General features: G+C 37.4%; 6 protein-coding genes and 1 non-coding gene across 8 annotated transcripts; 5 read left to right on the top strand and 2 right to left on the bottom strand.

Moving 5' to 3' along the window:
* Positions 1–693: 693 nt before the first annotated feature.
* Positions 694–83,405, bottom strand: LOC108606955. The gene is made up of 6 exons (XM_017997512.1): positions 83,294–83,405; positions 80,628–80,999; positions 15,104–15,298; positions 9,777–9,894; positions 1,670–1,746; positions 694–1,614 (listed from the first exon to the last, which is right to left on the bottom strand). Exons 2-6 carry the CDS (start codon positions 80,935–80,937, stop codon positions 1,055–1,057), a joined length of 1,260 nt encoding a protein of 419 aa, XP_017853001.1. The 5' UTR covers positions 80,938–80,999; positions 83,294–83,405; the 3' UTR covers positions 694–1,054.
* Trnan-guu lies at positions 21,196–21,269 on the top strand. The gene has a single exon. It is a non-coding gene; the product is annotated as a tRNA-Asn (tRNA).
* Positions 83,406–86,695: 3,290 nt separating the features above from the next.
* Positions 86,696–92,096, top strand: LOC108606954 (SET domain-containing protein SmydA-8). Its single transcript, XM_017997510.1, has 6 exons — positions 86,696–87,016; positions 88,787–88,861; positions 89,915–90,867; positions 90,930–91,052; positions 91,411–91,604; positions 91,667–92,096. Exons 1-6 carry the CDS (start codon positions 86,999–87,001, stop codon positions 91,882–91,884), a joined length of 1,581 nt encoding a protein of 526 aa, XP_017852999.1. The 5' UTR covers positions 86,696–86,998; the 3' UTR covers positions 91,885–92,096.
* A 1,840-nt stretch (positions 92,097–93,936) lies between these two features.
* Positions 93,937–95,721, bottom strand: LOC108605877. Its single transcript, XM_017995690.1, has 3 exons — positions 95,539–95,721; positions 95,352–95,466; positions 93,937–94,240 (listed from the first exon to the last, which is right to left on the bottom strand). Exons 1-3 carry the CDS (start codon positions 95,678–95,680, stop codon positions 94,090–94,092), a joined length of 408 nt encoding a protein of 135 aa, XP_017851179.1. The 5' UTR covers positions 95,681–95,721; the 3' UTR covers positions 93,937–94,089.
* A 2,874-nt stretch (positions 95,722–98,595) lies between these two features.
* LOC108605923 lies at positions 98,596–99,972 on the top strand. Its single transcript, XM_017995740.1, has 3 exons — positions 98,596–99,460; positions 99,524–99,656; positions 99,722–99,972. Exons 1-3 carry the CDS (start codon positions 99,289–99,291, stop codon positions 99,828–99,830), a joined length of 414 nt encoding a protein of 137 aa, XP_017851229.1. The 5' UTR covers positions 98,596–99,288; the 3' UTR covers positions 99,831–99,972.
* A 3,429-nt stretch (positions 99,973–103,401) lies between these two features.
* LOC108606069 lies at positions 103,402–104,654 on the top strand. Its single transcript, XM_017995915.2, has 3 exons — positions 103,402–103,695; positions 104,038–104,158; positions 104,520–104,654. The coding sequence occupies exons 1-3, from the start codon at positions 103,521–103,523 to the stop codon at positions 104,641–104,643; spliced, it is 420 nt and encodes a 139-aa protein (XP_017851404.1). The 5' UTR covers positions 103,402–103,520; the 3' UTR covers positions 104,644–104,654.
* Positions 104,655–109,186: 4,532 nt separating this feature from the next.
* Positions 109,187–110,371, top strand: LOC108605925 (uncharacterized protein CG1552). Of its 2 annotated transcripts, none has more exons than XM_017995743.2 (3): positions 109,187–109,466; positions 109,561–109,714; positions 109,843–110,371. In XM_017995743.2, the coding sequence occupies exons 1-3, from the start codon at positions 109,307–109,309 to the stop codon at positions 110,060–110,062; spliced, it is 534 nt and encodes a 177-aa protein (XP_017851232.1). In that variant the 5' UTR covers positions 109,187–109,306; the 3' UTR covers positions 110,063–110,371. The 2 variants fall into 2 exon arrangements, with proteins under 2 accessions (XP_017851232.1, XP_017851233.1); XM_017995744.2 differs by having other exon boundaries at positions 109,189–109,466; positions 109,561–109,675; positions 109,843–110,368.
* Positions 110,372–114,096: the final 3,725 nt, after the last annotated feature.

Genomic DNA, 114,096 nt, shown 5'->3' with positions numbered 1-114,096 from the left:
AACTTTTTAGTTCTTAAAGGACAATATCCAAATTAATTGCGGTCGGCAGATTTAAAAACTATATGGGTGTATATCTAGATTGGCAGCTTGTTTAAATTTTTTCAAACAAAACATTAATTTCCATATTTCCATATTTTATTTCTTATATCTTTATTTTATGTCTCTTTCACACTTTTGTGTAAATTGTTGGAGCCTTACAGATATATCGAATTGATTTAAATTAAAATCAAAATTAGGCAAAAATTAATAGTTTTATGATATTATCACCCAATAAAGAGATGGGGTACCATGCAATGTATGCAGACCACCTTAGATGCAATTCCCATATAGTAAACTATATTACATATGCATCTTTTCTCTTGTTTGGTTAATAATATCATCAATTTGCAACAATCATATTTTTCATATTTAAATAGCTTAAGCATTGGCTACTATTTTCAAAAAAAATTTTGATTTTCAAAATAGTAAATTCGATATTATAAAACTCTGTAAGTACCCAACATACAATATACAGGAAAATATTAAAGAGACGTAGATACAATATAAAATAAAAAATATTCAATTATATAGAAATTAATATTAGCTTTAAAAGAATGAAACAAGCTGCTTATCAAAATAGTCTAGAAATACATATTATGAATTTTGTATGGATTAAAATAATAATACAGATTAGATGTTAGTGAGCTTACAACCATAAATAAATGACATATTGAAATTTTCTTTAAAGATAGAAAAGGTGACTTTTAGTTCTTCTGATTCATAATCAGACAGATTTTGCTCATAGATTTGAAAAACGAATTCCAATGGGAGATTTGCAATCAAGTTGTTGAGAAAACGAATCAGAAACAGATCTGTCCACACTCTCTGACTTGCGTGTGTGTGTATGTGTGTGTGTGTGTCGCTAACGGACTGGCTTACTGACTAATCCAAATACGCTTGGGTATACACATAATTATGCATGAGCATTCTACTATGATGTTAAGAAAAAAAAAAAGAATTTCAGTGGCATGGCATATTATGATGGAGGGGGAGGGGGCGGGCATCCATTAGCTACTTAGACGAATGTAAATTGTGCATGGTTGCATTTCTTGGGTGGACCGACGGTGAGGCGGAGCCACTTGCCGCGACACGAGGGCGCCGGCAAGGCGCTCCAACGAGTCGTGCGTCCGGCTAGACCCTCGCCACGGCAATGATAGTTGAATTGCTGCAGTAACGCTGGAGGATTAAAGTTGGGGTTGGAGCTGGAGCTGGAGCTGCCGCTGTGTTTGCCAAATGTAACAGAGCGAGCATGATGGGAACGATGCGAATCCGTATCCGCTGGCTGTTCCAGCATATTGTCAGCATCCTCCTCTTCATTATCCTGCTCATCGTCATCGTTGTTGTCATCAGCGTCTGGCTCGCTGCTCTCCGACTCGCCGCTCTCCAGCTCCAGCTCCGGCTCCTGCTCCAGCTCCGGTTTGTCCTTAAGCGTTTGCTTGGCCACACCCTGCTCCGTCAAATAGCTCTGGCCCATTAGCATTTTGTCCGTCGGCTTGGCAGCATTCTCCTTCTCCTTGTCCTTGTCCTTGTCCTGAACGAGCGCCTCGAGGTCACAGCGCACAGTTATGCGGTCGCCTGCGAATTGTATTTTGAGTTAACTAAAGATGGAATATCATTGGCGCGGACTTACCTTCGAGCATTAGATTGTAGGGTGGGAGCTTGTGGCAGGCCTTGGATGACTTGATAACCTCAAACTCAACGCAGTATCTGCAACAACAAAGAAAGTGAAAAGAATTTACAAAAAATTTGAAACAACTAGGCCACGACTCAAAGCGGAAATTCAAACTGTCTATTAAGTCGAACAATTTCCGTTTCCGCTACGCAGCGCAGAAAAAACAAACTCACATGGCTCTGTCTCTGTGTGTGTGTGTGTGTGTGTGTGTGTGTGATGTGTGTGCTTGACATCTGTCAAAAGGTGTTAGCTGCGGATATTGTGCAGGAAATTCAAATGCGCCCTCAGAAAAAATAAAAGCAAAAGCAACAAGAGCTAATTTGCTTTCGTCTTTTCGCAGCCAATCGGATATTCGGCCACTTTGGCTGGCTTGGCTGGAAAATTACCGTTAAATGGGGCAGACGTCTGCAGCAAAGCAGGAAATCCAAATCGGCGCCCCAAACAAAACACAAATGCCATTACTACAATTCTCTATCTCGTATTGCTTAATTAACTTATAGCCAAGTTAGCTAACCACAGCCTGTTCACCGCTCATAAAGGTAAATTGAAAAAAATACAAAACACACACACAAAATGTAATGTAAATAAAAATTTTCGTTCTCGTTCGCGCTGCTGCTGCTGCCGCTGCTCAAAAGTAATAAAAATAAACAAGACACAACTTGAATAGCCAAACATAATTAAACTGCTCACTGGGGGTGCGCATACTTTCTGCCGCAACTGTATGAAGACATTGTGTCTAGAGACCAGCGGCTCAGCGGCTCAGCCTCTTGTCTTACAACAATTTGCGTTGCGAGCCAAAGCGACAGCGCCCAAAATAAATTTATGTTTGAATTAGAATCGATAAGCCTAAGCAACTTGGCTATAAGCTTAACATGTCTACTATATATAAGGATTGGCTCCATTTGTATGGCTCCAAAATATTGGGAATTGCTATAGCATATAGTATGCTATATTTGAAACATTTATCTATAACATTAACTCACACTCATTTTGCTAAAATTTAATTTTTTGCCGTTTAATTTTAAAAGCCTCAATTTATTTGAGCAGAACTTAATTGCAAGCCAATGTGTTGTCCTAAAAAAGTTTTATTTAAGGCTCTAAAATTTATACTTATGTATATTAATTAATTTTTTGTACATATTGAGCATTAAATGCGGACTATCATAAAGCTATTTTTTATAAAAATCTATCGATATATATGAACCAGCTATACATATGTATACTCTATATAAATTAAATATTTCGCTCAAAGCTCAATTTATTTGTATTCAAAACTAATTTAAAACAAAAGCAAGCCAATTACATTACATATATGAATTGTAATTCCATGCAAGCTGCTAAAACTTAATGAAAATTGCATTTTCAATAATTTAAATCTCATCAGCGCGGGTTAAGTTTATGCTAAAGTCTTATACTTATACAAATAAGCCTACGCGCTTGCTAGCGATAGAGAGAGAGAGAGAGAGAGCAGCGCTGCTTACGTTCATGTGCAGTCGATCGCTAAGGCTTTTAGCAAAGTCTTATACTTATACATATACCTATACCAATTAGTCTACGTGCGCGCTAGCGAGAGAGCAGCGCTGGTTTCCTTCGTATGCGTTCTCGATCGTTCTGAGCAGCTGAGATCATCGCTCAATGTACATTGGTGGGTGGGTGTGTCTTAGCTTGACAGCAAGAGAGAGAGAGAGACACACACACACACACACACAGCAGCGCTGCTTTCCTTCGATCGCTCTTCGCTGCTGCTGCGACTGAACGAGAGCGTCGCTGCTTTGCAACGAACGGTGTTTTTGCTTATTTTGCTTTTACTGCAGTTGGACAGACATTGAGCGTGAGAGCTAAACTGCCGTTAACTAAGCGAAGCATTTAAATTGAATTTGAATTGTTAAATGAGGAACTTCTTAATACTTCAGTTGCTATTAAATAAATTTAGCTATGCATGCCTTTTTGCTTCTATTTGTTCTGCTTTTTTATAGAAATCAAAATTCATTTCAAATTATAAAAAAATAGTATGGTGTCTATTTGCATATAGTTTGAATAAAATATAATTAAAATTTGAATTATATATGCATAAGCTAATAAGGCTCAAGCTTAAGTGCTGCTGAGTCTCGAATTGTCTGCTATGCCCAACTGTAGTTACATAAACGAATATTTCTACATTTTGCTGTCTACTTTTGTTACAATTCTTTTATAAAATGCATGTACATACATATGTAAATATTTGAAATTTTTGTAAGTAAAATTTGTTAGCCAAACTTCAGCAGCAGCTTCTAGGCTGTGGCTGTGGCTTTGCCTTATGAAGCGTTTGCTGTTTAGTTAAGCTAAAATAATGTTTGACATGCTGGCAATTGGTATTTGACATTTGACATACTTTGCAAGCTAACCGCAGAGCCAAGAAGCAAAAGCGAAGCAGCACGAAAAGAAATAAAAACAGAAATCATTCGCTTGTCAAATATTTTGCCACTTCAAAGGACATGCTGTTGTTGCTGTTGTTGGGGCCAGGCCAACTGCCAATGACAGGCCACAGACGAGAGGAGAAACAACAAGCTGACGGCATACGAGAGGCATACAGGCACTTAAAAAAGTATTTGCACGCGTTTATTTGAAAGCCAAACACAAATAATAGAAATCAAATACGAGCAAAAAGCGAGATTTTAATTTCAGTTTAATCATTTATGTGCTGTAAAATTGAAAACAAAAACATAAAAATAACATTGACAGCAGCTGCGCTTCCGGCTGCACTAGCTACAAATAATTGCTTGACAAAGTTGGGGCATGCCCCAGCAGCAGCAGCAGCAGCAGCAAGTGGCACGTCTTAGTGCAGCCGCAAAAGCGGAAGCGAGAATGAAAATGAAAACGATGCGGGCAACACAACAATTTTAATTCTGTATCTCTATCTCTATCTCTTTCTCTCTCTGTGTTTGGTAGCAACAGGCTATGGGACATGCCACATGCCACACAGCTTGGACCCAACTAGACTTGGACTTGGGTCCAAGCTGCACTCGGCGAAAGGAAACACTTTGTGGCGCTTGAGTAAGCCGCTTGAAAGGGAAATGCTAATGCGGCTGAGTGCCGCTCTCTCTCTCTCTCTGTCTCGCTCACACTCTTCTGCTCGTCTTTGCCAACTATTTAATGATGATTGAGCACTGCTTCCTCTCCTTGCCTCTCTTTTGTCTTCCTTTGCGCACTTGGCAATGCAAAGGCGGATTTTGTTGGCCATGTCCTTGCAACGTCTTTGCATGTGCCCGTCTAGATTCCAAAAGCGATTCAACTCGTGCGCTTAGCATCGCTTTCTATGCGAGCGTGAGAACAAAGCGAATAATTGATAGTGACAGCGACTAGCAGCTAAGCAGCTAAGCAGCCGCCACTGCTCTCAAGGCTATGTTTGCTTTGCTCTCTATTTAGTCCTCCAACCATAATTAGCACAGCAATTAGAGCATGAGTAACTGGCTGACGGGGCGTATGAATTAAAAGCATAAAGCACCAGCCATAGGCTAACTAAAGCAGAGATATCGCTGCAGCTTCATTTAAGTCACAATCGACAGCGATAAATTATGCATAAAAATTAGAAATGAATTCAAATCAAAAATTCATATACAGGTTATAAAAAATTACCTAAATTTGAAATGAAATGCAAATCTTCGAAATAATTTTAGCTATTATTTTATGCTATTACTTTAAAGTCTTAAAAAATCAAGTTTAAAATTTGTGTAAATTTTAGAAACATTATTCAGCATAGGCTGTATACTTTTTATTATAAATAAGGAAATATAATTATATTTATATTGCATTTAAGTTTGTTTGATTTTATTTTAGAATTTATATTTTAAATAATTAAATTGTGAAAAAAATGAATTTACAAATTTTCCTATTGATTGTTGTTGTTAAAGAAAATTCTTTATACTTTGCTGCGGCTTTGTTTAATTTTTGTTTTGATTTTTTAGATGTTATTTAAATAGATAGCTATAGCACAAAATAAAACACAGATGCGTGCTTAATTTATAAATTTTAGGGTTAATTTTAAAACATTATTTGGAAAGAGCTAATACATATTTTTGCAATAAATATAAAATTGCTTAACTTGCAGCTGAGCGTAGATAAAAAGTTCTTAAGGCTTTTAAAGTGCCAGAGCTTGAAACTTGTAGCTGTCACTCAAATGCTTAAGCTTTAAGTTAAAAACATAACTTTTTAATTGTTTAGCAGTCATTTGTCAGCTGTTGTTCATAAGTTTCTGTAGCTTCGAAATGCAAAAGATTTGCATATGACTGTGATTTAAGTTTTAAGTTTTATTTATGCACAAGATGCCAAAACTACAAAACTCTCAACTTGAAATCCAGTTGAACTTTTGAATGTCAAGTGCTCACTTCTAACTATCCGTGTGTGTGTGTGTGTGTGTGTGTGTGTGAGTATTAAGTGCATAATTCAATTTGAATTGCCAGTCTCTGTTTGCAATAACAAGTTGACTTTAAGTGCTGTGGCAAGTATGCAAAACAGTCAAGTAAACAAATACAACTCAGACACACACACACAGGCACACACATACACATGCGCATAGATCAAATTGTTATAAAACAGAGGCGTAATGAAAATAAAGCTGAGCAGCTTATTGTGTTGTTTTTATAGCATTTTATGCGCAGGTAAATGACGCAGACTGTGCGGAAATAAAGGCACGAAATGTTTTTAGCCAATATGCAAATGAGTTTCTCTGTCTGTGTGTGTGTGTCTGTGTGTGTGCAACATAAAATCTGTCAATTCGCCAGCACATTGTCTTCAATTTGACGCATTGAAATAGAAAGTCAGACAGGCTAGCAAATCAGTTTGCCTCGCTCTCGCTCTCTCTCTCTCTCTCTCTCTCTCTCTCTCTCTTTCGCTGTAGCTTTCCCCTTTTTATGTCGCAGTCTTTTGTATTTATTTGTTACGCCGTCTTCGTCTCCGTCCGTCTGTTTGTCTGTAAATTTATGCGGTCCAAGCAAATCCTCTGGGGAATTTCTTTTTTCTTGTTTCTTGCTCAAAAACGCTTTATTATTGCTCCCCCCACCACCCACACAGCCAGATTTTTGGGCAGGTGGCCCACGTATATCCTTCTGGCAATTCTGTGAGTGTGAGTGTGAGTGTGAGTGCGAGTGCGAGTCTGAGTGAGCCTTAGAGCCTTTGCCTATTTTAAGGCCTGTCGAGTGCAGATTTCCCAGTTGCCTTGTAAATTTATCGCATTAAAAAGTGTGAATTCTAGCTTCAGTTTGTTTGCTTGTGTTTTTTTTTTTTTGGATTTTTGGTTTTTCTGTTGTCTTCAGTTCTCTGCCTGACCATCAACAAGCGCTTGACACTGTCATTATGCAAATGAAATTGTGGCGAATTATTGTTTTTCTCTTCTTAACTTTTGTTTTTCCAGCTATTTCTTGCTTTTGTGATTTGCGTAATTTATTTATTTATTTTTTTCGGCCAGCCCAACGCATTACAGTTTGCTATGTTTGCTCCCGACTCCAGGGGCATAATTCATAATTTTCTCTCTCAATGTTTCTCTTTGCTTTCTTTCACTTTCTCTCCACCCGAAAGCAATAAAAGTTTGCCGCTAGTTAACAAATCATTGGACAAGTGAATTGTCTGCCAAGAATAATAACTTTGACTATATTTATATGTTAAGTGTGTGCGTGTGTGTGTGTGTGTGTGAATTTGATTTTCTTATATTTTGGCAGAGCTTGGCAGAGGCGCGTGCTCTAAGCTAGTGGCAACTTATTAGCTTAAACATAGCAAATAAAAATAATAAAAAATAAATGCTAACATCATATTTTTTGTGAATATAATAAATGCATAAAAAATGGGCATAAAAATAAGTCTTCAATAAATTACGTAATACATAAAAAATAGCAATCAAAATAAATAACTCAAAAGTGCTGAAGCATATAAATCAAAAGGCTCTTAATGTTATTAGCTTATTATTAATACGTTATTTTACTTATTTTTATTGAAAGAATAAGTAAAATAAAATAGAATCGTAGCTTTGTAATTTAAAATCAATAAGAAACATATTGCTGTAATTATTAATAAATACAATACAATAAGTACTTATGGAAATATAATTAATATTGTAAATAATTAATAAAAAGCTGTTGTATAACATTATGAATGCAGTAATCTAAATTTATAAAATATTTGTAACTGCAACTAAATTTTGCTTAATATTAATTATAATTGAATGTAGACATAAAATTTAATATTAATTTAGAGCTTAATTCCAGCTTAATTTTCATTCAAAATTGATTTAGCTTAAGAAAATATTATGAACTGTCATTTTGTTAATTTAAAAGTTTGTTTTTTTTTTTTAATATTAAAATCAACTTGAAATTTAAGGCAAGTTTAGTTTTCATTTAAAATAATTTACACTTAACAAAATGGTTGTTTTAATGTCAAATAATTTATTTCGCAATTCAATGATAGATTGCTATAGTTGTCTCACTCACTCAGTCACTCATTCATTCATTCAGTTATGCACATTAAAAACGCCGCCTTGTAAACAAGAAACATTAAAATCTCTGTACTTTATTTTTGGCAATGGTTTTGCTTTTGCACTTAAGTGCTGCTTGTCTGGACTGAGCTGAGCGGTATCAAAAGTTAAGTGAATGCGCGGCGAGCGAGCGAGAGAAAGAGAGAGAGCGAGAGAATAAAAAACAAACTGAAAATCAAAGCATAAAATAATAAATTGCGGATTTAATTTAATTTTGCGTGCTGGGCAACATACAAAAAACTGTAGCGCATCATAATAAACGGCTTTTGATGAGCGAAACAAAAAAGAAGAAATGAAAAGGCAAGGAAAACAAAACAAGAAGTGGAGAAGGAGAGCGGAAAATTTGTAAGAAAATAAGCGGCGACCACAACAAAGTGAAATTGGACAGTGCAAAGTTCAGAGCAAAGCAAAGCAAAGCGAGAGCGCTGGTTTTATTTATTTATTTTACTTCGTTCACATATATATTATTTTTATATTTGTGTATTGCGGCGTGGCGGGCAGCGTGGCGTATGCGCAACGTGATTGATGCTTGCAGGACAACTGACAATTAAACTCTGTACGTATTTCAATCGCTGCTCATTTCTCTTTACTGTCGTCGTCGTCGTCGTCGTCCTGCAATTCCAACCTGTCCAGTCAAAATCTGAGGCTCTGCCGCCTTGTCAGGCGAAAAATTAACAGTGCGTCAAATCAACGGCTGCCGTTCGTTTTATGCAATTTTTATGCCTTTTTTATGCAGCATTTTTATTGTGGCAACGTTTATGCTGATGTTATGTCCGGGTCTGAAGCTCTTTACCTTTCCTCTCTCACTCTTAGGGCTGCAGCAATTGTTTCTTGCCTTTCGCATAAAAAACCAAAGCATAGCAAATTTCGTTGGGGATTATTCTTGGCTTGGCTTTCGATTAACTTTTTTCTGCTTCTTCTGCTTATCAACAGAAATAATATGATGATAATATGAATTTCGGCGAAAATCAAGCGGAAAATTGTCTACGAAAATGTGCATTTTCCCCAATAGAATTGAGCAATGAGTGCAGTGTGCAGAGATTTCGAGGGTCGCAAATAAAGTTGACATATGGCATTGCAATTAAAGTGATTCATTTCAATTTCCAGCAGACCGAAATATGTTTTACAATTTTATATGAATTTAATTTGCATGTGGCATAATTGCTTTAATATGTTTAAATCTAAGCTGTGTAAAGTCTAAGACTTCATTAATAATAAGCAATGAAAGCAATTGGCATATAAATAATAAAAATAGTAATAAATAGATTATTTTAAATTCTTTTGTTGCTCAAAAATTTGTTGATTGCGTATTGTTTAATTAATACAAAATTATGGCGTAAAAATGCAGCTGAGAAAAAAGAAGAGAAATTAAATTTTCTAAATAAAATATATTTTGAAAATTGTTATTGTCATAAAGCTTTTCAACTTTATCAATAAAAATGCAAATAAAATGAAATGAAGCTAATAAATAGAATTAAAGTTTAACAACTTAACTATAAAATTTAAATCGTTTGCAACGTGTCGTCTTAATATTTATTTGATATCGGGGCTATTTTTACTTACTCATGCTCCCGATTGAATTTATAGGAATCACGATAATGCGAGCGGCGTCTCTGGTCGCTGCTATCGTTGACATGGCGACTGTGCGAGGAGAGTGAAGCGGGCAGCAGCAGAGCCATTTCTAAAAATAGACATTAAAGAGAGAAAGAGAAGGCATGAGATAAAGCTGCAAAAGAAAAAGGGCTGGGTGGGGGCGACAGCTTAAGTGCCTTAAATATTTCTTTTAATAACACGGCAGCTGACACTTGCCACATGCCACTTGCCACTGAGCCACAGAGCCACTCAATACATAAGTATGCGTCTGTTGTACGCCTGATGTTATGCTACAAAATGCTGCAGCACTTTGTTTGCTGCGTATTTGTCAAATCAAAGCCAAAGCCAACGCAAGCGACATGTGCCACATGAAGTGGCAAAGTTTTGCTTGCATCAGTTGCATAAGCAAACATAATAAATGCAGTCAAAGATTTTAGCGTCTTTATATTGATTGCTTAAGCCATTTCAAACTGAGCGCACTTTATATTTCTTAATTAAAATATTGCGCGACTGTCAAGCAAATCGTTTGTAATTAGCTTAGCAGCAGTTGCGCATTAATAAATATAAAAACAAAATTATATATTTATCATATTTATTAATGTGGAACTGCTGCAAATATTTAACTTTATTTAGCTTTGAATTGCAAGCAATAGAAATGCAAATGGGCATAAAATTGAAATGAAATTAATAAATAAAAAATAAATAAAACTTCATGATTTTTTTTATTAATTTCAAACAACGCTCAAAATGTTGCAGCAACAAAAGAACTTGTAGAAAATAATTTTAAAAAATGCCAAAGCAGCTGATTTTAATTTTATTTAATGTCAACTATAAACAGTCGACGATAAAAGAAAAAGATTACAAAAAATATTTAGGGTTTAATTTAAAAATTATGTTATTGTTTTTAAATTTGATAAGAATATAGATTGCGAGTGTTTGGGATTGGGAAAAAGCCAAAAACCCAATCAGATCTGGCTTAGTGTTAGTTATTGATTTAATTTAATTACTGCTAGCGTTTAAACTTCTAACTCGTTATTTTTGCTGAAGCAATGCACATTAATATTTATGCAGCTAAGCATTTTTGCTATTTATAAACATATTTTTTTTTTTTGGAGAGCCTTGATAATATTTGTGGCAAGTTAAGGCAAACAAGTTGCACCTTGGACAAGTTGCTTGCATATCTTATGGAAAGAAGATTGCTGCAGCATAATTTTTGGTGTATGCAAACAGCCTTACACAATTTATGCAAATGTAGCAAGTCAAGTGACACACACACACACGCATACACAGAGAGAAATTTGCATAATCAAATGGCATATTGTTGTCGCCCAAGCTTCGCATACGCGCTGCTCTGGTCTAGCAGCTGCTTTCGCTTTTCTCAGCTTGCGTATGAATGTCAAGTCACACACACTCACACACACACGCGCACACACATACATGCATACATGTACATACATGTAAGTTAATTGGAATTTAGCACATGGTCGCCTACACTTGTGTGTGTGTGTGTGTGTGTGCTGCAATTATTTTTATAATGTTAATGAGCAGCGCGCATTATTGGGGCTGCTGACGACAGTTGCTGCCAAAAATATGCGCACACGCAAGCGCAAAGAAAAAAACGAAGAAATTGTAAGTTAATTGTGCTTGCGCTGCTTATAAAGTTAATTTGTTTACGTTAACTAACTGAAAGTTAACAAGAAATTCTTTTTGGTCTCTCGGCTATTTAATTAAGTTGAATTATTGCTTGTGTTTTATTTATTTTTGCGCCATTCACACACACACAGAGACCGCAAAATATTTCGCACCTAATTGTAATGGCGGCAGTGTCACGCCCATATGCTTAGAGGGCTGGGGCGTTTGCTCATGTGTGTGTGTGTGTGTGTGGCTTGTATAATATTTTATGAGTGTGCGCGTGTGTTTACTTTAATTATTGCACACACACACACACACACGCACCTGTCGGTAGTTGACTCGTTTGCTTGTTTGTTGGCAATTAAGTTGGCATTACGAAATTTTTAATAGCATACTTAAGGGCGCGCGCGTTGCTTATGCGTCGAAATTGCTGCAGCTGCTGTAGCTGCCACTTTGCGCTCTCTCTCTGCCTTTTGGCGACCTCTTTCTTGTCGTAAATTGAATTTGCAGCAGCCACCCCCACCCACACCCACACCCCCACCCATTCGCCTCAATTACCTAATACAAATTGCACGTATTTATGGCAGCAAATGCCGCAAGCAGCTTCTGCTTCTGCTTCTTCTTCTTCTTGTTCATCATCCTGTTGTTCTGCTTGCTCCACAATATGCAACAGCTTAAGCAACATTACTGTCCTCACTGCAACGCGCTTGCCTCGCTTCGATTAATTTTGTGTTCTTCAGCGAATCAAACTCAAAGCACATTATTTTAAAATTATGCAGCAGCTCAACGGATTTTGGCACTATGGGTCATTTGAGCACTTTAAGTGCACAGCTATAATTTGAAAGTTTGAAGATTTCTTTACTTCCATGCGAATTTAAAATGTTTTCAAATTGATTTTTGCGGGCAATTAGCAAAATTAAAATGTATTTAACTAAAATGAATGCTGCTCTTATTACTATCTGGTATGCATTGCTAAAAATTTCAATTAATTAATTTGAATTTGTCAATAATGCAATTGATTTCATAACAAACAAATTTATTGTAGATGAAAAAAGATTTTATCTTTATCTTTGTCATATAATATTACTTATTTTTTCATATATGCTCTAATTTTTTCATGCTTAATTTGAATTTGAATTTTGCTTAACAAAATTGATGCGACAGCAAAAGTGTCGAAATCACCCATAGTACACTGCTCTAATGGGCTGACAGACGAACACAAACTGCTGACCAGACAGACAAATAGGCACGCGGAATGGACTCAAGGTGGGCAGAGGTAGTGACCTCTGTCTGAGACGCAGGCAGAGGCAGAGACGCAGTCAGACGCTACGAACGTGTGTGTGTGTGGAGTGTGGACTTAAGAGCATAAGCAGCTTTAACGCATTATGAGCATTAAGTGCGTAGACAACAACAAAAGCTTTTTATGTGTGTATGTGTATGTGTGTGTGTGTGTGTGTGCTACAATTAACACTTTTGCCTTCAATGCGTGGGTGGGCACAAAAAGCGTTGCCTACTTAGCAGCGCCAAGCAATTGCATGCAAAAAATTGCTGAGCGCTGTTATTAGTAAATAAATGCATAAATTTTAAATAAATCAGACGACTTGCGCTTTAAAGCTTTACTATTTTTTTTTTTTTAACTTGACGTTTAATGAGCGCAACCAAAGTTTTAATTAAACGCAGCAGCAGCAGCAGCAGCAAAAGAAAAAGAAGCAGCAGGAAGAACAAAAAAAATAATAGCAATAACCCAACAAGGACAACGTGAGGCAGCTGCAGCTGCAACTGAAGCTGAAGCTGAAGCTGAAGCTAAAGCCACAGCGACAGGCCACGTCCGAGGCTAATGGAGCGCACTACTGAACCCAAAACATAAACAAAAACTTTGCGTTACGATTTTCTCAACAGCAACAAACAAACAAACACACACTCTCTCTCTCTCTCTCTCTCTCTCTCTCTCTCTCTCGCTCACTCACTCCCGTGGAGTACACAATTTTCCAGCTAATAATATTAATGCACATGAATAAATAATTGCTTTGGCTTTGGCTTACAATAACTTTGAAAATTGTGTGTGCGTCTCAAACTTTTTATAGAGTATCCAGCTTTACCTTAAACTATTTGTTGTGCTCGGGCTGCTGTTGTGGGCGTTTTAAGGGGGGGGGGGGGGCGTGTCTCGATGTGTGCCGGCGGCGACACTTAGCCAAATATAATATGGCTTTTATGTCAGGCACTTGCAGAAAATTGCTTTGGCTTTGGCACGGAGTGCGGCCAAGGGCTGCACAAAAGTGGGGCACTCACTTCTTATGCAGTTTGGCAGCTTTTTTTCACTTGCGTTTTGCTTCTTTTCTTTTTTTTTTTTGTCTGCATCGCGCGCTGCATGCAACGAACTTTCCGAGTGTTGAGCATAAACACAAAAAAATGCCTTCATCTTCAGCTACTAAGCGCAAACTGACAGCTGCAATGCATATACGCCCCCCACTCGCCCCCTCATACTTTTGTGACTCACGCTGTCTGTCTTCTTCACTCAGGCTACTTTGTCAAGTGACTTGTCCAAACGTTTTGCTGGTCGCTTAGCTGCAGTATCTTTTTTTTTCACTGTCTGTCTCTTTCTTTCTTTTTTTTTTTGGCGGCGTCTTGTCAACTCAAACTGTGTGCTGCTGCTTTGACTGCTAAATTTTTGCACACATATCGCTAAAAGGTTTCGCCATAGCTTGGATTATGTTGTTGTTAGCCAAAAGTGCAACTCAAGCTCTCGTATTCAAATATGCTAAGCACTAAGCTTTGTGTTCTTACTAAGCTAAGCCGCATGTATTTATTACTTTAGTGTCAATTAATTAAATTTAAATTTTGTAAACTTACTTTGGCTTAGCATTTGTAAAATTATTTTCAACTACTTGCTAAAATACTGCGAATTGTATAGACTTTGATTTTCATTCAAGTCAAATAACAAAGTTGAGAGAAAATGTGTTTTTGGCCTAGGTCAGGCTCAGCTGCTAATCAACATCATTGAGGCAGACAATAGCAACAATAGCAACAATAGCAACAATAGCATACGAACTAGCTTAGAGTCGAGCTACAAAAAAAATAAAGTTGCCTAAAAGCCCTTGGGCGACAAAATTCAATAGAAATTCAAGGCACAGTATTTCAAATTAGACTCAGCAATTTTCAAGTTTTAGACGCCTTAAGTAAGTTTGCAAGTTCTGCTGCCTGCTGCTATTTAATTTGGCATAATTGTGGCTAAAATGTTATGGAGCAAATGTTATTGATGTATGACAAGTTGGGCATACCAAATTGTTGGCTTGGAGGCGGCTTCAATGCCAGCAAAGCAGCCATGGCTAATTAGTATTTGTGGCTTTGAATGTCTAATTCAATCAAATAGGCAATTGTTGGCTTATTACAATTTTAAACGAGTGTAGAATATGCTGGCACTACTACTACTACTACAACTACTACAACAAATGCCATTGTGTGCATGTCTGTGTGAGGCTTTTCAATTGTAAGCCGACGAGCATTGTTGGATTTGTGGCAGCCCAGCCAGGCGAGCGGGTGGAATATTTTTTAATTAAAAATGCATTTCATTAAGCTCCAGCGCCGCACATAAAATATATAACTGTATGTGTGTGTCTGTTTGTGTGTGTGTGTGTGTGTGTGTGTGGGGTTGGGTTATGACTTACCGCGCAAAATCTTCTTATCACGATGTCCATGACAGCGATAGCCCTGACAGGCGCGCTTCTGGACAAGCGTGGGGCAGTGCTTGCCGCCGTTTTGTGCCGCTTGCAGAATTTGGCGCGTGCGCTGCATCATGCCAGCGCCGCAGCTCTTATCGCACTCGCTCCAGCCCTGCCACTCGCCCACCTGGCAGTCCAGCACTGTAAGCAGAGACAAAACAGACAATGAAAGAATTAATATATTAAACACAATCCAAGTCCAAGGCAGCTATCAATGGGAGGGGGGGGGGAAACTTAAAGCCTCATTAGCCGCAGCCGCCCGCAGGCATTATCATTATCTTTATTATTATCGTAAACTCAGTTGCTGTTGTTGCACTTGCTGACAGTTGACTGTCGCTAAATGGCAGCCAAATGGGCTAAAACTGACTGAAAATGGCCAATGGCAAGTCGAAAGGCAAGCTAAAGATGCAGCACACAAAAAAAAAAAAATAGAAATGAAACGGCAGTGACAACTGTAAAATGCACAGCAATTTTGCCCTCCAGTCAACCCACGCCCCCTCACGCATTAGCAGCTGACCATCTAATTTGCAGTAGTCGGAATGTTGATGAGGGCGGCGGCTGGGCTTTTGGGTTTAGTGTGTTGAGTGTTGAGTGTGGCAGCCACAACAATCAAGTGGCATGATTGCCAAGCAGCATTATGCCATTTAATACCGCAACAACAGCAGCAGCAACAGCAGCAGCAGCAAATACAACAGCAGCAGCCCTAAACGCAAAGCCGCAGGCACAAGCGTAGCCAACAGGGCACACAATGAGTACACTGCGACAAAAAGTATTGCTGCTTAACTGAAAGTTGAAATAAAATATGAAAACAAGTGGACAAATTAAAATTGGGCGCTACCAACTTTCATATACACTTTGACTAGAGCATCACAGCAAAATGTGGCATCGGTCGAAAACATAACCAGACGTTTTTGTAATTTATTTCAGAATTTTAAATATTTTTTAAAATCGGTTTTTTCGATTTGCGTGGGAGGGGGCTGGAAATAAAACAATAAAATAAAATAAATATGTCCTGGGTATAGGAGCAGCTACATACAAAGTTTGCTGAGAGACACGCATTCATACAGACGGACGGACGGACATGGCTATATGGACTCAGTTTGTCTTGCTGATCAAGAATATATATACTTTATGAGGTCTGTCACGCCTCCGTCTCCCTGTTACATACATTTACACAACTTCATAATTCCCTTTTCCATTTTTTACAAAAATGTCAAAGTGTGTAAAAAAAATAAGTTCATGTTTAATAAAACACAAGCTAAAGTCAAACTTAAAAAAATTGAAAAGCAAATATTAGTAAAATCAAATATTGGTATATTATATAATTTAGCATTAATAATAATAATTAGTTGTAGTTGTAAATATATATTTAAAAATATTATATATTGCTGTATATCTTATATTGTAATTATCTTAAAAGTTCAATGTAAAAGTAAAAAGTAAAGTGTAATAGAAAATATTAATACTTATGCAGATTTTTGAAAATTTTAATTTAATTTTATTTATTAATAATTTGTTATATTTTTAAATACAATATATATTTATTTTTGCTTTATATGTTGTTACTAAAATAAACGTATTTATTTGTTTAATTTACAATATATTAAATACTATATTATATTTTTGTTCTATATTTTCAATATACAATTTTTAATAAATCTAGAATAATATAATAAATTATAATAAGACTTTTTATATTTCTTATATAGAAGTTTTGTATGCATATTTTCTGTTCATATTAAAAATCCCTGCTTGTTTATAATTAATGTAAAAGACTAATTACAATTGAAATTAATATTTTGTTACTTTGAGCTGCAATTTATTTGAATATTTAATTCGCATAAAAATCAATTCTTTTGCTTCTCGAGTTCATCACAAGCCCAAACAGAAATTTTTATTACCCAACGCCTGCTTTAAAGTCTGCAGGACATAAACATACAAATAAGTTTGTACTTTGAACATAAACTTGCAGTTGAAAGCGTTCAACTTTAATATACATAATATAATTTATGATTTTGCATATTCTTTTTGTTGCAGTGTAGCTGCTGTCATGCAGCAGCAGCAGCAGCAGCAGCAGCCGCAGAAGAAGAAGAAGAAGCAGCAGCAACAGCAGCCAGAACAAAACTCTTTGGCTAAACTTTGGCGCTCAATTCAGAGCTGCCGCCCCACGCCCCCCGCTTTCCCCTTGCATTCTATGAACAAATGCTGCTTGTTATCCTTTCCCAGCTAACGCTCGACGGCACTCGGCGCTGTTTCTCATTCGCATTCATGGGCTGCACACAATATGCTAAAACGCTTTGCCGGCAGCCCAGCCAGGGCACCAACACCACCACCACCACCACCAAGGACCCAAGCACAAGCTGCAGCCAATGCAATCATAATTTTAACTACTTTAGTTTTATGCATTCTCTGCTTTACGCACCAACACCAGCCACGCCCCCTCTCCTCCATTTGCCTTGGCTTGGCAGCTTTTGCACTTAGTTCTATTATCGCAGCGTTTTATTATTATTATTTTTCTTTATTTGCTTTTTTTTTGCTTTTTGCATTTTTTGTTAATTTCTGCTGCGCGGCCACAATAAAAGTCGTGGCTGCTGCTGCTGCTGCGTGTGGGCGGGGAGGGGTTGGAAAAATATATAAAATGAATATGAAAATATATAAATTGGCTTTGCGGATTTTGCGCCCCTGCGGCTAACAAAAACTTCAGCAACGAAACTATTGCAACACTTTGCCTGCCAATCGATAAACGTTCTTTCACTAAAAGCCAATTTCGCCAGCTGTAATCAAGAAACAAAAAAAAATGAGCGAAAGTGAAAGCTTTTTGCGGCTTCATTAGCGGTGCGCTGGCTCTAAGCTCCAGCTCCAGCTCCAGCTCCAGCTTCAGCTATGCAATCAAAGCATATAGATTTTAATTAATTTTGCAGCCTGCACATTTTTTAATTAAGAAACTTGGGCGCCAGGCCTGGCAAGGCTAAGCCATTCCAATCAGCTCCACAACCCACAGGCGGTTTCCCCATTGCGCTTTAAACAATTCTATATCATTTCCATGCTTTGGCCATTTGTGCAGCCTTTGACAGTCGTTTAAGTTCATTTAAGCCAAAGCAAATTCAATTCCAATGCATAAGCTTCGCTGCAAAGCGTTTGTTGGCTGATAATAATGTGAATGCAATGCGTATACGTAATATTTTGCAAATGTAGTTGAAGATTTTGCTATATTTATATTGTAAGATTATTTACAATTTAAGTTCAAGTTGCGCATTTATTAAAGTAAATAAATAAGTATGTGAGCTAAAATAATTTTTAAAATTATTATATATTATATTATATCGATTATTAAAATACTTCAACTGTTCATTATATAATTAAAACAATTATTTGTCAAAAAAAAATATATTTTGTTTACCGTAATTGAATTTTAACTTTAACAAATTGCAATAATGCGCGCTTTGTACCCACTGTGCAGACAATGTAGAAAAACTTCTGTGGCATTACTTATATTGCAAAGCAGCTAAAAGTATTGTGACCAGCAACATTTTCTGTTGTACTTTTTTATTCAATCAAATCCTTTAATGTTCCGAGCACGAAGTCGCGCTCGAGTCGAAGCTAAGCGGACTAAGGAAATGGCAGCAGCTGTGGGGACAAAACGCTTTGGAAAATTGTTTTTAACTAGAAAAATGATGCAAAGCTAACGCCAATATATCAATGAAAAAAAAAAATAAAAATAAAAATTATGTAATGCAAGTGAATGAAATTGTTAAAATAATAAATAGCTGCAGTTAAAGTGAATTCTTGAATTTGCTCTAAGATTTTAAGACTTAAGAATAGTTTGCAAACGCTCGCTGTCTCTCTCGCTCTCGCTCTCTCTCGCTCTCACTCTGTTTCGCTGATTGCCTATGCAACTATTCAACTGTTGAAATGCTGAATAGCATGACAGATTGATAGACTGACTGGGCTGGTTGGGCTGGGCTGGGCTGGGCTGACTGACTGACAGACTAAAGCGTTGTCAAGTGCCAATGTCTATGCACAACTAACTGTACATATCGTCTAACGGCATCTCAATGCAGCATATAAATATGCAAACGCAACACATAGACAGACAGACAGACAGACAGCGAGTCCTTCGACTGTCTGAATTGCTTAGATTGCATTTGCCGCTGCCGCTGCCGCTGCCACTTCAATGGGGCACAGCCCGAGACAAGTTTGTAGCACATTACTCAATGTCGCAAGCTGCAAAGTGCAAACAGCAAACTGACCACAGTCTGTTGCACACACACACACACACACACTCGCATATATATGGAGCGGACACACAATAACCGCAGAGCTGCTGCTGCTGCTGCTGCTGCTGCTGCTGCGACACATGTAAGGATATGCGGGCAAGGACATGCGCCCCGCAGCGCTCCGACGGGCATTGGCGGAAATAAACACAGCTTTGGTTATTTGTGGTCAGCGATGTGAAACAAATGGCCTCAAAATGCTCTCGCCTGTTGTCCTGTCTCTGTCTCTGTCTGTGTCCTGCTGTTGACTAAGCTATATCCTTCTGCCCACCGCTATTGTCACGTCCTCTTGTTGTTCTTATTATGACTCTAGTTGTTGTTTTTGTTGTTGCCTTGCTTAGTTGTAAAAGTCAAAAGCTCTTGCCATCAAAATTTCTGCAGAGTTCTTTTTTTTTTAGCGCTCACACGCACACAAATTGAAAGCAAAACAAGCATGCATTTAGTTTGGAGTGTTGACAACTTTTTGATACACTTTGTTTAAAAAATTCTTTAAAAATTCAAATTTTATAAATAAGCATCAGCTGGGCATAGCTTAGAGCTGTCTATATAACAAATTCGCTGTCTCTAGCTTACGCAGTCTGCGAGTTCTTGCTGCTCATACAGACACACATGCTGCAGTTAGCTGCCTTTGTTTGTCTTGCTGTTTAATAAGTAGATTTCTTTCTGTCTGTGGCACAACTTTATGCTACCCTTTTTTCACAAAATGATGCACAAAGTGTATAAAAAAACACAAGTGCGACAGCTAAATAGATTGAGAGAACTTAGTGCATAGTGCTTGTGGCCCAAGTGAAGTGCGGCAACAGCGCTGTTTAAATTTTTCAAATAAACAGCCCAACAACCACCCCACCCCCACCCCCACCCCTAAACCGACAGGTTCATGGCTTTAAGCTACTCTGTTTATCTTTTGTATGTGCCGCAACACACAAAAAGTGTCAAAAACAGTGCTAGGAACTTTCGCAGGCTTGCATATTTCAATAACTGATATTGTCGCAAAAGTCGAAGGCAGGCGGCAGGCGGCAGCATGTGGCAAGTGGCAAGTGGCAAGCGGCGCCGCAGCGTGTGTTGCCATAACAATAAGCAAAAACTAAAACTTCAAACTAAAACTTCGAGTCAAACGCTTTGGCTTTGCATTAACTTTATGGCCAATAAGTTGAAGTTTCAAAGCTGCTGTTGTTCTATAAATTTTTAATTGTTTAGCTAACTTATATAAGCTTCTAATACGCAACGATTGCATTCAGCGTCATACGTTGCGTATGCGTAATATGGCAATTCACACACACACAGAACATTACACAACTAACAACAGCCAACACGCAAAAATATTTATTGTAATTAATGCCACACAAACGCAAAGATAAAGTAAGAAAGTGAGAGAGAGAGAGAGAGAGAGAGAGAGAGAGTGAGAAAGACAGAGAGCCAGAGAAGCAATCAAGTGCTAATGCTTGTTGTTAGTTAATTGTTGTTGCTGTTGTTGCGTAACTGAAACATATTTGTTGCCATTTGGCACAGCAACTATATAACATATATTTATTTTTTTATTTATATACAAATAAATGTTGAAAATATGTTTTTTGGCAGCCTATTTGTATATATTGCATGAATAGCCAATTTGCAGTAGAATTTTAAGCTTTTATTTCACATATATATTTAAATTGCAAATTATTATTTATTTTGCAATTGCTTATCGCTGCAAATTGTCAAGTGGCTTTGGGTTTGTTCTTTTGCCAACGCTTATGCAGCGCTTTAGTCTCGTTTGCTGTTGCAGCCTCCGTGGCGCAATTGGTTAGCGCGTTCGGCTGTTAACCGAAAGGTTGGTGGTTCGAGTCCACCCGGGGGCGGGTTAACTTTTTTGTTTTATTTTATTTTTTTTATTTTTATTTTATCTTTTTAATTATATTTTTTGAATTACACACAGTCCCATTCAATTTGTTTACATTCTCAATTTATTTTCATAAAATAATAAAAATTGAAAAATAGTTATATTTTATACTTGTCTTATCTTATCATAGTGTCTATGATATCTGATATTTTCTTATGGATTTTTTTGAACGAATAATTCCTATTTGTCATAACTCATAAACTAAAATGAGTTTAAAATCTTTAACTTTTTGCTTTAATATTAAAAAGAGCTTGAAATGTTTTTGCTTACAACATAACATAAACTAAAAGCGCTAGAGCGTTTATAAGTATATTTTGTTTTTATACATATATGCAACGCTTGCCTCAAAAGCCATTTGGGGTCGGATCACTTGCAACAAAAGCATTAACAGCATTAACAACAACAACCAATAATATTTGCTTCAGCCCAAGCCCAATGGCCATTTTGGTTGGGCCGTTTAGAGGCGCGTTAAGTTTTATTTGTTGGCAAGCATGTGTGTGTGTGTGTGTGTGTGTGGACCTGGCCTTTGGGGCAGCGTGGGGGCTGACGAGTAATTGTTAGCAATTGTGTGTGAAGTTTGGCAACAGTGTGCGTGTGTGTCTTGAGTCTTAAGCTTGGTTTCAATTTTTATTTTTAATTAGTTTTTGCTGTAATTAATTTCCAAAAAAATATGTTTATTCAATTTAATTGCAACAAGCTGTGTCGTGTGCTATGCGAACTTTTGTAGCCCTGGTTTGGCTTTATAAACAAAAGGCAAGGCACTTTATGTTTAGTTTTGTCGCACATTTAATTAAATAAACTTTGTATACAACATGCGTATATATACATATATGTATATATTATTTTATTATATACAATTTTTATGCTATTTGTTTAAATTTTCTTTTGCTGTGGCTAGAGCGCAAATATGCTTTGGCCAGTGAACATTTGAAGCTGCCACACACACAGAGAGGGAGAGGGAGAGAGAGAAAGAGAAAGAGAGAGCTGCTCGCCTTTTGTTTGCACTGCCATCAAGTGTGTGTGTGTGTGTGTGTGTTACTTTGGGGTTTGGCAAACGGCAAACGGCACGACAAAGTTATAATAGCCCTTTGCGGCTGCCACACTCAAACACACACACACACACATACATACATACAGCGTGCGCCAGCATAAAAAGTGAGTGTCAAGCACTAACACATACACACACACACACAGAGACGCAGGCTTGCAAATGTTTTGGAAGGACAAATAAAAGCCAAAACGACAATTGCAATGTGGGCGGCCTTGGCGTGGGGCGTGGCATGGCCTGGCTTAGGACTTACGTATGTCAACGTGTCAACACTTAATGTAAATTACAATTTGCCAACCACACACACACACACACACACACGCACACGCACACAGCTCTGTAGCTTTGGCACTTCAATTACCTAGACGAGCGAGCCGACTGTAACTATTTTGCCATTGCTACTATTTTATGCTCATAAGTATTTAATGTGACTTTCCACATACACGCACACACGCACACACATATACATATAGAATTTGAGTCTGCCACCCGCACTAAATTACAAAACACCGCCCGCTATAGACACAAACAAACTATAAACAAATATTTAAAGCACAACATGTTGCATTTAGCCACATAAACTTTTTAATCAAATGCAGTTTTGAATTTGTAAATTAAAAGTTAAGTTAAAAAATAGAAATCATTGTGTTTAGTGTTTGCAAAAAAATTAATAACAAAATCGTTTTAAACTGTGTGAAGCAGCTTAAATATCATTAGAAACATTATTTTTGAGTGGAGTTTAAAATTTATTAAATTATAGTTAAAATTAAAGCTAACAAATTTGAAATATTGAGCTCGATTTTTTGTAATTATAACTTTTAACTCTCTTCAATAATAATGTTTATAATAATATATAAAAATAAAAAAAGTAAAGTAATTCTTTCTATTTTATTTATTATTTTTGTACTTTATTCTTGAAATTGTATTTATTAAATTACTCAAGCTAAATATTACTATTAAATAAAATCGTGTTCAGTAATTCATATAAACTCTTTATATTTTATTTATTATTTTTGAGAGCATTTATAATTGATTAAATTACTCAAGCCAATTATTGCGATTGAACTATAATTATTAAGAATCCAACTCAGCATAATATATATAAATTCTTTTATAATTACTATTTTAATGTGCAGTGTAAATTTGCTTAGATTTAAATAAACAAACTGCAAAACCACAACACTCAGTGAACTACTCGTGGCTGGAGCAGATTACAATTGCCTAATAGACTCCCCCACATAACTTTTGGGTTACTCTCAACTATGCCAAACATGGCTGAGGCGAGAGAGCAGACAAATGAGTGCAACGCATGCAACTAATTTGACCACAAAGCTTAAGTCGGCTTGGCTTAGTAACCACTTCTAATTACACACACACACACACACACACACACACACACACACACATTGGCATATAAGCTGGCCAACTAGTAGTGCAGGCAATACATTGTTGAGATTTTGGGTGGGCGGTCAACCACAATGAGCTTTTGATTGTCTATCCGTGTGTATACATATGTATGCGCGTGTGTGTGTGTGTGTGGCAAGTAAAAAGTAAAAACACTTTACATGCTCAATTGCAATTTGGCATCTCCATGCAAGCGCACAATATTTTTTTTTTTTTTTTTTGCCAAACAAAATGCAGTTAACCAAAGAATTCCAATTACATTGAGCTACGGGGCAGTTGACTACAGCTCACGTCATTGGAACGCGCCAAACAGTTAACCAGTGTGCTGCAACTACCAAAAAAAAATAAGGCAAAATAAAAATGTGGCAAGGCTGCTGCTGTTGCTGCTGCTGCTGCTGCTGCGAGTTGCAACGTGCCTCGACTAAAGCTAAGGCAGGGCAGCACGCGCTGCTGTCAGCGCCAGCATCAATGGCATAATGAATGCGCCCTGTACTGTGTGCACTCCATCAAATGTGCCCCAAAACTTGTTGTTGTTGTTGTTGTTGTTGTTGCCACACACACCTTTATGCTATGCAACTTTTTGTGTATGTGGAAATTAAAGCGCTTACCCCAAATTCAAATTATTTCTTTATGAAAATATTTATTTTAAAATATATAACAGCGCAAACTCACATGAGCAGCGCAGATTTATTAAAATTAAAGTTCGTAGCACAACCAAAAGTTAGCTGAAATTAAATTAATGTTAAGTATTGAATAATAAATAAAAGATGTAAGTCAAATTAAACTGTGTATACGTTGGTAGAGTAATTAAAAATGAATCACATGTTAAATTAACATAATATTGAATAATAAATAACAAATTCAAAATATTAAATAACAAATAAAAGATTAAAGTTAAATTAAATTGTATATACTTTATTACATGGTAAATTGAAATAATATTGAATAATAATCGAAAAATGTAAATTAATTTTAAATCAAAATATATTCAATAATAAATAAAAAATTTAAGTTAAATTAAATGTATACTGTGTGTACTTTAGTGGAGCTGCAATTAATTAAATGGTAAATTCAAATAATATTGATTTAAATTAAGTTAAATGTTTACTGTGTATAATTTTGTAGTAGAAACTAAATAGTATTAAAGCGTGTACTTTAATAGCGGAAATTGTAAACAAGCTAAGTTAAATATCTGCAGTTATTGTAGTAATTTAGAAAGTCGTATTTAATTAAATAAGGCCACACGTTTGATAAGTCTCTTGTTAAAATTAATATTTAATTTTGATAATCTAAAAAAAAAGTGTGAAAAACTTAACCGATTTATGTTCTTTCTTCATATATATTTTTTATTAGAATGTGACTCCTAGGTTATTAACCTGAACTTTCTGCCATGACCAAATGTTTTTGTGATTTATTTCAGAACTTTAAATATTTTTTAATTGCTTAAAATCGTTCTTTTTTTCAACTGCCGCTCAAACATACAGACGGACATGGCTATATCGACTCAGTTTGTCTTGCTGATCAAGAATATATATACTTCGTGGGGTCTGCCACGCCTCTTTTTCCCTGTTACATAAATTTGCACAACTTCATAATACCCTTTTCAATTTTTTGCAAAAATGTCAAAGTATATAAAAATTATTTATTAATTTCAAGTCATGCCCAAGCGTAGACTTTAACACAAAAGTGTTTGAAGAACAGTTTAATTATTAATAAAATCTATCATTAATTAGCTTACATTGTAATAGTTTAATACAAGAAAAATTTTGTGATTTAATAATAAAATACAAAAAGTACAAATTGAATGGATTTTGCGCTTAGTTTGGAAACTATTTTGTGTTAATTTTCTATTGTGCCGCAGCACAGTCTTCCTCGCTTTTCTTCTAAGCACACCTAATGTATGCTAAATAGGCGTGAGGCGTTGGTGAGGGCGGGGGCGTGGCAAGTGCCCGCTGGGGTTGCATGCATTGCTCTCGCATAAAAGCTGCTCAATTTGTAACAAACAATCGAGTTTAATGCTCCAGAGTGTGTCGCACGCCCACGTTATGGGGCCTTGAGCCCTTTTGGGTTGCGCTCTCATCAAATTGAGCGGTAAAAAAGAAGAAACGAACGAAAAATTGACAAAATGCCCGAGAAAAGGGGTTGCGTGCAAATTATTATGGCTACTATAATATTACGACTATTAGAAGAGGCTTTTACTCTAAATCATTTTCGTCTGAAGTTTATGCGCACATGAAGCTTATTACTTATTATAGCCATCACATTAGGTGTGGGTGTGTGTGTGTGTGTGTGAGCTGACTTTATGCTTAACTGACCTCAAGCCGCAGCTTGTGTGTGTGTGTGTGACTTTGTGGTGTGCGGTTGTCTATTGCAGGCATAAATTTATGATTAATAAAAAACAAAGTTTCGTCTGTTTATGCGTTGAGCAAAATGTTAAGCAGGCGCTACAACGAACGAACGAATGGAGAATCATAATAAATATGTAAAACAGACGAAAGTATGCAAATAAACACTGTGATTGCTATTGGACGAAACATTTTATGCAGCAACATGCCACATGCCACATGCCCCATGCCACGCCTGCTCCACACGAAGCCACAAAAACAACAAACGATAAATATATAGCATATATGTATGTATATAGCATAGTTTCGTTTTGGTATTTAGATGACTTTGGTCATGGCCGTCCGGCTTTCTTTATTTGCCATGTGCGCTTACCGCAAATTGATTTGTATGTGCTCGATTTTTGTATTCCCCGAGTCTCTATAGCTTAACTATTTGGTTAAAGCAATATACCGTAGCAATCAGTGCTGCCTTTAGATTCTTTAGTTCAGATTTGCGTGGCAAAGAAAGCTATTTGGGAATTAAGCTATTTCTTAGCTTTAAAAAAATCACATAAGTCGTAACTATATTATAATTTCAATTTCACAATATTGTCTGTTCTATTAATTTTAATAAAATTTAGTGAACGCCTTACTTATGTCAATAAAACAAAAACTAAAACAAATACAAAAGTTGCAAAAATATTGCAGTCAACACTTAAACTGACCACAAGAGTTAATAAAAATAATTTGCTTTTTCTATAAATAAAGTAAGTTAAGCTTGAGTAAATAAATTAACTTTTTTTTTGTTAGCTTTTTAACTCGAAGCATAAGCAATGCTGTACAACTTTTTTTTAAATCAAAATAAATTGTCAACACTGCTGCATTAGTTTATGTTGCCTACTTACGAGCGCAGCGAGCAACAGCAACTGTTGAATTTTTGTTTTTGTTAAGCATAAGTTTTGTACAATTTGGATTTGAAGCTTTTAGAGACTAAAATATGAACTCGATGTGTAGTTTCATATTTATTTGCATCAGCGACTCGGAGGCGCCAATAATTTTGTACTCTCTGCAAAAATTTAACTCTGGTGTTGGTTGGGTATGCAAAAGTTGTTGGTTACTTTTTTGCTGTTGTTGCTTTTGGGCACATTTATGAAACATTTCGCTGGACAACACAGCCAACTTCATTGTCCTAATAAAAAGCACAACAAATGGTCAACAGGAAGGGACAACTGGACAAGAGCAACCCATTACCAAAGTCTCGCTTCCGCTCTCTCTCACTCTCACGCTCGCTCGGCTCTTGTCGCTGGGTTGACGCACACAAAATTTGCCTTTTGTGTTGCCATGGCCACTAACAAGCTCTGTACATATGGTGGGCAGCGACGAAAGGATGCTGCTGCTTCACATATTTGTTACGAGCTGCAGTTACGTTACGTACGACTTATAATTCTGCTAATGAAGAGTCCAAAGCACCGCTGCTCACTGCTCACTGCTGCCTGCCACGCACATATCTCTCTTATATCAAGTACAAATGAATGTTGCACAATCGAGGCCAGACACAATACAATGGTCGCTGTCAAAAGAGGTCTGTGTATATAATAATGAAAGCAGTCGGCTACAGCTGCCCTGTAGTACGGCTGGCTAGTCTCTTGACTCTTTACCGCTCACCAGTCGTCCAGTCGCCCAGTCGCCCAGTCGCCCAGTCGCCCAGTTAGCGCTCATGCAAATCATTGGTGAAATTAATATGGCGGATGTCATAGGCAGCAATCGACCTAATCAATCAATCAAACACCAATCATCAAAAATAACCACAAGTGACTTCACCAACATTCGCCTGCTGTATTTCTTATTCTAATGTAGGATGGGATGACATTGTGCGTAAGAAACAGCTGTGATCAGAGAGGAAGGAGACAAGGGAAGTGTAGAAGAGTTCAGTCAGTACAGTCGTAGAAGAGAGTGCCAAGAGGGCAGACGTGAAACAGCAGTTGCAGTATCGTGTGTGATGAAGTGAAGAGTTCTGTGTAAAAGCTAACAAGCACTAAAGTTACTTTAATCTTATATAATATAATATCACTTAATATCACTTAACATAATCAATATCCGTTAAATAAATATATACATTTGTAGTACATTAAACCCTACACTAATATTGTTTAATAATTCTGAAATTCAAATAGAGTTGCATTTCTTAAGCTATAATCCTAGCGTTGGTGCACTCCACTGAAGGCTTTTCATTGCGAATTGCTCAAGAATTGCTAGCAGCTTTACTGAAGAGACCAAATGTTGGTGAGTCTACTGCATTATTTTCAGTACTGACCACTAATTGTTCACCAACAATATCACAGCTGTTGATGAGCTATAATCCAACAATACCTAACGTTGGTGAACTCTACTGTAGGCTTAAAATTATCAACAATTGCTAGCAGCTTTGCTGAAGAGACCAAATGTTGGTGAGTCTACTGCATTATTTTCAGTACTGAAAGCCAACAATATTAGCAGTACAGAATTAACTACACTAAATTATGATCACCAATTGCTAGCATTGGTGAGTTCATTGCATGCTTTCTTTACATGAAGTCACCAATTGGTAGCCTTAAATTGATTTCAATTAATCAATTCACCAACAACATCACCAACAATTGCTGAAGCCACTAAAACATTTCTGAATTCACTGCATGCATTCTATTGATGAAAATCATCAATTGCTAGCAGTCTTACTGAAGGGCAGCCGTACTTAAAGAACTGAGCGTTGTTGTTGTTATTGTTTTCCATTGTTGAAATCATAACAAAATCAATAATTGCTATCAGTCGTACAGCAGGGCTTCTGTTCTATGGGTCAACAACATATGCATAACTACTATTTGTTAAGTCTTTGCTTAACTTTTATTTGTTTGCTTTACGCTTTAGTCATATTTGAAGTTCTTGTTCCCATATGCACAAATCTAATTTGAACAATATTGAATTGAAACACATTAGTATTTAAAAAAAAAAGAAAAACATATGATATACATTTTCCAACATGCAGCTTAAGCCGCTTGCATCTGAAGCATTGAAACATCTTTGAAGTTCGACAGCAGCTTTTCTTGGAAATGTTTTTTACAAGTTGCTGCCCAAGCTTGTGTGACCTACAGTTTGTCCAATTTGGCAGCAGCCATCGTGACAGCTAAAAAATATATGAAATGCTTGCAAAGCTTTTGAAACAAGTTTTGCTAAGCTTTAGTGCAAAATGAACTGGCAACAATTTGATTTGACTTTCACTTTGGCTTGTTGTGCTTAGTTAGAGAGAGAGACTGTTAAAATTTCAATTAAATTGCCCACAAAAGCGCGCTTCAAATTTTATATAGCAAAAATATAATTACTCGTCTATTTAGTTAGCGCTGCAGTTTGAGTTCAGTGCCTAGGCGCAATTGATTTATCAGCAGCGAAGCTAGCAGCGGACCAAAGACCAGCCAAACATTGCACGTGTGTGTGTGTGTGTGTGTTAGAAAGAGATAGCGCAGCACGAACGCTGTAGAGAAGCGTTAACTTTATTGATTTTTATGGTTCAGTGGCTCAATGGGGCACTGCTGGTGCATACACCACACACTAAAGTCACTTGAAAATTGCAACTAAGGCATGGACATGTCCACGGATACGGATATGGCCACGGTTCCGTTTAAATATATGTATATATGTTTATTGTGTGCCAGGCCGGCCTGGAGGCAATCGAGGGGGTGGGGCGTCGTTTAACCCTTTTTGCTAACAAACATTTTCATTTTTACTTTGCCGTTAGCCGCCAGCCGACAGCCGACAGCCGTTATCTGCCGCCATTTTGCTTGGGAAAATGTCATGCTATTTCTGACCGACCCAACATGCCACATTTTTATTTATGCATGTTTCAGCAAAGTCCACCCCGCCCCCGCCTACACCTACGCCTCAAGCCAACCCCAGCACACACTCAGATTCAAATAAAAAGCGCTGCCAGCTTAGGCCTTCAAACTTGGCCAGAACTTGTCCGCATACCCTGGAATTTCACACAGATTTACTCTCCGGCGTGCCAGCCACAGCCACAGCCACAGCCACAGCCAGCAAAGCAATCCTGTCATAATCCTCGCTTGTCAATTTAATGTTTTATAAATAAATCTTGCTCGATTCAAACTAAAACGTCAGGCAGTTCATTTCGCTTTAGTTACACAAACCCCATTTAATTTTAGCATTATAATTTTTAAATATAAATTGTATGTTAAAAAACAATTGCAATTACTAAGCAATTGAATTATTTTTTGAAAAATATTTGTGCTATTTGCTAAAAATAAATAAAAGTATTCCAAACTTGTTAAACTTTTAACGAACAAATGATAAAAAAAATAATTGCAAATAGCAATTAAAAAATTAGTTAACTTTCATATTATTTTGAATGCTTTAATTAATTTAAATTTTTTAAAGCAAGCAGAACTATTTTTTAATTACTTGAAAATAATTTGAATTTAAGCGCATGTTAAGCTTTAAAATATAACAAAATTTAGTAATAACTAAACATTAGTTAGCTTTGAAGTATTTTTGAACATTTTATATTTAACGGTACTTTTTACAGAGCAGCTTTTGCCACAAATCAATTTCATTGGCTTCTTTTGTGTGGCGGGTGTTGATTTATTTGCCACCTTTTGTGCCACAACGTAACGGATTTGCAGCCCTGGTAGTGACAGCAGAGCACACAAAAAAAAAAAAAATAAAGGAAAAAAAACAGCAAGACAAACTATATGCAGTTAGAAATTGTTATGCATATGAATTGTAAGAGACGCGAGAGCTCAAAATTTGCAAAAAGTTAACTGAATGATAGCTATATACATATGTATGTCGATATATAAAATATATATATATATGCATATTGGTATTGGCAACAATTTAATAAAGCCTAGGGCTGCTGCTGCTAACGCTTCAGTGTGGGCTATAAATCTAAAGTGCCTTAATAAGATTCCACACTCAATGCGCCGCGTGCTGTGCCATGTGTGTGTGTGACTGTGTGTGTGTGTGTGTGTTGGTATGCGAAAAATCACATAGCAGCAGTCAGTAAGTGGGTCGAAATGCCATTTTTGGCAATTTGTTGTTATTACCAGCGACTGCTGTTGGCACGCCATAGCCAAAGACCAAACGAACCCTCCCAACCACCCAACCACCCACTCAGCGCTGTTGCTCTTGTGGTACGCTGTGCTACACAATCGTAAATTATTTTATTTGCTGCTAATTGCAGTTCACAAAAATTTTCACAAAATACCAAAACTCTCTGACCAGCGTCCAGTCGGCCCAACTTCCCGGCCCGTCAGAGCGTCAGAGCGTCGGAGCATCAGAGCCGCTGCTGCTGCTGCTGCTGCTGCCTTCATTTCCCGCACTTTTATTGCAGCTCATAAAGCAATTAATTCAATTCCCCGCTCGCCACTGCTTACTCGACAGAAACACAAACACAGCCAAACGGACAAACGGCCAAGCAGCCAAAGCTGGCAACTAACCATTTAGAACAACTCGCTAATAGTTGACGTTTGGCCATTTTCAAGGGATTAGCGGTTAGCAAAGGGACGAAGAGGCGGGAGGAGGGGGCGGGGGCGTGCTCACACATGTGTTTGGGTTTGCATTGAGAGCACTAATTGGCAACGCTTTAAATACAGTTGCACTGCAAGAAATAACTGTGTCTAGGCAATCAATTTACATGTATATATATATATATGCTATATATATTTATAGATTTCTTTTTTTCTCAAACAAATTTGCTTTGATCGTTACAGCAATTTGTGCAAAGCCATTTGCCATGCAATATTTGCTTTAATTGTTTTTTATGCTTTTCACTTTATTTTCTTCAGTAATGGCCCGCGAGGCACAAGCCAACCCCACCCCCACCCCCATTTGCTGTACAGCTGAAAAAAGCAAACATTCAATTCGAATTTTAATTGCATGTAAAATTTTCGTGCTTACTTTTTTGTCACGGCTACAATTTTGTATTGGTATTGGTATTGGTATTGCTGTTGTTTTCATTGTTACTGTTATTGTTGTTGTTAAATCGACTAAGCGCCGCTCTACGAATTTTATTTTTTGCGTATGGCGCTTATCCTTTCATTATGTGCAACGCTCAATTCATTTGCAGCCTTAGTTTACACATTTAAACAAAATAAAATGTTGCTATCTCTATTTTTTGAATATTTGCTCGTAAGCTATTTAAAAGCATTTAATGCAAAAATTGAGTTGAGCTGCAACGACGCACAGAACTCTGTTTAGTTTGTGCTGCGTCTGCTGCACAAAAACTTTAAGACCGTTTGCATGTTTACATTGTACAGAGTCTGCAGGCCCAACTGTTGTTATTTTTAATTTTCTTTTTTTTTATTTATTAGTCTGCGTGCCTAACATTTAAATGCTTGCTTGCAATTTGTTAAAAATAACTGCTCGAAAATTGCTTTTCAATTTATTTGCACAGCAATTAGTATTGTCAATTTAATTGCCATATGGAAATTGATTGTGAAACTATTTAAATTCAAGCATAATAAAGAGAGCGACTAAGCATTGAGTGAGCGCAAAGCTTATTTAATTATTCAAAGAGTAAACTAAATTTGTTAAGACTTTAGTTGAATTTAAATTTGAATTCATAATAGTTTAAAATAATATATTAATCATCTATATATAATATAATAAGAATCTAAACCAATTTGAAGCTTCAATGATTTTGTGTCTCTTTTGAATTTGGTTTGGTGTTTATTTCAATATGCAAAAGTTCAATATTTTAATTATTAGTTATCGAAAAGAAGAGAAACGCAATTAGTAAAAAAAACTGCACAATTTTGATGAAAAAATGTTATTTAATATTAATAATATGTTTTTCTAATTGCTATACTTTGTTTTTATGTGCATGCAAATTTTTATTAAATACGCAAAATCTATTTAAAAAAAAATAACAATGCATAAGTAATTTTTTTTATGTAAATATATTTATATACATTTTTTGTATGCTTTGGCCAATGTTTGATTATTACCAAATATATATATTTACTAGCCTTTGGGGGTTGCTTAATAAAACAAAATGAATGTTAATAACAAAAGCATATTTTTTAATTGCTATTGAATATTTGCCTATACCCAAAACATATTTTTTTTAGACTCTAGCGTTCGTTGCTACCCAAAATCTAAACAAATTGTGCTTGTTTGCTATTTGCTTGCTTTGCTATCTATATACATATGTATATCCTATGCGTATCGGCTAATAAGTCAGAGAGCTTTACTCACTTGTGTTATTTATGGTATTTGCGTTGGCATTATGAGAGTTGCGCGTTCTTGAGCGTGTGATTCGCATCGCATTTGAGCAGCTGTCGGCTTCTGTGCGCTGTGCTCGTGTCTGCATTTCCGCTGCGGGGCGGAAACGGAAATCACTGCCATGACTTTAATGTGGCGGTCACACACACGCACGTACACAATCACATGTCGCACTCTTGATATTGTTTACATGCTCACTGTTTTGACATTTGATATTGCTTATCAGACGAGGACGCGCGTCCGCAACCAAAACCATAAAAAAGTGTCGCATATGGTAGCAGAGAGAAGAAAATAAAAAAAACAAACAAACTCTGCAGACAAAATTATTCAATAGCATATGGCTTTATGCTATAAAAGTTATGCTTGATTGACAACAAATTCATTTTGCAATAATTTTCCTATTTTGTTGTTGTCGCTGTAGTGTATTTAAAATTCGATTCAAAACTCTAGTTAGGCAAACAAGTTGGCTGGGGGTGGGGGCATTATATGTTAGCATGCTTGAATGGCCTTTAGCATTAAACTTAGACATTTTTATGTGTTTATTTGCTTTTGCACGTTTCTCTCTCTCTCTCTTTGTGTGTGTGTTTTTCTTTCTGCTTGGAGCTGCTTGCTTCGTGTTTTGGTTTACGTGTTTTCTATTCGTAATTTTTATTTAATACGACAAAAGGGTTCTTACTTGGATTTAAATAAATGTAGCGTCATTCCAAGGCTATGCCTGCGTGCACTTGATTACACACAGTCACCCACGTATGTATGCTCACACACATATTTGCGTTTGTTAGTTAAAGTGTAAGCCTTGACCCGCCTAATGCCAGCGGATGCGAATTCAAATTGAGTTTTCTTAGGTGACACATCAGCAAAACACACAAATTCCAAGCCAAATAAACGGGCAATGTGACAAAGCCTTTGATATTTTTCTTCTCTGCATAAAATATAACCAAGTGTTATTTTTTTTTTTTCACAGCACGAGCGTCAACTAACGACTGAACAAGACAAGAGACTTAAGTAAGCACCTAAGCTCTAAGTAAGGCAAATTCACTTGCGCTATCAGCCAACAAGAGCGCATCACTTGATCACAAGCAGGCAAAACTGCAAGAGAGAAGCAAGCAGCGCCGCTCTCAGCAACAAGAGCGCAACGTACTCAGAAACAAGAGCGCAACACTTGAACGCAAGCAAACAAACGGCAAGAGAGAACGACAAGAGCGCATCACTCGAATACAAGCAGGCACAACGGCAAGAGAGAAGCAAGCAGCGCAAGAGAGAGCCACAAGCAAGTTAAGCAGGCAGCGCTGCTCTCAGCAACAAGAGCGCAACGCTCTTAACACAAGCACGACGAGAGCCGCAGGCAGCGCAGCGCAGCCCAAGGCAAAGTCGCAAGCGCTGAAAAGAGCGCAACAGAAATTTAACTCTCAGTAGCATGAGTAAAAAATTAAATCAAAGGAACAAGCCACACGCTATAATCGCAAATTACCAATTTCAATTATTTATATATTATTTTTAGCATACAACACATTAATTACTAGACTTGCTTACTTTGAAATTGCATATACATATTTTAAATGAGTATTAGAAATCTTAATTTTTTTAAAATTAATTTGACTTACAGCTTATTGCTGCTGCTGCTACAAATGTAGCAAGGTTTTTGTCCGACTAAACGCTTAAGCCTCAAGAAATTGTTATATTAAATTATTCTAAATGTAATATGTTTTTATATGTAGATGGTTGCCTTTAAATAAAACAAAACAGCGCATTCGCAGAAGCTGCACAAATTTAGCCACACAATTCAAAGAAAAACAACAGCTTGGGCTACTTACTGTGTATTGAGTAAAGTTAAAGATTGTTAAAAAATGCAAAAATCTCTCTTAACAACCTCATCAACAATGGCGAAATAAAGTTCTTATATGTAGTAGATGCTTTATTGCCTTATATTTAATCTGTATTCCAAATTTAAATTTGTTATATTGAAGTCACAATTTCTTACGCTCGATTTAGCTAATTTACTTTGTAGTATTTTAGTAACACTGATTAACTGCTCATACATACTGCCAAAATATTTCTTGATATATCTGCTTAGATCGACTGTGAACGATTGTCAAGAGCTAAATTACAAAGTTAATATTTGTACTTTATTCAAAATTTCAATCTATAAATTTTAGTTAATATTTTTTTTTAGCAATTATTTAACATGAATTTAGCTAGTTGAGCAATATGCTTAACATGTTTATTCTATATGCAAACTATGCTTAAGCGACTGTGTTCGCAGTTAATCTTTATTCTATAATCTAAAAAATAACTAACAGGTTTAGTATTTATATTCTTCTCTTCTAGCTATTTGTGAATTGCTGGGTATTGTTTATGCTTGGCCTGAACTCGAAAGTGCTACAAGCGTAAATTGTAAGCTAAGCAGTCAATAAAATAAAGCAGCAGCTTACATTTGTCATGCGATTTGGCTTGGGCTAATGTATTAAAGTGTAAATGGCTGTCATAAAGCGCGCTCGCTCTCTCTCACTCTCTCTCGCTCTGATATAGGAATAATCGCATTGTCACGCTAATACAGTTAACTGCTTGGCACAACTTCAAGTTGCACAAACTAAAAGCCTCTTTGTTGCAGCAATAAACTTTACGAGTGAGATTTTACAAACTGCAGCTGTTGCTGCCACAGGAACCGCCAACACCAAAAGTCGCAACACGCCCCGCCCCACCCCCAAAAACTTGAGGCTGTAACGCTTGTAACTCTGCATAACAAGTCGCATTCAAATGTAAATGTGGCCGAAGAAACTGCACAACAACAACAACAACAAAAACGAAAGCAACTTACTTTAATTGCACATTGAACTAGTAAGTGAGTGAGTGAGTGAGAGTGAGAATTTAATGGCATGCAAAGTGTCGAATTTTAGTTTGAAGTGAGAGCTGCTTTTAATTTCTTGTCGCAATCGCAGCAAACATAATTTCAAACAGCTTCAACTTGTTGGCCAAACTAAGACAATAAGACTTTGCCAAATGTTTATAACAGTCTCAGTCTCAGTCTCAGTCTCTGATATGGGAATGTTCTAGCTAAGCCAATGGTTAGAGAGAGAGAGAGAGAGAGAGAGAGAGAGCGAGAGCGAGTTTGGCACTTTGTGAAGTGGCAAAAAGGCTTGAGGTTGCAAGTGTTTGTTGCTTTTGGCCCCGCATTAACAAGAAAAGTTTACGCGCGCGGTTTTTTGGCTTCATTCGTTTTCATTTATTTCGCTCGCTGTCTCTACAAATGAAATGAATTTTATATTGAAATAGTTTGAGAGCAGAGCACAAACTGCCCGAGACTATTGGCATTCCCCAACTGCAATGCCAATGACGGTTGCATTCAAATTCTAAGCTCACAACCCCCCACCTCCACTACACACCCCCTTGCCAACTAAGTCCATTAGCATGCGGCTTTAATTACGTGTTGATTTTGCTTTTTGGCTGCTCGGCCAAACGGCACGTTCTGCCTTTTTGGCAGCGGCAGCGTTTTGAGCCAAGCTTAAACAGCTTAAAAGCATTTGGATTTGCATAAAAATTGCAAAAAACTTTTATCCTTTTATTTTATTTTTTTTTGTATTTTTTTGTCGGTATGCGGGCTTGACACAAAGTAAAATGAGATGAAAAACTTTCGCTGCCCGCACGCTGATAGCGTCACAATCACGCCTGCCACGCCTTCTTGCCACACACACACACACACACATTGCTCCTAAGGTGGCCCAACACACACCCACACACCCACACAGTTAGGCAGGCAATTGTACGCTGTTGTGGCTATCGGCAGCATCAGCTGCATTTAGATAGAAAAGCCCAAGTTAATCCCAAGCAGCGGTTGCCATTGCTGCTGCTGCTGCCTCTGCCTCTGCCGCTGACGTTTTATCTTTTGTTTTGCTTTTTTTGATGTTGTTGTTGGCATTCGCTTTGGCATTTCAGCGCGACAAGATAAGGCTTGTGGCATGCAACTGTGCAACGCCTGTGCCTGTGCCTGGTGTTGGCTTCTCAGTCGGTCGCTCGCTCGCTCGTCTCATAACAAATTCAATTGCGTAACAATGCGTGTGGATTGCCAACTATGCAAATTCGTTTGGGCCGCCAACACCGAATGAACGAACGAAAGCAGCGATTCTGCCAATCAGCACATAGAGAAGGCTTTTAAGCTTCTAAGCTCGCCTGTATAACAGTTGAGGCAATTTTATGCCACAAACGTTGTCTAATGTTTAATTAATTCAAATGATAAAATGTATAAAACAGCTATAAGCATATATGTATAACAGTATATAACTGGCTGTATAACAGTTGTATAACAGTTGAGACAATTTTATGCCACAAACGTTGTCTAATTTTTAATTAATTCAAATGATACAATGTATAAAACAGTTATATAAGCATATATGTATAACAGTAACTCGCTGTATAAAAGTTGTATAACAGTTGAGCCGATTTTATGCCGCAAACGTTGTCTAATGCTTAATTAATTCAAATGATACAATGTATAAAACAGTTATAAACATATATGTATAACAGTATATAACTCGCTGTTATAAAACTACATTTTGTAGTTTTTTTATGATATCAAATTGCAGAGTTTAAGACTTTTAGCTGTATAAAAATTAATGTTTTTGAAAGTTTAACAAATTAAATTGAAAAATGTTTGGTTTAACATTTAAGTATAACAGTTGTTACAGTTTAAGACTAACTGCTATACAAATGTTGGCAAGCAAAGTAACAATTTATATAAATCCAAGTCTTTTGCGGTCCTAACTGTCATAACTTATTTTTTGTTCCTTAATAATTTTATTTTTGAAAATATTTAGTATTAATTAATAGTTTATGAAGATATATCAAATTGCAATGAAAATAAAACAGCCGAGCCGTATAACACTTCGAACACTGTATCCGAACTAGTGTTGTATAACGCAACAAATCGAAATGAATTCTGCGCTAAATATTATTTGAGTTTTGAAAACTCTTAAGCCAATTGCTAATTGAAATTTGCTACGAGCAAACGAACTCTGATTGAATTTCAGGCATGCAAGAAATTTCGATTTGAGGTTTGGCATTTGGCGTAACGGAAATCTATTTTTGGTGCTTTAATTTTCAGCTAATTAGCGTGGTTTTTGTTTGCCCCAACGCCAGCATGTGGCAAGTATATGCTGCAACGCCGCCAAAGCGCATGCAAGTGGCGGCGAGACAACAAAAAAGCATTTCCATGGGTTTTATCAACTAAAGCAAACCCAGCAGAGTGGCATGCTCACTTTCCCAGGTGAGTCATGTTACTAATTAGTTACGGATATACTGTGCGACACACACACACACACACGCACACGCTCACATGTGCATTTATAGTCGGCTGGCTGAGCATTCAAGTTTTTGCAAGCTATGACAAAGTTTTTAGCGCTTTGGGAGCTAAACTCGCTGCCCAACCCTCAAGGCAAACTAAAACAACTGAGCTGGAGTGTAGTAAGTGTGTGTGTGTGTGTGTGTGGCATGGATGCTATATCAAATAATATTTGCTGTAACATCAACTATGCGACAAGTTCGCTTGGTGCGCCTGGCATTGCGCATACGCCGCATTGTCTGCAACTGCAATTGCCAAAAATTTGACATTGTTATGCCAGTTATGAGTTTATTATACGTTGTTAAATTTAATTGCTATACATTTATTTAATTATGCATATTTTTTGCAACATTTTTACATGTTAATAATTTTGTAATTTAAACTAAAACTAAACTCTTATCAAGCTGCTGACTAAGCTAGTTTATAGCAGTTAAGCAATTTTCAATTTGAGGCCAACTCCAAAGCCCAATAGATATTTTTGATCAGCAAGATGCTAAAGAAATTCGTTCTGCGTATACGCAATATTTAATAAGCAAATTGCTAGTTTGCAGTTTTTTGCTTTTAATGAAATTTATTTCATTTTTAATTGGTATGCGCCAAACGGAAGAGAGTCTTAGCATTTCTTATAAAATATATACATGTTATGCATTTTTTTATGTCATTAATTATTATTACTTTTTTACATTTAGTCAAAGTGTACTTTAAAGTTGGCTGCATCCCAAACAAACTGCCTGCATTTTTTTTTTTCTGTTTGCAAAGATTTAATTGAATAATTTTTTTTTGCAAAAGAAATTTCAAGTGCAAATTAATTTTCAGACAATTGTTCACAGCTTGAGTTGCCAATATATATGGAAAATATATATATTGTGTGTTGTGTTATTGGGACGATTTAATTTTCAGTGTTGCATGTTTGATTGCTGCCGCTGGCTTTACTTGATTTTAATTAAAATACACTCGCTCTTTATCAGAAACACACGCACACGAACGAGCAGAGACTGTCAGCTATAGAATTCAAGCTTGTCTTACAATTGCTGTGCGTGCGTGTGTGTGTGTGTGTGTGTTGCATGCAGCAGACAAGATGAAACACGTTTGTAATTATATCCTTGCTTTATGCATTGGCTGTTGAGCGCACGTCGAGTCGTTTGGCTTGGCTGCGGATTGGTATTGGGATTGGGATTGAGATTGGCAGCCAACGAACAATGCGAGAAGTGGACTGCGCATTTCCATTTCCGCTTACGGCCATTTTATGTTTATGACATTAAGTTATGATGCATGAAGCGGCGACGGCGACGGCGGCGACTGGGCACAAACAATTGTGCTATGTATGTGGCGCATGCCACATGCCACATGCCGCAATGCCGCACGCTATGTCAATTCAGCGGGGAAATCAATTCAAATGCGCGCGCTCTCTGTCTCGCTCTCGCTCTCGCTCTCGCTCTCACTCTCTCTCTCTGTCTCTCGCCTCGCCAGCTGTGCGAACTCTGGGCCATTAAAAAATTCTTTCACTTTATGTCTTAATTAAATTTCGCGTCAATTGAAGCGCAGCGTGTCTGACCAACAACAACAATAGCCTGAGCTCAGCAAGTTAGTAAATTAAATTAATGTTTTATAATCAGATAAAAGCAAGCGGCTATAAAAAATACAAATACACACGCAAACGCACACACATATATATATAATCCTGCTGCTAAAATGTTGCTGTCTACTCTACAATTAAATTGTTAATTAATCTATAATTAAATAGGGATTAAGTTAAAGTCTGTAGCACAATTGCTATATAGAAATCTCAGCTATGCTAGTTGAATTGAGCGTAGAATAGCAAAAGTTATTAGAATAATAACAATAGACGCAATAGACAATATAAGTGCAAAAAAGAATTGAGATAAACTAGCTAAGATAGCCAGGTAGCCAGGTTTATCTCTATTGCATTTTATTGGGCTGTAATGTAAACTTAAACAATCATTGGCTTCATATATTATTAATATGGTAATGGTAGTCGTTATGCTCTGGCCTAATGAGCTAAAGCCCTTCAGCTAACCGGCTACATCTGAAAAATCATTCATATCGCTTCGCTTGCTTGCAAAATGAAAAAAATTAAAATACATTTGCATTGCAAAAAACGCAATCTGTGTTAGCTTCGATCAGCTTGAAGCTAATAAACAAAAAATGTTGTTCGATATAGAGCCGCTGCTAGTTTCAAGCTAAATTGATTTTTATTTTGTGCCTTTTCAGTTTTTACAGTTCCAAGAACTAAAAATGCTTTCAAACAAATTGTAACAATTTCTGAAGAAATTCAAGCTGCTGAAAAAGTAAAAATGCGAAAGTTGAAATAAAGTGAAGTAAAGCTTAAAATTCGCTAGAAAAAATGAAACTAAATTCAAAATAAATTTATTGCAATTCAGAGTGAAGAAATCTCAAGCTTCATACAAATAACAACTTAATAAGTTCATAAAAAATTTTCAAAAATTGAACAAATGCAATTTAAAGCGCAGCAAGCACTTAAAGTAACTTGAGTCTGGGCGCGCACTCAAGTTAAAGTTAAGTGAAATAAATTTTTGTATACATAATTTTAGACAAATTGTGTGCAGAGGAATTAATGCTGCTAAATTGGGCAGCACGCAAATGAGTAGCTAATGGTTAACTAAGCCGCATAGTTTAGCCATCACACACACACACACATACACGTAAGTAAGAGAGTATATGCGGTATGCTAATGAAGAGCGATGAAGCCAACACGCAAAAACCATTTACACACACACACACAGACACAGACACACGCATACAGCTGCACATGGTTAGTTGCAGGATACATGTAGGTGGGTAATTAATTAAGCGGGCACTTGATTACAATGAAATTGACGCCATTTAACAGCAGCAGCGGCTCCAGCTCCAGCTCCAGCTCCAGCTCCAGCTCCAGTCGAAGTAGCTGAGGCAAGGGCCAGGTGCCCAACCAGACGCTGCTGCTGCTGCTGCTGCTGCGGCATATTAATGGGACTGGCTTTTGGACTACGCCTGAGCTTTCAACACAGCGGTGAAGTGCGCTATTTAAGCGCTTAAGTTCAGTCGGTCGGGGCGGTTTGCAGCAGCTTTTTGGGTTAAATTTTGTTTGTGAATCAAATGGCTTTGGATTTGCCTTTGCCATGGAGTGCAAATTAAATATTCAAATTCGTTGCATGCCGCTGCTCGCTCAAAGTGTTGACTTAATCAGTATAATGATCTAGCCTAACTCACCTGCTGTGCTGCGCATTTAATGAAAAGCTTCGCTTACCTGCAAAAGAAAGTAAAAGTTTAGTTTAGTTTACTTTAGTTTAGGTGCAATAAATTTACCAAAAATTTATTTGCTTAGTTGGAACTAATAGCAAAGCGGCCGACGCTGCGTTGATCTAATCAAAAATAGTAGCGCGCATGCTTTTTGCAATTTACCAAGTGAATCGCTGCCAAGCCCAAGCCCAAGCTCAAGCACAAGCACAAGCTGTGTGGTTACCACACACACACACACAGACAGGCACACACATATGTGTAGCGCATTTGGAACACGAAAAGTTGTGCTGTTAATGCAGTTGCAGTTCACCTTATCTATGGCGTTCTCTTGCTGTTGCTACAACACTTTATTATGTATACGACCCGTAGCACTAACGCAACACATTGCACGTGCTCTCACTCTCGCTCTCTCTCTCGCTCTCTCGCTCGCTCTCTGTGTGTGCAGCGGAACTTCTTTGGCAGCAAAAGTTGCGGCTTTCTTGGTTTGATGGGTTTTTGTGGTTTGTTTGTTACTTGAAGGCAACATTGGTAGAGCAGCGACAACGTCGACAACGAAGCTTCAAATTTCATGCTAGAATGTGGCTTCATTTGTCAGTGGCAACAACAACAAGAATACAAATCTAGAAATGTCTGTCAAAGTCTTTGCATCAAACTAAATGTAGTTCCAAGTATTTGTGTCTTTTAGCTTTGTCAAAAAATATTTATTTGACTGTGCAAAATATTTAAGGCATTCAACAAAGCATTTTTTTTTATGTTTTGTATTGCCCGCAAAACAATAAACTTTGTGTTCAATTGAAACTTGTAAATTGCATTTGTTTTGCAAAGAATTTAATTTGTTTTGAACTTGTTGCCCACACACACACACACACTCACAGACACATAATCAAATTTTAGCCAAGACTGAGACTTGACTGCCCCACTGAATTTCAATTGTTGTAAATTATATAGAGCAATAATAACAAACTGTTCAAAGCACAAGTTGTCTGCTCAACTAGGCGCATGAGAGAGAGAGCGCGCGCAATAGAGATAGAAAGAGATAGTTGCACAATAGTTTCGTTATATATTTTGCTTTAAAGTCTCACGTGCACCACAAGCAAATAATTTCGCACACGCTACACGCCAAGGCAACAGCAAAAGCAAAGCCAAAAGCAAAAGAAGGTTCTGGCTTAGTTGCTGGGGGTAACTGATATATTAGTGTGCTCTAGAGCTAAAAACTTATGCTTTTGGCAGCTTATTGTCTGCCGCGCACAAAACAATTGCGAACAATCAGCACACAACGAATAGCAAATGCTCTAAATAGCCAAAAAGTATGCTAAATTATAAGCAATGTATTTGAAAATCATTTTGTTGTATAATACATATAAATAAATTAATAAATAATATATTAAACTAAAGCAACGTTCTTTCTTATTCTATTTTATTTAATTTTTAATCACTCAATTTTTGTACAAGTACTAAGTTTATTTCTTATATGCATTAACAATATTCCGCAAGTAATTTGGCATTCAAAATATGCATATTTATTTTTAATAAATACTTAAAATTATTTAAATTTATTTTTATTATAAATGTGTCATTGATACAAAATTGTGCAAATTGAAATATATTAAAAATAGAATTAGGCAAATGCATATAGAAATGTAATTAAAAATTGTTATTCTGTATTTAAATAAGCAAATTATTATAATACACTTTGGTGCATCATTAAATATACAAATGTAAATATAAATAATTTATTCTTTAGTATAAAAATATGAACTATTGCTTATTTATTCTATTTCTATGCAGCTTAAGTGATGCCAAATTAAATTTATATATTTCAGCATCTATTAACAATAGTTCTATATTTTTTATTTAAGCGTATTTTAGACTGCGACTTGCTTCACTTGGCTTTATTGCTTATGTGCTTTTTGCAAGCTACAGCCAAGACATAAGACACACACACACACACAAGCAAACAAATAAACACACACACACACACACACTCGTAACGAACAGACCAAGTGAAGATAATAAGTTTTCATATTTTGCAATAGAGAGATGCTCCGCTGCGCTTTGTTGGCAGCGCCAACTTCAAGTGGCTGTCTAAACAAATGCCATGTTATGTTTATTAGTTCAGGCAGGCAAGTAATGAAGCTTACACACACACACACACAGGCACGCGCGCAGTCAATAGAAAAAGCACTTGGCTGACAACTCAGTCTATTATATTATTAACGATGCCATAAGAGTCTAATTGTGTGGCCCAGTTTGGTGTCGCCTTTGCGTGTTTTTTTTTTCTTTTTGCCAAGCACTAATTTTCTTTTGATTTAATACTTTGCGCTCTTGTGACGTCATAAGGCTAAGCACACTTTGCTATTTATTGATTTTGTTTCACCTTAGCTCATTATATATTTATTAATTTGATTTTGCGTCTGGGGCTATTTTATGTTTTGTCTTTGGCGCCACATCATTAAAAATCATTAAAATTCATTGAAGCGTCGTAAATCTGCCCAACGACCGCTTGTCCCAAAATTATATCTGTATATCCTCAACGCTTCGCAATTTTACGCCATTTGCCACTGATGCGATGCTGCTGCTGCTGCTGCTGCTCCCTTTTTATTGTCTCGTCAATTTTTTAACAACTTGCCCTTTTTTTTTCTTTTTTCTCTCTCTGTGTCTTTACTCATGCATTAAATTTTTTTCGCATTTTATACACGCACTTGAAGCGAAAAAAAAAAATTAACTAATTCCTGTAGCAATCGCCGCCGCAGGTTACAACACACTTATCTTTTAACGCTCAGCACCCCCCCGCCGTGTCCCTTGGCGCAGCACTCAGTGGAGCATTAGGCGTAGCTACAGCTGAGTGGATTATAAATATAACACGTAAGGTTTAAATTAACTAATGCATAAAGTGTATGGTTAGACTGTCTGCTTTGAGTTGTAATTGGATTTTGGGTTAGGCACAGACTTGGCAATAATTTCCCAAGTCCAAGAAAGTAGCTAATCAATTTAGAACGAATAAATCTTTAAATTCATATAAATATATTCAATTATATTTAAACTAGAACTAGAAGCTTGCTCTTCTCTTTTTAATTTTTAATATTTATAGCTTACTAAATAAACTTTGCAGCTTTGTATATAAACATAAACTAACATATTCTTTCTAGAATAACTTACTCTTCTCATTCAGTGTAATATATTTATATTTTTACTTTATAAGCTACAGCAACAATATAATACAAAGTGTTTGCCAATTAGCAATTATCGAACACTTTAATTTATGTTTTCTTAATTCCAAAATATAGCATAAGATAAACAGTCTTATAGCTTATGCTAACATCAGCACATTTTAGCTACATATGTATATTTTTTTTGTTATATCTATTGCTCTATTTTTTTTTCTAAAGTTCTGTATGAATAAACTTTTGTATATTAAGTTATTTTAAGCGCAGTCTCTCCATTTATCAAGTGAAAGGCGCTGTTGAAAAAATATTTAAAGCATACTTTTGTGCGTGGCAGACATTTTGATTGCCATTTAAAGCGGCCGCGCCATGTTTTGGTCTTGTGGCCATGTTAACAACAATCTTTAACAGTAGCTTGGGCACGGACTGGGGCGTTTGTTTTTTTTTTGTTTTTTTTTGGGAGGCTACTGCTCTTGGCTGACTTTCATTGTTTGCCAAAGCGCACAATTTTATGTTTGCCGCAATTGCGCCTCAGAGATTTGTGTGCACAACGGCAACAATAACAAGAACAACAACAACAACAATCGCAGCAAACAATGCCCCGAGTTGCTTTAAAATTTATTTGCGTTATTATTTAGAGACTGCAGCGTGCTTTTAACTCATTTGGCTTAACGAATTTCTATTGAAACACACACACACACAGCAAATAAACACAAGCGTGTTGCAAACGTTGCATGAATTCTTGATGTAAGTGTGTCCACTTACTATAATCACACAATTTACACGCATTTTGTGTCATAGCAGCGATAACAAAGGCCAACGAAAAAAAAAAAAATAGCAAATAGAAATAAAAGCAAAACAAAAACTAAATGAATATATGGCATTTAATGTAAGTGCGTGTATGTGTGAGATGTTTACAAATAAATGCGAAGCACATAACAAACACGCTCAGAAGCAGAGCAAAGCACAAAGCAACCCATGAGCATGATGCGACTACTAAACACACTTTGTTCGGTCTGAAGCACAACGCACAGCTTAATCATCTTTTTTTGAATATTAGTGAAAACTTCTCATTCAGTAAATTGCAAGCTTTAAATATTTTTGCGAATTTCATTTGAATATTAATTGTAGGCTTTTGATTTCAGCAAAATGCTCTAAGCTTAAGCCAAGCTTAACAGCAAATAAAAGTGGAGCTTATTGTTGAACTGAGTTTGTGTTTTTATGTCCATTAGCTAAGCTTAAGTGTTAAGCAAAATATTGATAAATATATATTTATTTAGCTAACTTTGTTACAAGCCATAGCTGTTAAATTTAAAGAAGATTTCAGATTTATTGATTATTGCTTTGTAAATACAAAATTGATTAGATAAATAAATTTAAAATAAAACACACACTTTAATATGCTTAGAAAATGTAATCCAAAATAAATTTTAAAACATTTCTTTCAAATTATTTACAAACGTAATCATCAATCAATGTTTGCTTAGTTACTAATGATAACAAATACTAATTAACATTTAGCAGCTATAGTTAGAATATTGTGCTATAATTAAATAGACAAATTGCTTGCTCTAAGCTGATTGGCTGCTTGGCTGCTTGGCTGCTTGGCTGCTTGTCAGTGAACACACATATACCCCATTAGAAATTAACTAGTGGGCATAAAAGAAAACACTTGCGGCAAACGCCCAAGGAATAAGAATAAGGCGCAGAGCTGTAATTGTGAGGAGCCGCATGCAGTAAATAAACTAATACGGCTACTTGTTAGGCAAAGTACCGTCATCTATTAAGCAATGTGTGTGTGTGTGTGTGTGTGTGTGTTGAGAAACTGAGGCCTGCTGCCCACTCGGCCAGCCAGGCTGAGGCATTCAGGCAAATGAAATGAAATGAACTGAACTCGACTAAACTCAACTTGGTCAAAATGACAATTGGGCATAAAAGTGAGCAAGCGCGCACTTTGGGGGCTACCGCAGGGGGTCGACCAGTAAAAATAGAGCTGTGTGTTGCGTTGTGTTGTATTGTGGCTGCAACTGCTGCGCGTTGACATTTACCACATGCTGTGGCATGCGACAAAGCGACAGCGACAGCGGCAGCGGCAGCTCTCATGTTGTAAGCAGCGCTGTTGACACAAAAATTTTCGCCATGTTTCCGGCGACTGCGTAGCATGTGTGACAAATGTCTAAAATTCTACTTTTGGTTTGGTTTTCTTTTCCTTTATTTTATTTATATATTTCCCTCTTTTTTTCTGGCTGTTGCGTCTCATTAGCAGCAGCAGCAGCAGCTCCCCTACGAAATCAACGCGCTGTTGTTTGTATTTGTATCTTTTTCCCATTTTTTTTTTTGTCGCCAGCTAAAATATGTTATGGCTGGCAAAACAAAAATCATGACTAAAATATAAGATGACTGCCAACAGAGCGAGAGAGCGAGCGACAGACCCCAAGTGTTAACTTTAATTTCGCTGACGGCAGTGGATTTTTTCCTGGGCTCTATAAATGTTTGCAAGCTGCGTGAGCTTAAGCTCTTAATGCTCTAAAGTTATTAGACTGAATTAGGGTTGAGAAAAAAAAACAACTATGTACAAATATGTAGCATAATTAAGTGGGCAGCCTGATAGCTAGCCCTTTATATAGAGTAAATTACGCGAGAGCTTTGAGCAATTTGTTAATTGAATATTGTAAAAGTAGAAATTAAAACTTTAAGTGTTGATTAATATATTAGGCATTTGAATATAAAATACAAGCATATGCAATTTAATTGAAAAATATAAATTATAAGCAAAATGAGAAATTTCTATAGTTTGAAATTCACTATTTAATTTTAATTAATTTAAATACATTTGCAACAAAATTTGTAAGCGAGAAATTTAACTATTTTAAATGGGGAGCAAAAAGAAGAATACTTTTTAGATTTTCCAATATTTCAATTATTTAAAAATATTTCAATGCAAAATAATATAAATTGAAATATAAATTAATTAAAATACATATATTTTAAGTGCATAGACTAGTTAAATGAAGCTTAAGCTTAAGCTGAGCTAACTATTTCATTTGAATGGCTGCCTTAAGAGTTCTTTGCAAATATTAATCACAGTCTTCATCTTTTGTTAGCTGCCTTGCCTCTCTCTCTCTCTCTCTCTCTCTTACTCTTTTGCTTGTTGTGGCTCAGCTACATACGAGAGCTGCTACTGCCTGTTTACTAAGTTGTTGCCAATTGTCTGCTGCTGTTGGCAGTTGCCATCACGCAAACAGTCAGAAAGAGAGGGAAAGAGAGAGAGAGAGGAAGAAAGCGATTGCCAGTTGTGTTTGGCTTTGACTAATGATGGACGCGTGGGCGTGGCCAAGGCACATGTGTTGACCATCATTAATAATTGACAGGTAAAGTAAATTAAACAAAATTTAGTTAACATACCAAGTGCCTCCGTCTTGGCTGAACAAATTAGCTAATTGCAATTGCACTTAAGAGATTATTTATGCAAATCGCATGGGCAAATATAATTTATGTTCGTTACTATGGATATTGTAAAGCTTTTTTGCCCGACTGTGCTCACGTGCGTAAAAGAAATTTGAAAAATAAAATGCGCAGAATTGGACGCAGTCGACATTAGTAGACCCGTTATGACAAGTGAAATAAAAATAACATTAAGTCTTAAAAATAACATTAAATGTTTAAAGCGACTTTATACTTTTTATTTAGCTGCCTGATTGGACAAAATTAAAAGATCTGTTGTACATTTTCATGTGCAGGGTCTAAAAACGTTCTGTGCATAGCCTGCACTGAGAGAAATATATTGACAATGCCAAGCAGCTTATTTAATTATTTTATTTTAAGCACAAAATGATATTTCTATTGAAATATTTTGCATTTATTTTTCACAAACAAAAACATTTATTTTTCACAGTGTTTTTTTTTGCTAAGCAGCAAATTCTATTTTTGGCATGTTTTATGGCCCCACAAAATCGAACAGCAGCAAAATAACTTACGAAAAAGGTTAATGCCAACTTCTCTCTCTCTCACTCTCTCTCTATTCTCTTATTAATAGTACTTATGTATAAGCTAAGCAACGTGTCGCACACAGTGGAACGCTAAAAACTTTATCAACTTCTCTGCTCTCTCTCTCTCTCATTTTTTATTTTTTTTGTCAGTCCGGCCAATTCGCAGCCCAAGCAAAACTTCTCTCTACACATTGATGTGGCGAAAGTTCGTTAAGTAAGTGAAAGAGCTGTGAATGATTTATTGCATTTTAAAAATCTGAAAGTAAGACCAACTTTGCGCTGCCCAGCAAAGCAAAGAAAAATACAAAAAAAAAATTGTGCACACACATTTTTAGTAAAAATTCGCAACTCAAACTGAGAAATTTTGTCAGCAAACAGATAACAGCAAAAAAAAAAAACGAAGATAAAGATTGATATAACACACACCTGAGAGAAACAAGGCAACGTACTAGCATTTTGCAAATTGCTCTATAGCAACAACAAAAAAAAAAAAGAATTTAATAAAAAATGCTGCAAGTGTTGGATATTTATTAATTGCAAATTCAATTAATTGCAAGCATTGTCAAGCGGCAGCCAAATTGGCAAACAAATTCAATTGAAATACAATTGGCTTTTAAATGAAAGCCTATTTCAAAAATGTGCACTATGTGGCAGCAACAAAAGCAGCAGCAACAACAACAACAACAACAACAACAGTAATAGCATCATGTTGCCATTGATGACATTCCTTCCAGACGATAATATGTGCGCGTTTGTGTCGCCCACCCTCCTCTATAGCTGTCTATTGAGGCATGCCAAAGCCAGCTGCGTAGTCATGCAGCATGCGAGAGCGAGAAGGAGCGCGTAGAGTGAGAGAGTGCGAGCGAATGTTCCACATGACAATGGCCATTGTACTCCGGACTGATTGTGTTGCTTCGCTTCGGCGAAATTAATAAATAGATTAGCATGTACGATTTGTTGCAAGTCTATAAACAAATCAATATAGATTTGCAATTTATGTTTTCTTTTCAAATAAATGCGCAGGGAGAAAATATATGCTAGCGTCAAACATAACGAAAGCTATAACGATTACAAATTTGTACTACAAAATTTAGCTATAGGAATTTATTTATGATTAGCAAAATTAATTTATAAATTGTATTATAAAATGTATATTTTAATTTGTATATAAAAATGAATTCATAAATAAAAATAATTGGAAATGCGGTTTTTAAATTTTATAATAAACTAAATTACATAATTAAATTTATTTAATTTTTTTTTATTTTTTATTTAATTGAATAAATAAAAAACATTTTTGAAATTTTATATTTATATATCAAAAGCGAAACAACAAGAGATAAAAAGCGAAAAATTGATGTTGATAAGTTTTATAATATTTTAATATATAATATAAAAATTATAAAATATAATAAAAAAAATTAAATTTTCCAAAATAAAAGCATTTATAAACTCTTTTATATTTATATTTTAAATCAAAAAGTCATAATATAATAATACTATAATAAAATTTACGGACTGTTATTTGCAATTTACTTACACATAAATACTAACATAAATACAAACATACATAATAATTTAATAAATATTAAAACTATACATATATGTTAATAAAGTTGTTATAAGCAAATTAATAATATTTAAGTAATACGGAATTTACTTAGCAATGCGGCAATGCAAAATTTATGGCTACAAGATTTTGAATACTAAAATTAAACAATAAGAATTTGTTATTTGCATTTTACTGCGAGTTAATAGACAGTTACACCAATAATTAATTAAAAGTAAAGCGCTTTAGTTACGAATATAATTCAATTAAATAAAGAACAAATAATTTTGCTGATATTGTTTTTGCATTTTATAATTTTATCGTGGCAACATTAAAGTGGCAGCAACCACGGAAAACCGCGTGCGGGGTATAACGAGACTGTGCGACAGTTTGGCTCAGCAGGCTGCCAAGCGTTTGGGGCTTTAAGCCGCAACATAGGTACATAGCATAATTACAAAGGCGCGTTGGCAGCAGCGTTGACGACCCAAAAACAAAAAAAAAAAAAAAACAAAAAAAAAATAACAAAAATGATGCCAGCAAAGCAACGCGGCGGCAAAGCCATAAAGCTAAGGGTTGTTGTTGTTGTTGTTGTTGTTAGCATAGCCTGAGAGCGTGCGAAAATTCCAGCAGTTTGCCTATTAGTAATTCATAATCCAAGTTGCCAGCGTGCGCGCTTAATTTTGCACTCTTCCACTAAAATGCGTCTTGCGGCCCATTGGGAGCAGCCTCCACCTACTTTTGGTGGCTCTGGTGGTGCCACAGTTTGCAGCTCTCTCTCTCTCTCTCTCTCGAATAGGGTCAGCTTTAATTTAGTGTCAGTCAGCTTGACTTTACCGAGAGCAGCAGCAGCAGCAGCAGCAGCAGCAGCAGCAGCAGCAGCAGCAGCATTTGTTGCCGTTGCTGTTGCTGTTTGCGACTTTGATTACATATTCATTGACGTGACTTTATAATGCGCGCAGTATGTAGAATATAGTTGGCAGGCAGTGTAGCAATTAAGTTTGGCACGGCTGCAGTCATAAATCAATTAATTTCATTGCTGCACACATGATGCAGTTACAGTTAGATTTAAGTTTTGGTCTTGTCGTGGTCCAAGGTGCGTATGAGTAATTGTTAGCACATGCGAATGCAATTAAGTGCGCATTATCAGCAGCAGCGGCGGCGGCGGCGGCATTAATTACATTCCACTGACAAATTTCTGCCTCTGCCTGGTCAATTTGGTAATTTTGGTAATTTTGCGTATTCGCATTTGCGTAATATTTGGGGCGTATGCGTAATATGTGAACTTAATACCTACACTTGCAATAACAATTGTGTTACCGCAACGCCACACCACGCCCACGCCCACGCCCAGTATCAATGTGGCATATGATTTTGCAGACCAAAACCCAATTACAAATATGACATTTGCACAGCCACAAGCGAACAACTCTGTCTGTCTGTCTGTCTGTCCGTCTGACCGCCTGTCGTTGTTTCTTACTGCAGATTCGTGTGTGTGTGAAATATTCATTATTGCGGCTGCTGCTTTTGCAAAGCCTAGAACCCTATTCAGCCTAAAACCCATTCATTCATTCAGTCAGTCACTCACTCACTCACTCACTCACTCAGTCACTCAGTTGGCACATTAATGAAAGCTGCAGTCAAGCCTCACAATGGAAGCTTTGCCTATCAAATAACTTGCAACTGATGGCTTAACACTGCACAGTGGTGCGAAATACGAAGCTGCAAGACTCGCAAACAAACACAAAATCAAGTAATTTTAATTCAAAAATTGAAAATAGTTTTATAAATTTAAAATATGAATTATAAGATTAAGTTTAAAATAAGAAACCATAGCTTAAATACTAAAATAACATAATTCATAACATATAAAGCTTTAAATTTTGTAATGTCTTATAAAAATAAATGAAAATATGCAATTAAAGTCACTGTCGAGTTTTAATAATTTGTTTGCTTTGATTGTAATATAATTTTATTATTTGTTTATTCAATGTTTGCCAGCCCACGCACCACTGTGCACGGTGCTTTGCCTGACTGATGGCAAATTAATGCGTCGCTTTCAAATGCTCAAATTTCTTGGCATAATGAGAAACAAAAGCGCGCGCATGTAATTCGGCAATATCTATCATGCAATCTAATAATCAATCTTGTTAGCGATAATCCGCAGCTTAGGTAAGAAAATATGCGAAGCTTAAAGCTCCCAGCCCAGCGCAGCCCAGAGTCAATTATTTAACAAGTTAAGCGGCTCATGTGTGCTGCATGCGCTAAATGCAACATTTTGTGGCACCAGCCATGGATGCAAGCGAAATACAATTAAAGGCAGGCAAGTTAACAGGCTGCGAAGTCGAACAAAGCCAAAGCGAAGCAGCAAAGAAACGCAAAGAGCAATCAAAAGAGGGGCGGGGCCGCGGCGAGGGCGTGGCGCGTGTGAACAGCACGAATATATCGCATGCAAATTCAAACGTCCGCACACTTAATATAATTTCACTTAAACAGAGAAATTTGAATTGCCGTGCAAAAAAACAAAAAACAACAACAACAACAAAAATTAAGGCACGGCTACAGGTATGCTTAATGTATATACGTATACGTAATATCTGTGTATGTGTGTGTGTTAATGTTTGCACTGTTTGTTGCTGTGGACCGAGTTCAGAGCTTTTTGCATTTTCGTGACTTTGGCGCGTTAACCTCAATTTATCGCTGCCATTTGCGTTCTCTTTTTGTTCGATTACAGTATAAATTGTGGTAGCTAACGTGTTGGTCACACACACACACACAAAGACACACATACACCTGATACATGCATTGTGTAATCGATAAAAAATAAAATGAAAAAACATTAAACATTGCACAGTAGCAATTGCAGAACAAACTTTTATAAATGCTTAAGCATATGCATTTTACTTTGCCTTTCCCTTTTGTTGTTGTTGTTGTTGTTACTGCGTAAATTGAGTTATGAAAAAAACGAGTTAATTGCAAACGCTACACTTATGAAAATGCAAATTTTAATGCCTCACACTGACTGCGAGTAAATCACACTTACTGCACTTCATTTTAAAATTGTTGCCAGCATATGCAAGACAACAACAGCAACGCTGATTGCCAATGTTATACACTTGGATGGCACAGCAAACGCCAATTGAGGCATGCGCAAGTTGTGCTAAGCAAATGTGATAGCAATAAAGTCACAGCTTGTATGCTTAAGTGACTTTCTTATACGTGATTAAACATTAATTGACAAAAATTATGAAAAAAAAGTGTATTTATGCTCAAAACTGACTTAAAGTGTATTGCTAGTTGAGTGGCATATTTTTTATGAATTTGCAATGACCAAACTGAATTAAAAGTGCACATGCTAGTAGAGTATAGCCATTAACAATGCGCCAAACACACTTAAAGTGTATATGCTAGTCGAGCGTAGTCGCCTTGCAATTAAAGTGTATAAAAAAAGTTGAGCATAGCCACTTACAATACTCAAAACAGTTATAAAGTGTATTTGCTAGTCGAGCAGAGTTATAAACAATGCGGCAAACAGACTTAAAGTGTATATGCTAGTCGAGCGCAGTCAATTGCATCTTTCGTTTTATTTCATATGCAGTTCAAGTGTATACAAAAGTTAAGCACAGCCACTTACAATACTCAAAGCAGCTTAAAAGTGTATCTGCTAGTCGAGTGCAGCCGCCTGTCATATTTCTTATGCATGCACAAAGAGAACTTGATTAAATTATATGCTCGCCACACTGCTTGATATGCAATTATTTTTATACACAGCCCTGGTTCAATTATTTGATACGTTCTCATCATTAAAATTGCGTTAAATAAATTTGATAAAAATTATACACTTTTTAACTCTGCGTATTTGATCGATGCCATTGGCGTTTAATTTGCATGGCAAATAAATGGGCGCGTTCATTTTTTAATGTCAAAAATGTTTAAACACATGCAAATGTAATGTGAGCTTAACTTATTTGCTTGTTTTGTTGTGTGTGTGTGTTGTTTACTTTGACAAAATAAACAAATCAACACTCATTTTATTTATTTGTTAATTGTTAATGCAAATTGCCAGCAGCCAATGGCAAATGCAAAATAAAGTGTTGACAATAAAATTTCAGCGACAAGTCTTAGCTATTAAAAAATCATGCAGTGACATGTCCAAAAAAAAAATAGCGGGACTTTGCCGCAGAGTAAGTAGCGCACTTGGCGAATACGAATGAGAATGAGAATGGGAAAGACTTGGGAGGGGGTGGTGGGCTGTCGCAATAATCATAAAGCCAACGTGAGAGATGCCGAGCGACTTGCACAATAAAAAAATATGCGCTGTCTCACTCTCTCATTCTCTTTTTTTTCGCTAGCTCTGAGGCACTAGTGTAAGAAATATTTCTTTGGTCTCAATGCCAGAGCGTGGGCCTGCTTACTGATTATGGTAAAGTTGCTCGTGCGTGGCACTGAGTAAAGCTACAAGCTACATGGCTTGTGTAGGAAAACACGTTGCCAACGCTTTTGCTTTATGACTTAGAGAGAGAGAGAGAGAGAGCGGGAGTGGGAGTGAGAGGCAATAGCACCGAAAAAAGTCAGACAACTAAAGCAGCAGCAGCAGCTCTGGCTGGCTGGCTGGCGGATGCGGAAGTGGAACGGAAAACTGCAAAAGCAGCAACAGTAACTGAGCCGTGGGGCTGGCAAAGGAGCTGGCTGCGGTCTTAGAAAGGAAGTCAAATTCCAACTACCTTTTGCACACTCACACACACACACACGCATTGCGAATTGTGCTCGCCTGCTTATATAACAAATATTTCAAATATGTACAAATATGAGTAACAAATACACTGCAAGTTGTATTTTTATATATTTTTTATTATTGCATTTAACTAAAACTAACTTTGCCCCAATTCATGTTTGGCGGTCTGCGTAATTGATTTGAATAATCCACATTTATGCTTTTCATTCGCTTTGCAAGCATTTAATTTCATTTTATTTTATAATTTGTGTAATTATTTTGTAACTTTTTGTTGTTATTGCTTTAGGCTTTAGTCAGCATGGAATTAAATGGAATTGCATTCAGCAGTGAGCAGTGTGCAGAGAACGAATTGATTGTTAACTAAATTAATTATTTAATATAAAGCTCTATAAATTGTCATTAAATTTAAGCACAAATAACAAGAATAATAAAAAGCGTCATCAGTCATCAAATAAATTATAGTGAAATAATCGTTATAACAAGAATTCTTACTAAAAATAAAAATAATAAGAATTGCTATCAAAACAAAATTATAATAAAATAAATAATTATTTGTAAATTTTCTTATGATCAAAATTATTGCTTTGCGTTATGATTATTCTTTGTACAGCTAAGAATTTGCAATAATATTTCATTTTAATAGTTTATTAAATAAACAAAATTATACATTGCAAACCAGAAATCAAGATATTCATTTCAGTTGCTGCATTTTGTTTGCAATTAAATTAAAATTGCTTTAGATTTTCAGTTACAGCAGCACTGAAAATGAATGAAAATTATAACGCATGTGCAAGTGCAATTGCAAATTGTGGCACGTATTAATTTTCAATAGCTTTGTTAACAATTTTCTCTGTGTGTAGCATGTAAATGGAGAATCGACTGAATAACTTTCAACAGCAGCTTGCAGCGGTAGCGCCAGCATTGTTGCCACTCTATGCAACAGCTCAGCCACAAATCTCACACGTACACACACACACACACACGCACACATAGCGTACACATGCATGCAATATAACTGACGGCACTTGCTAAAAAATATTGTAAAAATAAGTAAATCAAGTCATAAACTACTTGCACTCAGTATTTGTTTGTTAAAGTTTTTGCGCTTGGCAAACTGCAATTCTTTATTTTTTTTTTATACTTTTTAAAGCAGCTAGAAATTCAATTGAACGGCAAGTTGCAAGTTTCAAGCTAGACAGACAGACAGACAGACAGACAGTTGCAGCTAAGTTGCAGCCAAATGCAGTTTGCAGTTTTAGTTTCAACACCTTGTGCTTCAAACTGTCGACTGTCAATTGGGCAGAAAAAGGAATAAAAAGAAAGAGGCAGCAACTTGAGCAAGCGGCAAAGAGTTAAGTACGCATCATCCTTTAACTTTATCCAGGCTATATATATATATATATATATTTTTTTTTAATATCGATTGCTGCCTGTCTGTGCAACATTTGTTTACCTAGCAAAGTAAAAATTTCATTTCAAGTTTTTTGTGTCTGTGTCTGTTGCAAAGTTCTCTATCTCTTTCTCTCTCTGGCTTGCTCTCTCGCTCTGGCGCTCGCATGTGACATCATAAATTTTGATTAAGCTCTTTGCACACAGTTTATAGCGCTGTCCTGTCCAACAAGCCAAATTTCAACTGCGACTATTTTTGCGACTCTTGCAACACAATCATCATCATCATCGCCATCGCCATCATCATCATCATCATTCTCTGGCTTTATCAGCAGTTTAATCATCATCAAGTTGGACTTTCAGCACTTGACTTGTTTGCCCATTTTAGTTGAGAGTTTTCTCGTTTTTTAACTTTATTTGCAGCGGACTTTAGCTTCGAATTTCGACAGTAAACTTTATGCATTATGCACGCCACATTTGTTACGCATACGCAGCGTATGACAATGTTTGTTTGTCCAGCTAATTTTTAATCAAATAGCTGTCAGCAGCAGCTTCGAGTCTTTGCGTATGTGTAATAGACACTTTTATATTTTATTATTAAGCTTTAGCCGCTAGGCGCACTTTGCAATCGAATTGACTTTGCCCATTGCCATTTGCTTCAGGCTTACTGCTCTATATATTTTATTTATCAAATTTAATATGACAACTAAAGCATTAGCTGAGCTCTGAGCTGAGCTGCTTGTTGGCACGTTTTGTGTTTTTTGTATTTCAAAATTACTTTTGTTGCAAAACTCACATAATATTTATTTTTTATTATTTTACTGCATTTTCTTTTGGCTTTATTTTTATTTATTTCATATTACGGGCGCAAACTTTTCGCTGTCCACACAGCAAGCGAGAAAACAGCAAAGTTAAATAAAAAAACAGAAAATTCGCAAATGAAATAAAAGAAAGTTTTGTACACAATTTTGCGCTTGTTTTTTGTTGTCAGCGCATTTTTATTAAATTTAACTTATACACCCCACCCCGGCCCGCCCGCACCCCCTTTGATGCACACAGCTGTCTTTAAATTTGCATATTACAATAATCTGAGCACAATAATGAGTTTTGCTTGCTTAACTCAATTCGATTGTTTAGCTGTACTTTGTTAATAATTAATTTGTTGATCTTGCAACTTTTTGCCAACAAACAAGCTAAGGCGGCTTAAAGTCTTTTCCGAGTTGCTCGAAATTCAACAAAACTCTACTATGATATGCAAAAGATACAAAAACTTTCGAGTTGTTTGCTTAAAGCTTATGCCACAACATTATCTAGAATTAGTTTGTGTTTGTGGCAGAAATGTTTCAAGTTTTTGGCCTACGTCTCATGCTCTGGCTAATAAGCAGAGGCAGTTAGCTACTTTACTCTTTATATATATATATTGATTTCACGATTAGGGTGTTCACGAAGTGTTGTAGGAAATCCCAGGAAATCGTTGTAACGTTGCAAAACCAGTGTTGTAAAATTCGCAGAAAAAATACTAAAATGTTTGTTATTTTTTGGTGTTAATTGGTAGAAAAAAAAACGTCAAATCAAAGCCAACTCAGCTATGAATATATTTTGCGGCAACAAGCAAGCGTGGAAACGATTCTGGAAAAGATGCATGCCACTTGAGATTAAAATTTAAATTAATAAAATAGTAATAGTTAATAAAATAAATTAAAATCTGTGGGTTTCTCTAATGCAAGCATTAGATCATAAATAGACAGCCTTTTGCTTTCAATTATTAAATTTCTAACATGAACTGCTCGCCATTCCAAAATGGACGCATCTTTAATCTCACAATTACAAACACAAAGTAGTCGAACAGCTGTTAAGTTCAGCTTTGCAACACTTGCTCGTCTACACCTTACAACGCCTCGGAGATTACACAAATGCACTAGCCAGGCAACTAAAGGCGCAACCAACGAGAAGACGATTAAAAGATGCCAAGCAGTTGACCTCCCTAAAAGGGTCATCACTTAAATGTAAATAATTGTATATGTATATAGTATATTGTAGTATTAAGTATGATATTGTCTAGTTAGTATAGGGATGGGACCCATGTGATCCTTTTATGCTTTTCCTTATATATAACTAGATTAAGTTGCCCCAGCTTAAATAAAAACCAAAAGAATTAAAATAGAAAATACACCTTACAAAATGGGGTGCTCACATCAGCAGTGTGGCAAACAATCTTTCTTACAACTATACAACAGTTCGTGAACACCCCATATATTTCTCTCGCTTTTCCGATCAAATTTAGCAAACATCTGTAGATATATAACTTTATGCGATTTGGCATTGGCCTGCTTTAAAATGAAAGTTAAATTTATAGCTTAATCGAAATCTAATTTGAGTTTTTCTTGCGTTTAAATCAGTAAATAATTTGACATATTTGCTTGCTTAAGTTCTTTTATAAATGTCTCTAAATCATTTGCATACATTTAGTTTTTATGAGCTGCTTTTGCTTTGTGTAAACATTTACTTTATACTGAATAAATATAATCAAAGGCAATTCCATGTTGAAAAATCAGTTGGTCAGCAAAATGTTTTGTCTACATTGATTACTAAGCCTAATTTTTATTGGCCAAAGCAAACTTGAATAACTTTTTGTTGTGCAAACTATTTTTGCTGGCATTAAATTTGAAAGCAAGCTTAACGATAAATTTTATTTCAGACAGTTGCTTTAATAGACTTGTCAATGGCAAACTGCATGCAGTTGTTGGCTGGTTGGCTGGTTGGGTCAAATGTTATTGTTAACACATATGCAACATATTTCAACGAGAGAATGGGAATATATATACAGTAGTATAGACAAGCATCGATGCTTTACCAACAACCAACAATCAACCATTAATTGCGCACCACAGAAAGCAATCAGAGTGCAATGTGTGTGGAGCTCAACGACGAGTTTGGCTCACTGCCAGCCCAGAGATACAGCAAAAAAAAAAAAAAGAGACAGAGACAGCGACAGCGACAGAGAGCGAGAGCGAGAGCGAGGTTAGGTGAAAACCTCAGTTGCAATACATCGATATTTGTTGGCTTTACAATAAAACTACATTTCATTTTAATCCGTTTTATGTGGCCGTCGATGTTGCGCTCAAGCAGCTTAATCTTTTGACCGCAAATTTATAACACACACGGCCGCAGGACGCAGGACACGAGCACGGGACACGGGACACAGTGGAGACAGATTACAGTTTTATATACAGACGTACAGCCAGCGTTTATTTAACTGTCAAATTTACACATGCTCTCGCTTTTTCTCTTCTCTGGCTCTTTCTCTTGCGCTGCGAATAAAAAAAAAAAGTTGCCATTGCCTAGCCGCAAAAGCCGCAAAAGTGCAAACGAAACTGTAACCAAAAACCAAAAATGAAATCAAATGAAAAAGTCCCAAGTGCAAAGAAATAACCAAAGCAAACTCACAGACGTTAACAGCAACAGCTGAAAGTAATAGCTATAAGTTCATAGCTCTGCGAACTACAAAATGCATATCTGCTTGCTAAATTCCTAAGCCAGACACTGAGAATTGCATTCATACATTTTTTTTATTGAACAGACAAATCTGATATTTCCACAGTTGAAACACTAAAAGCTGTAAGGCTGAACTTTTTCACTAATTGATTTATAAAAATAGAGAAACTATATTAGAACACTCTTCTTGTTAATTAAACAAAAACTTAAATTTGAATTGCACATTTTAGTTTGAATTTCCATTTTTTGACTTTACATGTTTATGATATCGAAAATCTGTTAACTAATTCTTTCAATGCCAGCTTATTAATTCAAAAATATGCTTTAATTAACAACACATTTTTTTTTTTTAATATTGCAATTTATAATTTAACTTAAGTACTTATTTAAGAACTAAAACAGTATTCACCTTAGGTAAATCGGTAGTTTAAATTATTTGAAGTCTGAAATTTGATCTAGAACTAAAGATTTATATAAATCTACAAATTTAATTATATCTAAAATTGCTGCAATTGCATAAATATTGCTGATAAATGATTGAAGACTATTTTATAGCTAAGAAAAATAAATCATTTGATCACTCAGCTGTTTGCCAAAATATTTCATGCATTTATTAATTGAGTTGAATAAATGTTTAGATTGCAACAATTTAATGTCTAAATGAATTTGCCGTCTATGTAGTGTAACTATGAAAATGACTGAAAATAATTGCAAAACTATTCGAAAAGGTAAATTATATAATTATAATTAAAATGATTGCAATAATTGTTTAATAAAGCAATTTTCGTAGCAAAAATAATAATTGCAATTTGTTTTGCCTTGGTGGTGGTGCCAGGTAATAGATATAATTTATTGTTATAGTTGGAAATAGACCCGGACTCGCTCTCGTACTTTAGTTGGCTGCAATTTGAGGTAATTTGATTTGCGGACGGACGGACGGACGGAAGTGACCAAGGCGGCGAAGTAAGGAAGCTCTTGGCTTGAAAGGATGTGCGTCGTCGAGTTTGGATAAAGTGGCGTGACTATTAGTTGCAGTTGCATGCAGCTGGGGCAGTTGTGACAGCGACAACGACAGCGACAGCGACAGCAGTTGCTAGGACTAATTGAAATTGGAATTGCTTAAGCTCACAGAGCGAGGAATGCCGTTACATTGGGGTCAAGCTTGTCAGTAGCTTGGCAAACAATTGCAGCGCAGCTAATTGAAAATGAAATGCTTTTTAATAATTAATATGTGTGTGGCATGTGGCATGTGGCACAGCTGTGTATAGTTCGCTTGATTGATATAACGAAAGCCAATTAAGTAAAGCAAAGTAAATGCAATGCAATTTACAAAAAATTAAGCCAGAGCAACTAAAAGTAAAGTAACTATTTTCATAACTATTTACAAAAGCGCTGCACACACACACATTTAACTTATGCTCGAGTGTGTGTGTGTGTGTGTGTTTGCCACTCGGACATGTTGGCGTGACGCATAAATTCATGTTGCGGCCATCACAGTTGTGAAAGTTTTACGCCCGCCCCCACCCCCTGGGATGTGGCGTGCTGTGTGTTGATGAGCACATTTGACTGACATGGGTAGACAATTAATTGAAAACAAAATGTGCTTACGCTGTGGCCGCCACCCCCTGCCCCGCCCCGCTCTCATCACTTCGTTCGTCAACACACAACTCAGCGCAAAAACTTTTATCATTAACGCTGCAAATCAGCTTAAAACTGAGGCAAGATATTCATCGCCAGGGGGGGGGGGGGGGGGTAGCAACAGTGTGACAATAAATGTCAAAAGGTGTTGCTCGTCGTCGCCGTCGTCGTCGTCGTCGCTGGGCGCTAAAGTAATTTTCAACAAAACAAGAAAAAAAAAAACAAAACAAAAGCAAAGCGCGCAACAAAGCGAAATGTTTGCAATTGTTTATGCGCACTTTTAAGTTAAGCAGCTTTAGTTACTTAGTAAATCTTTAATGCAGTTTCAAAACTAAAAATATGCAGCATACTTTACAGCGCAACAAACACACATAATGCTATTAGGCTTAACTTTTTTGTCAGTCCATTAGTAATGCATTTAGAATTACTAATCAATAGTTATAGAAAAAAAATTAAATAAAATGCACTGTTGGAAAATATTACGTATACGTACATTGAATACACATAATATATGTATACAAAAGTATAAAACTATATATACAGCATTAATACACAGTCACGTTTACATATAATTTCTAATTCGGGTTTGATATTTCATAACTTCTATTTGCAATCTACGCGTATTGTAAGTCTCCAAGAATAGTAAAAAATAATTGTGAAAATTATATTAGTTCAGCTGACTAATTATTTATGTTTTTATAATAATCAGTGATTTATTATGAATATAAACTATATGCTAACGAAATTCATTGATAGTGCAAGCATTTTCTTGCAATATTTTAAATATTTTTAAATATTTCTGTATACTTTTCTAATTATAATTGTTAAGTAATTAAGCGTTAAGTAACAATTCACTGTAATTACTAATGTTAATGACTGCTACACATGTTTTTTTTTTTTGAGACGAAACTATCTCTAAAAAGTTAAGCAATTAAGTATAAACTAAAAACTGTAGCATAGCTTAGAGCGCTATTTAGATTTAGACGAAATACAAAAGTTTTGCTTTAATTTGAGCCATTAAGGCAACGTATATGCGTAGGCTATATGCTTGAGAAGTGAAGCTGCTTTTGTGCTTTTGGCCTTCAGCACAGTCGCTTTTGCTTTCTTTGGCGCAACACTGCGTATGAGCATTATTTAAATTTGGCGCAGTCACTCGCAAATATTTACTCGCTACAGCACTCTATGCGACGCATAGCTCGACGCTCGCTCTCTCTCTGTGTGTGTGTGTGTGTGTGTGTGTGTATTTGGCTTTTGTGTTTTTGCTTTGCACAAGCGCTTCAAAATAATTTAATTGTTGGCGCATAAGCTCTTTAATGTGCGCCTTTGCCCTTTTTAATGGCATGAGTGCGCACATACTTCAACATGCGTTTGCGTTTGCGTTTGCGTTTGCATGTGCGTGTGTGTGCATAAAAAATTGACTTAAGCATAAGCTAATTATGGCAGCTACCATTGTCAACAGCAACGCTCAGCTAACGAAACTTGCAGCATTCAAAAATGAGCAGCGATTTTCAAATTCAGAGCTAATAACATGTTTAGTTGTGTGTGTGTGTGTGCGTGTGTGTGTGTGTGTGTGTATGCATGTGTGTTTGTCAATATTCATCTCGATAACTATATGAAAATTCAATTATTAACTTAACTAAGCGATGTGCATTATGCAAATTGCTGGCAAACTTTATTTACTCTCTATCTCTGTATGTGTGTGTTTGTTTCTCTCATAATATTTGCACACACTCGATAGCGAACTCGGCTGTGAGAGATAAAGCTAAAACAAACAAATGCATAAAACAAATTAAATTGCCAAATGCACAACTAGAGAATTATTAATCATACTGATTGCGCTGCAATGCCAACTGTAAATCGCTTGCATGCACAAACATGCACAACAACAACAACAACAGCTGGCATAAGCCGCAGGCTCACATACACTTTTGTTTAAATTAACATTTTAGCATAAGGCTCAAAAGTTTTTAGAATCTGATTCGCATGTTGATTTTGATGTTTAAATATATTCATTATATATAAAGTAATTACTAATAATATCAATTTGATTACTAATAATATCAAATTTATTTCCCAATTGAATTTAAATAATTATTATTGCAATGCCATTCAATATCATCATTTCAATTATTATTATTAAATGATTACCAATATCGGCAAATATTATTTCTATAAATAATTAAGTCATATTTGCAAATCTGTTAAGCCAATTAAAGTGTATGGCTGCCCTGACATTTTGAATTACAAATGCTCGCCCGCCTTAAATCAGACGCTTGAATGCACTTTAACCCCAAAACAATTAATAGAGAGAGACACAAACGAACGAATAAAATCTGCTGCATTTATTTTTGTGTGCACATTTAATTACAACGCAGACGGCTCAAATGCCTTTTGACTTTCACACACACACACATTTGTTTGCTTAAATGCACATTCGAGTTGAATTTGTTGTTCACACTTGTTTGCTCTTTTCTCACATAAGCGAAAACTCTAAGTGCTCAATAATCTCGTCTACTTGTCCATACAGGCATTTCAATCAGCTCCATTGATTCGTGCTCTCATTGCTAATTTAAAGCCGCACTTAATAGCCCAGCTAACCAACCAAACAAGGACACAACTGGCTTCAAAAACTGCCGCCTGCTGCAGTCCCGTTCTGCGATCTCTGCTGACAGCCAACATTTGTTTTGCATTAAAACGCCATTGGGAAGCGCTGTACTGTGGCTCATTTCGCCAAAGTTGCGGGCACAAATTTATACTCAAAACTTAAAAGAATTTTCTGTATGAAAAAAAAATATAAGTAAAGCTTATGCATCAAAATATATGATGCGGCTTCAATCTGATTTTAGGCAACACGAATTTGTCTTTTAGCAGAAGAAGCTACTTTAAAGACATTTTTATGACTCGAAGTCGACGGGACTTCTCTTATTCTCTTAGTTCTGGATTCAATGTTTCTAGGAATCAGCACGGCTGCTGTTGATTAAATTCCTAAGTCAGGCCAAAGCCTCCACTAAGACACCAAATAATTTATAGAAAATATATTAAGTGCTTAATTAGCAAAAATAGAAAGTAATGTAATAATGAATTAATCATTTTCAGGACATAGCGACGCATTTCCGCGAAAGTATCGTATGTCAAAAAACCAAGTTTTACAGGAGAGCGTTTATAATGATTTATTTCTGGTGTAGCCTTGAACAAAATCAAGGAAGTAAATTATTGTATCTTTATAACTATAGAGAATATTATTCTAATATTCATGCAGATTATGAGAGATTGGATTTAGAACAAAATAAAAATCTCAATTTCAATAAAAAGCGACATACGATACTTTCGCGGAAATGCGCCGATATATTTCGAAAATAGGTCTATAATTTTTAGATTAGCTTTTATATTGCCAAATACAAATATTGGTAAAACATTAATACTTTGACCTATAATAAACTTTTCAAAAATTAACTATTTTATTTATAGCTAGTGCCAATCGATAGCGAGTGAAACTAACGAGTTACGTTACGTTCGCGAGTGCTTGGCTTGGCAAAAAGAACGAGTAACCTCATAACCGAATGACTCTGGCCAAAAAGCCAAACAACTTTGCCAATTTGTAGGCCCAAGTGGCCCCGAAGCACAAAATACCCAAAAAAAAAAAGAAAAGTGCCGAAAGCATAATAGACGTTTATTTAGTAAGCCCCAGGCGCACAGTTATCTGCACATTACTTTGCATTTTTGCAGTCGCTTAGCCAGACGCATGAATGGGGCTTGGACCCGGTGGTGCCCAAGTTCGACTAGAGCTCCTACTTATTGCCAACGTCACAACGTGGCGGCGGCGGCGGCGGCGGCGGCAGCGGCTAATTTTGTGGCAGCCATTCAAAGCGCTGACTGTGCACTAAGTTCTTGGCTCATTTCAATAAATAGCCAAAGTCTATACATATTTATTTTTTGGCCAAAACGGTAATTATGCGCAGTTGAATAATTTTGTGATTTTCGTCAACTCATTGGGCTGCTGCCCCATGTGGCAAACAGTTGCTGCTACTACTACTACTAAAGGGTTACTTCGTTTATCATACAAGGGGTCATTAGGCACTGCTCAGCCAGCTGGTCAACGTCCAATTTATTGCCTGTCATTTTAGCGGTATTTGAATTTTAGCATTTTCATTGCTAAAAAACAAAACAAAAATAAAGACAATTTCAAGGTTTTGGGCGCAGCCAAGTTGTTTATACACTTTGTTACGCACTTAAAGCGCAAATCGAACCAGAGCGGGAATGAAATTAATGTTTATAAACTAATCTCGCTCAGCACATGCTGAGAATAGAAGAATCTACATATGTAGCTAATTTTATATCTTTAGCTGCTATAATCTCTGAGTTCTTGTTGCTCATACAGACAGACGTAGCGACAATCGACTCAGTTTGTCTTGCTGATCGAACTTGCTGACACCCTTGTCCATTTTTCCCCAAAAAAATTGCCAAAGTGTATTGGGAAACGAAAAGGGAAATAATTTGAGGAACAATTTTTTATGGCGACAACGCAAGACAAACATAATCTCAGCTTGTTTTCAATTAATTTAATGCCGCTCTCGCTCTCGCTTTCTTTCAAACGCTTGCCGCAGTGTTTCGTTCGCTTTTGTGTTTATTTGGCCAAGCCGCAGCGGCAAGTATTTTATACGATATTTTGCAGCTGGTGCTTCACAGCAGAGCAGCCCACATGGGAATGATTAATGTGGTTGCTTTTAGTTGCTTTGGCAGGGGATGGGGCTAGGGCTGGGGGCTCACAGCCGCTGACTTGCGGTGCGTATACGCAATTTTATTGTTTGCCTGTTTGTTTGTTTGTTTGTTAGCTTGGCCCTTGCAAACTTTTGGCCCCTAAGATTGTCATCATTGACGACACGCGCGTCATTGCGCGCGTGTCTCTGCCTCAATTATTTATTTGCTCGCAACGCAAACAGAGCCGAAAGGTCAGCATTAAAATTTACATGCCACACTCGCCACACACACACACACACATACACGAACAATCTGTCAATCCAGAGCGCCATCTATTGGTCCGTCAGCTGTGCTGCAATATTTGGCCAATAATGTTATGATTCATTTTTGGGTGAAATGCATTTTTGCAATCAACGGTGCGCAACCTGCGGTAAATCAACCCAGCAGACATTTAATAATGGTTAGCTATAGTTGCACCATATCAGCCAGCCAGAGTGTGGCAATGTGGCAGAGTGGCAAGTGGCAGGCACTTCAGATACATTTTATCGCGCCAGCCACGCATCGTTGCGCTCAAACAAAAGGTGAATGCAAAATGAATGCGCCAGAGCCAGCCAAAAACGAATGCGGGCCACAATGCAAGTGCAAAGGAAATATTATGGTCCAAACGACGAGTGACGAGTGCATGAAAAACCAGCTGGGCTTTGTCTCTGTGCACTTGTCGAGTGAATAACAGCAACTAAATTAGTTATAAGTGATGATAAGTGCAAGCGACAAACTCAGAAATATAGAAATATTTTGTCCTGAAGTAAGGAGCAAATTCAGCAGTTCTAAAACTAGCGACGAGAAGTTACGAGCAACGAGATAGCGGCAAACTAAAAACTTGCGAGTAAAAGTAACGAGTTACCCAAAAGTATTCCATTTGAAAGCAATTCAGCTGTTACAAAACCAGCGAGTAAAAGCAACGAGTATAGAGCAATGATTAAAAGAGGTAGCAGCATACAAAAAGCTAGCGAGTGAAAATAAAGAGTATGTGTAACGATTTTAATTTGAAAGCAATTCACCTATTATAAAACCAGCGAGTAGAAATAACGAGCAACGATTAAAAAGGAAAACAGCATATTAAAAACTAGCGTAACTGTAACCAGCTCATCAGTTTTAAAACCAGCGAGTAAACAAAATGCCAAACAAGCACTTGCGCCAAATAAAATATAACGAGTATAAATTTTAGTTAGCAGTAGCAAAGCAGTAAAAGGCTTTCGAGCCCAAATCGCTTATAAAATAACTAAAAAATTTCGAAAGACTTGAAAGAGCAAACTATAGACGACTCAACTCGCTGCAGAGAATGCGTAACCAGCCGACGCATCGTGTATGGGGTTGTAAAAATGACAAGTGACAGTAATTTCCACCAGTGATTGCTGGCAAAATCTGCATTGGCATCTCTCGCTCTCTTCTGTATGTTTGCGGTAAGCATTTCAATAATTTACTTGTCTCTCCATTTGCACGCCACGCGTAGCAACAGTAACAAGAATTTTAACAAGCACCGCATAGCATACCATGCTAGTATATATAGTATGTATATATATATATATATAGTATGCATATTTGTTATTTGGGTGGCTGTGTGTGTGCGTGTGTGTGTGTGTGTGTGTGCTGTTTGCGCAATTGTTCAGCCACTGTAAATAAAACGTAGCACTTCCGTTTCATGCGCCATATTGTTTGTCTACCCCCCCGCCGCCCCGCCCCGCCCAAGCACAACCTCATGCCACATTGATTGCCATTGAGTAACAATTTTTCGTGTGTTTTAACTTGCACTCATAGCACTTTGCACTTGCCATTTGCATTTGCATTTGCAGTTGGCATTGGGGCGCAGGTTTAAAGCTGCTTGATATGAATAGTGCAATTGGCTAAATAACAATTCATTTGCTACTATTGTTGCTAATAATTACTGTCAAAACATAGTCAAACATGTAGTTGGGGCCCCACTTGGATTCACTTTGCCACTGCTCCAGTTAGTGCTGTTATTGCAGCCAAGTTACGAGCTTCGGACCAAAACTATGCTGGGCACAGAGCCAACAACTTGTCCCACAAAAAAGGACAAGCGAGTGGGTGTGAGGAGGTGAAGAAAGTCTTGTAAAACGGCTGGTAAGTAAAAATAACAAATGACAAACTGCAAAAGGTAACTAATGAAAATACATTTGGCAAAATAATCGAATCGGTAGTGAAAGAGTTTTTTAGCTGCCAGTTGCGCTGTAAATCGCTGCTCAGCGAGTAATATAAAATATTATAGCGAGCTAGTTGCCAGTAGCGAATAAATGTAGCGAGCAATACAGAATTTGATAGTTCAATAGAAGTAGCGAGTAAACTAGGCGCATTTAACTGACACTATTGGACAGCGAGTAAAGGTAGCGAGTAATACAAAACATACAAAATAAGCGCAGCTCGCAGGTGTAGAAGTAGCGAGTAGTCTAGGCTACATTCAGCTGACTTTTGTAAGTGGCGAGTACAAGTAGCGATAGAACATTAAATATACAACGAGTGGCCTAGCTGAGTGCATTTAATATACAACAGCGAGTGCCAATAACGAGTAGCAGCTCTTACAATATTATTTGTATACCCTCTATTTATTCACTTAAAGGTAAAAAAAAAAAACAGCATGACAAGCATTGAAAGGGAGAGAGAGAGAGAGAGAGAGAGAGAGAGAGAGAGAGAGAGAGAGAGAAAGCAGAGCAGAGAAATTGACTAAATTTCTAGTCAAAGTGGCTCAAGTGGGTCAGCTGAGGTGGCGCCGCAAGCTGCAAACGGTAAAACATGTAGGGTAAATACACACACACACACGCAGACATATACAAGCAAACAGCCATGCATCAAAGTAATTAATATCCCTTCAAATGTTACATACACTAATTACAACAACAACAACAACAACAAGAGCCCAAGCATGTTGAGACGAAATTATAAAACAGCCTGTGACAAGCTTAATCCATATGCATGTGTATGTGTATATGTGTGTGTGGTTGTGTGTACTTGGGCCAAGGTCATTTCACCCTTGTTGCTTGTCGCCTTGTTGTGCATTTAGCTTACGCCCAAACTAGCGCGCCCTCGATTGCATGCAGCTCATGCGTCTTGGCATAAGCAAAAAAAAAGAAGAGAAAACTCATTAGTCAGGCAACCAGCAACAGCAGCCGAACGAACGAGCCAACGAACAAACAACAAACTTTCAATTAGGCGACAGAGCAATGTGTGTAAAGTAAGACGCAGCAGCAGCTCATGTCATATCTTGCCATCGTTTATATATCAGCGAAGTAAAGATCAACGGCGTGTACAAAATTGTCAATTTAATTAGCAACAGGCGCACCTGACGTATACGCAATGTGGCAGCAGCAGCAGCAGCAGCAGCACAAGTTGCGCGTTGGCACTTGTCGATTTAATTAATTTGTCATCATTTATTATGGCACAAATAAAAAAGAAGTGGCAGCCAGCAGAAACTGCTGATGCCACAGTCAGCTTGCAACATGCAACTTCAACAGCAGCAGCAGCAGCAGCAACAACAACAATAGCATTAAGCAAAGAAATTACTTTTTACACACGAGGCAGACGACAAGTTAAACTATAAGTGCGTTGTTGCGTTGGTTCAAAGGTTAACACACAGCGCAGTGCCAAAGGGGGCGGGGGGGTCAGCAGTTGCACTGCAGGTCTTAAGTGTGTGCAACAGCCGAGACACACGAGAGAGCTGCGCGCTTTACACAAACTGCCACACCGGGTTTCAATTTACATTGACGTTGATTTTTTGTTAAATTGAGTTTGACTTTGGTTTGGCGTTACGACAACGTTAAGCTCTCAGTCGAGCGAGCGACTCCAACTAGCAAATACACTTTGTTTTGTTTCTTGTAAGCAGCGACAGCGCTTAATGGCTTTATGCTCTGAGCTCTGTGTAGCCAAAAAAAAAACAAACGATAACGACGCGCAGAGCTCGTTGACAGTGGCAAGTAGCAAAAATCAACATTGACATAGACACAAATGTTGAATAAGGAGAGTCAGTTGTATATGTTATGCATGTCTGTCTGTCTGTCTGTGTGTGTGTGTGTGTGGCAAGCAAATAGGTAACATGTATAGCCGGACACAGACTGAATGCTAACGAGAGCGAGAGCAGTGCAAAGTGCTGGGCAAAGAAAATAAATGAAGCCAGACGGCGCAAACGAGCAAAAAACCATGAAACACTGAAAGAGTCATTTCTCAAACTTGTAATACACTCCATTTCTCTCCCTCTACCCCTCTCTCTCTCTCTTTCGCTTTCTCTGTTTATGACATAAATCACAGCGCCAATTCTGCTGTTGTAATCGTTGAAGTGCATTCAATTTTAAATGACCATAGCAACCAAAAATCCAAACAAGAGTTTGACTCAAAGTAACCTGAGCCTTGAGGCTGCAACCGACAGCATAAGACGCTATAAGCCTCTCATATCGCATGACACTCGCAACTGTCCAAATTAAAATATTAGTAGAGCAAATTTATTCTGATAGAGAGTGTCAAGATTATATAAAAATTTAAATTAAATTAAAAAAAAAAAACAAGTTAGACTTAATTTCAATGCTCTTAAATATTGCTAATTTATTAGATTCAATGGAATCGAATTTAAATACAACTATTTAATGATATCAAAAGATATATATATGTATATAAAAGATATGTAATATTTCTACTTTTTACAATTTAATTGCTATATGAATAATAAACAAATTCTTTAGAACTATTTGCTGTAGACCGAATTTCTGCTGATGGTAAAACTAAGGATTGCAACAATTTAATCGAATCGAAACGTAATCGAAATTCATTAAGTAGACTTTGCCTCAAATGCTGTTGAGCAAAGTTTTCAAGTCCAAAAAGCAATGGCAGCTATAAAGATATCAAAAAATCTGAACACTAAAGGCGACACGGCCAACAAGATTCCATCGCTGGCGAGCAACAGGATCAGCGAGCGTGTGAAGCGAACGCAGAAGCCGAAGGAGAAGTTCGAGAATGACTTTAGGCAACAAGTGCACATAATACATGAACTAACCAAATGGGATATACATCCAGCCGATCTGCAGCTGCTGGCGACATGGCTGGGCATCTTCGCCAAAGCGAGCAGGGAGGAGAAGCGGGCGCGAAACAAACTTCTGTCGCTTATGCAGCATCAGCTCAACTATACGGGCCGACTGGGCTATCCGTTTACGGAGCGAGCGCAGTGCAAACGCCAGCTGAGCAGCGTGCTGGCGACGTTCGAGCTGGTGAAGCGGGAGAAGCGAAAAGTGCAGCAGCGAGGGGCAGAGACAAAGACGCAGCAGCAGCAGCAGCAGCAGCGACTGACGGCGGGCGCGAGTCCGTTGCAGGTGCGTGCGCCGCTGCCGTCGACAATAACGATGAGAAGCAGCAGGCCGCTGGGCGTGCGGCGCAGCAAGGAGGAGTGGCAGGCGATGACGAGCGATCAGAACAGGCGACTGGACAAGCTGGAGGCAAAGTTTGAGAAGGACGGCCGCAAATCCTGGCATTACTTTCTGTCGAAGGGCAAGCAAATCGAGCAGCCCAAGCAGCAACTGCAAGCAGTGGAGAAGTCGACAAAGCGACACGTGCGTCGTCGCAAGCTGAGTCCAGCGTCTGAAGCGCGATGCCGGCAGCTGAACGCCGACTACGTGCGATTGACGCGCGAGAAGCGGCGCTGCGAGCAAATGCTGCGGGTTCACACGCTGCGCGAGGAGGAGCGTTTACGCAATGTGCAGATCAAGGTGAAGTTGAAGCAGCGGACGCAGCAGTTCAACAAGCAGCGCGAGCTAGACAAACTGTCAAGTCTGGAGCGAGAGCGCGTCAGACGCGAACTGGAGCACAAAGATCGCAAGGCCAAGGCGCGACTGCTGCGATGGGAGAAAGAGCGGCTTGCACTTGAAGCAGCGCAGCGACAGCGACGCAGAGAGGAGCGAAACAAGCTGCGCGAGGAGAGAGAGCGAGAGAAAAATGCGCAGCTGGACAAGTTTATATACGACAAAGCGACGCATTTGCGAGCAGAGCTGACCAAAGAGCGCGACAAGCAGCAGCATGAAGAGCGTCAACGTCAGCGTACAATACAGCAGCAGCAGCAGCAGCAGCAGCAGCAACAACAGCAGCGAGAAAAGCAAAAGCGAGATACGCGCAGCGCACTCGAAGCGGTGCTAAGCAATGAAACGAAGCTGATAATAAAGCGCATACAAAGCGAAAAGCGCGAAGAGCAGCGGCAGCAAAAGCAGCGCGAACTGCAGCAGCAGCAGCAGCAGCAGGAAAAGCAGCGCAGCCCCGACTATGTGCCCATACTGACGGCAGCGGAGCGCAGCAGCGGCACAGTGCAGTCGCGACGCGCGCTGCTGTTGCAGCGTTTAGCAGAACGCAGCAGTCAGACGACAACGACGACGACGACGACGACGACGCCGCTGCTGCCGCCAGAGCGCGTGAACGAGCTCTGCAACGAGCGTGAGCGTTCAAAACGCGAATGTTTCTTAGCGCACATAGCGGAGCAGCGTCAGCGTCTGCAGCAGGCAGAGCAGAAAGTGCAAAGCATTGAGCTGGAAAAGCGCGTACTTGAGCTTGAGATACAAGAGCGCTGCGATGTGCTTGATTGGCTATCAAAGGCGCAAACGCTAGGCGCAGGCGATGCGCGTCTAAAAGCGGGAGAGACGCTCACTCAGCAGCCGAGCGAGTTTGCTAACTTTGGCTGGCGTCACAAGCAGCAGCAGCAGCAGCAGCAGCAGCAGCACGAGCAGCCCATAGAATGGGAGCGCATGCTGTCGGCGCCGCAGTCAAAGTCGCAGCAGTCGCAGCACTCGCAAACGCCCAAATGGGATAAATTGTGGTCGCCGCTGCTTAAGCGTTATATTAAAATGGATGCAAAGACTACGCAAACAACTGAAGCTTCTACAGACGGCGAGCTGCGGCAGCAAATGCAGCGCTACTTGCAGCAGCAGCTGGCGGCAGCAGCGCGGCAGCGCTCCGAGTCGAGCGTTTACTTTCAGCAATCGGCTGTGAACACGACGACGCGCAAGCAGCGCTGGGTGCGCTTCATGGAGCCAACCAACAGCAAGAGCCAGCTAAGCAGCAGTCCTCGAGCGAAGCAGAGCTTGCCGCTGAGCAGCAGCAGCGCCACGCCTACGTCTCTATGTCAGAAATCCCGCCACGCCACGCCGTCGGCACCACTGCGGCCTTGCCGCAAGCAGCGAGCTGCAAGCAAACGTCGCGGCGCTTACCCTGCGCGTTATCCTTGCGCGCGGCAGCGCAAGCGGCGACGCAGCTGCAAGCGACTCATGCGCCGCAAACGTTTGCTGCATGCCACACGCCCCGAACTGCGCGCGCTAAACGCTTTGCTGCAACTCAAGCTGAGCCGCCTGCAGTTGCTGCAGCTGCGACTGATGCAGCGAATGCTGCAGTCAGTTGATACTGAGGCCAAACAGCTGCAGTTGACGCTGGCGACGCTGCCGACGCCAGAGCATCAGCGCATCTTTAGCCACATCTTTGAGTCCCTGCTGCATGCCGAGCCGAAATTGCAACAGCTGCGACGCCAAGTGGCGCAGCTCGATCGTTTGCTGCTGTTGCATGCAAGTTCGGCACTGAGGCAGCAATTGGCGCACAGTTGTCGCAAGTTGATGCTGTCGCAGTCGCGCATGCTGCAAGCGTGGCGGCAGCACTCAGTGTTGCCACACAAGCGGCGCATGCAGCTTGCCACACGCTCCTTTCAGTTGATGGGGCAGCTGCTTATGCAGCAGTGCAACATTTCGAAGCCAGTGTGGCAAGGCGCGCTGCTGGGCATTAGGCGTCTGTACTTCAAGCAATTTCCAGCGGCCTAAACCTTTTTTATTTCATTTAATAAAGCTTCACATTTTTTTATTTACATACCGTAATTAGGTTTGGCTTGATTATGAGCCTTATTTATTCATTCAATTTACTGTTTATGTAAATTTATTGACTTTGCAACTCGGATTGCGTTTGCAAATTTCATATTTACATTTTATGCATCAATTGCTAATTGTTTTTATTTATTTATGCCAATAAGTTTTGTTTGCACTCACGCATACTATGAGTAAATATTATAATTATATTTAATAATTGATTGCACACTCATTTATGCGTATTTTTATATGAAAGATCGCATACCCAATAAACAAATCTCTTGCGCGCCTTGTCTGAATTAATTATGCAAATTGAAGTTATAGTCTTCAATAAAATGTTTGCTCTACAGCTCAAATGAACGCTCTTTTATTATAAATTAATTACTCAACTACTCTGCAATTTTAGTCTGCATAAATATATAATATATGTACAACACAATGCTGTGAAAAACAATTGTGAATTAATTTGCTGATATTTAGCTTAGTTAAAGGCAGTTTAGTTCTCACGCTCAGTGTCTGTCCAGCAAAGTAAGCAAAATACCGTACGATGCAAAGCAGCGATGCTCTCGTTCAGTCGCGGCAGCAGCGAAGAGCGGTCGCGCGAAAGCAGCGCTGCTTTCTCTCTCGCTACCAAACACATATGTAGGTTGATTGGAGATGTATAAGTATAAGTATAAGCCTTAGCGCAAGCTCATGCTCTTCACCTTTCGCACTGAGATCAAAGTGTATAAGACTTTAATACAAGCCTTAGCCCTTTGCTCTCCGTTCAGTCGCAGCAGCGCGGAGCGATCGACTGCATACGAACGAAAGCAGCGCTGTTCTCTCTATCGCTAGCAAGCACCGTAGGCTAATTTGCATAAGTATAAGACTTTGGCATACGCTTAGCCCGCGCATTGACTGCAGCTGACGCTCTCTGAGCTGCTTGCGCTCTCAGCTTTCGTTCTTGCACTGAGATCAAAAGCTCAGTCAAGAGCTGCAGGTCAGTTCTCTTTGAGGCGTTGGTGATTGAAGTCATGATAGACATTATAATAATAAGGTAGCGGACTGACAATCTTAGGTTTACTAAAAAGCAATCTATTGAGCTAGTTCGACCAATTAAGTGCATAGCAGTTATAGAGAGTATGCATTTTATTGCTTTACTTTGATTTGTTGTAAATTTAATATCAATTATTCATATTGTAAGACACCCAAGTGAAGTGAATATCATTTAAATAAAATGCTGTTTTCATTTTATAACAATGTGCGTTTCCACTTAGATCATTATTCGCTAAAGTTTTATTATAGCGCTAGTCTGACAATGAATTAAATTTATTTCTTGTATATTTTTATATTTGTTTCCGATGTATTTCGATTGCAGTATTTTTCTATAATATATTATATTTTTATATACTTGTATGCACATTGAATTTCGTACATTGATTTGTATATTTAATTTAATATTATTTGCAGATTTATTCGATTTTATTGCAACATTTCTTAGCGTTTCCCATTTCTGCTGAAATGTGTGCGCTGTCATTTATTTAAAAACATATATATATAATACCCAACTTATGTAAGCTATGGCAACGAGAGAGGACCTAAAAAAATAAACTATTAAAATTGTATGCAAAGCATCGACAACTGATTGAAGCAGCTGCGTGGGCAATAATGTCCTGTGTCTCGTTATTTTTGGGGGCAGCCAAAGGACGAACGGGTCACAGGTCAGTGTGCTGCTGAGTAGGTAAATAAAAAACATTTGCGTCACATTTGGCAAATCAAATAAATCAGTTGAAGCATAAAAAAAAACCAAAAAAACAAAAGGGAGAAGTAAAAATTTAGGGGTTGCCAATTTTGGTCAAGCTCCATTTGTCTCTAACACGGGCGATTACAATTTGAATTTATCTCTATGTTTGTTGAATTAGAGTAGCTTAACAGTTATATGTTCAACTAGAAGCTTAAATGTGCTTACGAGAGACTTTGATTAACTTTTTGTGCATAAACAAAAAGCCAATGGCAAAGCTGGGGATTTATTATCAAAAAGGAATTTTCAAAATATTAATTATCGTTGGCAAACAGTTGCCAACACTTCATTATAAAGCGCGCATGGCCATCAACGACTATTGAATACACTTTGAGTGAGAAATGCAAATTAATGTGCTATATAAATATATATTTTTATTCAATGGCCTGATAGTTATACTCTAATTATAATTAAATCGTTTATAAATAAACGGCATCTCCTAAATGAAAACACGCAGAAATCGCTGCTCATAATTGACATGCATGCTATACATATATTTTATATATATATATATATATATATATCTGTTTATAACACGCTTGTGGCTAAATACTTGCCAAAACATTTTTTTGTTTTTTTTTTCTGTGTTGGGGCCACGAAACTTTTAGCACAATATTAATTTGATTAAGCGCATTAAACGCATTTATTAATACGTTGACCATCAATTTGTGTGCTTGTGTGCGTGTCTGTCTGTCTGTGTGAGCTGTGGGGCGTTTTGTGGGCGGGCCATTGGCTGTCAATTTGTCAAATTAAGTTGGGCTCTTAAGTTTTGGCCGTAGCCCAAGCCAGTTAACTAAGCGAGAGAAAGAGAGAGCGGGAGAGAGAGGGACAGAGAGTGGTGTTGGCAAAGTAAAACTTTTTGATTTCTATAATAAGCATTATTAAAAGCTAACAACGCTTTTCATAATGTAAGCACATTGGATTTTAAGATTAAAAACACATTAAGTGTTGTTTATTTTTAGTAACTAAAGCTTTTGCAGACAGAAGGACGCACGGACGTACGGACAGGCAAAAGGACTTCGTCTAGTCTATGTAGTTTGCTTCTTCTTCTTTCTATTGCGTACACACAACTTTAAGCTAAGTGGTGTTTAACATATAAATACTTTATTTTAATCAGAAACGAATAAAAAAATCACAGATAAATAAATTTGTATTAAAACTAATCAAATTTGACTCTTGTTACAAACATTTTATTATTACATTTTATTTATTTTATTCATTTTATTATATATAAAAAAAATGAATTTTTTTATTGTAATTTTTATTGTATACTAAAAATAGTCGAATGAACAGAGCAGCTGCAAATGCAATAAAAAGTAAATTAAATTTTATTTGTAGCTTTTATAATAAATTTTAGCCCAAAAAATACGCGGCATGTAAAAAGTATAAAAAAGAAGGAAAAGTATTTTTTTTAAATATCTGCAGAGCTGCGAGAACAAAATTACTCTAGATTAATTCAATGCGTCCAGCAATCAATATGCCCAACACTATAACAATATGTGAGTTATTTATTTTTATGCATTGCGTTTTGTCAAGATTGCGCACATTGGCCGCTGCTGCTTCAAGTTAATTATTATTAATCAAATGTTACGTATACGCCATGTTAACACACACACACACACACACACAGAGAACAGTTTGTAAAGAGTTTGATTTGGCGCAAGTTGAGGGCAATTAACATAAATTGCGTGCGCAATCAACAATGCCTAAGCCCTAAACTAATTTGCATGAATTATGCGTTATAATTGTTGAAGCTTAACAATAATAATAATTGTAGAATGTTATGAAAGTGCAAAATGTTGACAAAGGGGCGCACGATAAGCGTTAATGTATCGCTTTATATATATATATATATATCTCATGCATATATTATTTATACTAAAGCGGACTTTGATTAATTAAGCCGACACATACGCGCGCGCACACGCAACGTGCCACGCCCCCTTACATATGTTCCGCCGGACAACATGGCTCGGACAACGGTTTTATGGCCTCCTGCGCTGCTTCTTCTTTTTAACTTGACATTTATCGCTTTATACGCATTTCCGTTTCCCAGGCCAGTCGCTCAGTCTGTCAGTCAGCCTCCCACCTCCCACCCCACACCCCCATCCTTGAGTTTTACTCGTGTCTGTCTGACATGTTTGTTATGTTTATGGGACGTTACATTTACCAACTTAATTGGTAGTTATAGACGTTCAAATAGCGCCTCAACCAAGCAACAACAACAACGATCCCTAGTCGGACTATAAATAGCAAAGTCTATGTTTTTCTTAGAAAAAAATAAGCTGAACAGCGGCGCTTCATTAAATTTTATATTCTATGGCAGACATTGCTAAATTTTCTGTGTGTGTGTGTGTTTTTTTTTTTAATTTATTGTAATAAAATCAAAGTTCAATGAACTTGTCTGTCTGTCTAATTTTTTATTATTACAACACACACACACACACACACACATGCACACAAGTATGCCTTGTAGCCAATCCTTTGAGAGCATCTCTCTGTTCCTTGCCTGTCAAATGATTGTCATTGTCTCTCTTTGCATCTTTTTTTCTGCTGTGTCCTTTGGCAATTTTTTTGTTTATGTAATAGTGTGTACATATATTTTATTTGCTGATTCGTCTTCTGGTTCAAAACATAAATCTCAGGCTCTCGCTCAGACAGCAATAATCATAAAAATCACATTCAGTTTAATGCAAAATTAAAGAAACTTTTCATAAAAAAAAAAATATGTTGCAAGAAGTTGAACAGAAGTTAGTCAAACCTATAAACTGTTTTGTTTACAATTTGAATAAATTTTCTGCATGCGAAATTGTTGCGTTATAATAATATTCAATAATTTTTATGCGAGTTCAGTGAAATTTCGAATTTTAAAATTTAAATAAATTGTCAAGCGACATGTTTTATAATTAAAAAAAACCCTAATGCATTGAAATAATTGGAATTTAAATTGAAATTCAAAGCATTTATTCTAGGGTATTTTGTAATCAAGTGCGCTCTCAATAAAAATTTCTTGCTGCTTTTTAAGTTTCTGTTTAGTTCTGCTATGTGGCATGTGGCAAGTTGTAGCCGCAGCTGGCGAAAAATTCCAACTTTTTTGTGTGCGTGTGCGTGTGTGTGTGTGTCTGTCTGCTGTATCTGTATCTTATTTAATTTGCCAGGCGTTGTACGCTAAAGTAAAAGAGAAAAACCCAAAGAAAGAGACGCGCGCCTCGCATGTTGCTTGACTTTATTTGCTGTGTGTAATAAAATTAAAGCCCTTTAGCTATTGTACTTGCCAAAAGTAAAAAAAAAAATGAAAAAAAAAATCAAATAAAATAAAAGCAAAACAAACGCAAAACGACAACAACAATTTGTTCACACACACACACACACACACACACACATGACAGAGAGTGAAGTCGAGTGAAGAGTCGAGGCCGTAGACCCAACAAGCCATGACTGTTGCTTTTAGTTGTGGATGCGGCCATTAAGTTGGCCTTTTTTATTATAGTAGTTCCTAGCTTGCTACATGCCACACACAGAACCGCAGTCTGTGCGGCTTAACTTGACGAGCGACAGAGAGCGAACGATAGAGAGCGAGAGAGAGAGAGAGAGAGACTACAATGTAGCATATTGAGGATTACGCATTGTTAAAGCTGCTAGTTTAGCTAATATCTCCAGCTCTTGCAGCTTCACTAATTAACTGCGCTTAGGGTGGCGCGACAGGCGTTGGGCGTTGGGAGTTGGGAGTTGGGGGTGGCACGCCACATCAATTGTTCAGACATATGTCTATTTACTTATGTTTTTAAGCACACACACATGCATAAAATATAACAAATAATTTTCTGAAAATTTACAAAGCGCCAGAAACCACCAAAAGTTAGTTTATTTGCTATTTTTGCATTATTAGCTATTTAATTAAAAAAATATGCGAAATAATTAATTTTATTAAATGTTTAGTATTTTTGTCTTATATTTTAGAAAACTGTTTAGCATAGCATATATTTGAAATTTTAAAATTGAATTGAAATTTTAAGTTATGATTTCATTTAATTGTTTGGTCTGTCACACAATTTCTATTTGCAATTTTAAACTAAAAATTGATTAAATGTATAGAGCAGAGTTATTTACTATTTTGATTATATATTATAAAATTCCAATTTATTCAGTATATATAAAGTATAGCACCTTATTTTTATAAATTGAATAAATATTTTAATGTTAGCATTTGATCATTTTGTGCAGCATTTTGCTAAAAATGAAATTTAAAATACGCTGAATATTTGTGCTTCTTATCGAAAACATCGATTACGCGCATTATCGATAGATAATACAGATTAGCTGTATTAGCAGCAGCTTTGTATTCATTTTTCTTACCTCCACAATGATCCTTGAAGTCATCACAACAGTCGCCGAGCTTGAGGCAGGCATGATCACAATAGCAGGGCTTATCGCTCAGATCCTCAATGATGGCATTGATGGGCGCCTTCTGGACCACACACGAGGAGTCACGGCCATTGCAGCAAAGCTGCGCCTCCCGGCACGAGCCAGCTGCCACCAATGGCAGCCACATTGACAGCCCGCCGAGGCACGACCAGATTATTAGCGCCATTTCAATGGCGGCGCAACGGCAACGGCAACGGGAACGGGAACGGCAACGCGTGTTGGCGGTTAGCGCTTGTGACATTTTGGCAAGGCGTTGATTAACGAAATTCAGCGGCTGTGTCTGCTCTCTCGCTCGCTCTCACTCTATATATATAAAAACATGATTTAAAGCGTCACACACACACATAGACAGATGTACAGTGGAGCCAAAGCGACTGTATATGCAAATAGAATATGCAGCCAAAAGCGGAAATTAAAACTAAAATTGAATTATGGCAATTGTGTGTCGAGTGGGGCACTGCTAACTATCGAGATGGAAACACTTTGAATTTTAAATGCAGCTGCAGTTTTTCTGGTTTAGAATTTACAGGTAACAAAAAAAAAAAAAAAGGAAAGTGCGGCAAATTAAAAACAAATACTCCAGCCACAAATAAAAGTTGGCAAATGAGAATTGACAATTGCAATTTGAAAACTCTAATCGCTGAGCGTTCTCTTGCATTTATTTCTAATTGGAAAAATATTTGCAGATTTAAGTTAACAAATAAATTGCTTAAAAGCAGAATTAAATGCGAATTTGTTAAGTTTTGATATTCTGTGACTGCAATAAGTCTAAAGACTTTTTAAATGCCAGGCTTTAATATATATTTCGACTATTTTACTATAATAAACTGAGTTACAGCAGCGACTTAATAACAAATTGAATAACCAATAAATTGTAATCAAAAATCTAAAGTATATTCCATGTAATTTTAACTTCAATTGAATTTTATTAGTATGTTAAACCAAATTAAAATTGACTGCATTTCAGTTGAATTTTAATTTAAATATTATACAATAGAATTGAGTTTGCATTTAAAAAAATATGAATTTCATGTAATTTAATATTCAAGTGAATTTTAATTAAATTATATCGAAAGTTCTTTTCAATTTGCTTTGGATGGAGAATCTCGTGAATATTTTAATTGCTGCTAAAATCAAATTTTAATTGCAAACTTGCAGAATATAAATTGTTGTTTGTACTTTTACTAAGAATAGAAATAAAAGCGACAATTAAAATGCAGTTAAGGCTCAAACTGAAAGCGTGTTTAAGGAAAATGTACTAACAGCTTTGAAGCTCTGAGCAGCTCCTAAACACATTGAGGCGCAATCAAAGTGGGTTGAATCAATGTATTTTGGGTGCAGCAAGTAACAAACAGTGTGGTGAAGGGGGGGTAGGGGGTAAACATTGTTGTGCCATTGTTAGTTAGGGGGAAAACGATGCTAAATCAAATCGAAAGGGTTTGGGGCGCTATGGGTCAGGTAAATCAATGGCAATGGCTTTCGCTTTGGCTTTGGCTACGGCTTCGGCTTGGCTATGGCTGCTCTGGGAGCTAATGGGGCAGTGGGGTTGGTTGTTTTGCATAAAATATTGGAGGCACAAAGCGGCAGCACACAGACTGACTCGTCCGTCCGTCCGTCGGTTGGTTGGTTGGTTGGTTGGAGCCTGGTGCGAAGGCATAATAAAACAAAGACTTCAATTTTCATAAATCGTAGAGCAGTAGAGCAGTAGAGAGTCTCGATTCGCAAAGCGATTCGCAGGGCACAAGACATTGGGAATATATATTAACAGCTGCGGCGGCAGCAGCCAAAGAAAAGGGCTGACAGAATCAATGAGCTGGAAGTTAATATCAAGTGGAGTAGATGACATAGAACTTGCTTTATTGCACCCACTGGTGCCATTTTCAATGTGTCCGAGTCCTTCAAGTGTCAATTTGGAAGCTCGATTTAAATATAGCATAAACAATTGATGTGTGTGTGTGTGTGTGTGTTGGCCCACAATGTCAAATAAGTGTGCTAATGGGTGAGTTAGGTAGATTGCAAAGATTTCTGGCGAATTTGATGCCAGCAGCACATTGATTGATTGCTCCTTGATTGATTGTTGAATTCGCAAATTGACATAAATGAAATCAACAACTTAATAAACCGCATTAATAACACTTTACAAAAAATGCACGCCAAGTACCACAGAACTGTAAGTACGGCGACTTACAACTTTTGATAGATTGCCAAAATACTTTTCGGGTAGCTAAAGCCTTCAATGAAATATTGTTGGGGGCCTAAACAAATTATGCAAACATGAAAGCCTAAAAACCACGTCTGCTGCATACGAAAGAGCAGCCCAAAAACAAAAAAAAAAAAAAACAAAATAAATAAATATGTAAATAAACTAAAAGTTTCGCTGTGTGTATGCGTGTGTGTGTTGGCACTTGAAATTGTTCTTTAATGTACTAATAACATTTCGCACAGCTTTTTGGCGGTTTCAGTTGCACGCAAAAAAAAACAAAGTAACTTAGCCGACAAACTAACAATAACAATAAGCGCTAAAAAAAAAAAACAGCACAACAGTTTATTTTGTTATTTTTGTCTTTGGCACACACGTGTTGACAACTTGAGCTTACTTTGGGCTACACTAGGCGAACTGACGAACTTATTTGTTGCGCGAATCTAAACGTAAACTGGTGAGAGCTTTTGCGTTTCGGAGAGCGCCGAGAGACAAGTGCGTACACAACGAAAGCCGGAAAACAACTGTGCAGCTTGCCTGACTGTGTGGTGAATTATAAAGCCACTCAGACAGGCTTCAGGCCAGCCAGGCAGCCAGCCAGCCAGCCAGCCAGCGAGCGCTTCACGTTCGGCTGTCATCGTATCGCCGTATGACGAACGCTTCGGCATTTCGCATTCGTCGTGTGCTTCAATTCGTTCGCCGCTTCGTGCTTAAGACTGAGTCTGAGTCTGAAACTGAGACAGCGACTGCGGCGGCAGCGGTGACTGCGCTAGCGACTGAGCCTCCAAATCAAGCGCTTCCTATGCCTATACACGTGGCTTCTTCTTGGTTTGCTGCTGCCTCTGCTGCTGTTTGTTTTGAGTAGGATTTCGTGTTTGATTTAGTGGGCAGCCCCATGTATGTCTATGTGTGTGTGTGTGTGTGTGTGTGTGAAAAGCCGGTTGAGCGCTGCATTCTCACGCTATTTAAAACATGCTCTGAGTGTATGTGTGTGTGGTGAATATTTTTTTTATATTTTTTGCGGCTTAGAAACAATAAGCACTAAGTACTATTAACTTTTAATGACAATATTTGCGGCTCTCATACAACAAAGATGTTCAATAAAAAAAGCACAATAACTATATTCATATGTACCTTAAATATAATAATAAATATAATAATAATCCTTCATTCTTAAAGCTTGAAAGGCAGCTTGCATTTTCTTAAGATACAAACAAAAATCATTTAAAGTTACATTGAAGTTGTAACTGTCAGTTGAATAATAATTTGCACAAAGTGAAATTGATTCACACTTTTGTTTAAGCTAAAAATAAGTGATAAATATAGCTATAAATAAATAAAAAAGCCTCGTGTGTTTATTTCATAAACTGTTAGGCTTAAAAAGAAAGAAAGTCTAAAATTTAAATTAAAAATAATAGAAAATTACATAATTAATATTAAAAAAATTAAATGCCCAGGTTATTATCCTAACATTGAAGAAATATTAATTTTAAATAAATCACAAAATGAAATCATTTTCTTTATAAATTGTTCTTTAACTAAAATGTTGTGTTGCAGGTAAGTAAATTACTAGTTACCCACTGTATGCTGTACCCACTGTACAGGTATTGAAATACAACAAGCTGCTGTCTGTTTTAAGTGAAATCTTGTAATCAACTTGATATTGATATTAGATGTTGGTGCGGTGTACGCAATTAGCTCACAAGACTTAGCTGCCATCAACGTAACTGCACACACACACACACAGACACACACACACACACACTAAGGAGTAGACAATGAGTCCATGGTTGACATAGTTGCATAGATTTTGGAGAGGGCGCTGGACTAATGCGTTGCTAGGAGGCGTTGGCAGCGCTTCTGATGATGGGCAGCGACTCTGGCATTTATGCTGACACCGAAAATCATCATCAGCAACAATGACAGCGGACAAAACAGTTTTCATCAACAGCGAGCGATGGAACTTTCAGCCGAAAGTCACACTTTCATATGAGAGCGCTTGCTGCTAGCGATGGCATATCGCAACGCATATCGATAGTATCGATTGTTGCTGCAGCGAAAATTAACAAGTTGCTAAGCTAAGTTCTAATGTAAAGTTTGCTATGCGCGCTGGCTCGCAATTGTCTTGGCCGGCGAGTCATGCCCCCAGCTCAACTTACCAGGGCAAATATTTGCCGCCTGCTTGGACAAACTTGTGCCCAATGCGCTCCACCAGTGGCCATGCCAGACAGACAGACAGACAGACGGGCAGAGCAGGTTTTGGGCGTGTGAGCAGCAAAAACGAAGAAGAGCTTTCAGTTTATGTTAGTTTGCTTGCTTTTTGGTTTGCTTTGGGTTTCATGGCGCAAGAGGGCGAGGTGGGCGGGGGTCGCCCTGGGGGGTCATGTTAGCGTGTTGTGTTATTTGGGGTGCTGCGTCAAGTTTCCGCTCCAGATCATAAACAAAGCGTGAGAGTCATGCATGTTTCGTTTTGTAGCGCCCATTCCCATCCGTTTCATTTCCACTTTGTACCCATACTTAGTGCGGGGGTGTGAGGTGTGGGGCAACAAACTCTAAAAACAAAAAAAAAACGCTTGCAGGTATTTCACATTGCATACTTTTAGGCAAAACGTTGTTGCCCTCTCCATTCACTTGTAACTGTTATTTTTCATTCGTTATATTGTTGTTTTTGCTGTTATTGTGTCGTCATAGCCGTGAGCAAAATGCAATAACGACAATTAAAAGCAGTAACCGTAAAAATCGTTGCACTTTAGCTACAGACAACAGCAAACTAATCGAAATGCACTCGTTAGCATAAACAACAATTCGGGGCGACAGTTTAAAAATAATACATATATTAAACGCTCATAATAAACATAGAAAAATGAAATGCATATTAAAATAAATAATTCAATTTCCAGATGAGACACAAAATTTTCTTAGTACAAAACTCTTAGTACTTTTTTTTTTTTAGTTTTATTGCTATTTTGAGTAACATAAAAATCAAAGGTAATTATGATCTATAATAATATATATTAACTATATTATAAGCATTTAATAATAATGTATTAGTCTATATTTAGAAAATTAAAATGTCTAATTATAATTATTGATTTAAAATAAAACGTATTATGTTAACAATTTTACCCTAGAAGAGGTTATATATTGGTAAAATATACAACTTTTATCGAAACTATCGATAACTAAAAGCAAATGCTTGCAGCTAATTTTCCCAAATATTTTAAAGAGTCAATTAAATATATAAAGCATGTTAATGTTTTGATGTCCGACAAATGTTGCGTATGTTTTACAGCTTTAAATAAAAGCTTTTTATAAATTGTATGGTGCGCTTAAGTTTTTCGCCATTGAACAAACAATAGCAGACTTTTCGCATTAAATTAAAAATACAAAGTACAGTTGAATACAAGGGTGCACTTTGTGGTAAATAATAAAACATAAATTTTTATTTTTTACTGAGCACGAAGCTTGTTGCTGTCTTACTCTCTCTCTCTCTCTCTCTCTCTCTCTCTCTCTCTCTCTCTCTCTCTCTGGCACAATTTAAGGCATGACATCATTGCTGGAAGATCTTTATGAATTGCAGCAACTGATTGATTTAAAACATTTTTGAAATGCAACAGCTGCGCGCGCTCTCGCTCTCTCACTCTCACTCTCTCGCCTATTTCCGTCTATGAAAATGAAAAAGTTTACAAATAAGTATATTCATAAATTTATAAATAAAAACTTGTGGCATGTGTGTGTGTGTGTGTCGTCGTTGAAACTATGCCAAATGCTGGTCATAGAGACGGAGACGACAACTCGACAACAACAGTTGCAATCTGTGTGCCGCGACCCGCAGAGGCGTGTTAAAGGCTCTGCTGCCAATATTTTTTGTTGTTGTTGTTGTTGTTGTTGTGTGCAGTGTAATTTACAAACATAATTACATGACAAGTTGCTTAATGCAATAAAACGCATTACAATATAAAAGCGAAACATTTTTTAAAAGCATATCAATTAAAAGGCTGCAATTACCAATTAAAAAATCAATTGCAACGCCTGAGCTTCCGCACATGAGAGTGTGTGCGTGTGTCCGTGTTCGTGTGTGTGTGTGTGAGACACAAACAAAATGCCAGCGAGAAAACATGTAAACATTGATTGCTTGCTCAACCAAGGGTATGTGGTTTGGTGGTGCTGGGCTGCGGGGCAGGGGGGAATTTTGAAAGTGATCGTTGTTTGCCTGAGAATGCAGCATAATTAAATATTCATTTGCCACATAATAAATATGGAAATATGACATTAAATACAACAGCTTTTGTTCTCTGCCAATGTATGTGTGTGTGTTAGTGATGAGTAATAATTAAAGTAAGCATGTAAAAATTGAATTAAACAAAATTTCAATAAGCATAAGTTGCCCCAGCGGCAATAGCAAGCTTGTTTGAATTAAATTAATAATCAAAAGAACTACAAAATAATATAAAATATATAGAAAAAAGGTCATTTATTACATTATTATTTATTTTATTTTTATGAGTTTTTTTAATTGTTATTTGCCATATTTATGATTACCAATATTGTTATATTATATTATATATAGAGTGGTCTGCTTTTAATACAAAAATTAGTTTCTTAGAGCGTGACATACTTTTCTTATAAGATCAATGCTATATAGCTAAATTAAAATGCGCTCTCACAGCTACTAGCAAATGTAATTAATATGTAGTTTCAATATTAAACTGAACAAATTGAGCTGTTGCGCCCCACCGTCCGCCCAAGTATTTATTTCACGCCGCGCCACATGTTTACAAAATTCTTTGTCGTTGCCACTTTTGTTGATCCGCCGCAGCAGCGTGAGAAAGCCAAATTGTATTCAATAATATGTGTGTGTACATAGAAATTTATGCCAGGCGGGCAGGCAGGCCACACGACATGATTCATTTAAAAATAGCAACAAACTGTTATACTATGTTGAAAGCCCAGTTGTTCTATCTATAGATAAACGCTACACACACACACACACACAGATACAGATACAACATAAAATCATTTAATTATGGGTAAAATCGTTTTTATAGTTTGTTTTGGGATGCAATTATTTTATAATGCAAGTTGGCTGAGGAGTAAAAATACACTGAACAAAAATATGCATATAATACAAATGTCGATAAATACAAAACAGCAAAAATATTTAATAAATTTAAATTTGATTTTATATTGAATTTAAATTCAAGTAAGCTTGACCTTCAATTGCAATCTATTGTGGCAGAAAAAACTGCCAAAGATTTGAAAGTAAATGTAAACTTAAATCTTTTGGCAATCTCTCTTGGCATGTTTATCAGTCATAACAAAATCTGTGAAATGCAAAGGGTTGGCAGCTGGCAACTGGGAAGTGGCAAGTGGCAAGTGGCAGCTGGCAAGTGACAACTGTGTGTGGCAACTATGTCACTAGTGGCGCCACAAGCAATTGATGTGTGTGTGTCTGCTATGTCACCTGTTGAGGCGGCGTTGGCGTTGGCGTCGCTCTTGGCAGCTTAACGTACGTTGAGTGTCTTTTAATTGCCAAAGCTGTTGACAACGGCAACGGCAACGCGCCACACAGCTGCAGGAGATCACAAAATGAGCCAAAAAGCCGTGTGGCATGGCCACTGTGTGTGGAGTTGGCTCAAAACGATTTTGCCATTTGAAAGTGAGCGATTGGGTGATTAATGAGCCAAAGCACGAACATGCCAGAGCAATTAGAATACAATTAGCAGTGAATGTGAATATGTGTGTGTGTATGTGTGTATGTGTGTGCATGGCCATAAGCCCAGACTACAGTACTACCAACCAGAGTCCCAGTTTTCTGTCCAATAACCACCACGCTCTGGCCAAAACACTAATGAGCGCGCCTTTCTTTTTGCTTTCGTTTTTTTCACAGAAGAAGACCAAGCAACAGCGTCAACAGAAGCAGCAACAAAAAGAGCAACAAATTGCCAAAACAAAACCGCAAGAGGTGTGTAAGCATTATGATTTAAAAAGGAATTTTACATGAATAATTTTATTCAAATTATTTACGTAGTAATTAAATAGAACTCAGCTGCTTTCAGCCCCAATAACTTAACTTACACGTTACAAAAGAGTCAACTTTAACTTAAGCAGCGTCGTTAACAATTGTGAAATTTGTCTTTTGTTTTGAATAAAACTAAGAGTTGTAAACTGAGCAAGCAGAACAGCACACACAATAAAGAAAATGAAAAAAAAGGCGCAAGCGGCAGCACAAACTGCAAAACTGTTTATTAAGCATTTGCATGTGACTGCAGCAAAAACTGAACATCAGCTTATTTAAACAACACATGGATTATTAATTATATAACCACTTGCTAATTATTTAAACATTGCAATTTGCACTTAAAAGAAAGAAAGCGCAGCTTGAGCGCGTCAATCGAAACTATCGCTATCGATATGAACTGATTTATAATGGCAGGCAGTGTGTGCTTGACGGTTTGATAAGCAGTGGATCGTAGTTTTAAAAGCAAAAACAGTACGGAAACCAAGTGCTGCTTATTAAACAATATATTAAGGCAACACAATGGTTTTTTAATTATATAACCACTAATTACTTAAACATTGCAATTTGTAAGCACAGTTTGAGCATGTGAAATATTTAAGCGCGTCTGTCGAAGCGACTTCAAATGATTTACAATGGTAGGCAGTGTTGGCTTGACGGTTTTGCGAGCAGTGGATGCCATTTTTGCAATCAGTGTTTTAAGTCAAGTGCGCAAGCGCAACAAAATTAAACAGCTGCAGATTATTAAACAATTCATTAATGTAACACATTGATTAATTATTTAAACATTGCAATTTGCACTAAATCAACAAAGCGTTGCTTAAGCGCGTCTATCGAAGTTATCGCTATCAAGTGATTTATAATGGCAGGCAGTGTGTGCTTTACAGTTTTTAAAGCAGTGGATCTCAGTTTTAAAAGCAGCTATAATTTTTTGATTTTTCGTGGAAGTGTTTATTGAATAAGATAATTAATTGAGTTAATTTATTAATTTATTTGCAGCATGTGGAACCGCAGGAATTGCAGTCCGCGTTTCGCATTGAGCATTCAGAGCTGATGGGACGCTATCTGGTAGCCAATCGTGAACTTGTGGCGGGCGAGCTGCTCATTAGCGAGGAGCCGCTGGCCATAGGACCCTGCGAAACCGCAGATCCTGTATGCCTGGGCTGCTATCAGCCAGTTAGTCTGGCGCCGCAGCAATATCGCTGTGCCGGCTGTGGCTGGCCCATGTGCAGCGCCAAGTGCGGCGGCATGCAACGGCCGACCGGACACACATCAGCGGAATGTGCATTCTATGCAGAGCATCGCGCGCAGACGGCCGAGCAACTCAACAGCAAAGCGTCGCCAGCTGAGGTGCGAGATCTCTATGAGCTGGTGCTCATTATTAGAATAATGCTGCTGCAGCAGCTGGCGCCGGAGCAGTATAAGCGCATACGCCAAATGGAATCGCATACGCAGCAGCGGCGATTGAATGCAACGCTCTGGCAGCACTATGAGAAGAATGTGGTGCAACGCTTGCGTGCGGATTGGCAGCTGGCTGAGCGTTGGACAGCAGAGGAGCTGCATGAGATTTGCGGCATTTTGGATGTGAATTGCTTTGAGATTGGGCAGCGTGGCGCCAAGGCGCGTACGCTATATCCGAGCGCATTTCTGCTCGCGCACGATTGCCGACCAAATACCTCGCATACGGATGATCCCCAATCCTATGCCATATTGCTGCGTACATCGCGGCGCGTGCGCGAACAGGAGCCGCTGACGCTCAGCTATGCGTACACGCTGCAGGGCTCATTCAAGCGTCGCACATTCATCCAGGGCGGCAAGCTCTTCTGGTGTCAGTGCCAGCGCTGTGCCGATCCCACCGAACTGGGCACCCATTGCAGTGATCTGGCCTGTGGCAAATGCAAGCTGGGCAGCATACGTGCCACAGCACCGCTCGAGCAGCTGGCAGACTGGGCGTAAGTAGTGCCACCCATCCACAATACACATTTACATGTTTAAATGTATTTCTCAAACTTAGCTGTGATCACTGCGATTACCGTTTGACCGCCTCGCAAGTGGAGCGTCTGCTGGATCGCATCAACGATGATCTGGAGGATATTGATGCGCGCAACGTGCCCGCACTAGAAAACTTTATCATACGGTATAGAGACTTCAATTCGAATTTTGTAGAGCCGGCACATTGAAAATTTAAAGAAAGTTAGTTAGAGGGTTAGTCGAAGTGGATATATTCTTAATCACACTGTTGAGCTAAGACCATATAGCCATATTTGACAGATTGTCTGTCTATATAAACGCTGAGATTTCAGAGCTAGAGACAGCAAACTAGGTTCGTTTTTAATTTTTATATTCACGAATCAAGATGAATTGTAATAGAAACAGCTTTGAATATATTAACTTGAGTACTTTTAGTACTTGTAGCGGCTCTCCAAACGATTTTCCACATTATTTACTTCAACTTGAAGCTTTTTAAACATTTATATTGATTTTGCTTGCTCTAGTTATCGCGATGTGCTGCGTTCCAATCATTATTTGCTGCTTAGCGCCAAATACTTGCTGTGCCAAACCTATGGCCGAGTTGAGGGCTATCTACTGCCTCAAATGTCGCTGGAGGATATCGCACGCAAGGAGCGCTATTGTCGTGAATTTCTAGCCATTGTCGATGTACTCGAGCCGGAAATGTCGCGTCTGCGTGGTAAGTCATCAACGCGCCAACTGTCAACTGTAGCTTTGATTGATTTTGAAATTTAAATTAAGCCATCATCATGTACGAGCTGCATGCACCGATTATGGTGCAGGCCCAACTGCAGATGCAGAGCGGTCAGCTCACACGTCAGCAGTTCCAGCGACGCATCAAGGAGGTGATGCAGCTGCTGCGGGAGAGCTCACGCATATTGCAGCTGGAGCCAGCGGGTTCCGCTGAGCATGAAATGGGACTTGCGGCCGCTGAAGCGCTACGCGAAATGGACAATTAGCATATTGTTGTTGTTGTTATTTTTTTTTTATGAAATGTGTCTATTTTTTTAAACATGTACAAGTTAAGCAAGAAACAAACTTGACATATCCAGTGTTGCAAACATTTTTTAATTAGTCTTCCGTTGCTTTGTCTCGAGCCTAACAATGTAACTGCAACAAGTTTGCAACAAATCTGCAAAATTCTAAAAACAAATAAAAATAAAATTGAAAAGCAAGCAATTAAACTGTTTTCTGTTTTCTCTGCTTCTTTTCTCTCATGCCCAAGCTAACGGGTTGCTTAGTTTGCAGCAAAACCAAAGGATTAGATACAAGTTGGTGCAGAACTATTAAGCTAAAGCTTAAGCTATAATTATTGTTAAAACTATTATCGATTAGATTTATACTCTCAAATAGCAGCATTGTCATTTCTAATCCCTCAGCTTATATATAGAGTATCTAAAGCGCAGCTTAATGCCGCTTGCTTTACTATTTCTGCCCTTTTTCATTTACACTTTTTATGCGTAATAAAAATTGCATTAAAAGTAAGTAGAATTCAGGATTTAATGATTGCATAGAGAGCTGGAACAAACGCCGACTGTTGCCTTGGTGACTAATTGTGTCTCGAACCGGAAACTAGAAGACAACTAAAGACAATTGTGCAGATAAATTTTGACACGACCAGCTTCATATACACTTTAACTTAAGAAATATAAGCAAGTTAAGTTTTTATATCTAAATCAATGTTGTTAATTAATTAACGATTTCTTGAATTTAAAACTTTAGCTGCGCACTAGTTGAACACGGCCAACCTTATATACACTTTATCTATAGCAACGCATAATTCTTTATTTTAATTTATTTAAAGAACTTAAATAAATTATGAATTAACACATTGAACAGTGTCCCGACCGCGCTACGTGGGAGAATTGTATAAATTCAAAATAATTAATGATAAGCGAGTTTAAGGACATATTGAATGCAAGAAGGTCTGGGATAATGAGACTATGCCGATTTATAATTATACTTAGAGTAATATAACTAAACTTATAAGCCCCGTACCAACTGTAAGGGAAAGCTTGTATTATTTAGAAGGCGCATTACATCGTTGGGAGATCTTTTTGTAAATAATAATGTATTTAAATTATAAGTACCCCAAACTATGTAATCTATTGGTGACTAGTTAAATATAATTATTTTGTAATTCTGCTCTACCGACATATTAAAGATACCCATGTCAACATGCCATTCAAATGTCAAAGTGTATAAAGCATAGAAAAAAACCATAAAACATGCTGGCTAGCATTTGTAGCTTGTATCTTTAAGCACCAATCAAGTTGTTGCTGACAGCCAGCTTTCAATATATATATACACATACATATTTTTTTTGATACAATGTTAATTTATTCATGTTTATTTGAAGGCATCATAAGCTGTGTGTGTCCTTAGTGTTCGTATGTATGAATGAATATGAATGTTAATGTCGCAGTGACAGCTACTGACAGCTAATTAAGTACTCTATGCAAATTAATTAAAATATATTTGTCAGCTGCCACTTGACAAGTGTGGCAAAAGGCAAAAGAACATTTTGTGAAATCAAATGAATTTGAATACAGCAACTTATGTCTCTATTTGATAGAGCCACAGCTGCTGCAGCTGTCGAACTGTGAAACTAATTGGTAGAAATATAAAAAACAAAAAAATTACTAGCATTGCCACTTGGTGGCGCCTACCTCTGCCCACAGCCTTCCCCCTTGACCCTTGACCTGTAGTCTCTTTGAGCGTCTATGCGCATTCATTATTTCGCACTAATTAACATTTTTGCGACAAAAGCGGCGGCGCTTTTACTTTTATGTTATTTTAATAATATTTCTTTATTTTCTTTTAGCACACACACACACACACACACACACATACAAGTTGCAACTGCCACTGTGGCACTTAAGTTTTTCTGGCTTAGCGTGTGGGTGGTGTGTGGGTTGGTTTGGCTTCGGTTGGGTTGAGAGAGTTCAACCCCATGTTAATTGCTGTTTATGCTGCGGGGTCGGTTTTAGTAATTAAGCAACTCCTTCGGCTTCGGCATTTTTGAGTGCTCACTCACAAACAAATTAAAATTATATTATATCAACGTATAAAAAAAAAACAAACTGGTAAAAAAAAATTTTAAATACAAAATAAATAAGCATTAGTTGTGCTGATTGTTTGCTTTGATTCCAGACAGATGTCCTCTACGCCCGTTCGGCAGCATCCCGTTCGATGAAATAGGGCGCGCCATCACGCTCCTTGCACTTGTATTTGAGTAGACAGCACTCCGGGAATGGCTTGGCCGGATAGATGCGTTCACCTCGATTACAGTGTTCGATTGAGAGTTTGCCACAACTACGATGAAAAGAAAAGAAAAGAAAAGAGTAAAGAAAGTAACGACAGTCAATTGACAGATAGAATTCGGATATTCAAATAATATACAGAGTGTAGCTAAATTAATTAAATATTGATTGGGTGGAGATTAAGAGAGATATTTAAAAACAATACACAGAAATACAAAATTCAAGAATACGATCTGCACGACAGTAAATAAAATGAATGAAAAATAAAATGTGCTCATTCTGAATTATAAATAAGAGTATTCAGTATAAAATATACACTTAAATATGCAATATTTTAATATTAATAAAAAGTAGCAAAAAAAATCATTTAAATATGCGATATTGAAAATAAATAAATATAATTGATTAAAAATGAAACATTTAAGACTACAATATTAAAAATGTGATATTTAAGCATAATATGATATGCAAATTGTTAATATTATATATTACTATTAAATATTATGATAAATGTTACGCTATGAATGAAGAGATGGATAAGATATTGAAAAATTATTTAATCTATTGCTATATTTAAACATGAAACGTACAAACTTTGTGTGTAATTAATAGAATAATGCTTATTATTGTGAATCGTTTGCGGCAATATATCTTACGATATCTTCGCTTTGAAAAGTTTATACATATGCTATGCTAATGTTATGCATAAAGCAAGACTTGTTCTAAACTTCAAAAGTTTGTAAGCATTTGTAGCCGCCAGCGGCAACTTGAAATATTAATCAATAATTGCAGTTGGTTGAATGACTGTAACCCAAAGAGAATTTGTAATGCTACATTAGTACTTTTAACAGAACTTTACGCCACTAAAACACACACACCCACACACAAATAGCTCATAGTGTATGTGTGTGTGTGTGTGTGTAACTCATAAGTAGTGGCGCTTAGCTACTCATCTTGACCTACAAATTACTGTAACAACTTTTGCGCAACTTTCGAAGCGCTCCAAAAAAGTTTCCAGCTGCACAGTGTGGCAAGTGCCTAAAGTAATGACTAATAAACTGTTGACGCCCCACTGTGCTAGCAGCTTATCAGTGCAAAGAATTTTCAAACTCAAACTGTGTATGCAAGTGTGTGTGTGTGTGTGTGTCCCTGGCCAAACTCACCCCTCGATAAGTATGGAGCCATCCTCGTTGCAAGTCAGTCGCTGACATGGCGGTATCCCATTGTTAACGCCCAACTGCAGCAGATCGCCGCGATAAATGCATTTGCCGGGATTCTCTAAGTGACAGTAAATGGACAGCGGATAACTGTGTGCGTGTGTCCGTGTGTGTGTGTGTGTGTTGGCCTTACCTGCATCGGCTGGTATTACCGCCTTGTAGGCGCTCACCTGCGCCAGCAGCAACAATAGCACAACGGAAACGTTGATGATTGTTCCCATTGCCGCTCCGGTTGAGCTTCTGCTTCTTGATTGTGTTCTCTGTCTCAGATACATTGTAACGCGTTCGAGTTCGAAATGGCACTGGCAGGCAGGCGGTGACGGCCAACTGAAGCAGCCAACTTGTCCCAGTTGAGGAGCGCCATAGACGCACAGTGGGCATACAACGACAATTTAGCACACATCAAGTTTGATAAGCAAAACTGAAAAGTTTCTATAAAAATATGCACAATATTTCTATAAAATCTTTAGACCTCATTTAAACAAAATATTTCAAATATTTTGATAAAATCCATGATTTTTATTTTATTTTACTTTTTTTTTGCTTGCAGACAACACACAAAAATTATAGAGGTATAGCCAATGTAAAATAAAATTTTACTGAAAATAAAAACTAATAATAATTATATTATAATAATAATTATCTGATTTTAATATTACAATTTTATTATTCTTAAATATTCAATTCAAGTTCTTTATTTAATTTTCCGTTGGGCATAAATTTTTGCTTACGTTTTTAATCACCCAACATATGCACGCTAAATGGTCTATGGCACCCACTGTGCTGTCGGCTTCTTCGATTCATCAATTGGTTTGTATTCGCTTTTTCTTTTATTTGTATTTGAATTTTTATTTGTGTTTTGCCTATGTTTTTGTTGATTATTATGTATTACTATTTAATTGAAGCCCGACGTTTGACGATCAGCGCTCTGTGGGCATTGCCACATCTTTCATCTCACTTGACCCCAAGTTTATCAGCGCATCTGCCGGACGATTTAACTCAAACAAAAAAAAAAAAAAACAAAACACATCAGCGGCTTTTGTTCATGTACATTGCTTACGATTGTTTGCACAATTAAAGTCAATAATTTTTATTATTTTATTCATATGACAAATGTGAGCAATGCGCAGTGCAGTGCAGCAGCGAAAAGCTTTAGGCTTTGGGCTTAGCATGAGCTTAAAGCTGCTTGCATGATTAGTCATGATCAATTGTAAGCTTCAAGCAAGTCTCTTGAAAATTCTAGAAATATTTACAACGGCAAAAAATTACGTTTGGCTGAAATAAATAATTTAATTCATTTATTTAATACGTAGCTGAAGTATTTTCGATTACTTAGAAGTTGTGCTAATGCAAAATAGTGTAAAATAATATTTAATTGTCTTTGAAATTATGCAAAACATTTGAAAAAATTAATGTTCTTGAATTATTTTATTATTCTCAATTGATGAGATCATCATCAAAATTAAAATAAAAGCAATCTTAGTATTATTTATTTATTTAATGTCAACTATGAACATTCGACGATAAAAGAAAAATCTTACATAAAATATATAAAATTAAATTTAAAAGTTATTTAAAATTATGTTTTTGCTTTTAGAGATGATAAGCTTATAGATTGACAGTGTTAAACAGACCCAACATTCATTGCAAGGATTGGGGAAAACCCAATCAGGTCTCGGGGGAGTGTTAATTATTTAAAAAAGTTAAGTTAAAAAGTTATTTAACAAATGTATTTGATAAAATGATTAATGAAAAAGAAAACGAACACAAAACGAACTGTGTGGGGCAAGTGCAGAGTGCAGGCAAATGTTGTGGCAAGTTGCATAGACAAGTGCTCTAACAAAAGGCCAAAACAGACTAGAAGGGAGGGGGAGTGGCAGTGTTGTTGGGGGTGGAAGGTTGAGTTGTCGAGGTGACATGTTTGCCCGGCTGGCTATTAAATTTTTAATCAAGTTAAAGTGTTGCCAAACACTTTATTCAGCCATGAAGACAGACAACTAACTACTAACAAAGACTGTGATTGCGTGTGTGTTAGTGTGTGTGTATGTGAAACATGCTGCGGGCTTATCCTGCTTGCTTGTCGTGTTAGTTATGCATTCATTCATTCATTCATTCATTCATTCATACGTACATTCATTTCGTTTCATTGCGTTTATTACAACTCAACGTTGGCATAACCGCATTGTATGCAACTGCACCACAGACTACCCCACCCCACCCCTCACTCCTCAGCGCCCCCCAAGTTGCTGCTGCTGCTGCTGCAACATGCGCTCTTCTTGTCGAGCACGTTCTTTTTGGCAAGTTTCTTATTTCTGTGTCGCTTTTGTGTTTGAATTAAATGCAAATAAATTGTCAACTGCAGTTAAATAAATTTTTAATTTATCACTCTCTCTCGCTCTATGTGTGTGTGTGTGTGTGTGTGTGTGTGACTAGTCAAAGACAACTGTTTGAGTGGGTGTGCCAAGCTGGTTAGACTTGTTATAGGGCGCGTGCCACAGCCCAGAGCAACCAACTGACGCCCACCCATGGCTCGCAGCTCGCAGCACTGGAAGGCAGTAAAATCTACGTATTATGTAAATAGCTTTATAAAGTTTTCATTTCTCATTTGCGGCTACTTGACAAAAGGAATTTCAACTTTTGCTGCGCTTTGTCAACTTGCAGCGTGTGTTGACTTTGAAATGACTTTTCTCTAAAAAAAATCTGCATAATATCAACATATGTTGGCAAGTATGCAAAGATAGTTCGAATAGAGTTCTATACCGCATTATATATCGATAATATGCAAGTGCAATGATGGATTAATATCTATATTTTGAATATGTTTTATGCTTTATTTAAAAAATTGTTGTTAAGCTAGAGTGCGTAATAATTGGATAAGAGATAATATCGATACAATAAATAATATAATTGAATATTAAGCTAACTTCGATAACACGAATAATCGTTTATGTCAAATATTTTAACTAGCGTTAAACGCGAGCTGCTTATCGATACTATCGATAGCTGCATTGCTAATAATCGATACATGTCGCTGTAAATCTAAATTTAGCATCAGCTTATTTATAACCACTTTCTATTACATTAGGGACTCGTAGCCCCTTGACATGATGTCAACCATAAGTTTACACAAATATATATGTATATATATATTATAGTATGGCATATGTGCATATGGAAAGTTGAATAAATCGCGGTTGATTATTTAAATTAGCGAAATGAGTGACAGACCGCACAGAACGCGAAACACGAAACCAAAAATACACACTCATGGCTCTCAAATTGAATAGATTCGTGGTGATGATGACCGAAAAAAATTAAAGAACACCCAACAAGAAAACAAACACATTTATGTGCGAGGCAGAGCAGAGCAGAGCAGCGAACAAAGCGTTGATGAACCAAAGTACCAAAAAGCAAACGCAGCGGACAACAAATGGGCGAGCTACTGCTCTGCTTTGTGTGAATAGCGAACATAACGCTGCATAACGCAGTTGAGAGCAGGTGTGACAAGAGCGGAGCAGAGCAGAGCAGAGCGGAGCGGAGCGGAGAGGCCAACAAAACAAATTCCATATTTTCGGAAAATGTATTCAGTGCAGGGGCGACATTCGCAGCGGCAACGAAAGCGACAGCCACACACACACACGCAAGCGTAAAGAGAGAAAGTAGCGAATTACAAGAAGCAAGAAAAAAAAAAAGAAATTAAAGCGAAAAGTGTAAAGTGCAAAGTGCAACCGCCCAAGCAAACGACGCGCGCCAAGACACAGGCACAGCAAAGAAAAAAAACCAGAAAAGAAAAACTATTAAAGAAAATCGTGTCAAGCTAGCTCAAGTTGCCACAGCGCACAGCAGGAGGCGGTGGCAAGGTTGCAGCAACATTGCAACGGAAATGGCCAAATTAGTGACTTACATCTTTATCGTTAGCTCGCTGATACTTTGGTATCTGCTGCTGTTTGGTGGCACGCGTGGCATGCTGCGCGGCGTGCAGGCCACCAATGGCCATGGCAGCCAGCTGGAGGGGCGTGACTTTCATCATCATGGCGGCAGCCATCACATACGCCGTAAGTGGAAACGAGCAACTGACACTTGACACACCAAATACTACTATTTATTTTCTCGCTCAGGTAACATCAATCACTGCTGGCGCCGCTACGATGGCTACAATCTGCAGAATACCATTGTCAATAAGAAGGAGGAGCTCAAGAAGCCGTATGGCATACTCTGCAACTTCAAGTGCACTTGGATCTTTACCATTAAGTGAGCGAAGCAGCTAAGCAGTCTTCACTTCGATTGCCATTTAATTTTGTTTTCTTTGCTTGCAGTTTTCCCACATGCGAGTTCATCTATGACTACAAGTTATCCTGCGTGCTGTTCACCTCACTGCCCGATTGTACGAATGTCAAGTGCACGCTGCTCAACTTCTTTAGCTAGTTCGATTAATATCGTTCTATTGCCTAGCAAATTGATCGTGAGCTAGCCAGCTAGCCAGCTAGCTGCTGTTATCGTTCATATGCGATAACTTTTGTTCACAACTAAACTAAACTGTTATAGTTATCGCCCGCATTTTTGTCAACTGTACTCAATATTTATTTATCATAATTTTAAGCAATTCTTTTTTTTTTGTATTTTTTTTTCATACCGCTTAAGTCGCGCTCTATATGTTTAAGTTTAAATATTTGGGCTTGCCTTTTATAAGTAAATCGTACTGACGCTTTATTGAATTATTCAATACGCTTTTAATTAAATTGCAGGCAAAGAAATAAAGTGACTGCGGCCAAAGCAAACAGCATGTTACATATTACGCATACGCCATGTGGTGTACACACACAGCCATTGCATTCATTTAGCAAACGAGTGGCTTCATTTCAAAAAGCTGCAATTCCTGCCACGCCCCACTGAACAAAGCATAGCTGATGGGAGGCGGCGGCGGTAGCGGCGGCGGCACAGCTGCAACAGCCAAAAAACCAATTCACCTTTACACAGACACAAAAATATACGTATACGTTATATATATTTTATTTTATTTATTATCGTTTATCTTTCTTTCTTTTTTTTTTTTTTTTTGTTGCAGTAACAAATTTGAATAACACTTTGTTAGCTGCGCAAGCAGTTTTCAGTTTTGTTGCTTATCTGCACGATTGAAAGCTATGTATATATATATATATGTGTAGAGAGACAACCCATGGCCAAAAAACTTAAAAAGGGGGTCGCAGCGCTTACCTGTGCAAACTTCTCTCGCTCGAACCGAACCGAACCGAAAAGAGCCGCAAATAAATCGTTCGACATTTATAAGCCAGTCAAAGTTATGCCAAAGCGCTGTTGAAATTTCGTGCGCGTTTAACTGACTTGACTAAGAAGATGGGGGATGGGGATAAGGGGTGGGGGATGAGGTCGAGCTGTCAAGCTAGCTACCTGGGTGAGCGCTTAAATGTGGCCAGAAAGCTGCTGCGTGCTAAAAATAAGATAAATTATGTGGCTTGTAGTCAATGGAGCTGTTAACTTACGCAGCTGTGCCGCCAACTTTGACACCACCACCGCCACCAACACGCCCACCCAATAGACACAACTTAGCTGTTGGGTGTGGGAAGCTGGAGGCCACACCGATTGATTTCTTGTGCCAGCTTACAGCTTACAGTTACTTTAGATACTTTCACTAGCAATATGCTGCGCATTCAATGCAAATTTCGTAGCTGCTGCTGCTGCTGCTGATGCTTGTTTCGCTTTATGGGGTCGCAGTTTAATAGAATCAAATGAAATGACATTGATCGCTGAAGGCCACTAGCCCTACCCCCCTTCTCGCCACTGCAACCGCTTTGACCTACTACTAATACTTTTGGAACAGTGGGGCAAGTAAATAAGTTATGAAGTAGCAATAGCCAAAATACAGTTCATCTAAATCAATGAACAATCGCATAAAATAAATACAAATATTTTATATTATAACACAACATATTATAATTTGTTCAAAAATTATGTGAGATTTTTTTTTAACATATTTAATTTATAAAATAAGTAAAATAAGCAATAAGTTTTATACAATGGTAATGTAAATATTAACAGACTTAAGTTGTAATTCGCATTTGGATTTTTTTGACTTATAAAAGAAAATAACTAATTATAATTTTTTAGTAAGGAATTTGAAGTAATTTTTATAAGCTCCTTTAATTTTAAATATAACCAGATTTTGGTTCTTATTATTTTATTTTATTTGCAAGTTTTAGATTTACTTAACTTATTTTATCACGTATTTTATTTTATTTTGTTTGTTAATATTATAAAGATTTTTATATTTATATAATATTATATATTTGAACAGTTTTATTCAATTATTTTGTGTTTATTTAATTGTTAGTTCTCATATTTTTGTGCCACTGTGCCTAGTCGACAGCAGATCAGCTCAAACAACAACAAGCAAGCCCAAAGCACATCCAACGCATTTTCAATTGTAACAGTATCCGTAAGCAAGCTATCGCTCTACATAAACAGCTCTTTTGTAACTGTAACTATAGCTGTATTTGTATCTATAGCTGTAGCTGTATCTGTATCTGTGACTGTATCTGTATGTGGGTCGTGGTCGTTGTGCGTTATGCGTTGATTGGAGCTCGTTAGAATTCAGTTTGGCCGCGCTACTGTTTCAATGCTGATTGGCAAATTACAGCAATTTCTGCTGCTGCTGCTGCTGCTGCTGCTACGCAACTATTTGATTTGGCTTTTGTTTATTTTCTGCCTTCATTTGCGCACACACCAAATTAGATTATTTCAAAATAGTTATAAACAAATTAATTGCGCATCAAGTGCGTAATATGAACATGCCTCTGACACCAATCGTGCGAAAAATGACTGACGCGTGTGCATGCAACGAAACAACGAAACGCCAGTCAAAATAATTGTATGTGACAACTGTAATATGACAATTGTAAAAGCAAATGCATTCTTTTTAAATCTAAAAGAATATTTGTTTATTAATTGGGCGCGTTGCTTAACATAATAGCTATGCCAAATAATTAGCTGTAACAACAATTATATATTTATATATTGTTTTTCACAACTAAAATAAATATTTTGATGCACTACCCAAGTCAAAAAATAATATACAAATATATATAATTGTTTCATATTATTTCAACGTTAATTTTTATTAACAAAATAAATGGCTTGCATTTAGTTCTTATAATAAATTGCCAAGTCTGATGCATTCAAAGCAAGCTCAGCTTGATATTTTTTTTTAAAATCTGTTATAGTTGATGCTTGCGAAAAATAAAAAAAATATGTGTAAGATAGATATATTTATTTATTATTTAATTTCTACTCCTTACAAGCATAATAAATATTTAAGCTTAGCGTACAAACTTTGCCATCGGGTCTACCAATAGTAAAAAACATTAATTTAAAGTTAAAAGCTGAAAGTAACTTGCTTCAAATTAATTCCATTGATATTAATTGCATTCCAAACAATTTTATATTTCATGCTCTATCATTTTTCAGCTTTTTTTTACTGCAATTCTGCAGTAAAATTATTTGACTGCGGTTATTCGATGAACTCGCGTGTGAATTTTGCATAGCCCATAGCGTTATATAGAATTTCAAAGCAGCGATTGTATGCTATGTATTTAACATATAAAAAACACAAACACACAACAATTACAATGAATTCAAATATGCTTCTTGGCTTGACTTTAATATTAAATGCAGCTTTGAAAGTTTTGTTGTATTGCAGCTTGTATACAAAATCGCTGCTTTGGGCGTCAACACAGTTGAGTGCCACTTACACACACACACGCACACATACATACATACATACACACACACACACACAAAGGACATGCGAGAGATAATTTATCAATTGTCATCAATTTAGAGGCGCGCACAAATAAAAACTTGTCGCAATTTCTTTTGCTGTGTTTATTTATTTTTCCATGTTGCTTTTTGTTTTTTTTTTTGGCATGCGTCTGTCCGTCTTGGCTGTCCTACTGCTGTGCTGCGAACAGCAGTGCTGGGCTACCTAGGCTCGACTGTATCCACAGTTATAAACGCGTCGACATTGGATTTGGTTGCGAGCAAGCGAGCAAAGGCGCTAAAATAAACACATATATATATATATATCTATCTATATAGAAGAACATGTTGAACGAGGGTCGTGCCTATGATTGTTATGCAATGCCCAAATCGATAACAGCAAAAGAAACAGCAGCGACAACTGCGACAATAATTACTTTACATACACGCGCGAGCAGCACAAAAATCGCATTAATATTATTATTAATTTTATGCTGCTTATGTGATTATAATTATGGCAGTACGTAACTGTGATTCATCAATTGATTTTCCATTATGATTATAAATTGTTTATATAATTTTTGTTGCCTATTTTTTTTGTTGGTTCTTTTTTTTTTTGTTGAAATTAGCGTGCGCACGTTGCGTATGCGTAATGCGCTTCTTGTGCGTGTGACAAATTGAGTTTTTGCCTTTTTTGCCGTGCCTATGTGTGTCTGTGTGTGTGTCTAAAATTTCAATTAATGCATATTTGATATTTCATGCATATTACGCATACGCAGCGTTAGCCTCCAAAGCATGCATAATGAAGAGCTACAACGAACGAACAACAAATTAAGCATAATTAACTTTGCTTTGCACACAGGCTGGGGCTCACAATGCTGGAAGAAACACAATTCGGGCTCCATTCAAACGCGAGATGGAGAATTTAAGCGTCCGTTTGGGATACTCTGCACCTATCGCTGCTTTCTCTGGTTTCCGCCCATGTAAGTGAACATGAACAAACAGCAATTACATTTTTAATTCTAAGCAATCGCCACATGCACAAATAAATAGATTGCAGCTAGTTTCATTTCTCTAACAAAAGGTACAACAATTGAAATAGCCAGCAGCAGTCCAGCGCAGCGCCATTGTCATAAATATTTCATTTACATTTTGACGCCATTGTTCCATGGCCATGGCCAGGGCTAATACTTTCGCACATTTTAATATTAAATTGCATTTATGTTTATATGCTTAGCATAAGCTTAATTAATATATTTTAGCCGCAGCGCTTAAGCCAAACAAATACGTTTTTTTTCTCAATTTCAAATTTAAACTAATTACTACACTTTTGCCTATTTGCAGCTATCCCTACTGTGAATTCATATTCGATTTGCGCTTATCCAGGCATTTCACTTCATTTCCGGACTGCTATGAGATACGCTGCAATGAGACCTTCACATTCTTTGGCAACGAGCCACAATTTTGAATGAATGAACACTATACTATATATCTAATATACTAAAACTATTGTTATATAACTTACTTCTATTTTTTTTTTTTTGTTTTTTTTTGTTTTCACTCGTATTGTTAATTATATGACATAATAAATATATATGTATTGTATATGCCCAAGAGTGTGTTTGTATACTGACGTCAGTAACTGTAACTGTCCATTAGCTGTTGACAACTTGCGTATAATTTCCGTTGCCTTTTGTTTAGAGACCTATGAAAAATATAAGCGCGGCGCCAAAGGCAAACAAACAAATAAAATAATATACACTTATTGTAGTTGGCAAGTTTACAGCTGCTGCTGACTAGCAAATATGCTTAAGGTCAACTCGTTTGCTCAACCAGTACAGTCAACACTCTATTGAGGCAATCTCTGTATTGCTAATATTTCTAAACAAACAACTCTATTATTCTCCATTTTAATTTTTACATTTACATTTCTATTAATTTAAATCACTTTTAAATTAGTTATAGAAGTTATTTCATTTGTTTATTTATTTATTTCTAAGCTCTTTTATAGAATGCCTACTGTATTATTATTTAGAAATAGACACTCGCACATGTACGTAGAGCATTTGTAAAGGCATTTTGCAGGCTCAGCTAAGAAATTTGCATAAAATTAGCATTCTAATTGACAATGAGCTGGTCCTAGCAATGGAGAATAGTCTGTTGTGTCAATTGTCTGATGGGTTAAGAGCAACTTGGCGTTAAGGGGCAGGGCAGGCAACCCAAGAGTTAATTGTTTGTTTAGTATCATAAAAATACAGTTTACGCCATTTTTAGCAACAACACGTGCATGTCCAAAACCAGACCCTGTTACCGCTATTACGTATACGTAACGTATACGTATACACAACTAAAACTACCAAACCGTGCGCCAGCAACAGCAACAACAATGACAACAACAAGAACAAAAGGCTAAAACCAGACAAAATGCTCGTCGCCTGGCGAACTTTTAACTTTTGCAAAACTTAATTGTTCGTCTGTGCTCGTTGGAGCGCACAATACTCGAAATAAAGCAGCAGGCCAGCAGACTCTGGGGAAATGAGAAAATGTATAAAATGTGTAAAGTGTTGACTGTTTACAGGACACTAGGATTTGCGTATCTGACAGCTGAGCAGCTGTTTAGAAATTGCCTATTCAACGCCCTTTCAATTGTCTCTATCTCAGTCGCTTTAATAACTTGCAACTTATCGAAAACTGCTTTTGGCACAATCTCAATCTCAATCTCAATTCGTATTTAGATTAAAAAATTAATTATGCACTTGCTAACTAACTAATGCTTGGGCATTGATGTGTGTAAACTACACGTAAAATAGTCAAAATGTAATTACGACTGGAATGTTGTTGGCACTTATCGCTTACTGCGCAAACTTATTTAACTTTTCGTTTTCGTTTCTTTAGCTTGCCAGCCAAAGCAAAAGAAATTATTTATACGATTTTTCGAGACAGTTGCGAAGGTGCCACGCCCCCCGCTTGGATATATAAATAAAGTACCATTGGCTGCTGCCATTGCAGTTGCTGCTTGACAGAACTCTGAGTAACTCTCATATCCACAAGTCGCAGGCGCAGCCAAACTAAAAGTTTTCTTCTTCCTTCCATTTTTTTTTTTTTTTGGATTTCAACGGCTGCTCCAAAACTTTATTTTTTGAAGCAGTATTAGCGAAAATGAAACTTTTACTTTTCATTCTTCAACTCGGCTTTTTGCTGCTTGCAGTTAGCGCAGATGGTTAGCAGTTTATAGCATTTTGGGCAACTTTTTAACGTGCTCTATTATATATGGCATACATCTCTCTATTCCTTTCTTGCTTGCAGCAGATGCTGAGCCATCAAAACCCCAGTTGGGTAGTGGGACCAGACCAAGATCTATGTATTGCAAGCGCTTTGCAGCTATGAGTAAGTAAATTATAATTTTGAAACGTAACCCTATCTATTTTTATATCCCATACAGTAAGGGGATCCGATCAGCGTTGTGAGAAGCATTTCACAATCTTCCCAACACACTCCAAATGTAATTTCTCTTGCGATGAAATCGGCCATTTGAGGTTAGCCGTGCTTATAACTGTGCTGGTCTTTTCCTTCTTAACTAAACTTTCATTTACAGAATTGACGACTGTAAGCCACATTTCTTTGGCAAGAATACCTATCCACAGTGCAACGATATCTACTGTGATGTTAGCTCAGCAACTACAACTTCGGAGGCCACATCAACAGCATCAACAGCATCACCCACAACCACAACCACAAAAAAACCACCAAAACGTCCAGGTACAACCACAAAGTCTACGACCGAACCAGCTCATATGACTTTGACAACACGCAATACAACAACGACTACATCAACAATAGCACCCAATCCAACAGACACAACTTCCCCTGAAGCCACACAAAATACGGATTCAACTACATCCCCTACTCCAAGTACTTCCAATATACCAGAAACATCTGAAGAAGCACTTACACCAATGGGCACAAGTCCCACTCCACCGCCTACTCCAACTGAAGAGCCACAAGTGGGCACAGTGTACTCCACCCCACGCAAATACTTCCAACTTACGAAAAAATAAAGAGACACTTACACCAAGGGCACAAGTTCCACGCCACCGCCTACTCAAATACTTCAATGATACAGAAACAACTAAGACCCATCGTACAACAATGCACAAGTCGCACTCCACATCCTATTTCGATAATACTTCAAGCTATACCAGAAACAACTGAGACCACTGACAAAATGGCACAAGTCCCGCCACCCCTACTCCAAATATTCCTATATTCAGAACACTGAAGAGGCACTTACACCAATGGCCAACAAGTTTCCACTCCACCGCCTACTCAAATACTTCAAGGTATTACGAAACAATGAAGAACCATAACAATGGGCACAAGTAGACTCACCCCGACTCTAGAATACTGTCCATTATACAGAAACAACTGAAAAGACCACTACAACAAGGGCACAAATCATCATCCTATTTCGAAATACTTCCAATATACAGAACAACTGAAGACCCTTACAACATGGCACAAGTCCACTCACATCATATTCGAAATCTTCCAAGATACCTAGAAACAACTAAACCACTACAACAATGGCACAAGTCCAGCACATACTCAAATTTACTGTCCTATTTTCAGAACACTGAGAGACACTTTACACCAATGGCACAGTTCATCCACCGCCTACTCCAATACTTCCAAATATACCAAACAACTGAGAACTTACAACAATGGACAATGTCCGCACCCCTACTCAATACTTTCTATATGCCAGAAACAACTAAGACCATTACAACAATAGGCACAAGTCCACTCCAAATCCATCGAAATATTCCAAGCTATTACCAGAACAAACTGAAGACCACTTACAAAATGGGACAGTCCACGCCACCCCTACTCCCAATACTTCCTATTATACCAAACAATGAAGACCCTACACAATGGGCACAAGTAGTAATCACCCCCTACTCAAATATTCCAATATCGCGAAACAATGAAGACCCATTACAACAATGGGCACAACCCACTCCACATGCCTATTCGAAATACTGCAATATACAGAAAAACTGAGCCAATTAAACATGGGCACAAGTCCCACGCACCCCTACTCCAATACTTCCTATATTCAGAAACTGAAGACCACTTACAACAATGGGCACAAGTCCCACTCCACACCCTATTCGAAATACTTCCAATATACTAGAAACAACTGAAGAACCACTTACATCACTTTTGACAACTATTATAGAATCGACTACTGATAAATCGACTGATGTGACTGTACAACCTCTGACAGATTCGAGACATTGTAGAATCGTTTGTAACTGATTTGAATGCACACTAAATAAATAAACTTTCGACTTGGATTACTTGCAGATTTAGACGGGTGTGATGAAGAGGATTATACTTATGAATAAGTGTCAATCTTAAAAAAATCATGTAATACTTGGTGTTGGGATTTCTATGCATAATATTTAAACATATATAACCAGGCAAAACGATACTATGAATAGATCGAAAACAATTATGGTGATGGGTATAAATTTAAGAATAAAACGAACATTTGCATTTGAATACCACTCTTGTTGTAATTCGGATAAGCTTTACACCCTTCTGTGTTAAATTTTTATTGTTGCACTTGACATTATAAGCAATTATGATGAAATGCCTAAGCGCAATTGTGTGAGTCCGAAAACGAAAACAAGCGTGTGGAGAAATATGTGTGAGGGTCGAGTGTTTGACAAAAAGTAGAAAATACTTTTTCTATATGTTGGGTACAATATTGAAGGAAAATATATTTTATGTGTAAATAATATATTTTTCAAGTATTTGTGCCACAGTGCGAATGGGTTATGTTAATCATGGGCTAAAAATTTGCATATCAAGTTTTTTGTTTGTTGATTTAATCAAGTGCCGCAGTCAATTTAACGACACACACACACACACACACACACACACATATACATATATATAGCGAGAATGCGACGCAACATTGCGTATACGTAATGGCATTTAGTGAGGCTGTTTTTGTGTGTGGTGTGAGTTAAGCGCGTAGTTAGCACACAGAACAGTCAGTCGCCCCAAACGGCAAACAGCAAACGGACAAACAACCGTGTGCATAAGACAAAATAAATCGCAAAATGAATGCTAGCCAAGTGTTGTTACGCCTATGCATCTGGCTGGGCCTGGGACTGCTGATGGGCTGCACTGGCTTTGGCCAGTTCCATATGAAGCGCTATCAGCTGCAGCGTGGCTACAATAATCCGGATGATTCCAGCGAGAACGACAATAGCGTGTTGCGTAAGTAGTTTGACCCTCGGGCCCAGGCCCTGGCAGCCATGGCATACGAATCGAATTAACGCTCTGTTTTTTTTTTTTTTTTCCACCTTTCCAGGCTCATATCGTCGCTGCATGTGGGAGCAGTCAAAGTTTCTGCCACGCCGCTTGGTACTGCTGAGCCTCTGCTCGAATTTGTTCTGCGAGAATAATCAGATCATGCCGCGCTCCAGGTCTATTTTCGTAGTGGAAAAAATATCTAGACCGAATGAGTAGTGTTGCCAAAATCAAATTCTTGTAGTTGCATGCCACACACACAGAAATTCTATTACTGCACTTTTGTGCCACAAGCTAATGCAACGCTCTTTCTATTCTGTTTTCTTTTTTTTTTTTTTGCCAGCTGCCTGGACATACTGCCCGAACAATGCGAGCAGGGCGATGAGGAGGATCTGATGTATAAACCGTACCCGGACTGCTGTCCCGTTTATTGCAACTTGAAGCGACGCATGCAACGCCTGCGGACGATGCACTTTCGCCATCGCATGTTGCGCAACATGCAGGATGCTGCCACCGGCACTGGCAACACGCTGCTCAGCGAAATTGGCTACAACAACTACTAGTGGCATGGCGGCCCAAAAGGATTGTTAACTTTGTTACTCATGCAGAGCGCGCACCCAACACACGTTCGATGCTTGTCGTCTAGACACAAAAAATTCACTTTACAAATACTACTCGTATAAATAAATTATATAACAAAAACGAAAAAACCAAATATGCCAAAAGCAACAAAGTATGCACTAGTTGGTTTGATTTAAGGACATTCCAAAGTTGTGCACGTTCGAAAGTTAAAGAGCCAAAAGAAATGCTTTTAATTTAATACATGAAGCGAACATTTCTATAGAGACTTAAGTCTGTAAACTTGCAAGCCAAATTGAAATTTTAATGTTTAAATATTATGAGTTGATAATATTTACTGCAAATAAGCTAATAAGTAATCTATAACTTTAAATTCTTTGTCGATCAATACTCGAACAGCTTTAGTCCACTAAAAATATTTATAAAATTTTATTTAAATTTTCAGAATGTTCGCTCAAAACTCTAACAGCCCTGCATAATTTCTTTCAAGGGTATAAGCTTATGCAGAGATAGAAAAAAAAGGTTAGCCCCAAATAGCCAAGAGCCACTTGAGACCTTCAGTCGAGCCGGGCTCGGCTTTTCCGCTGTCAATTGAGTTGCGATTTGTCAAGTGGGCAGTCAAGTGGGACGCATGCCCAAGTAGCTGCAGCTGGACAAGCATTTTAGTTGGGCCAGCTGTGTAGCCAGGTAGACTTAGCTGAGCTTGCTAATTAGGCTTATTTGCATTCGCATTTATGGCCTGTTTTAGCGCATAAATTGCGTTTTGGCTTGTTGGCTTTATGGGCTGCATTTCCGTCTCCGTCTCCGTCTCCGTCTCCGTCTCCCAGCTCCAGCTCCGGTAGCCATTTTGTGTAGCTTACTGTTGCTGCAATATTCTTTGTGCCGCTTATCGTTTTAACACTTTTACGTGGCTCACACACACACACACACATAGATACATAAGACTGGCAGCAGCAACTGCAGCCGCAGACACAACTGGGCTCTGTCTTCATTTTTATCAGCAAACAAGCAATAAATTTTATTTTAATAAGCAACACTTTCTGATAGCCGAGGCACCAAGCACAAGCACTGCTTCCCCCAGCCCCCTGCCCCGACAAAAACAACAACAACAACAACAATAATAATAATAACTGCAACAGCATACTGAGCTGGGCCTGACTTTATCCTTGGCGACCCTGCTGCTGCTGCTGCTGCTGCTGTCGTTGTCGCTGTCGCTGCTGCATGCGGCGCAGAAGTAAATACAAAAGATACTTGGGCATCATCAGCTCGGCAGTATCTGCCATAACGGTTGTGGTCTCGCTGCAGTGGCGTCCACAAAGGGGGAAGCGGAGCTTAAAGCTTTTGTTACAGTAAATAACTTTATTGTGAATAATAGTAGTAGCTGCTTAAGTTCAAGTTAAAATTTTAAAAGTATTAGCATAAGCTGAAGTATAAGAAGTAGTAGCAATAAAATAAAATAGTAGTACATTTATTTGTAGCAGTTGAAACAATAGTAGTAGCAGCTTTATAATAAAGTAGTAGCATAATCATATTATGTAATAGTTAGTAACAAATGTTACTAGTAATAGTAGCAAGTAGTGGCGAAGCAGAAATAGTAGCGGAGTTTAGTTGTTTAACTACATTTTATTATTTATTTTGTTTAGTTTAATTTATTAAATCAGAGCTCTCAGAATTTGTTTCACTTTATTTAGCTCTTTGGATTTATTAAATTAGAAAATTAGAAAGAAAAAGAAATTAGAAAGTTTGTTTATTGTAATTTATTGAATCAAAACTCGTAGAATTTGTTTTTAGTTTATTTAGTTATTATTTTTTAAATTTAATTCTGTGCAGTTCTCAGCAGATTTCTTAGAAATTTGTTGCCCAACTAATTTCGTATTCGACTCACATACTACAACTGTTTGCTAACTCGGCGCTCCCCTCTTTATTTTGTTCTGGCACGCCACTGGTAACTGCTGCAACTTCCTTTAGGTTTCGGCTTGGCTTCGTCTTATTTTTTATGTGGCTTTATGCAGGCGGCGGCAGCAGCAGCAGCAGCAGCATCAAGATCCTTATTGCATTGTATGCTGTGGACCTGGCTGGGGCTGTTGTTGCTTTTTACAATTTTGTTGTTTTTACTTTGTTGCACTTTGAAGATTATTGCACAATGCAATTTATATTTATCGTACGCTTTTAGTTGTTGCCGGTTTCTTGTTTTTCTTTCATTTATGCCTTTGCAGATACTACACCGTAACCATGGCTAGGACATACGCTCCCCCACACACACACCACACACATACACATACACACACGTGTGTGTGTGTCTGGACTGCTAGTGATGCCAAAACTGCTTACAATTCATGTGGCTGGCTGCAGAAACCTTTGGCTAAATCAAATTAAAATCTCAGCAGCTTAAGATTTGTTGAAACAGCTTTAAGAATTGTATAAAGTGCAAAGTGAAATTAAATGTGATTTCCATCTGGGCAACTGACTACCCTGCTAGCCACTGGTAAACGGTAAAATGTGTATATGCAACTGTAAGCAGCTTCAGTTTCTATCTGTGGCCACAAACGCTCTCAGCATGACTTTATCTTAACTGCACATCGTTATTGTTGTTGTTGTTGTTGTTGTTGCTCTTGTTGTGGTTGCTGCTTTTTGCCACACCATGATTATGAAATAAAGAAATTCAATGAATTCTTAATATTGTGCATTCGAAGAAGACGAAGAAGAAGAAGCCATATGTGCTGCAGTCTGGGCGCAGCCATGTGCATTGTGTCTATTAAAGCTTGCAACATTTGCCACTGAGCAAGCAAATTCAATATGTGTTGCACCTGTTGCAATCGAAGCATTCTGCAACAAATCCCATAACATAAACATGCACATTAAAATACAGTTAAAAACGTCTTGAATATTTTGATTTTTATTTCACGAGTTTGGAACAATAGTATGCAATGAAATAAATACATATGCATATAATAAATAAATTCAATCAAATAATAATAATATATACATTCATATAATTTTTAATTAATTAAAAATAAAGATTACGCGGCTGTTCAAATTATTTCTTTGCCTTAACTTGAACAAATTAACAAGTTCTTTATGGAATTCACATATATTACTAATTATATAAATAATATTTAAATTCAATTTATTAAAAAAGAAACATTTTAAGATGTCTTAACATAAAAACTATAACAAATTTTGAAAAAAAAAAAAATTAATCAAATTCTGATTTCATTTTATATCAATTAAATTCTTATAAAATTGTTTGAGCTTGATAAATATTTAAAGTGTTATATACTAATTGGCTTGTCACAGATCGCTTCAAATTGACTTATTAACTTTAATTAAAATTAAGTTACAATTAAAAAATAAAAAGAAAGCCGCATGAATTTTATTTTTCCCCTGTAACTGATAAGTAAAACCATTAAAAAGTTGTTTAAATTTGAAAATACCTGATGCTTAAGCTCGAGCTGCATTTTGTTTGCTTAAAGCTGGTGGAATGTTTAGTTCTTGGTGGAGTTACGCGAATTAGGAAACAAATCGTAGCATTCAACTTCTGACTAGGTGACTCTTTTAATAACCAATTTGGCCAAAGTTGCGTTGGCGCGCAAAACCTGAAAGGATATTAGCGTGAGCCAAGGATAACAAACAGCAACTTCCAAGCTTAAAGCCAAGTTGCCAGCCAAGGCTCGCTCAACTTCACATTTGTTGTTGTCGTTGTTACTGCTGTCGTCGTTGTGGGGAAGTGACTTAATGGAAAAACGCACACACTGAAGTGTTGTGTATTATGTAAAGCTCATCTAATTTCAATCAATTGTGCCAGTTGAGGGAAAATCTTAAGTGCTCCAGCCCAGGTGCGCTATGAGGGAAAGTTTTATACAATATTTTCATTTTTTTTTTTTTCGTTGTCGTCGGCTAAGAATAACCAAGTGGTTGTCTCTAGTCCAGCGCTTGGCTGGCATTAAATTAAATGCAATCAAAATGAAAATTTAATAATGTCAAACAAAATAAATTGCGTTTAACAAACCGCAGGTCG

The sequence above is a fragment of the Drosophila busckii genome, chromosome X (assembly GCF_011750605.1).
Source record: "Drosophila busckii strain San Diego stock center, stock number 13000-0081.31 chromosome X, ASM1175060v1, whole genome shotgun sequence".
NCBI classification, from domain to species: domain Eukaryota; kingdom Metazoa; phylum Arthropoda; class Insecta; order Diptera; family Drosophilidae; genus Drosophila; species Drosophila busckii.
This window is presented reverse-complemented; position numbering and strand designations above follow the sequence as displayed.

What these genes read in the sequence shown, in the direction of transcription:
- LOC108606955 (XM_017997512.1), bottom strand. Translation starts at nt 80,937, where the DNA reads ATGTCACAAGCGCTAACCGCCAACACGCGTTGCCGTTCCCGTTCCCGT. An exon ending in CTTCAAGGATCATTGTGGAG is followed by an intron (nt 15,299 to 80,627) that starts GTAAGAAAAATG and finishes CTCTGCTTACAG; the next exon opens with TGCTGGACTGCCAGGTGGGC. An exon ending in CTACAATCTAATGCTCGAAG is followed by an intron (nt 1,615 to 1,669) that starts GTAAGTCCGCGC and finishes TACAATTCGCAG; the next exon opens with GCGACCGCATAACTGTGCGC.
- LOC108606954 (XM_017997510.1), top strand. An exon ending in CCAAAACAAAACCGCAAGAG is followed by an intron (nt 88,862 to 89,914) that starts GTGTGTAAGCAT and finishes ATTTATTTGCAG; the next exon opens with CATGTGGAACCGCAGGAATT. An exon ending in GAGCAGCTGGCAGACTGGGC is followed by an intron (nt 90,868 to 90,929) that starts GTAAGTAGTGCC and finishes TCTCAAACTTAG; the next exon opens with CTGTGATCACTGCGATTACC.
- LOC108605877 (XM_017995690.1), bottom strand. Translation starts at nt 95,680, where the DNA reads ATGTATCTGAGACAGAGAACACAATCAAGAAGCAGAAGCTCAACCGGA. An exon ending in GGTAATACCAGCCGATGCAG is followed by an intron (nt 95,467 to 95,538) that starts GTAAGGCCAACA and finishes ACTGTCACTTAG; the next exon opens with AGAATCCCGGCAAATGCATT. An exon ending in GGCTCCATACTTATCGAGGG is followed by an intron (nt 94,241 to 95,351) that starts GTGAGTTTGGCC and finishes TTTTCATCGTAG; the next exon opens with TTGTGGCAAACTCTCAATCG.
- LOC108605923 (XM_017995740.1), top strand. Translation starts at nt 99,289, where the DNA reads ATGGCCAAATTAGTGACTTACATCTTTATCGTTAGCTCGCTGATACTT. An exon ending in CGGCAGCCATCACATACGCC is followed by an intron (nt 99,461 to 99,523) that starts GTAAGTGGAAAC and finishes TTTCTCGCTCAG; the next exon opens with GTAACATCAATCACTGCTGG. An exon ending in ACTTGGATCTTTACCATTAA is followed by an intron (nt 99,657 to 99,721) that starts GTGAGCGAAGCA and finishes CTTTGCTTGCAG; the next exon opens with TTTTCCCACATGCGAGTTCA.
- LOC108606069 (XM_017995915.2), top strand. Translation starts at nt 103,521, where the DNA reads ATGTTGAACGAGGGTCGTGCCTATGATTGTTATGCAATGCCCAAATCG. An exon ending in ATGTGATTATAATTATGGCA is followed by an intron (nt 103,696 to 104,037) that starts GTACGTAACTGT and finishes CTTTGCACACAG; the next exon opens with GCTGGGGCTCACAATGCTGG. An exon ending in TTTCTCTGGTTTCCGCCCAT is followed by an intron (nt 104,159 to 104,519) that starts GTAAGTGAACAT and finishes GCCTATTTGCAG; the next exon opens with CTATCCCTACTGTGAATTCA.
- LOC108605925 (XM_017995743.2), top strand. Translation starts at nt 109,307, where the DNA reads ATGAATGCTAGCCAAGTGTTGTTACGCCTATGCATCTGGCTGGGCCTG. An exon ending in GAACGACAATAGCGTGTTGC is followed by an intron (nt 109,467 to 109,560) that starts GTAAGTAGTTTG and finishes CCACCTTTCCAG; the next exon opens with GCTCATATCGTCGCTGCATG. An exon ending in AAAATATCTAGACCGAATGA is followed by an intron (nt 109,715 to 109,842) that starts GTAGTGTTGCCA and finishes TTTTTTTGCCAG; the next exon opens with CTGCCTGGACATACTGCCCG.